The sequence below is a fragment of the Anguilla rostrata genome, chromosome 14, assembly GCF_018555375.3.
Source record: "Anguilla rostrata isolate EN2019 chromosome 14, ASM1855537v3, whole genome shotgun sequence".
Lineage (NCBI taxonomy): Eukaryota > Metazoa > Chordata > Actinopteri > Anguilliformes > Anguillidae > Anguilla > Anguilla rostrata.
Genome location: NC_057946.1, coordinates 19,194,150 through 19,325,438, shown reverse-complemented (window position 1 = coordinate 19,325,438; position 131,289 = coordinate 19,194,150). Strand labels below are relative to the sequence as shown.

The following is a 131,289-nucleotide window of genomic DNA, read 5'->3' as shown; positions in this document are numbered from 1 at the left end:
GTTTGACACAAAGGACATTGCAGTTTACTTGATTGGTTCTTCACTTCATTTTCAAGAAAATAGATTTAACAAGTCCACTGAGAAACTATGATCTAATTAGGAAAAAGTAGGTTTATGAACCACTTGTCAGCTGACCCTTTGCTTTGTATAATTTCAGCTTAGCTTTAATTGAGCAATTTTGATTCATCAGACCTTAAAGTCATAGGGGACCGTAAACGAGAAAGACAGAGTAAAACTATGGCTCTCTGTGCATGAAACATCTGGAGATAATCTGCAGGGGAAAACCTACATTATGTTATAGTTTGGCTTGACAGAAAGGAGGATGGAAAAAGTCCCATAAGACAAACAAGTTGGGAATTACTTACACCGAATGGAAAAGGAAAATGTATTTATCAAAACATATTCCTCAAAGCACTTAATTTTTGTGGAGTCAAGAAAGCTTTCCTTGATGAAGGGTTATTTTTCAACATGCCTCAATAACAATAAAATGTGTGTGCACTCACTCACACACACACACACACACACACACACGCACACGCACACGCACACGCACACGCACACACACACACACACCCGTGCACACACACACATACACATACACATACACACTCACACACACACACACACACACACACGCACACGCACACGCACACGCACACGCACACGCACATGCACACACACACCTGCGCACACACACACATACACACGCACACACAAAGACACACACACACACACATACACACCATAGGCTCATCTTATCTATAATCAGCCAGGGCAGGTACTGTATATGCATGTTATACCTCTCCTTACTGGTTGTGGCCCAAATAAAATACTAATTTTATTTGGTCTTAGCAGTTCAAGCTTCATTAAGAAATAGCAAACCCAGCTCATCAGTACACTGTTCACTGCCAGCTAGTGACTCCAGGGGCCAAGAAGAAATGGTTAGAGGGGTCTTTGCGCTATTCCACATCCCCGCTTAAGACGCAGGTGAAGGAAAAAGTTTGTGCCCTTATTGGGTTCTTACCTTACACAAGTATCACCAGTAGTTTCGAACATAGATAGAGTCGAGGATGAGGTGTAGAACTGCACACTATCAAAAAATGTGACCAGCAGCTTTGCAAATTCCTCAATGTCTTTTTTTAAATTCTGAGAGTAGGGCCTGCCAAATGATTAATAGAAGTTGAATTCTTTAATTAGAGAGCACTAGTAATTTGTCTTCCCATGATGGATCAGAATCACGCTGGTGCTGACTTCACTTGAGCACTACTCATTACTCTTAGTGAATCCTGTGACAGAATGTTGGTTCACTCAATGGAGAGTTGGTGATTATGTGGAATCACAATGTAAATAAGAAATTAAGCTAGCTCAAAGTTTTTTTTTTTTTAAATACACAAAACCCAGCCCTGCCTCAATCATATAGTCCACATAAAATTGTGCCTGAACTGTAATTCTTTTGAGGGTATTTAAGCACAGCTGTCTCGAAACTTGCAGTTGTTCAGTTCCAGAGTGATGTCATCTGTATTGAAATGCCTCTTGTGGTTTGGTGATGACATCATAGACTGATGTCACTCAGACAGGCGTGGTCTGAGCTGAGGAAACAGCTGAGCCCCATTAGAGGTGAACTATGCAGAACTCTCACAATGATGAAAAAACATTATTGCGTTGCAGAAAAGAAAACATAAAATGACATCACTGGATATGCTCTCTCTTTCCCAAACCCCTGTTCATTAATTTACTTATTCTGATGCAATATTTCATACAACTCCCTGCTTTTTGAGCTTCAGATTTGCGTTCAGTTATACAATGAAAAATCATTGAAATTTGCTTTTTAACTCATAGTATACTTTAAACAATTACATTAAAACAATTATATTAGAACAGTAATGAACTGTATTTATCATTGTTCTGAATGTGCCTTGGGTCATGCACAATGAATGAATGAATACAATGGGAATATTATAATATACCCTGATGAAAGCTGTGTGAGGCTGCAACGCATAGGTCCAACATGTTTTTAATTCTTTTCGCCTTGTTTAAATAAAGGCTTTTATCAGTTAAGAGTGCCTTGGACTCCCACTTGTTTGCCATGTTTACCTTTTCATAAATTTTACAGGCAAACAGAACGTCCATTTGAATTTCATCCTCTTTCCAAAGGGCACCTTTTTGTGCAATTCTCCTTCTCTTTTGTTGTTGTTTTTGTTTTTGTACTTTATTATAGTGTTTGATTTTATGTCAACATCTTTGTAGAACAAACATATGCAGTAAGTGTGGGGGGAAGTATACATGAAATATTGTTGTAAAATGAACATATTCATCAAGCCCTATTATTTTGCTACTTGCCAAAATGTCACTGCAATATTTAACAGTTTTCTTTATTGAAACACCATGCAAACGATGTCCACAGCCGACACAAAGGACAGAATAAATAGTCATTTGTAAGTTCCTGCAAGGAAAATAACTGTTTGGACTTTATCAATATGCTGTCTTTCAAAAAAGTTATCTCACTCTCTTTCTGTTGTGAAATAATTACGTTAGTGAAAGAACATCAAGACACACATTACATTTTATGAGAGTAACAATTCATTGTTGTTTTGTTGTTGCTGTGATAAACATTGGAAATTAACAGTAGGCCTATTAAGTCATATTCAGTTAACTAAGGTTGTATTTAAAACAATCATGCACGGAGCAATAAGACATCCGTGCAAATGTGACAGTTCCATAGAATGTCCACAGTCTGCCATTTGTGAACCTCATCCATGAAGCAAAGTTCACAGGTTGTAAATAACTTCCAGCTCCTGCCATTGACACGCTACATGGTTTATAGAGGACCGGAAAGGCAGAAGTGAATTTCCATGCAAACTGTAGTCACAGGAATTTATTTCAAATCTCATATTTCTCTGGTAAAAGCTGCTTACAACACCACACCCACACGTATGCAAGCACATGTGTGTGCATACACACACACACATACATACAGCAGCCTAATCATGGAAAATATTTATTGACATGGCATAAAAAAGGCTAAAATCCACAGGTTTTGGTCGTATGGAAAGAGGTCCTCTTCGATAATAGAAAATTTTGTGCCTATTTTATGCCAACATGCAAATGACAGAAAATGAAGAATATTAAGCAAATGAAGAATATTAACAGTCTGGTCTGTTTGCAGGTCTTTATCACTAAGGCCTGGGTCACAAAGAGATGTTTGTGAAGCACAGATTTCCATACAAAAGATATGTAACTGGGGGTATTTATCAAGACATTGTGTCTGGAATATTTTGATCTTGGGCTGGCAAAAGGGAAGGTGGGGGTCCTGCTGGCCATTTGGGAATGGTTGTTGACACCCCACCACCAGCCCCGCTCATTTGAAAATCAATGACAAAGCGAGATAAATATTAAAAACCATTAGAAAAGTAAAAATGGGGAGTAGAAGAGGAATGATTGATGGGAAAATTACACAAGGTAGTAAAGATAAATGAGAATTTATACCGTACCTAACAGGGAAAACTTTTAGTTGGTTGAAGTAAAGAATTACACAAAATTTTCCTTACTGAATCTTTATTGAAGCCTCACTTGGTGTATGTTTTATGCATGCCTATCAATTTATAAATCCAGAAATGTGCTTGCACTGATTCAAGCCAATCAAATTGGTTTCTGACTGTTCTGGTGTAATACTGCTGCCATGTTATCCCTTAGTATAATTCATAATCAGTTCAGTGTGGGCAAGCATTTAAAATACCCTCAGATCAAAGATAGCCTTCCCAGTTATAGTGTATGCTCTTTTTACTTTTCAGAAGACTCCAGCCTTCCACAGTATAAATAGTGAAAGAGCCATCCTCAGTTGGAAAGTTTGGCTGTTTGAAAAAGTAGTCCTGCTGTTTATAAGGTTTGTTTTTACATTCCCCTAATTGCTTTTTCCAAGAGCATTTTAGCATCCACCATTAAGCCTGGTTTATACTTTGTGTATGTCACAATGAAAAAATGAAAGTGTCACTCAACATTTTGCATTTATACTTCAGCAAAGTCATGTGGGGAGGGTTTTGTTGTCTCTATGGTAACGAGATGCCAAACTGCTGATGTTTTCATCTGTGAAAACATGGCAGCGCCTGGTGAAATTACTCAGAAACAGGGGAGGAATACATTTTAAATCTACTTTTGTTTAAAAAATAATGTGAATGGAAAAAAAGTGTCACTCAGATAAACCAAAGAAGTGGAAGAAAAAGAAAACATAGCCATGACAATTAATTTCAGTTTTCCATTTGGCTGTCTAATCAACTCTGCCCAACAAAGTATGACTATCTGCAACATAACACATTTCTAGAGACTGACACTGAAATGGTTGTGCGATAAAGTATAAATAAAGCTTAATTCATTCATTAATTTAATTAATTAATGGAGCAAAGAGAATCCTGGACATTCTAAGCAAGATTTATATATATTTTTCCTTATACTGAGACATAGAGAAAAGTGTGAAGTCATGTATTTTTGGTTCCCATCATTTTTACTTTTTCAATTTTTGTGATTGTGATCCTCCAGCCACATCTGAACAGAGGCAGCTCCATTGTAAATTGTTCTAAAACTGTGTCTAAAGCTAGATCATCCTGGTAGTATTCAAGTAATAGTCTGTCCTTTAGCTATTTCGTCATTCCCAGAATTAAAAAAAAAAGTTTGACCTAAGGGTCAAACTGAAATATAGTGGTTGTGATACTTTTTTCATTCTTAACATTTCTTGTGCAACCATGTTTCATATGATTCACTTGCACACAGCCATAACAGCATCATTTTATTATTTAGCACTGAATAACTCCGCATATAAGTATCAAATCATATAATGAGTTATGATTCAATGCTGATTACTTAATAATTGCTGAACACATGGGGGATAATTACAGCTGTTCAGTTTGACAACCCAGATGTCACATTCTCAAGATTAACGTCACATACAACTGAACACTGTCTTTGCCTCTTTTTAGGGTGTAAGGGGTAGAATGAGACCCAGCTTGTCCCATATCTCTTGCTGCTTTGACTTTTAGAAAGATTCACAGCTGACAGGAAAGATTCTTTGGCATTAACAGGTAGGGAAGGAGGTCACAGACTTTTAGGCCATAATCTGAGGGCGGTGGTCACTGCTGAGCAGGCAGAACAGTGTCGTTCAGCTTCCCTGGAAGGGTGCGTGCATTTCCTTTTCTGGGTGGGGGAGAAATTCTATGTTTGGTGGCGATAAACTGCCTTGTAACTAAAAGAGAGGTGAGAAGGTGCTAGCACTCATAGCCCGAATGTGCGTTCCATTTAAAATTCAAAAGGGCAGGTCTATGTGAGAGAAGCACATGCTTGTTCTTCTGATGTTTTATTTATCTATAGTTCAAATGTCAAGGGAAGAAGGCATACTAAATTTTCTCTGTAATGCAACAGAAAGTAAATTAAACTGAAAGGAAAAGCCTTTAATAATATGAAGGAACAAAAACTGGACCTTATGCTGCTCTGAACTTTACATGATCTTTGTTCTGGTGAGTTCATTTTCGGTTCCCACAGCAGACTCTGAGATACAGTACTTTTTTAAAACTTATTTTAATGCAATATAGACATGATCATAAACCTGCCTTTGGCCTTTAAACAGCACAGCGTATCTCCACCTGACCAGCATTACTGAACAAACCGAGAGTTAAATAAAGCAGCGCAGATTTCTCCACCCTGCTCCTTCCTTCTCTTTTCCTTCCTGAGAAATCAGATCTGAGCGGGCTGTCCCCACGCCCGCCCTCCTGAGAGAGGCTCCGTCCGTCCTCGCCGCTTCCTCCACGGCCTCTCGCGCGGACAGAGGCGGGAACATTGTGTAACCGGCGCGTCAGATCGGCGTGGTGACCCGCTCTGTGATTGCTCAGAGCCCCATGGACTGCCCTCTTCACTCCGCACAGCCAGGGACTGCATGAATAAAGACAGGAGCCTTCACGAATGGCCTACCATCTGAAGCTCATTTCACACCCGGGTAATACTGAGGTTCTTCTGGTAACCACATCCTGCTGTGTCCTTTATCTATAGTTATATTTTAAAGTGTATTGGTAAGTTGCAAATTATTGTCACCCTGTCATGTTCATATGTAAGGAAGATACAATTTTCCTATAAAACAGTGGTAATTCTAAATTCTATATAGACCTTCACCAGCCGACTATTGATGTGGACCCTATCTACAATCTGGGGCTGCTCTGGGCTTTTTTCTGGAACATAAAACTGAAAGTCTTTGTGCTCTTATGAACAGCGATAAATTCAGAGGTAATAGGCTTTTAATTTAAGGCAGTAGTCTTTGCTCCTGTACGGTAATTGCATGCTAATTATTTGCCAATGAATGTATCATTTTGAGCATCTGCTATAAACAGGCCCAGTGTAAACAGGTTTCCAAATATCACGGTCACACTTTCTCTGGGACCAGGTACAGAACTCGCTTTTTACTGGCAATGTAGATATGCACAGTCACCAGAGTGGACTCATTACTTCTGCCTGTTATCTGATTGTGCACCAAGTGTAATAGTCCACAGTCAACATCATCATTTCCTATTGCAGTAAAATTACGACATTACAGCAGTGTTCGAGGAGCCGGGCTGGCGCGGTCCAGGGTGATAACCATCAAATTGCCCCAGTGACAAAACCTTACTGTGCATGCTCCAGATTCATGCGACAGGCAGGAGGGGTCCCAGCATTGGGGAATATACAAGGAGATAATGGGTATCAGGCCGTTCACACGTTGAGAGGCTTTTGGCTTCATGATCCACATCCATAAACCAATCTCCATGGTAAGTGAGCAGGAGAGACTAAATCAGTGATCTAGTGCCGAATGTCACGACAGTAATATAGAGCTTTGAGTATATCACCTCAAATGTGGGTAAGGTCTTTAAGTGTTACAGATTTTACAATTTCATTAAAAATGCAGAGGTACCTGTATTGCATTTTCAGAAACATTCCTCGAGTTTCTTAATATGTTCTCATGTTACTGTATATGTAGCACTTTTACCATGGGTAACAGCTAAATGACAATGTTTTAAAGTTTTAAGGTTTTAATTGTTACTAACATGCATCATATTAATAGTGCAATTTATAAAACTGCTGAACCTACCGTGTTCTCAAGTATCTACAAAAGCTATTACTAGTTTCATCAGACTGACATCACACTTAGTCATTTTATGCATTTGTTTTGCTTATGAACAGTCAGTAAGGAACATATGTGCTACAAATGAAATACTAGGAATATACAGAGTGAAGACCTTGTGCATTACAACAGTACTACACACTTAATAATCCCTGGAGTGGAAAAGCCCCTGCCTCCTCCAGTAAAGTCCTCAGACAGAGGGTACCGTGTCCATCTGGCGTCACAGTGACCCAGGGCTCCTAAACTGACCCAGTGACCTGTGAGGTAGATGGGCAACGCTAGTTCAAAATATAGTTCAACATGCTCTCAACAAGGTTTTGGAGTTTAAAGACCCTCTCAGTGGGGTATTGGATGGCCTCTCAGACCATGTGTGTAATCATGTCTACCTCTCAACCTGAAGCTTGGCAGAGACATAAAAAGACAGATAAGGCAAGTGCAGATAAGTGATGATGGAAAAAATATTAACTGATTGTGAGACAGTGATCAGGCAGATCATAGACAGACTCTAGCAATGTCATACCATCTATTCTGCCTGACGCAGAAGACCCTTAACAATAAATATAATATCAGGGTCCATATAAATCGCCATTAGCTAATATCTAGAATTAACCTAACATTAAAAGGAAAAAGATGCCTATACTTAGCTACTATGGCTATTTTACCACATCGCAGCTTTTTATATAAAGGTTATTGAATAAAAGATCATCTTTAGTGTTATCTTACTTTGAATATAACAGGCACAATGGTTACAACATGATGGCATGACCATTTGGAAATGTGAATAGAGGCAGATTGCAGTTTCAATGCAATGTTTTTTCACTGATTCCTACCGGAGCAGCAGATGCCATTACATTACATTACAGGCATTTAGGAGGCATTCTTATCCAAAGCGACTTATACAACTATTTACATAGTATTTACATTGCATCCATTCATACGGCTGGATATATACTGAAGCATTGCAGGTTAAGTGCAAGGGTACAATGGCAGTGTCCTACCTGGGAATCTAACCTGTGACCTTTAAGGTTACAAGACCAGCTCCTTACCCATTATACTACACTGCCTCCCAGTCACTTGAGGAAGAGTTTCTTTTCTGTTTTTCCTTACATACTGCACTAATGCCCAAGTATCATGGTCATCAAATGTATGCTTTCAACCACAATTTCCAACCCTATTTACTGATGTCTTACCCATAGATATAAATGCAGATTTCACTTAGTCACTGTTTATATTGAAACACTATCCAGTTGAGCAGTCTTTGTGACTTTAGCTCCTGCACTCTCTGCCTCAATAACGAACCCTCGCTCAAAGTCACTTAGATCTTTTCCTCTTGCCATCTTCAATCAAAAATTGAGGTCAGCTGGGCCTGCTCAGCATTTTGTATACATGTTGCGCCAACGCAAGTCAAGGAAGCCATTATGAGGCTGAGAAATATATATGGAATGTGGGGTGGGCAGTAGAATGCATAGTTCTGAACTTGGTTGCTTTTCGTAAAACTACTTTTTAATTCAAAGTGTTGTACAGTATTAGCATGATAAATACATTGTGCACTGTGTTGTGTACAAATAAGACAAACATTTGGATGGATGATAAGGAAGAGGAAAACCTTGTATCCCATGTGGAAAACTCTGAGCTATTATGTTAATGCTGAAAAATGAATGGCAAAGTTCAATTCTGGGTAAGAGTTTAAAGAATATCTTGGGAGTATTGGCGATTAAATTTGACATTCAAAATGAGAGGAAGCAACCATGAAATTGTTCTAAAAATTCTTCTCTCACTGAGGGTTACTTTTGTCTTCTTCTCATGGCAACTTATTAGGAGGACCTGCCAGGACTGTGAGAGTAGATGTTGTATGCCCATTATCAATGATATATATGAATATATTTCATTTCTGCCAACTGACTGGCAGTCTTCACTTGTCAACTTTATGTAATAAGAGTCCGGTTATTTGTTCAAAGTGCCTGTTAGAGCCAAATTTCTTTATTAATCAAGAGCATAAACTTATGACTAATTTCTTGACTAAAGGTATTATATTTTAATGTCAAATAAGTTTTTCTCATTGTGTCAGGGGCTACCCTAACAGGGATAAAGACCTTCAGGTTGATTGTGTTCTGCAATGTGAATAACAGATGTATGAAGACTCCTTCCACAAAAAAACATGGTTTCCTCTGCAGTGGTTCTGAGTTACGTACTTTGAGTGACAAAGTAAACCCAGTCTAAGGAGGGAACAGGACCATGGTGTTTTAACCATGCTGAAAAAAATAACATTTTGTGCAAGAAGTACCTTTTATTTATTTCACTTGAAATGAAGCATTCAAGTTAAAATATATATTTTTAGCTTAAGTAGCATAATGACTAATTATTTGTTATTCATGCTTGCTGCCATTTATAATCCAATTTCAAAGCAAAAAAAAAAAAGCCTTATTTCCTAACGTGCAGCTGTGTTCTGTCCCCATGTTGACACAGGGCTGTTTTGGAAGCTCTCGGTAAAGTTCCATATTGCAGTGTAAGTGGGTCATAAGCCAATGGTGTTGCGTACACCTCATTATATTTTCCCAGGTCAAAGTGCACTTACCTCATGTCTCCTGAATATGACTGGCACACATAGGCAGTAGCTGAAATTAAAAGGCAAAACCAACTGACAGAAATCTTGACAGAATCCTTGCAGACTTAGCCTGTTATTTTCCTTGTAAGCACATGTGTTCATCCTTTTTTGCCATTTGATCATTTCACACACTGTAAGGTGCAATTTACAGCACACCTCAGGGTAATCCCTCATCATAAAATGTAATGGTGAATGTTGGATGGTGGTGTGAGAGCTTGCAGTTTAACATTAACCCTGTACCTGAAACTGTGACACCTATCCAAAGTCACCTGAGAAATATATAAGCAAATTTCAATGTATTCAAAACTTTTTGAATGTAAAAATATGATGAGTGTATCTCTCTTTAGAGTATATTTATTTAATAAGTGACACCATTGAATGTTGAGTGTAACCATTTATGTCTTCACAAGACCAATATCATAAACAATTCACTTAGTGTTGCCATTTCTTTTTTGAAATATCTCAAATTACTTGTCATCACATTTTTCTCCCGAGAGAGGGTGATGAAACAAGTTCACAGAGAGTCCCAGAATTTTTTGGTCCAACATCACCAATGGTAAAGTTGAACAATAATTCATTCTCCTCATTTACTCTCAAGTACCTTTGGACTACAGTCATAAAACTGTGCCTTTTAAAGCTATTATGCATCACCAGTGATACTCATGTGCAAAAGGGATAGCTGACACGTAAAACAAAATGATAACAAACCACATTACTATGACAACCTTTTGGAAATGTTCCAATAAACTCCTGAAATAACTGAATTGCATACTTGTTGTACTATTACTTAAAAGCAAGTGGTAATAATGGTGCTTACAGTGAGTGCAGCACATATCTCACCTCATTTAGTATCAGTATGCTTACCACATGATGATGATGATGATGATGATGATGATGATTTAAAAAAAATAAATAAATAAATAATAATAATAATAATAATAATAATAATAATAAAATTCAGCAATCAGATCAAATTGTGAGAGTGAGACAGAGGCATTTGGCAGAAACACAAGTTGTCCCTTATGAATTATGAAAAGAACATGAGTATATATATGGGTTCAGCCAAAGGTGGTAGAGGATATATTAAGATTCATATATTATAACGTAAGTGAAAGAAGTGCGGTGTCAGCAAATTGCAGTCAGATTGTATTCCACTGGGGAACTTCCTGGACTGCACTGTCTTATAATATGAACATTTACATTAATATGATCATGGGAGGTAGCTTGACTAGCTAGCTAGCCAGTTTATGCATTGGTCATGTAACAATATGACAGAATTAAGAAATTCCTTAAGTCATTTATTTTGGCAAGGTCATTCATCCAAACATCCATGGTGACTCTGACCAGGATGAGTGAGTATAGATAATGGATGGATGGATGGAGTATCATATAAAATAATTTTTTACAAAATTGTCATGTTTATATTTTGAAAAATAAAAACGGACAAGAATACAATAAACTATTGTTTTATTACATCCATGTATGAGAGCACTATATGCACAAACGTTTCGGCCTAAGCCTTCCTTAGTGTGCTGAATGTGCCAAAAGAAAATGAAGAGGTCCGGCAACACAACCAGCGCTTAAATGGATCAATCATGTTTACATTTTTGAATGTAATTTCCTTTACTACTTAGTCATTAAACTTCTCTGCATAAAATTTGTGCAGACAGATAATCCAGAAATTTACACTCTCGGCACCACATATTATTCTCTGATACAGTGTTAAGTTTTTAGTGACAAATTAAGACTTGAAGGCTGTTAGCCAATGGCTATTTTCACTATTTAGTCTCCCTTCTCAGAACACAACTTGCTTCCTCCCATTTTTTCTAATTCCACAAGTAACAATGAACCACTGTTCGTGAACGCTCACTGCTCAGTCAACAGCAATGCCTCCATTCCAGAGACAACAAGAGCTGCTGGAATAAGGAATCAGACAACTCTCAATACAAGAAGTTTCTGTTTTCTGCTCCTGTACTGCCCCGTGCGTTTATCTAATAACTTCTAAAGCAGCTCCACAAGAAAATCATGGCAAAGACAAACCATTACGGTGAATAAAATGTCGTCCGCCATGTCCATGTACAGTAGAAATACAGTGAATGAATTCTCCTGGGTTTGAGACTTATACAGCTATGAATAATTCATGCCAGGCTGTAAATCAGCTTGTTAAGTAATCATTAATTGAGTGCAGGCAAGAGGACACATTGAGGAAAACTTAATATCTCGATTTATATTAAATAGATTACAAGAACTTCGATTTAATTAGTTAAAGATGATATCAACCCTGAAACGACAGCCTCCAAAATGTCGCCTTAAAACTGTGAAGTTGTGACTTGTGAGGTCTCTGATGTCTTTTCAAATCCCTGCGCAAATAAATAGCTTTTTGCTGAGGCACGCTAGTTCTGCATTCTGGTTAGAGTGTCCCAGGACCTTCTGTCTTTAATAAGCAAATCCATGCGAAACTACTAATTTGGTTTCTTTTAAAGGCTTGTATTTTTTCAGACACATTAAATCCATCTGTCTTATGAGCACACTATATATGCATGCACATGTGTGTTGTGGGGGGCTGTTAATATAAAATAAGAAACTTTGCCATTTGCAGATTTGTGATTTACAGGTGAAGACTTGACTTCATGTTAGGTCATGTGCCCCAATCCAGTCCAGCATTATAGGTAGGTATGATATGTATTTTCATCTCTTGGTTTATGCAATAATACACTATTTTGATACTTCAAGTGAAGCATTTTTATGTCAGGAAGTATATGCACATAATCCTTTAGTGTAGGTTAATAACAGGACCATACCCCCCTTCAGTGGAATCTAAATCAGACCAACCACAAATGACGAAGCGATATTGTACACATCTCACATCTGGACGCTTAAGCGGCAGTACCTAAATTACACATTTTACACGTTGTGTGGATTTGTGGGTAAGACAGCAGCTAGAGAAACGCACACATCTGGATAAATGTTTACCCTCCTCCCTAAAAATCCTCATGCTGTCAATAAAATATACATGCATAGAGAGATAGCTTTCTGTTTACTTAATATGTCATGTAAACTACTCCTTTTGAAAAATACATTGCATATCGCCTCAAAAAAACAATAAACTGTTTTCTTATAAAACAGCATTTTGTAATTCTGTAAGGGGCTCTTTTTTTGCTACTTTTCATATTTAAATAGCTTTAATTTTGTTTTATGCAGATTACATGTTGCAATATTCGTTATGGGTATATAAAGCGAGTTATGATGTTAAAATTGCACACTGGAAAATATGTTTCTATGTATTTTTTCATGCAAAGCAGTAAAAATATTTTTAGTAACACTCTTAATGAGATTGTCTAGCTAAATGTCACACTACTTGTGATGCCTTATATGCCAAATAACCACCGAAACTTAACCTGCCTACTTACATAATGCCATATGTGATGGGGAACTGGATAAAAGGCAACAAAAAAAAACCAGAAACATTTGTTTCTACTTAGAGTATGGGGATTCCAGGACTTTGTATTAGAATATAAGATGTAGAGCTTATTGTTGTTATAATGACATCACAAAATGTTTCAAAAATTACCACTCTAAATTACTTGAAAATACTAATGCTACAACTAAAAATCTCTTCAACAGAGATGGAAAGACAGGAAACCAACCCAACTCTGGTGAGTTGAGGAAACCCATAAACTCCTCTGTGTGACACGAGAACTGACCAACAGCTTTGAAAGTGGGATGGACGTCCTGGCCATACACAACAGAAGGCTCTGAGTAAATCTCTGGTCAAGACCTAATGCTGAGGGAAATCTCAGAGAGGAGCTCTGTGATTTCCCTCAGCATTAGCCATCCCAACAGTGGACCGGCCAGGCCAGGAATCTTCAGCAAGCAACCAGACAGACTGTGTATTGTGTTGTTGTAGCTTTGTGTTTTTTTTTTGTTTTTTTTTTGGTAATTATATGTCATTAAATGGTTTTTGATTACAAATTGGGTTGTCTTTTTATTCTAATCAAATTAATTTTAAAATAAAGGAATTCACAGTTTCCTTCTCCTTATTATTGTAAATTAGTAATTAATTCATTCGCTACTGCCCTACTGAAAGAAAAAAATGATCAACCTTTTGACATACGTTTCTGGACAGAAAATTTCAGATATCCCCTTACAAAAGCTGCAACCTGCTAAACCAGTTTCCCTAACAGTTTCCCAACATACTGTACCTCCACCCTTTTAAATAATCTCTTTCTCTCATATCCCCCTCACCCCATCTCCAATTTTTCTTTTTTCCCTCTACCACTGATGTCCAAACTGGGGCATGGGATGAACCGCCTAATCCTCATAGCCAGGTGCAATCCAGAACCTGGACTCCAAGCCCAAGTTCCAGAGCCCGGTGCAATCCAGTGTAATGTGAGCACCAAGCACCAGAGTATTTCTAAAAGCATATAATCTTTGTATTGATTTTTTCCCACTGAAATAAAATGGTTCCTGAAACAAGAAGCTTGGTAAAATATATATGTAATAACAAATCTGTGATAAAAAGTTACTTTGAATTGCATCTTGGTATTTTCAAGCATAACTGGCATTTGGCTTAAATTTGATAACCTGTTTTAGCCATAATATAAACTGCAAACTAATCCCAAAGATTTTCTAGATACAGCCTCTTTACACTTGAAATGATCACTTCTGTATCATTAAACTATCTCATAGCTGTTCATATGGATACTTCAGATGGAAGACAGGGCCCTGCCTTGTGACAGTACTAAACACAGGGCTGATGCTCAACCTCATAATCTACCCAGTCTGTCTGCAGAAGGACAGTAAAGAATCAATTGAAAATGTTAAGTCTATCCTTTGTTCACACTCTGTTGTTCTCTCCCATACAGAAAAGTTACAAGTCCTTCAATGCTTGAGTGAACCTTTCAGTGTTTTCTCAGATTCCATTTCTTCCAGGCAAAAGTATGTTTTTATATTTGAACAAGAAAGTTCAAACACTGAACTGAATAAACTTGGTAAAAAGCAATAGTATGACCATTTTGTCTATTATTTTCATATGTTAAAGATGATTTATGCAGTCTCACTTGTAGAAGGCCTCTAGCTAAAAGCAGGTCAACAGCAGTTTGTTGAGTAATGCCATTGTTTTTGCAGTTGCATCACTTTTCTGATTATTAATTATTCCTCACATTCCTCACTATCCATGGCTCAGAATGCAAAATATTCAGCTTTAGTATTCTTATATCAAATTTCACCTCAATTTGATATATAACTGTAGAGTAATTAAAATGAAAAGCCAAAGTATTTTGTAATACCATCAGTGAAAAGTGGAAAGTTTAAATTCCAGTAACTGATAATCAAAGATCTCTAACAAAACATAGTTGTTTGAATTCAAATGCTTTTCCAGTTTAATGAATGTAAACATTTAGAAAGATCATTTATGAAATTCTTAGTCATGACAATAAGCCATAGCATTTCACAGCTTTTATTGAGTACTAATCTTGTGTGACACACTGAATTTTAAAATCTATGAATAAACACAAATATTTAGTATTATTTTATTTAGTTTATTTAACGATTGCTCACTCAGTAAAGACTTGACTGTAGACCCACAAAATACCACAATTGAAACTAAGATGTATGAACTATTGAGAATAATTTTCAGGAACAATGTTGCAGCATCAAAAAATTCAAACGAACCGAATGTAGTCTTCCACCGTAAATCATGAAGAAATATAGTGTGATATTGCCAGCCATATTTTTACTGATAAACACAGGTGTCATAGACAGTGAATTGCATGGGGGGGAGATACTAATTCTAATTTCTACAAGTTGCCTTACTCAATGTTTTGGAGAGTGTATAATATTCATTTAAAATATGTGTTTGTACTAAATTTGCATCTTTTGTCGAATGCCTGTGAACATGACTGTTGATATATATATTCAAGTATGAATTCTAGATGTTGGCAATTGCCAATTTTGTCACTTGCATAAATAGATTTATGTCCAAATTTATGTCCATTCCACTTACACAAGAACAGCAAATAGGCTAGTATTACAGCTGTTATAAGATTTGGATATTCACCAACAGAAAATACTTTTGCTTGTAGGTGTATAATGTTCTATTGTATACTATACATATTTATATATAATAAAACCAAAATTCTTTATTTTTTTTCTATATTTAAAATGTTACACAGAACATCAACTTCATGAACTGAACTGTATCATTAGTTTTAAAAGCATTTTTAAACTGAATATGTGATTGTTCATTACTAATGCTAGGAAGTTTTAAGTGGTAATACACTGTCACCCACAAAACCTATGAGACACCTCTCCTTCAGAACAGAATTATCTCTCTGTTGGTTTCAATTCAATACTGTAATGCTGAAATACATTGGATTAAGAAGCACATTGTCTTGATGAGGTTGTTTTTGTTATAAAACCTCTACAGTACATAAAAGTACCTCTTTTCACATAGCTACAAGAATATTCGAGATCGAAAGAGAGAGAGGGAGAGAGAGAGAGAGAGAGTATGTATGTGTGTGTGTGTGTGTGTGTGTGTGTGTGTGTGTCCTAGCATGATTCACACTTCCTGACTTTACTCTGGTCCCCAGTCCAACAATGTCCCACTCTCTGACATTTTCTCAGGACTAAATGTAATATTTGCTGTGGACAAAGAGGGATCCCTTTTTAGCTTTTTAAAGGAGGGCCGTGGAAAAACCATGTCGTCTACAACATGTCTCATTGCTTAGCCCTAATCCATTCTGAGCCATCCCCCACTGAATCAAAGCACAGCTATTGCTTCTCCATTCAGTTAAATTCTCTTGATGACACACATAAACAAGGTGTGTTCAAATAAATCTGATATTATGATGTAATCAATCTAATCACAATGCTGGGTGGGGCACAACCCCAGGCTTGGATTGTTCAGTAAAATTCATACTTTACCATACTTTACCTACTATGAACCTCAAATAGAAACATCCGGAAAAAAAAATATCTACGGAAAATCCTAATTTTTATTCTGAATTATAAATACAACAGCCAGCTAATTTTCATCCCTGAAGTCCCATAATTTCTTATAGGCTACATGCGCTGGGATATAGCTGTTATATGTCTCGTAGCATGTCTGCTAAAACACAGGCACATTTTTGAACAGTATTTAATCAAAAACATTTTCACATTCACCCCATAACAATAGTTCCAACAACTAGCTTACTAGCACTGCAACCATTGAGCTCTACCTGGCGCAGGTGTTCTGATTAGCTAAATAGCCTCTTTGCTGAATGCATTTCAGACATGTAGCTAACATCAGCTAAATCAAGTCTTGGTGTACAGGGAAACCTTGTCCAAACCTTAATCACTAGTACTAGATTAAAAAAAAAAATACATGTACCCGTAGTATGCTATTGAGTTTTATGAGTGGTTAAGTGGTCATTACAGTCTCACAGAGCACAGAATAGAACAGAATATATGGAATAATGTTTATAGCTACAAAGGTCATAGTTCTGAAGTTCACAGAATAAAATTGTATCAATTCATTTTTCATACTTGAAGATAAAACATAATAAATGTTCATTCTTATTTAGTCTGTGCCAAGTAGAGATAGTTCATTTTTGCCGTAGGAAAGTAGGTGAGCTACTGAGAAGTCACTTGTTTGAGACGTGCTCAGTGGCTTGCTGGGGAACTAGTAAGCATTCTGCGCTTTATAGAGGTTTCTAATTCTAGCGGGCTTGCTGACATCATACTTCCCCTCCTCAGCCCATGTGTCGTACCCTTCTCTCATTTCCTCCACAGCTCACGAACACCAATCTCTGCCGCTCGCACTGTTTGTTTTGTTCCTGACGTCCAAGCTGTTGATTAAAACAGCCTGCCTTGTCTGGGGCCCAGAGTGCCCTGGCGAAGGGGTTAAGGTTGGAGAAATCTGTGAAACAGTCAGCCTGGTCCGCCCTCCCCTCCCCCTTCCATCCTTCTGACTGAACTGCACCATGTGACCAGGAAGTGTGGCTCCCGTACATTTCCCGTCCTGACTGAAGGGAAACATTGTAGTTAAGTGGGATGGCCTTCTGCCGTATTACGTTGTGGGTTAAAAATAACTGCCATATTTAAAGCCGCTGTGGAATCCCACAGCAGACAGAGACAGGCAGGCGCGCAGCCCTGCATGAGCTCCCCTCAGCGCAGCGGCCCTCTCCATTGGCCAGCGCGATGTGAGCACCAGAGCGCGAGCAGGCTGCACTCTCCCCACAGTTTTGCGAGCACTCCTGACTCAAAGCAGAGTGTGCGTTGAGCGTATCTGATCCCACATCTTTTCATACGTATTGATAGCGTATCTCTGTGAGAAACACTCTGTGGAACTTCAGTCCAAAAACGTGAAATAAAATCAATCCAGCCAAATCATCTCAAAAGGAATAATCAACAAGCTATATCATAATACGTAGGCAGATGTGCAATATAATTTTTTTTTTTACAAGACTGCAACTCTTTTCCAGATCACATATGGCTTGAATGGTAGAAAAAAGTCAAATCCTAAGAATACAACCTGCATATTCTGGGTAACACTTTACAATAAGGTCACATTAATTGGCATTAGCTAATGTAGTCAAATTAATGAATATTATGTACAAACACATTAAGCATGAAATCTAGTTAGTAGTTAACAAATACATAAAAAATGATTATTCTTTATATATAATATGATTACAAATACATGATTATTTATATATTTATAATTTGATAAACTTATAATTAGTTACCCATGAACAGGGGGGGGGGGGAAGTGGGACTGACTACCCAGGGCCCGAATGGGGGGAGGGCCCTCGAAAAGCCTGGAATGATGCGTGAGAGACATGGATCAAGAGAGGAAGGGGGCCCACAGAGACTGCTTATGTATAGGGCCCAGAATTTTGTGCTACACCCCTGCCCATGAACAAATACATGGACTGTTTTTTAATCCCAATATGAACTGGAATTACTAATGTATTTGTTAATATGAATTGATGATGTACAAATACATCAACAAAGTTGTACAGACTAACTTTTCAGTTGTTAGTAGTTAACAGCTACATTAGTTAATGCCAATTCATGTGACCTTATTGTAAAGGGTTACCATATTTTGAATTTATTATTGAACAAGTAATACTTTGGTGCCTTTTATGAATAATATGTCGAGTGAATATTTCGAGCAATGTAAAAACTTCAGTAATGCAAAAATATGTATGGTCTACATTTAAAATAACTTTCTAACACATGCGTGCTCAAAACGAAGACATGCAAAAAATTTTATATTTGTTCAAGTTCGACAGAGGATCTATTATAAATTCTCAGATGCTTCCATGGTGCTATCTTCTGGTTACAGAATGCAGAGGAAAACTTCCTAAAACCTTTAAGTGCTCTGATTCGTAATAATATTGGTCTATCTCTGTGCACACAACATAGTGATATGATATGGTTGATCTACAAAATACGTGACATTCTGTTTTCTATCCCTTCTTTTTCTGTCTTTGCAAGCTGGAGAAACCCCAAAATCTGAGCAGTATGTCTAACATGATTTTTTATGGATGCAGTTATGTAGAAAAATCATTTCAACCATTGTTCTGAACAGCATGGCAAATGCCGAACTGAAAAAATCTCAAATAAATTAAAACTTTTTCCAGTAAAACTTCCACCCAAAGTCTTAGGTTAGTTTGAATCCCCTCTAGAATTGCTTGAGGATACACAATATAATAATGTCAGCCAATAGCACTGCGAATTGATGCCAAGATCTCTCTGTGTCATCAAACAGGAATCCTACAGTTCAGTCATATTATACGTGTGCACTGTGTACATATTATAAAAGTATGTGACTGAAGTTTGCCCTAGGTAACATGTCAGTTCAGAGAATATACAGGAAGTGTGTTTGTGGGTTTGTGTACGTACCTGTATGTGTGTGCGCTGTATGCATTGTGCTTTTGCATGTTCAGTAAATTTTGTTTGAATCCTACTACTATTTACTAAATTAGTGATTGCAGTTGAAAGCTGTTTAAGTAAAGTCTTTCACTCAGAAACTTCACTTCAATCTTTGGAAAACACACTTGTTTAAAAATGTATTCACGTTTGGGAGGTTTTTTCTTTAAAATGAAAAATGTTTTCACACCAGCAGCAGCAGCGACAACAACAACAACTACATTGTCAGTATTGTTGTTGCTGTTATACAATGTTGTTTTGGAGAGTTCATTTTTGTGGTCTAATTGCTAAATAACAGTGACACCAATGACGGTGGTACATAAATTAAGCTACAGTATAAATTTAATCAGTTATACTCAACATTTTCATAAAATGGTCTCTTTCTGAATACAAGCTTGGTACACAGTGAAGAGAAGATATTTTCAAAATACTTTGGGGATGCTACAAACTCTGAGTATATGTATGGCAGTTTACGTCAGTGTTATCTTAAGGAAATAATGGGTTGTATTTGAGGAATTGTAGTGTGTTATAATTGCAGCCATTCTGTGAGTTCTTGATTATTTGCTTTTGATCTTTACTTTGGGGACAGTTTAAAACTGGTTCCTTATGAAGACACAGTTTGGAACCTGTCAGGATTATGATGGGATCTGTTTTTTCCCCTCCAACTGATGCACAGCATTATCCAAATAGACAAAATCTACCATCAGTACATAAAATAATACTCACCATACATACACAAAAATGTTCAGTACAAACCATCTCTGACAGAGTGCTTTTGTCTCTGTCTGTTAAAGTCTGATTCACTGCCAGAGTTGATTTAACACTGAGCATACATCTTCAATTCCTGTAAACAAGTCAAGTTTCCTATTCCCTCCTCAACTTTGTGTGATTTGTTTGATGGGTTCCTTATTTTCATGGGTTGCAAACTCTCACACAGAGCAGCGAGGGCTTGTATTTGTCATTCTAATTCAGGGGAATTCAGGAGAAACCTGAGGGCAGCAGCAAAGCAGCAGAGCCTAATGACTACAGAGAGTTGCTATGAGAAACAGAAACTATTGATATGTTTCAGCCCAGGGCAATTGCAGAGCTGGCTGCAATAAAAATAGAATCGTGCCAATAATAATTCATGAATACAAGATTCTGTCATTTTTTGCAATTAAATTTAAAAAAAATAATTTAAAAAACCTAATCATTTGCAAAAAGATAGAAAAGCAGGGAGGGGGGAGGGGCTGTGGGTGGCACAGTCACAGGAAGCCACCTGCATACATTTCTTTGAACATTTGGGTATCATGAAAATATCAATATATACAGTGAGCTCTATAATGTTTGGAACAAAGCCATTTGTCCCAAACATTATGGTGACCCCCACCCCCATTTCAGGGCACAAATGGCTTCACATGTGTTTCTGATTAGTCAGGTGTGTTTATTTGCTTCCTTAGTGCAATTAAGAGAGCTTTCAGTATCTAGTCTTGATTGTAGACATTTTATTGAAGCCTGTTATTTGGCATTTGTCAATATGAGGACTAGAGTCATTATAACTATGATAAATAAGAAGTAAAAACTGAGACATAGGCCAAAACCTTAGGCATACCAAAATCAACAGTTTGGAACATCATTAAGAAGAAAAAGAGCACTGGTGAGCTCAGTAATTGAAAAAGACCGAGTAGTCCAAGAAAGACCTCTGCAGTTGATGTCCAAAGAATTCTCACCATAATGACAAAAAACCCCAAACATGTGTCAGACAAATCAGAAGCACTCTTCAGGAGGAAAGCATGGATGTGTCTGTGGCTACTGTCCACATGACGTCATGAACAGAACTACCGAGGCAACATTGCAATGCAAACCACTAGTTAACCACAAAAACAGGATAGCCAGGTTACAGTTTGCTAAGTACCTAATAGAGCCTGCAGAGTTATGGAAAAATATCTTATTGACAGATGAGACCAAGATTAATTTATATCAGAGTGATGGCAAGAGTTAAGTGTGGAGGCCAAAAGGAAATGCTCAAGTTCCAAATCTCCCTCTCATCTGTGAAACATGGTGGTGGGGGTGTTATGGTTTGGGCACGTATGGCATGTATGACAGCCACAGGTACTGGCTCACTTGTCTTCATTAATGTTTTACAGTAAATGCTGAGAGCAGCAGCAGAATGAATTCTGAAGTTGTACAGAAGCATCTTACATCCATTCTACAGCAAGACAATAATACCAAACATTGCTAAAACAACAATGGGGTTTTCCAAACCCAAAAACTGGAAAATTCTTGACTGGCCAAGTCATTCACACAATCTGAATTCAATTGAACATGTGCTTCATATGCTGAAGAGAAAACTTAAAGGCTCTCTAAATAATTTCAGTTGCTAATAAAATGCTAATGGATTTCAATGAACAAAAAAATATGATACTGTAGTATAGAATTATCCTCCAAATAAAAATTATGATAAAGATCCTTAAGAAAAGCACTTCGAAAGGAGAAATAACTCTTTTAAGCAAGTGTCAGACTGACACTACTTCCTTGTTCATTTTCCATCATCACCATTTCATTATTTTTCTTTGTTTTTGGTCTCTGGGTGTTTTTGTAGTCCTTGCACAGCTTATCATTGTGGAAACTAACTCATCACTCACTTCTTCGATAAGGAATAGTTAGCTACTGCTTGGCCAAATAAACCATACCTAAATACCTTAGATGTGCTGGAAACTGACACAGTACATGAAAACTGCAACAGAAACAAAGGCTCAGAAAGCTGAGCAAAGTCGTTTCCCAGGTTACCAGTTCAAGGTGTTAAAGACTATAAGTATCAGGATCCATGAGGTACTTAGTTGCCATCTGTGTAATTTTTATCGATCACCAACCTACATTGCTGAGTGGGCCTTTAAAGCAACTAGCCCCTGAAACAATCTGGAGCTGAAGATGGCGGCAGTACATGCCTGGCAGAGCATCACCAGAGGGGATACTCAGCACCTGGCGATGTCTATGGGTCACAGGTCATTGCCTGCAAAGGACATGCAACAAAGTATTAAACATGACTTCAATTATATGACATTATTATGTCCAAAATTATGGTGACCTGAAATGGGGGGTGGGCTACAGAGCCATATCGTTGTCCCAAACATTATGGTGCTCACTGTAATAATCATCGTCGTGCCACCATCATATCTGGACACGTAAAAGCTAGTTCCAAAAACTTCTACGCCAACTATTTTCTGTACAGCATACATGATAACTTTATGATTGCTTATTTTAGTCTTCAGGGTTCTGAAAATACCTTGTTTCTATTCACCCCCTACAGACATATCTGCATTTACAGTATTGGACTAGCCAGCTACTGGTAACATTCATATATTGGACAGTGAATGGTCCCATATGTCCATAATTTCTGCCACTACTGATATTAGTTCCAAAGTAATTACACACTCATTTGCAAAACTGAATCCTGCCAACTTCTGAATGAGAGGGCTGAATACCAATAATATTTGCAAAAAGTGGGCCTGACAATCCCTTGCATGCCTCTTCAACATTTCTTCCCCAATAAATACACTCATTTTAAGATATAAAATGAGAATCTGAACAAGAATATCAGGTACTGCATAAAAAATTTCACAAATACCAAAAAAAAAAAAAAGGATATGAATAACTGGGATTGGCAAATCCATGTAGTCAATATCAATGCATCATAACCAGTGGCAGTGTGTAGAAATAAAGAAAGTGATGTAGCAATGTCAATACATGCAAGCACACATGTAGTGTATTCAGCAGGAAGAAATGGGCAAACATACAAGAAAGATTGGAAAGTGGATTCACTAGATCCTGTTGTGACAGGATTGTCACTGAGTAGGCTATAGCGTTTGTTCTTAAAGATTTTTTAGCCCGATACAACTAATTACTGGATCACAATTTATGGCTCAAATCCATGCAAACAATTCGTAGCCCACTTCAAAGGCAGTTTCAGCACATTTTTAGTACTTTTTTAAAACAAGTTTTATAAGATAATTCTGTAAAACTAAATAGTGCAAATTGTGATTCAGGTTTTGAGAAAGTCGAAAAAAATTTGCATGGTAAGTAAATATAAATAAATAAATACTAGCCTACTAATTAACCTAATATATTCAATTGACTTGTCCAAATTAGCTTCAAAACTGCAATGGAAATATTATCTGCATACTTTTACCATTGACTGAGGGACACAACAAAAAACAAACCAAATAGGAGACATGAGCCAAATCGCAGATGTCATAAGCATGTCCCATGCTTCCAGTTACAATTGCGCTCAAAGCGATAACGTAGTACGTACGTAATACTTACGTTCTCGGGCAAGCCGAAGGTGTTCAAATTCTTCAACTAATAGTCTATACACACCTTCAGGGTTCAAGACACTAAGACGTCATTACACACTAGAACGAGTGCAATATCGAACACACACACACGCACACTCACACACACAAGGTCGTGCACAGGCTACTACAGGATTAAGGGTATTGAATATTACATAGATATAAAGAAATGTTTGCATTTATAAAATAATAATAATAAACAACTAAAAAGATCGTTTACATTTAGATGCCAATTACGTAGAAATAATGCTCAAATGCATTGTGTTAACGTTCTGTTTAAAGGGAGAATGATATAAGACCCTAAGAATTAAACAGTCCAAAATAAAAGTAATTGTAAAACACTGCCCCTCGGATTTGCATCAAAATTCACTTTGGCTACGCATTCTCTTTGCTGTGTTTTTGTTCATGACCTGCCTGTATCCTTTATCTCTCCAGAACTTTGCGTGGATCCGGTTCTTCCACTTTAGAAATGAATAAAAAGCAAACAGTCATTGCATGTACGGCCTCTCTGTTGCTATCGGTCTGTTTGGATACAAACAGTAACAGGAGACTTCAAGGCTTTTTTTCTTTCCTTTTTTTCTGCTCTACAAACCAGCTGCCAGGGCGTTGCGTGTTATGACGAACTCCGCCGAAGGTAGGGCCGACGTTATAGATGTTTTGCCCGTTGCTATGCAACAAGATCGTGACGATTTAAGACGTAGGACAGACAATTTAACGCCGTCTGTCGCAGGAGTTTCATTCAGACAACCAAACCCAGTCTGCCCATGGCAGACGCACTACAAGAGGAGGGAATCCCCGGGTCTCGCCTCATTCCTGATTAATTTGCATCACAGTTGTTGCGTCCACAGGCATGGCACTGTCCTAGCGTAGTGAGGAACACGAAGTGACAAGACCGGGGACATTTGGCTACAACTAATGCGAAACCGCTTGTGTACTTTTCATACAGTAGAATATCTGAGGATCTTCAAGTGAATATAAAAATAATTTCCATTAATGAGGTGCGTGTTTCACCCAAGCAAGGCAACGGTTCGTTTTTATTAGATATTTCACTACTTTAAATTTTAAGCAAACGTTCAATTTGGGAAAAAAACTAAAAAGCAGCGAGACCAAGGATTTATTGGCATGTTGTATTCTTACAGGCAGCCACCAAGTGACTTCGACATGGCGTTAAGCGGAACGCTTTTGCCGTCCATATCGACATTTGCAAGTGGCACCACCAGCAAGAACAAATCAACGGGACCGGGAACAGCGAGCTCAGTAAGTAGCCTTTACTTCAGCATATATTGAAATCTTATTATAGACCTGTCTTCGCATTGAAACAATTACTTTCTCGATTTTTATTTTTTGTAAACTTCCTATGCGTCCTAATAATTCCCTGTTTACGGTAATACATAGTGCAGATCATGGTATCGCAAGGAGTTTTTCATGAAATTAGCCTGCTGCAGACAAAACACATCTGGAGTTTAACGAATAGCCTACTGGAGTGTTATAATCCTCCATGATACTACAAATACGGGGTGCTTTACTCGGTAGCCTGTTTTATGAGACTTGGTAAAGAGTTAGCCTATATTGGAGTTGGTCACCTAATGTTTCACGAACTTTAAGCAGCGAAATGTTTTACATTTTAAAAAGTCGCTTTGTGCATTTTTCCAATTTAATCATTCTGCGAAATGTGTGCTATAATTTGTTAAATATTTAGATGAGACGCCGTCCGTAATGCGCTTAAGGAATCAGAGTGACTGTCCAAGCGAAAACATTAGTCAAGACAACGTTTGACCCAGAATATTCCCGATATTACCGGTAATTCATGAACTGGGGATAATAATTTAATCTGGGAAATATTATTCAGATCGGATCTAATTGTAACTGGGGTCGGATTTATTAATATTCAAACAAGACAATACAAAATGCAAACTTTTAAAAGTATTTTTCTCAGCTTTTTTCTCTCGTGATAAAAAATAGGCTTTTCTCCGATGACACAACAAGATGGACTGTATTCTGCGTTGAATTAGCAAGCAGTTTAACCATCGTAGTTACGCGTTTATCAAACTTCCTATTCTTTTTTCCAGAGATGGAAAGAGGAACTCTCCCACCTTAGGAGATCCTGTGTGCCTACAGGTGGTGGCTGTCCAGAACAGGAACTCATTGCTGGGATGGCTAAGAAAGAGCCAGAGGACCTGGACCAACTGGATTATGATTTTATCCTCTCCAACACCATGCTACAACAACAGCAGCAACAGGACGCTGAGGCCAGCAGCTCTGGAAATCGGCCTCCTTCTACAGGGTCCTACTCCTATCAGGGCAGTGTCAATGAAATCCTATACACCATCCCTGACATAAGTGATGTGTCTCCCTCAGGGGGCTTTGTGGCTGAGCTTATGAGGCCAGACCTGGACCCTGCGTACCTGCAGCCCACCAACCTACAAGGGAAATTTGTGGTCAAAACCACCATGGACATGGCGGACTACAGCCCAAGTGTAAACATCAGCAAGAGCAGCGCCGTCTTGAACTCGGCCTTGCCCTTTGTTTGCCATCGGATAAAGCAGGAGAACCCCAGCACGTGCACCGTCGGTCACCCACTGGACCACCAGCACGGGGTGAGCTCGCGCCCCGGGAGCAGCCAAAGGCTCCTCCTCGGCGCTCACAGTTTCTCTCCAGGACGGCCCGTGGGGGCCGCCCGGCCGCCCGCGTCCCTCTCCTCGGGGGACCTGCTGAGCAGAGACCATCACCCCTCTCCTCAGGTCTTAAGTCGCCCTCCACTGCCTGTCCCCCAGGGCTACCACGCCTCAGCGGGCTACTCCCCCTACACTCAACCTCCGCCCCTCCAGTACCAAGGTCAGTCCTGTCTAAGTGTTTTTGAATTCCGCATTTGCTACTTGAGGCCATGCTTACCCCACACTCTTCACCCCTAGAGCTCATTCCCCCGGCAGACTGTTTGCCAGAGGAGCCCAAACCCAAAAGGGGGCGCCGCTCCTGGCCCAGGAAACGGATAGCCACCCATACATGTGACTACGAAGGCTGCGGCAAAACCTACACCAAGAGCTCCCACCTCAAAGCACATCACAGAACGCACACAGGTACATTTCCCCAAAAATACACTAAAGTGCTGCTGAAGTAGGACTGTGCAAGCGGACTTAATCATTATTACTACATTTTCACAGTCGTAATAATTTAGAACTGAGCCTTGTCAGGCTTTTAATGTGAAAGTGAGGAATGTATCTTTTAGTTTTATAGGCCTATTTATGCCTGTTTCAACATGTTGTGGTTTTGTGGGTTCTGAGGCTTTATCATGAAGATTGTCATATGATATATAATGCTGACATTTTCTTGAATTAATGATTTGGACAGCTAGATTACATTAACTTGAAACAGCTTGACGAGGCTAAAATGTACAACCACATAAGCGACGTTGTGTAAGCAACTACAGATCCTTACCAGTGTGCAAAGTTTCAAATAATCCGCTGTTAGCACAGTACGTTTTCAATAGACTCCAATCCCTCTTCTCTTTCCATCTGTAGAGTCTCATGCTAACATTGCAGTATAGCTATAATTTCAGAGATAATGCACGCTGGTACATGATAAGATGACAAATAATGACACAATAATGAAGATACACAACCTTTTCTACAGTATCTGAGCATAAAAATATAAATTCAGTTGATTGGCTGTTATATCATGAGTAGGAAATCGCAGCTGACAGGTGCCATCCTATATGCCCTATCATTCAGCGTAGAGCAGGGCAGCTTTTTCTGGTGACACAAGTTGTCTACTTCTATTTTTGGGCAAAATTATTTCTTTAAAAATTTTTTTTTTTTTTTTACTTCCATTGTTTAGGAGAAAAGCCTTATCACTGTGACTGGGAGGGTTGTGGCTGGAAGTTTGCCCGCTCCGATGAACTAACACGCCACTACAGGAAACACACAGGCCATCGCCCTTTCCAGTGTCAGAAATGTGACCGGGCCTTCTCAAGGTCAGACCATCTCGCCCTGCATATGAAACGGCACTTATGAGGCATGACAGAATTAAGGAAAGTGGCAAAAAAGAACAAATCTGTGGCCTTACACCACATACTGCCTTCGAACAGACGTGCCAAATGACCAGCTGTGTTGCCCACGGTAAAGAACTTCGAACAAAGGTTGAACTTCAGGTGTTTCCATCGTCTTCCAATAGACTGGATATTTATAGAAATTTCTTACAGAATTTCTTTTTTTGGGACTAAACTGGAATTCTAATTTATACACGACAAAACCTGGAAGACCAGGTGCCAAAATATGACTGGAAATGCATGACTATCAGGGAAAATGAAATGAATTAAATGCAAAATAACTCCATGAAATAAGGCTTTCAACCCAGAAACATTCCATTTGTCTTCACAAGAACACACTGTTCAACATTGTATTATACATATATTTTTATACTGCTCTTGCAAGCCATTGAATTCAGGTACAACATAATTTATAGTTATATGTAACAGGATGGTGCTCAGAGACTTAAATGTATTTAAAGGTACCAAAAGGAAAAACAAACATTCAAATGTTTTCTTGTGCCATATGGGTTTTCTTTGTTTCTTTGAAACTGGTCTTCCATCTGCTTGACTTGGATCTGGTGAACGTGAGGTCCCTTATCAATGGTGATGGCAATTTTTCAATGCACTGTGATCGCAAAGTGCAATAATGTCTAGTTATTAATAAAAAACACAAATTTTTTAAAGAATGTATTTTTTTGTTTAGACTAATTATGTAATATAATCCATTTCATTTTGTACATTTGTAAATAAAACATTTTCTTAAATTTGATATATTATGCATTATTGCAAAATATCGAAATAAAAACAAATGTAAAAAACAAAGTTACTCCAGCTATATTTTGTACTGTGGTGTTTTTAAAATCTTAACCATTAGTTTAATGCCAAAGGTGATTTTTATAAATTATTTAACAATGCTGTTTAAATTACTAGCTGATAATAGTAATAGTTTTAGATGTTGGCTGATATGACCACTTACTGTAATGCTTATTTTATGCTGTGTACCTGGGTTTTTAACTGGATCAATTTCAAAAGCTTTCAGAGTGGTTATAAACTTTGGTTACAATTATACTTTATATTTTACTTGTTCTGTTGCAGAAAGCGTTGCACTACAGAATTACGCATATGCGATTAAAACTAAATTAATTAATTTACATCAGTGCCAAGAATGTGCTCAAGAGTACACTTGTGCAAATGTTCGCTTATTCTGCAGTGTGTTGAATCTTTCTGCAACCAAACAAGTCATTTCTACTGGCCTACGCACCTGCCTACGCTGGATTTTACAAGGTGCAGTGAGTTCAGAAATTTCTAGTACATATATTTGAGCAATAAGGTCCATGTTGTTGTCTATAAGCCATAACTCATTTCTTTTGCATTTTGATGAGACTTAACGCACCTCAATAGCTTTTTGTTTGGCAAAGCTATTGAGGTGCGTTAAGAATCCTCCTGTGGGCCATTTAAATTTTAACGACTTTATAGGTTCTATAGCTACATTCATAGACCAGACGCAGCATATCTGAATATAAAACTGAGATTATGGCATATGTTCTATACTCTGTATGTTTGCCAAAATGGATTATGGATATGCTTTGCATCCTGTTTGTGGTGTAGCAAAGTAAATACAGCATACACATTACACAAAAAAAAAAATTCTAACTGAGATTAGAAGTTTGCCATAGCTGTTCAGTATACAGTCAATTATTCAGGTGCTCCAGTTCATTCCATTCAGCTCATTGCTGGTGCACTCAAACTTATTGTACTGTTATGGATGCATTGTTAAACATGTTTATCCACAACTTTAAAGCAGACTCATATAATCGCTTTCATGAATAAAAGGGAAACTGCCCGAGGAGAAATTAGACAATGTTTTACTTAAAAAGATCCGAACAAATACTCTTCTAACATGTCCCGTTTCCATGGTGTTCTCTTTTCACTTGTCATACAGAAGAAATGTCAGGTAAACCAAGCCACTGGACAGCATTCAGCGGTGAAACAATATCCCTCATTTATCAGTTTTATATTATTTTCAAGTCCCTGGTTCTACTGAGCCAGCTAACCACATAGAACTCAGTGGCTGGCGCTAGTCTATGTTAACTTTAGCAATTATTAACCCATTTAGACCTAAGGCGAATAATGAATAATGCATTTCGCCTTCCCATCGTGTATTTCATCGAATCACGATGCATTTCATCGGTCACGTGTCTTGAAAACGATGACAGCATCTAAAACGCGCTCACGTCGCATCCGGCTCTAAAGAGAGAAGCATGCAAACGTCGCACCCGGAAAAGGGATATACACGCACATGTTGCATCAGGTCTTTATGGGTTAAACAAGCCTTGCCATTACAAGAGTTATTATTTGTATTTATTTAACCATTCCCTTGGAAATTAGGGATGTTTTTCCTCCCTCTTAAAATGACTGCATTTGCATTTTGCATGACCTTGAAAGGATGACAAACTGCAAAAATGAAAAGAAAGAGGTGTGTGCTTTTTTGACACTCAAAGTAAAAAGAAGTATTTGAGTGGGACTCCGTCCAAATAACTGCAATGATAAATCAACGGTAAGCATGTCATGTCAACTGAGTTACAGGCGTTTGGCGTCCCTCAGAGTGCCCTGTGCTAACATGAGATGAACCAATAAACGGAGAACAGCACTACACACCCAATCCATCAGGAAAAAGGGAAGTAGAAAGAAACACAACAGTCCAGATCCAAGTTATGTTTAGCACAATGTAGACTGAATTCTTCCCTCCCCAAATTACAGAGGAGAGATATTTTGCATATGGCAAACCATTTAACCCCCACCAAAACTAGTGGGGGTCAGGTCCCAGGATGTTAAAGATGATCTTCTGTGTTACTCTACCTCTACTGATGTGTCCTTTTTCAGATAGACCAGTTGATCAGGAAATTCCTAGGCCAATATAGGACAGGTAGTCAAACGGGTGAAGGAAAAAAGCACCTTATTCAGCACAAAGGTTACAACAACCCAAGAAAAAAAAGGCAGCATAGGTAGCTGTGATTGTAACACAAGTATTCTTCAATAAAGTGCTCTTAAAGAAAAGGCATATACAGTAAAATATGGAAAACACATATATTGCAATAAAACGTGGGGGTAAATATACAAATTACAGCTGCTTTCAGCAATGTATGCTTAAAACACATGGTGAAATATATTTTTCAAATAATCCACATGCATTGCAGCATATGCTGTTTTTGTAAGGGTGTGGGGATGAGGTTAGGTAAGGATAAAGTGATCCTAGATTGACTGTTACGCATTAATATTCTGCTCTTTATAATACGTCTGCATTAAAACAACTTCTACAAGGAGGACGTATTTAAAAAAAAAAAAGAAATTAGACTGGTTTCTTCTTACCACTTTTGGCATAATGCCACTCTGGTGTGACTGAGATGGGAGACTGTACCAAATTGTGTTAGAAGGGTAGACAGTCATTTAGTAAATGTTTATCTTTGTTCAGGATAGGTAATTATAGGTGCAATGGTAACTGCATAAAGTTTGCAAATGCACTCAGCATTTGATTAAGATAATGTTTTGTTTCAGAAACTGTCAGGAGTGTTAATAAGGTGAGTGTTTTCTTTTGCTGTTGTCTCGTCTGCCATCTCCAGTGGAGGAGTCCTGGTGAAGTAACCTATTCAAGTCATTTTTTAATGAGGGGAGGAACAAATATGGCTACAACTGACTGTCAAGTGTTCGGGTGGTTAACAGAATGAGTTTTTCTACTAGTCGTTTTTATTTTCTGCTTTAAACCAATTTTTTGTGTTATTCTGGAAGTTTTGTTATTTCTGTAAATATTACCTCATCACATACACCCTTGCTTGTGGTAATAAATACCTATCTTCTTTGCTACATGTCCTATACCCATGACCTCCCTTGGCTGTAAAATCCCATAACCCTTACTGACAGGCAGTGAGAACACTGATCGTACTGGCTGTGCATTTCTTGATGGCATGGCTCTCTTGCCACCATGTGGACAAATCTGATATTACAATACCACTGCACCTGCCAGATGCAAGGGTGACAAAATGGCTTCAACAGCCGAATTCAGAAACAGGTGTTCAGTGTAGCATTTATGCTTTCTTGCAACTGTTTGGCATGAAGTAATCTTTTGTAACATTAAGTTAATGCCGGGCTGTGACTGGTAAACGTGGCATGAATTAAAAGCATGATATTTTAAATACATCCTATCAGAAGAGGTGGAAAATTGTACAGATCCTCTGTGACTACCTGTTGAAGTGAACAAGAGAATGAAAAGTTATAACTGGGATTAGATCTTGTAACCAAACAAGCAGAGAAACACCTGCCATATGCTATACCCACACTTCATCCCCCCCCCCCCTTCTTTGAGTAGAGTGGTGCTCACTTATTGATTCACGACAGCAAGGTTCTGAAGTGAGCAAGGCTGCCTTCTCAGTGGCAACGACAGGCAAAACCAGTCCAATGGCATCAGATAAGAGGACAATAGAAACTAACCTCAGTTCACGCTAAAACAAAATTTACTTCCATTTCATACATTCAAAAGTTTTATTTCTCTGTAAAAATGACAGTAAATTGTAGTAATAGGAACTGTAAATACTAACACCTACTACAAGCCATTTACATGCCTTCAATTCTTTTGATAACACTAGAATGAATTGCATTCAGTCTCCATGAAAATATGGCGATAGTTCACTGTTGTGTACATGTAATTCCCCTGGAACATGTAAACTGAGCGTATTGCATGCACTACACTTGGAGCCAATTCCTTTCAGATTAATAAACAGTATAATGGTAATTTATAAAAAGAAAACAAAGTTTGCTTTAAAATCTTTACTGATTTTGCTTTACTGTGTAAATTTAAACAGCACTGGCAAGCCTATACTGTCCAATCAAAAAGAAAAAAGGAAAAAAAAAACATTGATGCATGACATAACAACCTATTCCACTACCTATGTGCAGCTGACAAGTTGGGAAACATTTAATTGGCAATAAACACTTCAAATCAGTATTCATTCTGAAGAATAAAAGACAATCATGTTCATCCAGGCTATATGAAAAAGGAACAGGTTGCACCGTTTTTGTCTAATGAAGCAAGGGGTGTTTACCAAGTTACCAATTTGAAGTGTTATGAAACGGTTCCTTTCTTTCACACAGATGTTGATCCAGTGTTACCAAGATGATAAATTGATGTAAGATCTAGAAAAATCAAAGGCCTTCCCCAACCCTCCCCCCCCCCCCCCAATGATAAATCAAAAAAAAAAAAAAAAGTTGAGCAAAATTTCCACAGCTCCCTTTAATCATCGTCAAAGTTCTGTTGTAAAAGGAAGTTTGCTGCCAGGTTCTCATTCTTCTCACAGGCAAAGTAAGCCTGTATGACAAGTCCTTCAGGAAATCCTAGTGCTTTTAGCTGAAACAAGCAGAGGGATCAGGAATTACATTCAGTACAATACAAATTAAACAGCTATCGTGCGATCTTAAGTCAGGTGACTTCCACCAATGAATAACAACCCACATAAATAAATATGAACAACTGCCTTAACCGTCTTAGTTACAATCCTTTTTTTTAGTTGTTACATACGGGCAGCAGTGTAATAAAAGTTTTGTAATTTTCTGCTTTATTCAGACAGGTAAGAGATAGAGTAGGGACCACAGTTACGAAAGTTCCATAGTGGGGGAACAAACCCCTGCCCACACGGGGGTACTGGCATATTCCCTGAGCAGCCCTACGCACCTTAGCAAGGTACCTGCTTCAGTAAAATACCTGAAAAAATGGACTGTATATAGATACACTTTTATACAGATACACTTTATGACCAAAGGTATCTGGACACTCCTTGGCCTGGCTGTTTTCATGGTTTGGGCAAGGCCCTTCCATTCCAGTGAAGGAAAATCTTAATGCTAGAGCATACAATCACATTCTAGATGATTCTCTGCTTCTCCAACAGTTTGGGGAAGCCCTGTCCTGTTTTAGCTTGACAATGCCCCCGGGCACACAGTGAGGTCCAACTAGAAATGGTTTTGTCAAGAACGGTGTGGAAGAACTTGACTGACCTTCACAGAGCCCTGATCTCGACCCCATCCAACACCTTTGGGATCAGTTGGAAAGCTAACTGCTAGCCAGGCCTAATCACCCAATCGGTGCCCGACCTCACTAATGCACTTCTGGCTGAACAGAAACAAATCCCTGCAGAAATCTAGTATAAAGAGTGGAAGGTGTCACAGCAACAAAGGGTGGACCAACATATTAATGCCCATAATTTTGGTTGGGATTTTTGATGTCAGGTGTCCACATACTTTTGGCCACGTAGTGTAAGATCGACTGCTAAAAATGTATGTGGGTGGGAAACAACAGATAACAACCCGGGCACATTTTAGGTTGTGACCACAAGTGAAACTCAAGTAAGATGGGTTCTGAAAGGGAAATAAATTTGGAATGGTTCGATACACTGGCCGAGTATGGTGAGGTACCGTTGTCGTGGCTTCATAATTATTACACATTAAATGTCGTTGATTACAAAATGAAACCATTTTGTCTCCTTATCTTACAACATATCTATTTGACCTAGATTAAATTATAACTCAAAAACATGGTCCTACGACAGCACAGGATCGTGGAATACGAAGCACAGAATTCAGTAATTAATACAGAACCCTGCAAGGAATTCACTTCACAAACCTGAACATTGTGTTCTGAAACAAAATGGAATGACGTTGCTATCACAGAAGCAAGCTAAACACCCTGAACTTCTGAAAATCCAAGCTGAGTAAAGCTGTAGCAACATGCCCAAGCAACTGTCTGTCGCAATAGGTGCAAAGCCCTCAGAAAGCTTAACGCTCTCAGTCATCCCTTGGATCGCAATCTGAAGAATAATATGAACTACATGTGCAATCAAAAGATAAACCTTGCCAAATGCAGGCTCCCTCTCGCCCCTTCTCTTTTGTGTTAACAATAATTTCTAATTTCAGTTTCACAACTGAGGTAGGAGGGTTTTTCAAAATAAAAGTGAGGTGGGCTCATTTCCAAATACAACATAGAACGAAAGGAAAGTTAAGGAAAAAATAAGACAAGGGCCCTATAGTTATGTAGGTAGAAAACTAGATTTAAAACATAGTGCCAAGATTTGAAAGTATACGTGTAAAAGAAAATTTGCTCATCACTCCAATCATTGGACTGCTAATTTCCTCTTATTGTTTCAATTGCTATTACTATCAGGCTCTTATTGGGATAATTGTCATTATTAAATGTTCTTTGGCCCATTTTACTCTCCTGTGTGCCTACCCTCTCAATGGCTTCCTTCTCCTGGGGAGTGACCTGGATGTAGTTCATGTGTCCCCCTCCAGCCTCCGCCACCCCTCCCCCTCCACCTCCACCTCCACCCTGACCTGCCTCCTGGACAGGCTCATTCAGCATCTGGATGAATTGCTCTTGATGACTGCTGATTTGCTGGAGGGAATACAGAGGGAAATTCTTCAATAAAACGTGGGTACTTTCTCATAGGTCTGTGGGCAAAAACATTTGCATGTCAAATAAGCTGTGGCACTTTAAGAGAAACAGCCTTATCAACACATAACTTGTTGCATGTTTCTAAATGAGGGTTTTCACACAACTTCAGGGACCTAGAACCCCTTTAAGGTCCCATTCTACCAAATTCAAGGACCCATAAACCCTGAACAGCAAGCTGTAGTAATCTTCAGTGCTTCAGACCATCAATAAAACTAAACTGAAATGGACACAATATCCTTGGAAATGAAAATAGCACTCTTTCAACTTTCATGAACAGCAATTAAGAGCACACTGAATTCTAATCCAAGATCAGGTTCTAATGGCATAACTATAAAACACGGACATTTTTCAAAATTATTGCCAAAATCTCTAAACAAAAACTAGCACTTTAAAATACCACTGTCAAGGATTATGGGAACTCTGCTATGTTCCCAAGCAAGCAGTGTTCCTAGATCAATTTTAACCCTTTATTTATTTTCACAAACTGACTAATGAAGTATTTTTCAACTGCATTTGTAACCTTTCACATTCTATCTTGCAACCTTTCTTACTTCTGCTTATGAAAAGGTTTGGGTATGGGGCACACATGGAGACAGACTGCACATGTTCATCAGCTGCGGGAGAACGAGGGCGTGTGTTTGGGCTACCTGCAGCAGCTGTGGGTTCTCCCTCCCGATCTGCTGCAGTAAGGCAGGCAGCAGGGCTGGGTTCTGCTGAATGATCTGCCTCATCTGCTGGAACTGCGGCTGGTTCCTCAGGAACTCCAGAGGGTTGGCTGGGTCACACAGAGAACCAGCGTCACCACCGCGCCACGGCCTGGCCAAGACGCCTCACTTTTGCAGGGGAGCTACAGCGGCAATGACTCGGGACAGCCCGTCACATACTCAAACCATGCAGCATTCCTGTCTCGTTTTACACTGACGGCGCGAGTGCGCATACGTGTGTGTCTGTGCACACAAGTGTTTGAGCATCTGCGGTGTCGTGAAAGATGTGTGTGACAGCAGCGCTGTCATCTGGGCAACTTAACTCCAAGAAGCACAGAATTCCATCACAGACTTCTATGGGGAAGCAGACTCGGTCACGAGTTGCTGTGTAGTCAGTGGCAAAAAAAATTAATAATAAAAAATAATAATTACAGAAATGTGGCTTTTAATATAGCAATAAGTGAGGCTACAGAGCTTGAGAACAAAATGGAGGGTCAGGAAGCAATCAAAATGACATGACACAGACCGAAGAATACCAGAGTCACGGTCTGAGTGACACTCACCCCCAGAGGCGGTAGTGGGCTGTGTGGGGGTGGCACTGGAGGGCGAGGACAGGGACCCCGTGGTGGCAGCTGGAGTCCCCCCCGAGGGGGGAACAACTGGGTTGGCCACTGTGTGACTCTCCTCCTCTGCCGGAAGACCCTGAGGAAGAGAGCAGCACACTTGCAGAGGCACTTGCACCACAGTTGTGTTGAGTTCCTTATCCAGTTAAAGTACTCTTCTGTTAGGCAGACAAATTTATCTAAAAGAAAACAATATTAGACCACAGGATAATATTTTGCATATTCAAGAACCATTTAGGTACAACACTTGTGTCTATTGTAATATTCCACATACAATTTACACTGGGTTTTTTTCAACCACAATGGGGAGAAAAAAATCCGCACAACCTTCCTGCCCTTTTAAATATCAGCATCTGTCTGGTAATAAGCATGGTTTAGTTATCTACATCAAGCAAATGTTTACACAGAAGACGTGTTTGTAGATTAAGGACATTGGACATGTTTTATTAACAGAATATCAGTGCACAAAGCCACACTCACTGTCAGGAGGTACTCCACAGCCCTGTCTGGGTTGTTGAAGCTGGCCCTCAGTGCCGCCACAACCTGCTCTCTCTCGTAGCCCATCAGCATGATCTCCGTTACCATGTTCTCATATGACTGGCCTGTCACTGGAAAGCAGGGGGAATTCAAACACAGGCCACAGTTCACACCCACCCAGCAGCAGCGGCAGGACTGCACCTCACATGCCTACTGCAAGACTCCGGGCTACACAGAAGCACTGCATAATTACAAACCAACTAGACACAGGTACCAATTTCACAGAGCCATCCATAATTTATTCAACATCTATCACTGTATGATTACGGTATAACACACTGACCTTTTGTCATTACCGAACCAGTCATTATTTGACAAACCTATTTTGATCTTTGCCATCAAAAGCAAATTCACCGTTTAATTACAGAGGTGAATATGGAGTATGTAAAAACACTAACCGAGAGCAGAGGTGGCCTCTTCAAAAATGTTCACATTTGTCACGGGACTTGATGAGCTGCAAAGAAACAGAAAAGGATGCTGTGAAAAAGCACTATGCGTCATACATATTTAAGAAATCGTTTGAAAGTTCGGATGTAATACTTCACAGCATTTTACATATACATGTCAGTTCAGACATTTGGAAGCTTCCGTCAACGTTGCCATTGACAAAAAAGACCCAATAACATGTAGTGGCATAAAGAGCTTGTAACGTGGGAGAGATATTTTTTTCTGGAACCGGTTCAAGCGGGGTGGGGGGGTGGATTGAAGCATACTACCCACAGAGGGAAGAGGAAGATCCAAATTCCACCCTAGTGACAGAACCTCTTAATACTTTCAAGTCTCCGTTAATGTAACCTTCATACCATCTGTTCCCCAATGTCTTGGCACCCTTTTCTCAAACAGACCTGCCAAAAATGTTCTCTCAGCCCTTAATTAACCTCAGCTAAAGCCATTCAGTACGGCTGCTGATGTAGCTGCAGCAAAAGAGCCTGAGTTGCTGACAATGTATCTCCATTCTGGTTTGGTCATGGAAATATGAAGAATCTCAGCATATCAGTTTTAAACGAAACGCCATCTTTCTTTCTGTTTGACTTCTGTCTGTGAATGAAAACTAACATGGCCATTTATATCATTACATTCAAAACCCATGCAGACAAGGTATCTCGGTAAAATGGTGAACTATGCATTACTATGCATTTTCTATGCATAATAAGTTACAGCAATGCTCCCAGATGAACCAAAAATGACAAGAAAATATGAATATTTCAGGGTAATCAGGGTAATTTTGGCAAATATTCAGGCAGCCATGGGGAAACAGTCATTCGTAGACTTTTCATTATCTTCACATTGCCTAAAATATTATTTATCTAACAAAAACTCAAGTGGACAGATGGTACTGAATGACATTAGAACAGACCATTCAGCACAGTTAGGCTTGTCCCAGTCCCAGCACTGCAGCAAGCTTGGACACCAGCAGCACAAGGGTCTCTGCCTCGATTTAAAGTGGCAAGCTGCACCACTCTTTAAAAACTCCCAGTGTACAAGAAGAACTTCCAGGTACTGCCGTGGGACTTTCCCACCTATGTCCCCCTCCTCTTTGAAAACGGCTCAATCTGAAACATCTGAAATTGCCTTGTTAATAATCCAGAAAGAATGCTGGATTAGTTTTTAGAATGCAAGTAATCTAGGAAAATTCCATGTTGCTGACACTGCCTTTTTTACACTGTAACAGTAAGCTAATGGCTCTCGATGCGTGACTTGACATGATGCCAGTACCTAACGGGAGAGGAGGCAGGGGCGGTGCTCTCAGGGGGCTTCTCCTCAGCGGGCTTGTCCTCTTTGCTAGTGCTTTTGGGCGGGGTTTCAGCAGTGGTGGATGCAACGGGGGCAGCAGCAGGCGCCGTAGTGCTGGGTGGGGTTGGGGTTGTAGTCACGGCAGCAGTGGAAGATTGGGCAGATGATGATGCTGGTTTAGGCTGGAAGGAAGCAACATCGAATGTGTGATGAAGCAATTAACAGGGCCAGTAAATTCAACCAATCTTGACAAGCTACTGCGGTTATAGGCATTTCTTTTTAATGATTAAAAACACATTTTTTATATCCTGCTGCGGTGCCAAGATAAAATTTGGTTTCTCCTTTTTACAAGACTAAAGATTTTTCATAATCATAATCTGCACCTTCAATTTTGTCTCAAACTGCCAAAACTACACCTGACTAGGTACATGGCTTTAAATTAAATGATTGCATGAACTGTTAAAGTCCTGGAAGATATCTGAGGTTGCAAAAGCAATCAGAGAATGCATCTTAGTCAGTATGCGACTGGGAGTCCTGTCCTTAGGAGCTATAGCATGCAAGAAACAGCTGGTGAAAGCAACAAGAAGCAACTGGCAGCATTTACAATCACGCAGCAATGATCACATGAATCTTCTATGTCATCTAGAGGACGAGCTGCACTTCAGTGCAATTTTAGAAGAGTAAGTATGGGGCTCAAACCTGACACAGTGCTAAACAGTAGGCAAATGATGAGCCTATATGAAGCGAAAGGCACTAACTTTCAATATGTACTCTTATGTTCAGATATTTATAGGGTAGTTCATTCAAAGCCATAGTATCATGTTCTCACCTTAGCCACCATGACAACCACAAAGTTCTTCTCGTCAATCTTGTACTCCTTGAGTGCAGTGTCATCATTAAGGATTTTTCCTGAGTGGGAAAGGGGGGAAACATTAAATACAGTTTATCAATAAAAGACTCTTTAGCAGCATCTTCTATAACACACAAAACTCACAGCAAGCAAAGAAGGGTGCTTGAATCCTACATGCTTTGTGCATACTTGTATAATTTTACATGGTCAGTGTGAAGGGTCTCTTTATTCTTTAATATTTCTCAGGCTAGAATGAAAAACCAAAAAGCAAACAAATTTCCTGCTGTACTACAAGTTGTGGACAGAATGTTGAAAAAGAAACATCCCAATACCGCAATTCACATCATGAACGTACTGTAAATAAGTCTACGGCCACTGTGACATTCAGAAGTCTACCAGAAGGAGAGCTGACACAACCGTTTCTGTCCACATCAAGGCATGCCAAAGTTGCAATATGTTGAGGTACAGCTGAAATTGCCCTAGTGCAAACACCATGTAACTTAATAATGTTTACCTCCCAAGTTTAAAACCGTGGTTGTTTCCCCCAATGTGAACTGCAAGCCAAAAAGTCCAAGTCTCTGGCAATTCATTCATTAATTTCACATGGGATTCCAGGGGAAAATATTGCAAACGACTAACTGTTGGGTGAGAGCAGGCTATGGAATTTGCAACACCAATCAAAAATTGACAAAGTATGCAGCAGGATTGAGACAGGCATGCAAACAACTGGGCTAAAAAACTGAAAGAAAAGATACATTTATTTTTTAAATTATATACATGTAATTCTTAACAATTCTTAATCCATCTGCTTCTGTGCTGTGAATTTGTTAGCAGAATCACAGCACAAAACTACAGCCATTTCTTGTGCTACCATCAAGCAACAGGGATAGAAATGCAGTATAGCATTATTATTTAAGAAAATGCAAGTGATGTGATTAAAATTGGAACTAGTTACAGTCTAACATGGTGAAACTTCCTGGAAGTCAGATTCCACAGAACTGGTTCTAAACAGAACAAAGGCTCCAATGTGAGGAATGTAAATGGGCTGCTTCTTTGAAGCACAGGGAGGTCCAGCCTTCTGACAAATAAAATGCATAAATTGGTTCTTGTGAATTTCTTTTCATTAGACAGTAATAACTCATACAGAGGTGTGAACAAAATGTACAGCATTAGCTTTCATGCTGTATGGTAATCACACTGACATTTAGCTTCACTTAAATATATATTTCAGAAAAATAACGCAAACTAACAAAAAACAAAAACTAAAGTGTGTGAATACAGGTTCACATGGGAGAGGGGCAAATAAGAAAAGAAAGTCTGCAGGGATGAAAATCCAAGTACATTTTTCAATTACAGAATGGATGAGCAAATCTTCTAGCCTGTCAGATGTCACCAGAAAATGATAAATTTGACATGACACCAGCCCAAATGGATCGATTCACAGATTTCAAAAAACAATTTATAAAAAAAAAAAACAAAGAAGGGGAATTTTACTGACCCCATTCGTTGCCCTACATAAGTGAAACTGCAGAGATATGAATGGGCTACAATTACAATATGGCATTGCAAATTGGAGGAGAAAAGGAAGCTGTTAAAAAATGTTGACCAAACTTTGGTAATAGCTATATTGTTCTAACAGCTAAATATACCAGCAAAGTGTACATCTATACCGATGTTCTCTGTACTTTGCATGCAATGCTCTCTTGTACTTATGTCACTTGTTAACTAATGGACTTTTGGTAGCTACCCTTCTATTGCCTGGCTATAGGACTGTTATGATTATTAATCAGCCAGGGAGTGTGTGCAAAACATATGAAAATATATATATATGAATAGATATACAATAGATTAACAAAATTAGGGCAACATTTAATAGCAAAACAGAGAAAACCGAGCCATAGCTACCACGTTGCCATGCCATTTCAGGTTCATCCATGTATCTCTTTTTGCATTGGTATACTACTACTGCTTTGTGTGAGAATCTTGTCATCAGCAGACAGTCATTAGCAGAAACAGTCTAATGGATCTATCAGATCATCAACATAGACGAAAATGACTAAAACATGAATTTAGAATTCCCAGAATAATCTGGTGGGAAAGCTGGCCACTTCACTGTTATTCTGTTCAGTAGATCATTGGAAAAAACTAACCAAAAACTAAAAAAAATGAATTTTCACTAACTGAAAATGATAGCACAAACACCCAGAACACAATATATATAAGATCTTGCTTTATAAGATAGGGTTTCTAAAAGTTTGATAAAGAATTTTTCTTGCTCATACATTTACATTTTAAAAGATTAGTAAAAAAAAAAAATTGTAGTCCTGAAAAACAAGTTTATCCCGCCAAAAAACAGTAAGATTCAGGTAAGAAAAGTGACAAATGTGCCAACAGTCAGAGTCATGGGCCAGTAATCAGTGGCGTACCAGTGCAGCAGTACACATCTGAGCTAATGAATGGGCACACAGTACAGGCTAATTCAAAATAAAGAAATAAACATACCTGCGTATATCAATTTCTGTCCTGCAACTGGAAAACCATCTTTTCCCTTCTCGTTCTCAATTTTTTCCTTCAGTGCCTTTACCTTTAACAAAAAAGAAAAATGAAAGCCAATGATCAAACAGAAGAATATGACAGGCATGTGACAATGCTTCTTCAGCACACAATGCACTCATTACTTTTACTACACAGACACAAATTCAACATAAGCACCCCATCCCACTGTTCAGTCTTATGTCCTGATGTATGCACTGCTTGACACAAAACAGTCCCCAGTTTCGTTTTCCTAAACTTAATCTGCCAGTAAAGGTATATTGAACTCGATCTAATTCTATACATGTCATAAGTCATTTATGACATATGCACATTTTAAGTAATTTAAGTATAAATTAACTGAGCTATTATTTATTAACTTTTACAAGGGAAAAATATGCTTTATTATTTCCCCATCTCGATTGATGGGCTAATATAATAACAAAGCACTAAAGCAGCTGCTCAGGAAATTTATCAAGGCAGTTCCACAGAAATACTGACCAGAATCAAAAACATTCATAGATCCACTAGTGGAAAAAATACTGCTCTTATCAGGCCTAGATGTCCTTGGTGGGCTGACCTGAAAACATGTTTATTTAGGCTGTTTTTCACTGGCTTGACCAACCAAAAATAACAGACAGTACCGTTCAACAGGAAGTGGCGTACATCACCACAATTTACATGTGTTCAGTAGTTCCAATTTTGATTTTTATCACTGATATTTCTAATTCTACATTTTTACAGATCAACTCTTTTAAATATAGGCTACATAAATAAGTCAATTTTCTGCATTTGGGTGCATCCCTGCTGACTGGTAGGTGGCTCATTATACTGCAACAGTGAGCTTCAGTGTACTGCTGTGCTCCACACAACCACATCTGGTATCACATCCTGGCAGCACCAGTGGCAACTGTGACCAGCTGCCCATACGAGAGGCACAAAGCTGGGATCGCCCAAGGAGAGCAGATTCTGTGCATACACTATGTAGCACTGATCAACAAAACTGCAGACGATATCAAAAGGCTTGGACCGTAATGCGGACCATTCTAACACATAATCCTTACTGGGACATCCCTGTCTTTGGCTGATCTCCCATAGGCTCAGCCATACAGAAGGAGAACAGCTGTGTGGTAGTAGGACAGGCCTGCAGAGGCATGTCAAGGGTCAACCAACTGAGCGTCCATTCTACTAAGAACACAAGCACACACCCCAATTATTGAAAGGGTATGTTTCACACAGCCATAAAGAGCAGAGCTCTATGATTAGACAACCGGAGCCACAGAACCTGGGGAGCTAGACATTTCAGACAGTGAACCATTCGTTGTAACTGTTTGGGATTCCAGAGGGGTTCAAATACAGCATGCTGAACATTGCTATTTCTATAACATTAAAACTGTTATAAAAAGCAAAACATTTGGACACAACCATGAACTTTTCCATCAAGTGTCCGTTACTGAGCATCAACATCAATGTTATAAAATCAGCACAAACAAGTTTATATACAGGCTTGATCATACTGAATATTATGTCCATTAATAAGTAAGCTCACTTACACTGTTCAATGCCTGACTTTGCTATGACATTCTTCTTCAAAAAACTATAGGGCTTAAACCACTAAAGTGTGATATTAATTTAGGATGTTATGTGAGTATAAAAAGATTGAACTAAGATGTGTTAATCATTGTCACACAGGAAATTAACACATTGGTTGGGGGGGGGGGGGGGGGTTGGGGGGCTGTTTGTGAAGTACCTGACAGCCCTGAGGACACAACATGTAGGACGTTTGCTCACACTGTTGTCTCACGGGGATGATTTACCTTTTAAGCCTCATTAAGATAAAGGCAACTGGTGGCAATATATAGAAAGAGTGAATGCCTAGATGACCGTGCAACACCAAGCAGCACAACCATGCCTGGGAGTATAATCAAAGTTCAACACCAAAACGAGTTTGACTATCAGTCATACGCACTTAATATCGGTCTACAAGAGTACTAGTCATAAAGTGCCAAGTCATAGTTCTACAGGCCAATTCCCCATGTTGTCCCCAGTGGAAGATACTCGCTTCAAACAAAGTTAGTTATACAGACCAGCTAACTTATGCTGTCAGTTATCTTGAAAAAAAAATTGAGACTGAAGGATACCCTCAACACACCAACTTTGAACAGCTGAAGTTAAAGTGTTTAATATGAGATCTAGGGCAGACAAACGTTAACTTACTAGCGCTACGCTCTGAATACCTGGAAAACATAACGGCCAGATGGCTAACTTTAACCGAATGTGTTAGCAAGCTACAAGAAAATTACAGACGCTTTCTACTTCCACAAGACAAAATGTATTTGGTGTAAAACGCCAGTTGTTCACGTTGGCTTTACAATGTTCATTAAGTGTAGCTTTACTTAAAATCGCAAGCTCAAGACCTCGACAACCTAGGTCGATCGTCTCCGACTGTTTGGCAATTAGCTCGCCACTGATATAGGCTAACTTAATGTTTTAGCCATTTCACATTTTTTCTCCGCTAATTGGCTAGCATGCTGTTAAACCCCATATTAATTTAGTTCGTTTATTGCTATTCTACATGCTAACAATAAGTATGACACGCTTATACGTTTCTTTTTTTTAAATTAACGTTAGCCGAGTGGCTAGCTAATGCTAGTAACAGCTAGCCTACTTTTACTTTCGTAAGCCAGTTGAACTGTTACCTAGCTAGTCGCTAGCAATTGGAGACAGACCGTTTTGGGACAAGAAACGTGTCAAGTTGGTTAACGTGCCAGGTTATTCAACCTGTTGTGCTAACTAACTACCTCATAATAGCACTAACTTAACGAACTAATAGCATCCCGGTCCAAACACAAATACGCTGCCGAACTAGCTAACCAACTACCACCCTTCCCAACGGAGTAGGCTAGCTACACCACTTCCAACCCATGCATGGTGTATCCACCCGCGCTCACCGTCTCCTCTCCGTCTATGTCGATTTTAAACGTTTGCTGTTGCAGGGTTTTCAAAGTGATCTGCATTTTGGCGACGTGTGAATATTCTGTCTCACTGGTATCTGGACTACGCCCTCCCTGGATTCTTCTAAAAAATGTACGCGTATGTTTTCCCGACTCTTTTTGCTAGCTCATTACAGCCTGTCCGCTGCCATTTTTCTGTGATTTTTTTTTGGAGCATAAACAAACCTGGCCTTCAAAGGAAATACACATGCGCAGAGTGTAATAAGCTTGTGCGACTGCGCAAACTACGGTGCCTCTGGCGCTGACGTCGATCTTCCGGGAAAGTATAACTTCAAACAAGATTCGTAGGCCTACATACAACACATTTTTTTTGTACAAAATGATTTTGTTGTTTAAATTTGGCTAATGTCATATAAACCGTATTTATTTATTTATTTATGCACGGGGTCTTCAGTAAACCATGAGAGGAAAATACACATAGGCTACTTGCCTTTCCCATATTTATTAAAGGAAATATTATATAATTTATTTAAATTAAATAAAATTCGCCTTTAATTAACTAGGTCACAGAACATACATCAATCCATTATCTATACCCGCTTATCCTGATCAAGGTCATGGTGGGTGCTTGAGCCTATCCTAGCGTGCATTGGGCGAGAGGCAGGAATACACCCTGGACTGGCCGCCAATCTATTGCAGGTCACACACACACCATCCACTCACACTGATACCTATGGGCAATTTAAGCCCCTTTTCCATTGTACAAAGCAGTTCAGGAATCATCCATACCCAGAACTATTCAGAGCCCTTGTAGTTCCTGGAATCCATCCATCTGCGAGTGAATGGTGCAGTCTGCAATGGACTGGAAAACTGTCCAGAATGTATTCCTGCCACTCACCCAATGCATGTTGAGATAGACTCCAGCACCTCTGGCGACTCTGACCAAAAATAAGCAGGTATAGATAATGGATGGATGGATGGATGGAAGATTTATGTGCTATCGGAAATTATGAAACTTTTGATGAAACTTTTCTCATTATTAATGCAATATAACATCTCCCAATTAATTTTTCTAGAGTCAAATGTAGCCTATTCATGAGTATCAGAAGAAGTGATGCACTGGAAGTTTTTCCATTTGTGCACTCGGCACGAATGGTAGACAGTGTGCCTCTAGCGGCAATATGAATTGTCTGTTTTTGATGTAAAAATAAGAAATTCAGATCATAGTTTAGATATATTTTTCTGTTTGAAATGTTTATGATAGATATATTAAAGCAACCCATTTATATTTAAAGCCACCAGGAAACAGTTTGTCCTCTGTGCATAATGCACTGATGAGCTGATCTGTGGTCCTCTTTTTGCGTCATTGGGATACAACCTAATTAATGTACACACCTTCTGTGTGTACTCATACTTGCTTTCTCCACTCAGACAATCATTTATTTTACATACAAGATCATTTGCAATTGATGTACCATGTTGCACTGTGGACACATATGTTTTGGTAGTATGTGATTTCCCATAAAATGTTGAATGTAAAATTATGTTTAGATCAGTCTGTTGGTTATCATGTCTAATTTGTGAGGATGAGATTGGTCTTCAATGCATGTCACTGAAGGTCTGTAAAGCACTGACATGTTTTGAGCTATTGGCTTCTATCACAGTCTGAAGGTTTGTCAGAGATATGTTATATTTGGCAGCCTACAATTTACTAATAAGCAATTAGCAACCAGTGTACAAGTAATCAAAGTGTCATGATAACAAATAATACATTACAACCTAATCACTAATTACTCATTACAATCAATTATCTATGCAAAATATCAGAAAGTACCCTACTTCTAAATACAGAAATAAATCATTTAAAAAATCCAAATAAGATAGAGGTGAATAGATTTCAAAGAAAGCCTTATCATAAAATTATTGAGTTCCTGAAGACACAGAACATTCAAGGAGAAGTTGACTCTGCATCCATAAATTGTAAAGGATTGGGAAAAGTCCCCTTTGCACAACATAACAGTAAGATTAATAAAATAACAGCCCATTTCTTAGACTTGCCACAGTGCACACACATTTTTAAAATGTATCACATTTGCTTTTTCAGTCCTTTGTGCCTCAAAAAAGAATTGCCCACACTTGCTGTATCAAACCTAAGAAGATTATTAGCCAGTTAAAGAAAATATAAACCACGATATAATAGGCCTACCTATGTTCTGGGGAGTCAGCCAAACTGAGTTTTTATATTTTAGCAGAAATATGGTTGTAAACAATGCATAACGTTAACTGCACCCTTGCATCAGGCAACCATAAATACTGTACTACCTTAGAATGAACAAGAAGAAGGATTCCAGGTTCAGAGAACCATTGTCTGAAGTCTGAGAAGGTGAGTTTTTTAAACAATAAAGTAGAAAGCATGCAATGCCTCTGCTCTCTGACAACTGCAGGTAGCTCATTCCACCACTGGGGGGCCAATGTGGAAAAATGTGTTTAGGATGTGCTTATGCAGAGGGGAAGTACTGCCAAAGCAGAAGCATTTCAGGCATGCTGATGGATTGAAGGTATGAAGGTGGCAGTAGGCATTCACTGTGCACTGCATTACGGTTTAAGCAGAAAATTGATACCAGCGAAGGGAGAAATGCAGAGGTGAGAAATGGTCATGTTTTAGTAGGCTGTGAACCAGCTTGGCAACATTATATTGAATAATTAGAAGTGGCCCAATGGCACAAGAAGGGAGGCTGTTTAAGGTGTCCAAACAAGATACAGTAGCACAAGGGGCCGAGAACAGGAGCCTGGAAGATTAAGTGTTGAAAAATTGACATATGTTTCTTATATTGCTTAGAAAAACCAACAGGACCAATTTACAGAATGTTCTCCAAGTTAATCACAAATTAACCCTCATTTTATTTTTAGTGTGGGACAGGAACAGTTGGGACAATCCAAAGCAAATGAGAAGGCAAAATAGAATAGGTGTGTTCCAGTAAACTGAATTTAAGCTGGTGGTTCAGTATCCAGGTAGAGATCTCTGAGAGGAATCTAATGCACAGAAGGAGCTGGGAGTTAGAAAAATGTGGAAGAAGAGAATAAATTGAGTTTCATAAATATAGCAGTGTTTGAAGAATTATGGGCAGTGAAAAGAAATGGAAGTGTTTTACTTTAAAGAGAGATCAAAAGGGGACAGGCACAATGTGGCTGATCATACCTAATTGATAGCAAGGCTGTGCAACAAAGGGAATCTATATCAGGGCTTTGTCATCATTTCATCAAGATCCCAGCATCTCCTTTCAAACTTACATGAATGCTTGTGAATGTATGTGATGTGCGATAGACGTCACATTGTCTCCCTAATGACATGGGAAACTGAAGGTGGCTGAGAAATGCTTTGACTTCCAGAGGAAAATATGATTCTGAAATAAACATTTTAGTCATTCAAATTGTCAGACAGCCACCTCCCCCTACAAAAGAGTGTTTTTTATCTTTTTTTTTTTAGTGCTAAGCTTTTATCCTCTTAGATCAGAGATGAAGATGAAAACTAGTAATAACGAAACATCTACAAAGATGCAGAAATGAAAGGGATCATCTGGGTGCCTGAAACTCTGTAGTCTGAAGGCTTTCCTGACGTGAAGAGTCAGAAAGTCACACATTAAACATAGGATCAGAAGGTGGGGAGAATAAAGCTCCCCCCCTTATCCCCTTCAAACTAAACTCCGACAGCTCCAGTGGGCATTTCCACTCCACTATGGAAGCAACAGTTCAGCCTGCTCATGCAAATACACACATCGGAGGAGAAGGCAACAGATGCACAAACAATGGGGGGTACTGCCTGGAACAGAGCCACTGCTTCTCGGCCTCCCTTGCTCATACATTTTATAACCTCCTTTGCCCTGTGCTATGGGACCTCTCTCATGTAATATTCATATTTCTTAGTATCAGTACAATATTTCAACACATATTTTTAAAACTAATTGTGGCCTGCATTACAATTCCGTTTTGTATTGCATGTTGAATAGATTGAAAAGAACAAATCTCTTGAACTACCATAGTAAATTGGGGTAAGTAAGAATGTAGGTTATTTGAGGTGAGATGCCGTGAAAGATTCTTTAGCAATCTATTCAAGGGAACATCGTCAAATTTAAGCTGTGAAAATGACACTTCAACAGAAAAATGCCTTCTATATGATGTAGATTGGTGTAAGTTACATGGCTACAGTCAGTAGCCTTTTAACATGAATTTCATCAGCAAAAGTCTAGAGAACTTGAGCTCAATCAAAGTTTCGGGATTAAATCCATTGGATTTTTACTTTACTTTTTGTGTAGTATAATGCATTCTCTATGGAGCTGACCTGAACCTGTGCATTGAGTAAAGTGACCATGTGACAAGGAAGCAGTAGACCCATCACTTGTCAAGGATAATTTAATTTTAAACTTAACCTGGAAACACTTCTAGAGCCTTTGGGACATTAGAAGGGGCAGACTCGAATGAATTATCAAGGAGAGATAGACACTGTGGGCCGCTGTATTAAAGATGCAAGAGTTTCAGTCCTGGTGGAGGAAATCCTCCCCTTCACATTTATTCAGTAGCTGTTGGCAGCTGCATTAGGTGAATGGCCAGGGACTCAGGTCAAACCCAGAGAAGAGACAGTGGATTTCAGAGTGTCAAAGGAGATGTGAGCTTCTGACCTCCAGATTCAGCCAGCCGACTTCCACCAGAACACCAAGTGCAAATTTTACCCTAGAGTGAAGAAGGGTCATTGTTCACTTGAAAGTATTCAACCTTTCATCAAAGAAAAGCTCCTAATAAGGACTGCGCCATCTAAGCTCCAGATATCAGACCGATTTGAATTCCTTCACTTTGAAACTGTCATTACATTGTCAATCTTTCCTAATAATTTATTTTTTAAGCTTCAGATGTACTAAATGAAAAATATGTGCACAAGATAAATATACTTGCATATTTTTTCTCCTGCACATTTAAAAAATCTGGTGCCTTTTGCATGCGCACACACCTCCAATGCATTTACCTGTTAGCCAGTGACCAATTTACACTTTACAGAGAACACAGTACTACAGGAGACATAGAGTCGATTGAAGTAGAGACATCTCTCACCTTTGACAGCTTGTAGACTATTGGCACCTGCGATGCTTTGGAAAAAACTAATGGTAATTCAGTGGGACTCTGGTCAACTTAAACTCACCCTACGAACGAAGCCTCTTTTTATCACTCTGATATGGGCCTTTGGATAAAGTCAGCTAACAACTTTGCTATGGGCCAAGCCTGCGATGTCTCAGCTGTATGCATGTTGACGCCTAAATTACACTTGTCTAAAAACTCATTTACCACATCATACATTAATACAACAAATTCCACCATTTTAAGTCATTGGTCAGAAGATAAGTGGAATGTGCACTGTCAAATTAGAAGGTCTTTCATAATAATGTATTGCAACATTCTGTTGATTCACATTCTTTCATTAAGCAGGGTCATACTTTCACTAAGCTATGATTTTGAGTTTGCAATCCCCTGGACTTTGAAATCCCCTGGTTTAAAATATGGCACTCGTAGAGATCAGTACACTGAATTACTGATCACTGATCAGTATGATACACACCAGTGGCCTAATGAAAGATAATATGCTCAAACTCAGTGAGATGACACCGCCTCTGGCTCCAGCTCCTCTGTGAGTGTGGAAAACTGCAGCTGCTTACCCAGCATTCCTCCACTGATGCCTTGGATAGCTCTATGGCTGCTCCACCATCTCTTGGGTTGTGAGTCTAACTAGGCTTATCTGAAGCACAGGGTACAGCATATTTCAGAGCTCGCTCCTTGTCCCCTCAGTCTTTATCTATTTTTAAAGATGATGTTAGACACGGGAAATAGCCTGCCTCAATGGAAGAGGCTGAGGTGATACTTTGAATTTCACTCAGGTTCAAAGGATCACCAAATAACACATAAGGTGATGTAATTCAGTGCAGATTATAGCCGTTAAGATGAAACATATTCAAAGAGAACTGAAAATAGGTGATATCTCTGAAGTACAAATTCTTCAAATTATGCAGTAAACCTACATAGAAAAGTTTGAAAAGTATGTATAGCTGCATGCCTAAAATTGGTGTTATTTAGGACAAAATTATTTGTAAATACTGTACACTGTGCATTATACATCGTCACATTAAGGATTATTCTATGTTAGAAAATATTATCAGGCAGAACTAAAAACTAGAATATATTCTTTTATTTTTTCTGTATTTATATTTTTGACAAAAATTGCTTTTCTTAAAAAGTTATGACACCAGAAACATGTAGTCCAGTCTCACAGTAGTGTTGCCATCAATGTTGGGTCCAATTAATTTAACTAAGTGCAACTCTTTTTAGTTCTCTAGATGATTAAATTACAGCTATGCAACCTAAAGAGGCCTTCAAAAATGAATTTACATGAATAAAAAAAACAATAGGGATTTTTGGTGAAAATGTCATATTATAAAGGTTTAGACATCAAATTTGATGACCCTACTAAGTGCCTTTATGTTGGTATTTCCATTTTATTTCCGAATGAAGATATTTATCAGCCAAGATAAATTGAAATGGTAAGCTCTTAATATTTCAGTTTTTTCAAAGATTTCAGCAGTCCTAAACATTCTTAGTATATCGTATTTCCATTTGTTTTAAAAGGAATGTCTTCTACATGGCTAGATGACATTGTCTCGTACTTGTGATGAATCCAAAGGCAGCAATCGATTCATTTAAAACCACAAAATCCCATGCCTAGCTCATTAAAACCATTAAGAGCATTATATCCAACCTTCCATGGTTGGGTATTTAGTTGATTTAAGAAGCTTGTCAAGGAAAGGAAAATAAATTTTTGAGTCTATGTAGTTTATTGAAAAAATGAACTCAACATTTCAAAGCAATGTCAAAGAGGGAGGAGATCCGTGTCACCTTATATAGACCAGTGTGAAATTATTTAGAAAAGGTAATTTGAGAACTAATCTGAGATTCTAGCCTTTCTTGAAGTCCGTATGTCGACTGTATGTTGTTGGATCAGCTTTTATTTTCAAGTTAATCTGAATGTGATCTGAATACGATTTCATTTTCCAGAAAAAAACATGTGAGCTAAACCATCAAGAATAAACCTGCACAGCAGCATAGCTAAGCAACAGTACATATACTGTATAATACCACCAGCTGTGGCAGTAACCCTGACAATATTGCAGACAGAGAAATGTGACGTCTTGATGCATTTTCATTACCTAAGTATATTCTCCAGAAGAGTCGGTTTCCCCAAAGGTGCCAGCTAAACAACAGTCATTTCCCATTCGGTGCACATCAGAGAGACCCTGCTCTAAGCATTCATTATATATTAACAGAGTAAGAAGTCTTTCATGAACCAAACATCATTTCTCCCTCTAGTCAGGCGAGACAAAATGTGTTGTGAGTGCAAGTGATCAAACACTGGAAACATCTCACAGGGACTTGCAAAAAGTACAGAGGAAGAGGGTTTAAAATCATGTCCGTTTCCGAAGTAGACTATTAGGTGCTCCCTTGGTTTGTGAAAGCGTTGTGGGGAAGAATAGGATGAGAGCAGAAGTTGGAGACTAGGGGGAAAAAAGTATCTGCAGTGGTTTTTCTGTCTCCATAAATTGTCTTTTGAAAGGTTATTTACCTGCATGTCCTGCAGAATTCCTGGTTTACTGTCAACAGGGAGGTAAGAGTGCTGTAGACAACAACCTGATTATTAAGGGAAATCTTTAGAGCAAGGCAGCAGAGCAGCAATGCAGAAACTAATATTTGCGTATAATCCATTACAGCTTCTAATACTTGCTATATCGTTTACATTACATTACATATCTGCAGGGTGGTGTGATAAACTGGCAGTAGAATTTAATTGTCTGTGAAGCAAAAGAGCTAATATGTATAATGCCACAGCAACATGTTGCACAAGGAAAACAATCTGCTATTTTAAAGCCACAAAAACACTACAGGATGGAACACAAGGACACCAGAGGTCACATGGCAATGCACAGCAATGGGTTGTAAGTCTTGTAAATGAAGAAAGACTGGCCTTTCTGACATGGTGGAAAGGCAGGTCTTTTTCCTTTGGTCATTTGTTCTGACCAGGAGTAAATGCATTCAGAGCCCCAGCCATGAATATCCACTTGTTTTGTTTGGTTTTCACAGTTTGATTGATTCTGTCACATTCTTTTAGCCCAGAGCATTGTATTTAAGTCAAGTGATAATGATAAAAATATACTGTATACAGTGCCCTGAAAAACTATGGTTATGGTACAGTAAAAAACAAAATTAAAAAAAAATGTTTATATACATATGGCATTTGGATTTGAGGTCAAAAGATACAGAAGTACAGACAATCAGCTTTTAATTCATGGTGTTTACATTTACATGCCATTTTACAGAAACCACTGTTCTTATGTTGAGTCCTCCAAATGTCAGCAGTTCAAAATTAACGGATGAACTTAAAAGTAAATCAAAGCCATAAAGTCTAATATCTAGCCCTGAAATGCATGAAACAGCATGAAACCTATGACCCACTCACATCAACAAAACATTTGGGATCTTCTTTGGAAATGCTTTTCCAGGCCTTCACTACCTGCTTTCAGTTGATCTTTGATTCAGATGGTTTCTGTCTTCAGTCTCTTCTTCAGTAAGTGAAATGCATGCTTGATTGCATTTAAATCATGTGACAAGTGCAACATTTTCCACTTTTCCCCCATTGATGAATGCTTTGGTTGGATAGGCAGTGTGTTTGGGGTCATTTTTGCAGCAGGATGAAGCGCTGGCAGATGACGTTGGATGAATTTCTTTGTACATAGCCAGACAAAATCTGTCTGTATACATCTGAATTCATCCTTCTGCCATTTTCCATTACATCAATAAAGACCAGTGAGCCTGTTCCAGAAGCAGCCATACATGCCCAAGCCATGACACTACCTCCTCCACGGATGAGCTGGTATGCTTAGGATTGGGCTGTTCCTTTCTTTCTCAGCATTTTCAGCTTTATATCGCAAAAAATTATTTTGGCCTCATCTGTCCATGAAACGTTGTTCTTCTGGCTCGTCGCTGTTTTATTTATTTTTTATTTTTTAAAGCAAATTCCAATCTGGCCTTTCGATACTTGTGGCGGATGAGAGGTTTGCCTCTTGCAGTGTAGTCTCTGTAATTCTCCTCTCTAAGTCTTCTGTGTGTGGTGGCTGGTGAGATTTTCACCCCAGCCCTCTGGAGAGTGCTGGTGATGTCACTGAACGTTGTTTTCGGTTTTTCTTTGCAGCACTTAGGATTAGTCTGTCATCAACTCCAGTCGTCTACCTCGGCCGACCTGAACAGTGTTCATTTCTGAGTCCACCAGTGGTTCCTTTCTTTTTCAGGACTTTCCAAACTGCAGTACTTGATATACCCAGTTTCTGTGCTATCCTTCTTAATGAATTCTTCTGTTCTCTCATCTTACAGATGAGTTGTTTTTTGCAGTCCTAGTTAGTCTTCTGGTCTTCATGAAGATATATGCCTACTGACTCCAAATGAAATCTCTGTAGATGAAAACAAATGCTTAATACCAAGGCTAGACATGCAAAAAGGACACACCTGAGCAACAGATAACACCTGTCAGTCATAAATAATTTTTTCACAGCTGAGAATGGGGGGACTCAACACAAAAACAGCAGTTTCTGCTGGTAAAATGGTAAAACTTGATTGTCAGTACTTTTGTCTCATATTCAGCTTTGTATTTCAGATCCAAATGCCTTAAGTACTATAAATAGTAAACATAAATTACACTCTACGGATAACATACTCTTGGAGCACAATGTTCTTATGTGGGATTAGCTAAAACATATGGTATATTGGCTACAGAATGCTGCTCAGTGCATACCATTTTTATTCATTTTAAATAGCTCTGTAATATGCTTTCAAAATACATTGCTTTCAGTCAGTTTTAGGCCTTTAACTTATATACTTAAAGTAACAGACACAAACTCTTTCCTTTTCTATTTATTTTCTCTGGTATATTAATCCTATACAATTCATGGTTGCAAGGGATGAAAAGGGCAAAAGAAAATGCCAGTCTAATGTTATCTTGTAACTTTATTAACAAGTTAAAAAAGACAAATGAATTACAATATTTACAGAATATCCAGAAATAAATGGAATAAAAGTGTAAACAACCATTCTAGGCAACATCACAATCCACCTTCAGGAATCAGTTTTTCACAGGAGAAAGGCAAAATGGAGGAGCTAAGTCAAACCATGGTGAATTCCAACAGTCTGAATAGAAGGTAAAACAACATAACAAAAACAAAAATATATACAAGTTTCCAGTGTGTTATTAATGGGAACTGCTAGCAATCAGCTGCCATTTAAAAGCTTATTTCTTTAATATTTTTCTAATCATTTCATTTTTTAAAAAGGCAGGCTAGTCCTTATGAAGGAAAAGAGGTGCAAAAAAGATTTTGCCACCTTATTGCCCTCACTTTTTAAAGGTAAAAAAGAAAGAGTAGATGCTTCATGTTCAGATATATCATACAATATTTTTTAACTAACGACGAGCCAGACAACTCCAAACTTTGTCTTCCCCCCATTTGTAAGTGAACAACATGTAAAGGAAAAGGTCAAACTATCCTTTCTGAGACACCACAGTTTCAAACACTTGACAAGTAGCTTGTTTTTCTGTACATGGCTGAATACAGCATGCGGAATTAGCCGAATGCACCCAGAAACCCCTGGGCTATCACCGCCCTTGTAGCAATGGCTGATTGTTCAAGAAAGAAAACAAAACATAGCAGAGAGTCAGCCACATTTTTCTGGAAACTGACACTTTTGGTACCTAGAAAGCAGTTATTTTTGAGTAGTAATTCTCATGGCTGAATATGATTTTTCATCCTTATGCGAATTGTTTATTTTTGCTTATTGGTCCAACTGGTGTTGGAAAAAAGCTATTTCAATCAAGTGCCAAAACAATTGCTATTTCTAATATCTAATAAGGCTTTAGGGTATTTGAGCAGCAACCTCTAACACATAAAAACTATTATTATTATTATTATTATTATTATTTTAAAATCAGTCTCATCAAACCAGACACTTTTACCACATTTACCAAGTTCTTCAGGATTACATTATAAAGGACATGGCAGGGTGTTAGTCGTAGTTAGGATTCACACCAAATTCTATTTATTATTTTTTTTGCTACAGGTTGCCAAACCACCACCCACCTTCACCTCTGACGCACATGCCATTTCATGACAAAACTGGATCAGGCTTTACAATCAAGGATCAGTTAACCCTGGTTCTCAGAAGATTCTGCTCCTCATATCAACCTGGTTTCAAACAGTAAAACCACTCCGTAGGACTTCCTGGGTCAATAAGACAAATCAAATTGAACGACTAACATTTTACCATTGTAAATGGTAAAACATTCAGATGTTTTCTCCTTTTTTTCTGATATTTACATAACAATGTGAAACTAAGATGAAAGATTAATGGCAATCTGAATTTATATTATAAAGACAAACAAAAGCATTTATTCCTAAACTCAGAGTATGCTCTTTCCCAAACAGAGAACAATGCAGTACTTGAGTCAAATATTATTCTACTGGCCTGCATGTACATTAGAAGGTGGGCAATAGAACAATTTTGTTCTAAATTTAAAATGTGGAAGTGCAGGAAAACTCCTCTGAGCAAAAACACATCTGAATTTGTGCAGCAATTTGCTGCAAATTTGGGGCCAGTTATCAATATTTTTAAATGTCTAAAAAGTATACATGAATATGAATATAAAAAAGAAGCAACTATTCCTCAAGGAATTTTGCTATAGGAGATCAGCAGAATCACTAAAATGTAATGTCTGTAACTCATCATTCGGGTCAAATCACAAAGCATTGTTTTTGTTTAAAAAATAAAGAAAATAAGCATATTCAGTAGTCTTTATCAGCCAGCAAGCTGATAAATAAGTTGACAATTAACCTGTAGCAGTTGAGTAAATGACAGACAGGAACCAGAGGATGCTCATGAAATGTTAACATTTGCGACTACCTTTGACAAAAAAGATTTCTGAAGCACAATCCAAACTAACTGCTATTTTAACATAAGGTTTTCATCAGTAGGTGGAGGATTGTGGCCCTTCTGTAGGCAGTGAAATACACTAATTTGGAGAATTAAAAGGCCAAATATTCTCTGAGCATTTTGCAGTACTTACTGAACTGGAAAAACAAGCCTGGGTGAAGAAAACTCAGCTTTGCCCAGTCCACACAGAAATACACCTAAATTGATGCTTATTAACTTGCTTTTGCAACTGTAGACACTCAGTGAGATTTTGACCTGAATGACTTCATTACAGTACCATTCACTATTGGTTACCAATATAATAGCCTCTGTCCTAGGGGACCAACTCACTTTCAAGGTTCAACACTTACATTTTTCTACTTAGGATGCAACACAAACTCTAATCCTGAATGTGTTACACTTTAAAGTAAAAAAAAAAAAAAAGGTATGAGGGTTTCTTTAAACATTTAGTCATTTTGTTTAATAAAGTGTTTGTAAAAGCAGCTTTTTTGTCCCACCCACACCACCCTAATCCATTGTTTTCAAGTACAGTACATATTGAAGCTGCAGAACTCTTCCCTCTTCCTAAGAATCGTTTTTGGTCACAGGCATTTCACCCTCCTCCTCTTTCAGGAAGCTTTCCTTTGCCAAGTCTGAAGGATATCTGCTCTCCACCTGCACAGATTTGCTGGCGCAGTCTCCATCTCCATCTCCTTCCGCCATGACACCCAGAGAGCCCGTCTCAGATTGTGCCGCAGCCTCTATTGATTGGGATGAGCCAGCCTCAGTCCTCCTGTTAGTAACAGTCCTAATATTAAAGGGAAGTGAAGAGGAAGATAAATGTCACCATCCACTACCGCAGTGCTGGGCTGCAGAAAGAGTGGATAAATCGAGGGGAGAGACTGACTTACATGCCGTGTCGGAGGACGTGGCGCTCCCACTCGCTGCTGTGGGTGAAACTGCGGCCGCAGAACTCGCAGGGGAAACGCTTCTCACTGCAGGCCGACAGACTGCTGCTCGGGGACCCAGGAACATCTGCACAGGAGGGGCAAGACACACGAGGTAAAGCAAGGCAAACCAAACCAACCTGTTTCTCACACACATTGACCTCACCGCCGACACCGTGTCCTACCTTTTGTATCGAATTTCTCACTCTCCTCTTCTTCCTCCTCCTCATTCTCTTCCTCCTCCCCCTCTTCCTCGACCTCCTCTTCCTCAGCACTGCTCAGAGTGCTCTGTTTGTCCTTCATAGCCTCCAACTGGTCCAGGTTGACTTGTCCCGCCAGCTCAAAGTTCCGGATCACCTGAAATAGGGAGTGTCCTTACAACTGTGAGAACAGGGATTAAGTCCCCAGCACATCTGTCAGGACTATGGAAAGATGACATCCAATACTGTGCACAGGGCACAGTGGTTCAAACAATAAATAGTTAAGCCAAACGACATATTTAAAAAAGCATCAAATTTCTCTCAAATTTCAGATGGTACATTATGTTACATTATTACTGAATAGTAACAAACAATTATATTTCATCAATCATCTGGCCAATACTGATCCATCATTTCTCTTAACAAAAGACACTGACAAAACAGTGACAGCTCAGATACAGCTCAACTCAAGATGACTGGCTTTCCTTCTCTTCTCATGTAGTGTCAGTGAGTCAAGCATGCAGATTCTTTCTGCACAACATACAGAGAATCCAGCCCTTCCTCAACACAACGCTACTCAGCTCCTAATCCCGGCTCTGGTACTACCATATCTGGACTACTGCAGTTCCTTCCTCACCCGTCTCCCTGCTTGAGCCACTAAACCATTGCAGCTAATCTAGAATACCATCTACTTTTGTTGCAGTATTCATTGAATAGCACTATTTAAATATGGGTTATGGAATTTATTCGATACATAATGTGAACAAAATAAAGTGCCCATTCAGGAGAGAGCCACACACATACACAGACACACACATAAATGAATTGCTCAGTGCTAAGGACAAAACAAATGATGACTGGATTCAATCTCTCAGCCTGACATTCACAATATTAATACAACCAGCAAATGCGGTGCACAGCTGTCGATTAATGCTGCATGTAGGTGGGAACCTTGCGAAAACACAATTTTCAAGAAAGGAATGAAAGCACATTCTTGTGAGCACATGTAGGTAAAAACACTGGCACAATGGGGAAAGGGTTCAAAATATTCAATAAATTTGGAGGAGGTGTTAAAGGCATGTTTCTGGACCGGTGCAGAAACGTTGTGAAGATTGTGTTGTGTAATTGCCTTTTCTCGTTTTGTTTCAGAAGCTATTGCAGTGCTACAAAAACAGCACCCACATGAATCAGACAGTCAGGTGACACCAAAACTAGGCCATGTTGAGCTACTTTTCAGCTCAACATCCTTGGGATTTAAGTTGAAATGAATCCTGGTATTAAATCATATTTCTGCCAGGAAAAAATTCAATTTAGGAATTCACTCTTCTGAAGTGCCATGAAGTAAGGACAAAGAAAATACATTTTCTAAATAAAACGTCTAATTTTATGGTGTAAAATGTTATGCATGTTGAAGACCTTTCTGAGTGCTATTATAGTGTTTACTTTATTTTAAAAATAAAACAACTTTACATGGTGCAGATATATTCCAACAGTATAGTAATAATTTTATGGTATCTAAAACTGTGTGGAGGAGAGAGATGTGAATGCCCAAGAAGTACTGTGCCCATAAAATAATAAACAAGTATTTCCCCCATAGCAGAGACTGTAGGGGATACAAGCAACTGGGATGTCTGCTGGACCTGGGAGAGTGTGTGTGTGTGTGTGCGTACATGCATGCGCGTTAGCGTGTGTGTGAGTGTGCATGTGTGTGAGTACAAGCGTGCCTGTGAGTCCACGTGTGTGTGTGTCTGTGTGTCTGTGTGTGCATGTGTGTGTGTCTCTGTGTCTGTGTGTGCATGTGTGTGTGTGTGTGTCTGTGTGTCTGTGTGTCTGTGTGTGCACGTGCGTGTGTGTGTGTCTGTGTGTGCATGTGCATGTGTGTGTGTCTCTGTGTCTGTGTGTGCATGTGCGTGTGTATCTCAGGGGGTGTGTTGGGTCTGACCTTGTGCTCACTGCGCAGGTGGGCCTCCAGGTCCTCGTGCTGCTTGCTGTCGTAGTAGCACAGCTGGCACTGATAGGGCTTGAGCTCGTCATGCTTGTGGATATGCAGCTGCAGGCTCTCGTCACTGGAGCAGGTGAAGGTGCACTTGTGGCAGCGGAACACCACACCCTGCAGGTGGCGTGACAGCTTGGATCGGCAGACCTCCAGGGGCACTACACGCTCCTCTGGAGAGAGGGAAGGAAGGCGGCACAGTGAAGAACAACTAGTTATAAGTCAATTTGTGAGGATTTAAACATAATTGTGTTTTATATGTTCTTTCTAATACCTACACAAACTACCTACATAGGAAAGATATTTTTCCACAGGTTCATTCCTGAAAGTGCTTTGGAGTGCCACTGCATATTTTTCCATAGGCTTACGGAAACAAATATATGCAGTGTGACCAACTTCCCTGTTTTCATTTGTTCCAAAAGTCTCACGCTATCTGGAGCAGCATAAATTACAGATTCATGTTTTTAATTTAACAATCTTGATTTCCCGTTATTGAACTAGAACGATGAATTTTGTTTTTACCGTTTCAAACAATAGTGTCTTGCTGTTACACATCTCCAAATCCGTTAGGCACTGCTACGGAAGCCTTTGTAAAGTAAGAGCACAGGAACTCACATTCCATAGTGGCACTAGTTCATGAATACTTTTATGTGCATCAGGGAAGCTAGGGTTTTTCAGGCACATAGTGATTCTTCTCTCTGAGTGTTGACAGACTGAGAGGCTTGCACCACGCTGGTTTTGAGGTGCGCTGAGGAAAGTGGCAGTTTAATATTAGCCCCGAGGAAACAGCCAGAGTGCAATCCTAGCTGACAGATCAGCACATTTATTTGGGGTTACGAGAAGAGCGTCATCCTTGTTCATTTGTGAAAGCTTCCACATTGTGGGGAAAAAAAGTCTTCCATGAATGAAATTCATGTTCTACAGGCATGAAAAGTGTAGTCGAAAGAGAATAAAATCACCTAAAAAAGACATTGCTCACAGAATCAGCAAAGGCATACAGAGAATATAATATGTTATTCCATACTGAAGAAAATTGGTGACCTACCACGATGCAGGACAATGTGGTCGATCATATTGCTCTTGTACTTGGTGTGGTAGAGACAGAGGGGGCAGCGCAAATCTTTGGGGCCTTCCTCAGGGGTGCTGACATGTCCTGCTTCCACGTGCATGGTGAACGCTGACCTGACAAAGGTACACAGGGGCACTGACCTTAAGATACCGGACTAGAGCAAAGAGGTAATGTGAACTGACTGTATTCACATGGTTTGCCACAGACAGACCCAAGAGTTTAGGTTAAAATGCACAGCTGTCCCCCACTTTAAAAATTTCATGACGCTTTATTTTGCTAAGGAGGACAACAAGTCAGTTCAGCTCCCGGTAGCATATAAAAATGCTAAATACGAAAGTTTTTCCTCATTGCATGTTCAATAAATAAACAGTTACACTGCATCCAGGGCTGAGCTGCACAACCTGGAAACCCAGTGTCTGCAGGTGCTCTTTGCATCCCAGCATTTAACCACTTAAGTCTAATAATGTCCTGATTGGACCAATTTAGCTGTCTTCCCAAGGATTCCCCACGTCCCTAGTGTGCTCACGATTCAATGAAAGCTGGGAAAGCAGCTGGGTTGGAGGTTAACCAGCAGTGCCCTCGGGACTAGCATTTTCTTACTTGTAACATGTGAAGAACGAACAGTCCTTGCACTTGAAGAGCTTCTTGCCACCGTGGCGGTCTCGATAGTGTCTGCGCAGACTCTGCATGTACCCAGAGCTGAACTCGCAGAATTCACAGGTGAGAGTGCCGTCCAATCGAGGCTCAACCCCGGACAGATCAGGGGGGCTGGAGGTGGCCTGGCTCCGTGACGCCAGCTGATAGTGACTAAGCTGCTGCTGAACATCTGGGGGCTCCAAGTAGGCTGGTTCTGAAGCGAGATGGACAGCAGAGTGAAAAAAAACACCTTTACACGCCAACAACAGGCCCTGAAAATATACCAAATCTGCCTTACCTTTTCCATTTACCCTGGATTTTGAATATGAGGGAAGAAACTGTTGCTCCCCAGCCCTTTGCAGTGCTTATTCTGCCCTCCCTACACAGGGTATTTCAAAAAGGACTGTATGTCCTGTGTGCCCTGGTTCCTCTTATACTATAAGGAATGGTAAGTAGTTGCCAAGTATCACCCACTCTTGTTCGTTTATGGGGCCATCAACTTGATGGGTAGAACTTTTAATACACAATCTCCCCATCTGCTATATGCTTTTGATTATACCCACCTGTAGCGACAGAAATATGATGACTTATGATGTAGCCTTAATGATATTCTTGGTTACATACTGAACAAAAAATGAAGAAAGCCTGTAACATTTTGTTTCTGTTAGCAAAGTTTAATGTCATAGAGCCTAGATCTGCTCTTCCGACTTCAACAGAAGAGCATAAAATGTCAAGAAGAACCAGTAGTAAGTTAGCACCTCATAAAAATGTGAAGGCAATCACTTGTCTACAACATTTTTTTAAATGTGCATCATGCACTTCATTTTCAGAGAGAAACTGTAATGGTGAAGTTAAACATAATCACTTAACTTTAATAGCACTGATATTTGATCTAAACTACCAGAGTAAGTCAGGACAAAATGGATCAAGACAGATGAAACAGTGTGCACAATAAATTGAAAGGACACTGATATATGTTACAAAAACATCTAATGGGGTCCAACTGTCAAAGAGCAATTAAACATGATGAACCCAAAAAGAAGCACTCCGTGGGGATCCTTAACGATTAGCAAAAAAAAGGACTGACTGTGGAAGAAGAGAGAAAGAGCCAAACAAAAGAGAAAACAACACTTTAAAGCTCTTGGTCACTGATTGCACCCACTCCACATCCACTTATGACTGTTTGTGTCAAACTGGATACACTTGCCTAAGCTCTTCTGTTCCACTCTGCTGGCCGTACATACACTATATGACCAAAAGTATCTGGACACCCCTTGGTCTGGGGCTGTTTTTCATGGTTTGGGCTAGGCCCCATAGTTCCAGTGAAGACACATCCTAATGTTAAAGCATACAATCACATTCTAGACGATTCTGTGTTTCCCCAATAGCTTGGGGAAGTCACTTTCCTGTTTCAGTATGACAATGCACCCGGGCACACAGCAAGGTCCACACTGAAATGGTTTTGTCGAGAACGGTGCGAAAAAACTTGACTGGGCTGCACAGAACCCTGACCTCAACCCCATCCAACACTTTTGGGATAAATTGGAAAGACAACTGTGAGCCATGCATAATTGCCCAATCAGTGTCCAACCTCACTAATGCTCTTCTGGCTGAATAGAAGCAAATTCCTGCAGCAATGCTGCAACATCTAGTATAAAGCCTGCCCAGAAGAGTGGAGGTTGTTATAGCAGAAAAGGATGGACAAACTCCATATTAATGCCCATAATTTTGGATGAGATGTTGGATGTCAGGTGTCCACACACTTTTGGCCAACATTCAGGGTTATTGTAGTACAACAGCATTAAATGTGTACTTCAGTACATTTAAGAAGCAGATATTTTTCAAGGATTTTTCAACAATAAGCCCAAGATTTGACAGTATACACAATTCACAATTATATGAAAGAAATCAAACTGCTTGAAGACTGGCATAAAAATATGCGTCCCTGGTTTGTGGACAAAACCTGTGGAGTTTTCGTATCTCTTGTGAAACAATGGAGGCACTCACCATCTGATTCAGGGATTACAAGGGTCTGTTCACTGCCTGGGCCTGCCTTATGGGGGCGGAACAAGGCCTGGGTGGCAGCACGGAGTTTGGTGAGGGTGAGGGCCTCTCCATGGGCCTTCAGACAGTGTTCCTTCAGTTGGCTAATGGTCATGGTGGAGAAGGAGCAGGACGAGCACTTGTATGTGCTTTCACCTGGTAAACAGCATGGAAAAAAACACTCAAATCACCATTACAAAGATCTTTCTTTTTTTTTTTTGCTCTGTACAGTCAAAAGATCGCCCTAACATAATTGAGAATTAACTGCTTTAAAATGTTCCAAGTCCAGCAAGCTTTCAGAGACAAGGCACAAGCTTGTAGGGGGGGAAAAAGGGTAGGGCAATTAATCACTTTGCACCAGTCTGCCCAATAATGAAAAAAACCCCATTCACATGTCAGGTTCTGTGGGCACTAATGTGCAGACATGGACTCAAAGGAGAGGTTTATACTTTGGAATATCTAAAACGATGTGACAAGGAACATGATGCTGAGTGAAGAATTTAATTGAAATCCTCTTCACTCCCAGAATTCAATAATTGCGAATTTGGTTGAATCCATTACCAAAAGGATAGTACATTGTTAAAAAAAAAAACACATTTTTACATGAATGCTTTTCCAATAACAACAGAACAACAGCCAACCCACATTTAAAAAAAATACAAATTCACTATGTATACTTTCTAAAAGGATAAAGCCAAATGACTCTGTACATGTAGTCATTTATTTTTGACTAAGGGAAATCCATTTATAAGCACATTGAGTATAGGATTATAAATGTACAATGTAGTGATGACAGTCCATAGTATTGAATTGTTCCAATTCAAATGCTGTTTATATACTCTGTATGTAACAATAAAGCACTCAGTGTCTAAAAATGACTTTCAGCTCAATCAAAACATTAAATATTTATAGAAAGAACAATCTATTAATGCCAAACAATAAATAAAATGTGAAGCATTTTAGTTTGAAATTTGTGTATCCTGGTATATAGTTAACCCAATATCTCACAGCTTTGCGTAAAATGTTCAGGCACAGAAGATCACAGAAAACAAATGCCTGCCAAGAAAAGCGTTCCTACTGCTGCCAAAGGATGTTACCTGCTTGAATTTTATGACAGTCTTAAAATGTATTAAAGTGAAGTCACTGAGGCTCAGACCGTCCCCCAGTCTACCCTCTCAGCGACACAAAAATCATGCAAAATAGAGACAGAAAAAAGTGAACTGGCAAGGCTGGTTTGGGCACTTCATAAACTTGAGGGAATTGTCTTTAACCAAAGACAGGTCTTATCAAAGAGTAAGGTTGTGATATGATTGTGTTCAAATCCCAAAATATGAGTGAAACTAATAATTCAAGTTTCTGTTTAGTTAGCAGGAGTGCAATGTTTGGCCATTCACAAAACTTCCATTCTTTAAATCAGTTGAGGATGAAATAAGGTGCGTGACTTTAATTCACATTTAACCTTCACATTTTCTGCAGCAGTGATGATGACAAAGAGAATCTCTAAAAGTGCTTGAAAAGGCAACGTTCCTTATGCTAGTTCTAGGATTATATCCTGCTCAGTTCACTGGTCAGTCCATAACTCAGGTTCTACAGTAATTTAGAAAAGAAAACTAAAATGTAATCCCAGACTTCCCCAATGAAATCTAACATACTGATGAAGTCTGGGCACATATGCAAATACACACCGTCGGATAAAATAACATCCCATTTTAATGGAGAGCATTGGCGTGCCACTCAAGTAGGAAAGAAGTCTATCAAAGAGTATTTTTTTTTACCAGCATGAGCTTTGTACAGGTGACTCTTGAGGCGGCTCAGGTAAGCAGACTTGAAGGAACACAGCTTGCAACGGAAAGGCTTGTGATGACCATGGTGAGACTGAACATGACGATCCAGGCTGAGGAGAGACACGGGCAGAGTCAGACATTTTTTTTTTTAGTTCAGTTCCCCAGGAGAACTTTGTGACAATAAAGCAAAACACTTCAGTGACCTTCAAGCATGGCTTCACTTCATACTAGACCTGGAGAATCACACAGCGTGCAGGACATTGTTACACACAGGAATTTAATGCAGATATGAACTCAACAAAACTAATTTAGCTTCCCTCTGTCTCTCTCAGGCTATTTCTCTTTGTTTTTGACTTGCAGCTCTAGAATACATTTGAGTTTTTACAATAGTCCCGTGGGTGGTATGACGGGACACTATTTTGTTTCTAGGCCAGGGCACATCCAGTACAGTCAAGTTACACACGGGAGCTCAATAACTCAATATGGCCCAGGTCTGTCGACACTGCAAAAGATAAATTATTCCATCAAAATGTCTGAAAGTCTCATTGGAGTTAACTAATAGCAGCATTTTGTTATAAAGAATTGTATGCAGTTGAATAAAAGCGGAAATTATTCAGATAGTAAGAATACAACACAAGTACTGAAGGCAAAGAAAACTGTAATTAACTCTGGACAGAGGCTGTTAGGAGCAGCACACAAGAAATTAAAATAAAGATAATGAAGTGCATCTTCTGAGCAGACACACAGTACCCAAAAAGACAGCACCCCTCCTTACTTGTGTCTGAAGGCAGATGCAAACTGGCAGTACTGACAGCTGTACTTGTCCTCGCGAGTGAAAAGGGCCATAGCAGAGTGGCTCCTCTCGTGTGAGCGCAGGCCCTGCATCGACATGAAGACGCGGTCACACTGGCCACAGGGATGCCCCCCCACCAGCCTCTCCTTCATCTCCACCACCTCCTCGGGCCCTTTCTCCACCTCCGCTGTCTCCATGGCGACAGGAGACGGGGTGACAGAGGCCTGAGCGAGCTCTGAAATGATCTCCACGGGGCCAGGTTCCACAGCGACCACATCTGCTTCATCCCCATTAGCCTTGCCTTCCACTGGGAGAGGAACTGGCATCTCTGTTACTTCCTGCTATGAGAATAGAAAGAAAAAATAACCTGTTAGACAAACATGAATATTGTTGTTTAATCAAGACAAACCTAAAAACAAAAATGGATGCTTGTGTTTAAGACTTGATATGCTATAGTTTTCATCCATTTGACCATGAACATGAATTCCTACATTGAAAATAGAAAAGAAAAAAGAAGTTTCATCTGCATATGCTCAAATAGCCAATAATATGCTTGTTTCAGATGAAGCTGCCCTTTGATTTGCTACAAGGCACAAACCTAGACCTTCAGCCCTTGCCTGGAGTTGATTATCCACACATTAGCCTTACTGAGGCCCCAACCAACTCAAGAACAACCTCCTTGCTCTTTGTCTTAGGAGGAAATACAGCAAATGCCTTCAGCACAAAGTGAGTCCTGTGCTGCTCTGAGACAACAAACCTGCTTTTTATGGTTTAAAAGAAACTTGACATTTCTGAAAAAGTGCCTGACCCTGCAGTTGATAGGACCGTAAATAAGATATATAATGGCTTTCAGAGAAATCACCAGACTTGCATCGGCAGTCCTAAGGGTAGACGGCAATTCTTTCCAATGTTTTTAGGAGGCTCAACATTGACTGATACAAAAAAATCATAAAATCCAACACACACGTGTGCACACAGACAGGCAAGGATGCGCATACACATACACACACATCTCTACATTGCTGGCAGTAAATATATAAATAGCCCAGTTACAACATAATTTATCAAAATGCTTATATGCAGAGATGATGCACTATACCACAGTGGTTTTCAGAGTACTTGCAGCCTACTCTGTCTTGTCCTAAGAAGCAGCCACTGCCTTTATAAAGAAGCTTCAAGATTGCCATCTAATGTATTGAAATGTCTGGCTTGGCCTACAGAAACAGCCCTTCATTTGGCTTCCGTTTCAGCTGAGACACTAAATCCTTTGGCTCGCTTCTCGCTGCCAGGTCCCTGGCACCCTCAATGGAATACTAATGTTGAAAGTGTTACCCACTGCCCTCAAAGCTGTGCTTTCTTCTGCCCTTGCAATAGGACTACCACAATTTGCTCCAGAGAAGTTAAAAGACTGTCTAACCAGGGCCTCTGTTGCAATAAACAAACCAGGAAACAGAACACCAGCCCATTATAAAGGCCTCTTCAGAGACAGGTTTTCTAAAAGCTAGAACTCAAACGTCAAGACATAACCAAAGTGGAAGAAAAAAGAAAAAAAAAATTAGGTGGCTGAAAAAGCCAAAGCAGCTAAAGCAGTAGCTGAAAAAACAACAAAAAAATGACACAGCAAAGGTATTCGCACTTTAAGTTTGAAGTTTTTTCTTAATATTTACATAAAAATCCCAAGGTCATTTTAATTCTTTGAACAAATTATTGATTGAATGATTCAGTATAATAATAATAATAATAATAATAATAGTACAACTTCCAATTACATCCAGTGGTTTAGGTACAGTGTGTCCAATGTGTTTTCCAAAAAATAAAAGCAGTAGCAACCACAATCAAAAAGGTATTGGGAATGTCTCAATACCCTCTCTGTGCACTACGCTCAATTTGAAGCTGTATTTCAACTGCCATCACACTCGCAGCCCTCATGACAGGGAAATGTTTGGCTTACCTTCACGTGCCCTGCCTTGACCTCTCCATACTGGACGTGTTTCCGCAGGTGATTACATATTGCTCTCAAAGTTGGGTGGACCTCCACACAGAAATTACACCTATAGCCAATGGGGGTTTTGTCTGCATGGTTGTCAACCTGAAAGGGAAGAACACTAGTGGTATCACAGGTTGAAGGCCCATAAATTAAATATGAAACTAAATACAATCCCACAAAAAATAAAAAATTATTTCTGGAGAATTTGCTAGCAAGGGGATATCACTGACATTTTAAAAGCAAAAAACACTTTTCATCGCATCATAAGCTGCACACGCTCAAAACGCCTCAGTGCTTTCATTTTTGAAGGCTCAATTTTGAGATACAAATAAAACTAAGTCCAGACACGAGGGGTGGAAGATACTGAGGGAAGGCTAGGCATCACATTTTTTATAACTTATCAAAGGTTTTAGACTGCTATTACCCATTTCAGCTTGAGAACAAATATGAATCAATTCACTGAAATTCACCCACCTTCTCCAGCTTGATCTCTGGAGGTTCATTTCCCTTTTGCTTGCTCAGGAGCTGTTTTCTCCTCTCCTGACGCATCGCCCGCTTCTGGAACTCCTCATTGTGGTTAATGAGGTGGGTGCTGAGATCGGGGAGGCCCAGGAACTTGAAGTCACAGTGAGCACACTGGTAGTAGTCGATATCATCCTGTGTAGGACTCACAAGGGTACTGAAGTCCCGCTTCAGGTCCTTGCAGTGGTAATCTGTATAGTGCATGCACAGCAGTTCTACAGTGTTGAAGGACAGCTTGAAGCACTTCAAACATTTGAATGGCAGTCTCTCTCCATCCTTCTCCTGCTCTACTTCTGACTGATCTTCCAATAGTTTCTTCTCGTCAACAGCAATTGGGTTTTCAGGCTCCTTGGCATAGACCACTGTGAAGTAGCGCCCCAACTTGCTGGAATTCTGCCTCTTGGGAAAGACTCCTGGATGGCGTTTGATGTAATGTGAGACGATGCTCTTCTTGCTGAAAGCTTGGAAGGAACAGAGAGAGCACCTTCTCCTTTCTACAGCCAGTCTCAGCTCCTCACTCAGTTCTGGCCCTTCTACCTGAGGAGACACAGGCACTACAACCTTGTTTGGCTTATCAGTAATGGATTTAGAAGCTGCCAAGCAGTGAGTGTAGTAAGCATCAATATCATGACGCTTTTGGTAGTGGGCTGCCAGACCTTTGCGTATAGGATTTGTATAGGAACACAGAGCACACTTGAAAACATTGTTCTTACCCTCAGGTTGAGCTCTGACATTGTTGTGCTTGATGCGGTAGTGGCGAGCTATACCTTTTCTGGTGGAGCAGAAGTACTTACAAAGCTGACACCTGAACACAGAGTGCTTTGCTCCTTTGTCAACAGGGAACTGTGAGAGTGCTAGCTGAAAGTCACTCACGTCTTGCGCTTCTGCCACACTCGTGCCACTGCATTCAGCAACTGCGTCATCTTTATTGGCAGGAAATGTGATAGTAGTTTTGAACATGTCTGACGCTGGCTGATTATGGTAATTCTCATAGTGAATTCTCAGCTTCTCTAAGGTTCCATGACTATATGGACACATTTTGCATCTGTAGGCACCATAACCCTGTCTTTGCGATTTGGACTTTTCATCACCTTCATTAATGTCCTTGATTTGCTCAATATCATCTGCAAAATCCTCAGCAGTGACTTTGACTAGTGGATGCCTCTTCTGGTAATGAGTGAGAACCCCATGGATTCGCGAGTTCACATAAGGACAATGCCGACACTTGTAAACTGAGCTAGGGTTGATGTCAGCTTCTTGTGCAAAGTCAGCAGCTTTGACTTTCATCCCTGGATGCTTCTTGCCATAATGGGTCAAGAGCCCATGAAGGCTATTATATTCAGACAGACACACAGTGCACTGGTATGTGTTGTTTGCAATTGAGGTGCTAGCGAATGAGAGATGAGGAGGGGCCATTTCTTCAGATGATCTTCGAGCATCAAATGAGTCCTCATCATGCTCAGGATGATGACTATTGAGGGTACTGGACAGAGTGACATGTCCTTTAGAAACTACTGTCCGTGATTTATTTGATGAACGGTTACCTTTGATTATGTCCAATAGCACAGACTCATCCCCTTTGATAGCCCAAGGATGAACAGCTTGATAGTGGTTAGTGATATCCCAGATGGAGCAAGCCTCAAAGGCACAATCTCTGCATTGGTAGTGCTTAGTGTCTGAATTTCCTGCCTGCTTGGAAGAGGTGTCTGGACCAGCCCACAACTTACTAGCCATGTAGGTGTAGTCAACATTGTGCTCTGGGTGACGTCTTTGGTAATGCATGAGTAGTCCATTTGGTTCTGCATGCGAGTAGATGCACCACTCACAGTGATATCCAGCCTCAATAATTCCATCTTGATAAGCCCAGTGCAAGATGGTCATAGCAGTGGCCTTCACGGTAGGATGATCCTTCTTCAGGTGCTTCTTCAAAGCATAGACATATGGAGATGAGTAAGAGCAATGCCTGCACTTCAAAGACCGAAGAGCCCTCGTCTTATCGGTCTCAGAGACAGTGGCAGTGACAGACAGGTTGCCAGACTGAATCATTTGGGCCCGCTCTCGTTGGCTACGTACGACAGCAGTGTGTCTGCGGACCAGATCAGCATTCACCTTCACGTCTCTGTGCTTCTTCTGGTAATGTATTAGCACTCCTTTCACAGTGCGATTACCATAGTCACAGTGCTGACAAAAGAACAGCATCTCAGCCTCCCCCTTTTCCCCACAAGGCCTGGGGTGGGCAGTGCTAGAAGCATCCAGTCCATTGTTGCTGAATTGTTTTAAGAACTGCTTCGGCGGTGCAATCTGTAACTCATCCATTAGTTTCATCAAGGCAGGAGTAGGAGGGGCGTGTTTGATATATTTTGCGGTCACCTTTATTTCTGGATGCCTCTTTTGGTAATGGACAAGTACACCAACTACAGAGCGGTTGCTGTAGACACAATGTTTGCAGTAGTATATTTCTGCATCTGCTCCCAAAGGATTGACATTAGATGTCTTTTGAGTACTGGGTGTGTTCACGTTATAGGTAGTGTTACTTGTAGTCTGAGACCTATCAACAGAGATCACCCTCATGGTTTTCTGAATACGGAAATATGACGCTTTTTGCTCTGGGTGCTTTTTCTGATAATGAACCAGAACTGAGTGCATGTTAGGGCTGGCAAAGGAGCAGATGTCACAGTCATAGACCACAACATTGTTAACCGTGGTTTCTTTGCCAGCTTCTGACTCTGTGCCGGACTCTTGTGTCTTGGAGTGCGTTTTGTGAATTGGACTTGAATGAGCTGATGACCTGGGAACAGGGGTGGAAGCTGAAAAAGTTTTAGGTCCAGAGTTTAAAATCTCTCTCAGTGTTTGGGATTCTGTGCCCTTTTGAGGTGTTTCAACCACATAACTGGAGAATATCATAGCATTGTTTATTTTCACTGTTGGATGCATTCTTTGGTAATGTGGCATCAAGCTCCGCACATTCGGGCTGGTATAGGAGCAGAAACGGCACCTGTAAACCAAATCAGGTTGGTTGAAGTTCAGCGCGTTAATGGCTTCAGGGTGATGTTCCATGTAGTGTTGATTCAAGTCATCAAAAGTGCTGCATTCAATATAGCACTCCAAGCAACGGAAGACAGCGCTCTGATCTTCTGGATCCAAGATGTATCTAAAGCTGAACTTGATGTAAGGGTGCATTCTCTGATAATGTGTGCTTACACTGCGTGCTGACTTATTCTGGTATTCACAATGTTTACAGTAAAAAAGTGTGCCGGAATCCTCATTGTAATCAAGGTTCTCCTGAAAAGCATCTCTGCTGTCTAGGCTACCTCTATCATGAAGATCTTTGGGCTCAACAGGGGCACCATAATCATTTTCATTGTCCTCATCATCTGAGATACTTAGCTGGATGGGAATATTCCTTGTGCTAAATTTTGACTGAAGGCTGTGCTTCTTTTTTCCACTGGTGCATTCCTCTGGTAAATGATGTCTGTCATAGGAGTAGCTCTGATTTTTTATCTGACGTTCACTTTCTGCAGCATCATCATCATCATCTTCATCCATGAAAATTTCAATATTATCATCCTCCTCTTCATCATCATCCATCTCCTCCAGGTTGATTATTGCATCCTCCTGCCGCTTGCTTTGACTGATTTTACTCTGTAAATTGTTGGCAATTTCATCTATTCTGGTTCTCTTCTTTACTGGAGACAGGTCCAAAGGTAAGTCATTGATGGACTTTCTTGCAGTTTTGTTGATCAAGTGCTTTTTGGATGAAAATCCAAGAATTGATGTCTGGGTTTTTTTAACATAATTTGGAGAATTGTATGTTTCGGATTCAGAATCTTGCTGTTCGTTTGATGATCCCTCATGACTAGTGGCTTGCATGTTGTCACAGTAAGAATGCTTGTGTTGTTGGTGGACGCGCAGACCTTTGAGTGTGGTTGTTGAAAAGCTACAAATCGTACATCGGTGAGGATTCTGTTGTGTTGTTTCATTTACTGGGCTGGACTTTTTCCCATTGATTTTGGAGCCATTATTTCCTCCATTTACTGGACCCTCAATGCGAACACCTGGGCTTTCATTCTGTAAGTCAGTAGTGTCCCACTCTGAGGATGACCCCATGTGACATTGCTTGTGGGTACCTAACTTTAGCAGACTGGTACAGATGAAAGGACATTCATCACATTTATATACAGTGGTCTTGCCAGACAAGTGGATGTTTTCAATATGACGAGAGATGCTCCGCCGATGCATGGTAAGGAAGGAGCAAAACGGGCACTGGAATCTATTCATGTACCTCCTGAATGGTATCCCTTTCGTCTCCAGCATTTTATTATCCTCTTCAGACAACAGCTGTTTAACAGAACCTTCAGTTGAGTTTGGATCATTGGGATCACCTTCATCTCCAATTTCATCATCTGAGCTGCTTCCAGAATCATTGAGGATGATGTCTTCATCCACAGCAGAGTTGGACACATCTGACATCACAAAACTTGACCTTTCAGACAAAATGGAGGAGCCTGTACTGTTTGGAATCTTGGACTTCATTTGCGTATACTCATAAGATAAAATCTTGCTTGTTTGTCCAGAGGTGGATGTGAGCATTGTATTTCCGGAGGATCCCTTGAAATTGGAGGTGTTAGCTGTGGAACCTTCACTGCCACTCAAGTTATTGGGCATTAAGTTGGAGTTGGGTGTTCTTGGTGAAGCAGGTGAGTGTGGTTTACAGGAACCCATACTCCCTTCTCCTTCATGCGGCTCCTGGATAGAGGAAAAGATCTTCACCATGTTGCGGTGCTTCTTCATCATGTGATCACACCAACGCTCTCGTCGAAGGGTCTGATAGCCACACCACTCACAGGAGAAGTTTCCCCTAGATTTGGTCAGAGGCTTAACCATGGATTCCAAGATACTACGCTCTACTACCTCCTCAGACAGATCGCTGCAAGATTCCTCAGAGAACAGGGCATTGGAACTAGATTCTGTGACAACCTCAGATGGGGACCCTGGAGAGTCTAACATGTGACCCTTGTGATACATTTTTTGGTGTTTTAAGATCCTGGCTCTACGTGGAGATTTATATGTGCAATACTGACAGGAGAACACTTTCCCGAAACCATCTTGTATCAGGACATTAAAGTTGGATGCCTGGGAAGTGGGTGAATTACTTTCAGTTATTGAAGCACCTCCCATAACACCATGAACTTTCTTTGTGTGTTCGCTGAGGAGGGATTTTGATCTGAAGTAGCGGATGCAGAACTTGCACTGGAAAAACTGGTTTGCAGGATTTGCAGACTGGTTGACTGTTTGGTTGTGAGTCATTTGGCTAGAACTGGAAAACTGTCCCGAGTCAATGGAATGAGGGCCTAAAAACAAAGAGAAAAATAATGGTTCAAAAGGCACAAGGATGATATTCAAAGCAAGTTTTAAAAAAAACAATAAAAATTCAAGCAAAACAACAAAAAATATATGAAATTCAAAAGTATGCTACCAATCCAACATGAAAAATAATTAAACTAAAAGATTTTTAACCATTTCCAAACATACAAAATGAATAAATAATGAATACCCTCTCATGTTTCATGTATGAGTTGCATCAGAAAAATGAATATGAAGAATAAATTCACACCTTTTTATTTTAAAAATCTCTGGATTGGACATTTGTGAAATTAAATTATAAAACATTTTGAAAATATAAGTAGCTCTACCCTATAAGTAGAATCTTCTCTCAGCACCCTTTTCAAATAATGAACATTACCAGTCACGCTATACAAGCCTTCATACCTGCTTGTTCATGTGGAGTGTCAAACTCATTGTTCAGAGTTGCCAGATCTTCTTCATCCTCCTCCTCTGCCTGGCTGAGGGAGTTGAGGGAGTCAGACCTGGAGTGGCAGGGGGTCCTGTCTCCAACCTCCGTGGGCTGCAGGAAGGCTGTGTGGACATCCTGGATATGTGTCTTGAGGTCATCATAAGATTCTGCCCTGAAGTCACAGCCATCGCATTGTAGCACCTCCATTGCTGAGGTCTCCCCGGAAAATCAGGGGATACTGCTGTAAACAAGAAGGAACAAGAATTTACAAAATCAGGAGGGTACACATGGTACCATTATATCACAAAACAAAATGCCACAATAGGGAGTCTCATAAAATACATCACTGTGCAATACAAGGCATTCAAAGAAAAAATGAAGCTCTGGTGTTATAGCACGTTAACGGATATGATTGTTCCAAGAACAAAACAAAAAAATACTGAGGAGGGATTATAAATGGATTTGTTCCATTTTTATTACTTTAGGATAAGCCACAGCTGGACAGCACAGAGCATTTCCGTACTTACATCAGGCAATACTGTCAGATTGCATCAAGCCTTCTAAAATAAGATTTACTGAATCCACAGGGAGATGGAGAACACAAAGTGCTTCAAAGTTTCCACGAAAATATACAGGATTATGTGGTCATGATTTTAAGGTGGTATAATCTGGACCTATGACCTAAAGTACTATTGCATCTAATTGGCATTCTAAATAGGAAGTTGATGTCACCATTCCATTTTGCCGCCAGTATTTGTTAGCCACCTTAATGAAAGTCATTAATTTAATTTACCAAACTTCAATTTCATGCACAATATGTTGTGAAATATGGAATAATTTCTCAAAACACACTGCAGGTGCTATGGAGGTACAACAAACTCTTGTCAGCCTGGCCAGATTGACACAAAAAGGGTGGTATATTCCATTGTGCTAATGGATACAACCCAGAGGAAAACAATCAGAATAAACATATTTGTTTTTGTATATAAATGACGTTATATCAGAACATAAGTATCAAGGCAGAAATCAACTCCCTGTCCATGTAGTAAAGTTATATCATTAGTAACTTTTCACATATTTTCTCACCCAGAGTTGCCTGTGACAAAGCCTAGTTCAGACCAAAATGTACATGTAGAAAAAATAACAGCATGTAACCTCTTATCCATTCTTCTTTCCACAAAATTTCAGCCTAAATTAATTTAATGAGCAAGATCCACAAGAACATAAAAATGTTCTTGCTTATAGACCAACTGTTGTAGCTTATACTGACCCAGACCCATTGTACATGTTTCCAAAATTTACAATCTATCACTATATTCGATTTAGTAGCCTATTTTATAATAAAATGACACATTCAGAAGAAAATGTGTAGTATGCATGAGTCAAGAGGATTAACAGTTTATAAACTGTAATATATCCAGTAAAATGTAAATGGACTGCATTTATATAGCGCTTTTATCCAAAGCGCTTTACAATTGATGCCTCTCATTCACCAGAGCAGTTAGGGGTTAGGTGTCTTGCTCAAGGACACTTCGACACGCCCAGGGTGGGGTTTGAACCGGCAACCCTCCGACTGCCAGACAATCGCTCTTATCTCCTGAGCTATGTCGCCCCCATAAAAATGTAGATAATGTATCCCTTTGAAAGGTAACCCATCAGAAGAAGTAACTGGCCCTTAGTTTATGAGCGAGGGGTTCTTTCACATTTGATTGTCTAGTTGGTCCGGCTCATTGTACTGTATGCTAGCAGCCTGACAAGTCACGCTAGCTTCAAAACAACCCTGTGGTCATGTACAATTAAACTTGATGACTGAAATACCAAATAATTAAAAAATACATTTTCAGTCAACAGGTAAAATAAGTACCTATGATTATGCGCAAGAAAGGTTCATGAGCTGTGTCATCTTTGAAACTGTATAGCTAGTCCATTTGACCATGGGACAAACACTGCTACTGTCCTGGAGGAGCCAGCTGCCTATTGTGCATCTGGGTCATGTTACAGCGCTATGAATGCCCCACCCTGATCTTCAACAGCTCATAGAAATTCAGAACAAGTTCTCATTTTGCTGCCAGGCGACATGTCATGGATTTCAAGAAAGAAAATAAAGTCTACCATCCCCCACCTTTGTTTTCTCTGTGTCAAACCATGTTAATGGGTGATATCTGTCATAGTTTCACCAGCTCACAGGGAAAAGCTCTGAGCTGCATGAATCCTGAGAGCTTCAGGGGCAGCCATTTTAGGAGACAGAGATGTTTGCTAAGGTGTCCAGGCTGCTTACAACATGGACCCACTGATCTGATCCTCATCACAGAAAATCAGTCACCAGAGAGTTGCTGACAGAAATCTATCTGCCAGATGTACCCAAGTCCTCTCCCTGCACAGCTCAGCAAACCTTGCATCTGCCAGCCTAGCGCACAATTTTCATACACTGGAACAATATATTTAATATTTTGGAACAGAAAAAGATATCACAGACATGTAGGGTAAGAGAAATGCTTCTTCAAACTGGGGAAAAATCGGAACTGCCAACTAAGCTCCACAAGGGGGTCTAAAAATGCAAAGCATGTCTGAACTTCCTTTTTCAGCACAGAAAACATCTGCAGCCTAGGGTGAAAGGAGGGGGGGGAGAATGCCAGCATGACCCAGCCACCTGGGAGACTTTCCTCCATAGCACATAGACAAAGCCATCTGACTCGGCTCCCCAGATTCCAAAGTCTACTGACATTTGTTAATCACCAACCGGTCTCTCTGCATCGGCAAGAGCTGCCAGCAGTCACACCCTCTACTTAAACTCGTCTGCAGCAGCTGCTGTTTGAAAGAAGGCCTTTGAATAAGCTAGCTTTAAGCTGATTAGGAGAACAGAGGTTTTGTCCTTAACCGTTGGTCCACCATCTCACATGCTTGGATGAGGATACTGATTACATTATATATGACCCAAGTATGGTTCATCTCTCCTCATTTAAAGGTGACCAATCATATTCAGAAACTTTGCGCAGATAAAATCCTTCTGAGAAACAAAACAAACCCAGTTCTTTCAGTCAAGGACGGGATTGTAGTCACCAGATTGTATTTGCTGGATTTATGTCCACCATTTTTGTCAGCTTTGGAAAAACATTTTTTTAAACAAAACTGATATGTTAATATTGAACTTGGACATACATTGACAGAGGACCGTGAGGTTGTGCAATAAGGGATTTTAGCACCAAATGGACATATCATCCCATGGCGCCATATCATTCCGTAAAGTGTCATTTTTCAACAATCATAACTCCAGTGCTGTTTGTTTGAGAGACAGAATATCAATGTTCCCAGATCCCTCGTTCAGACAAAGAACAATTTTAGGAAGGAGCCATATTGCATTTTGGGTTTTTGACTGAAGTCAGACTTGGTGAATCTAAAGCAAGGTTGATTATCGGTGGGATCAGGAAATTAATGAATAGGTTAATTTGTACCAATGTTGTTTTACATTCACAACACAAATGAGAGCAAATGGGTTGTTATTTAAAATTTTGTTTTATGTGGGGGGGGGGGTGTATGCTGTACGTGCACACCACCATGAAAAATGTCTTCATGGTGGTGTGCACCACAAATGCCTTATTTCCCAAAATGAGTGTGCAGCAGACCGTTTTTTATGTAATTTCCTGGGTGCCAACTGCAGGTTTCTCAGCTTAGTAATGAAAATTGGATTGCACTTGCATACTGCTTTTCTGCTTATGACCCCAAAGTCCTTTACAGCAAAGCAGACACTCACATCATCCACAGCCAAAGTGTAGCACAGAGTGGGTGGTGCACAGAGTTTTGTGCCAGAGCACTCACTACATATTAGCTAAGGTAGAGGAGGAGGGAATTATTGGGCCAATTAAACAGGAGGATGATTCGATGACACGTTAGGAGCTAGGTTGTGCATTCAGCCAGAAAAACAGGTAAACCTCTTTCGCTTTTCTCTAAGTACAATGGGGTCTTTGATCACCATAGCAGACCTTAGTCTAATGCTCGAAAGACACAGATAGCACCAACATGACACCCAGAAGCAGCCTAGTTTATCCAAGATGTCCCCCACCCAAATATCAAACAAACCCACACCTAATGAACTTTAGCTATTTAGTAGAGTATAGGAGGGCCGATGACTAAACTAAATATAGACAGGTGCTTCGTTGCCTGCGGTGATAGTTTAGCATGCACCAAACTCCCCATAATGTTTCATAAATCCGCCTCTTTCTTCATGCAGCATAAAACACAGTTTCCAACTGCCCATATTAAACAATCCTACTATCAATGTAATTCCCTTTTCTCCTTATTCCTGGTCAAAGGCAGTCAATTAGTGCTGTTAAAATACAATTTGCTGATTATTGCTTCCTACTTGACTTGACTTTATTGATTTGATCACAACCTTATTACTAGAGAGCTAAACAGGGTCATTCCATCACAAATCAGCTACTATTTTCGGTGTCTCAGATTCAAACTAAGATAGAATGACAGTTACAATTGACCATAAACATAATGCTGCTGGCTAAGCTACAGTATATTTGGTAGTGTACAGGTGAAATGATATAGGCTACCTGCTCACACTGATTTACTCATTGGTGTCCCTAAAGGTCATAAAGATCAAGGGGCTTTCAAAAAAGTCTGGGATGAAGTTGTGTACATCACTGAATATGTAATTGAGCACAATCGAGTCGTTCATAAAATTTTCATTCATTTAATTTTTATTTGCAGCAATATCACAGATTCATAATCAAAAACACAGCCAAATGTAACACTGAATTGAATTACTTTGCTGTTACATACAACTGTAAACCCAGCAAATAATAATTTAAATATATAGTGAAAGCGTAAGGTGTAGTTAAAATCCATTTGCATTAAGGAGTTCATTAAGAACTGGAAGGTGTAATATACCACCTGGACACTGCAAAAATCACACTGTCCCTGGTGAAGTAAATCACAAAGGTTAATGGTGGCTTTGAAAGTGCTAAAAGTTCAAAGACTGAGATGGGCGAAAATGTCAACAATATCCTGGTCACTCCACAAAGCTGAATTGTACAACAGAGGCAAGCCTTACTGAAAGAAAACGAAATTCAAAATGAGGTTTGCTACAAAGAATTAGGCTATATGATACTGTATTTTGACATTTTTGATCTAAATCCAAGTAACCTTGAGTAGTCCCTTCCTCTCATATCACTATATTTTGAATGTATAACAGTGTAGTTTCACTTTAACTGGGTGCCCTTTTCTGATGTGAGGTATGGGAATCGCTAAGTCGATGACATAACATATACTAGCTTAATTTGCTGTTTGTGTGCTCTACTTTGACTGTTATGTCTATCTATATATCTTTTTCAACATGTAACATCAAAAACAGATTACTTGTATGATAATTATAAATTATTTATTTTGCTGTGATGGATATAAAAAGACATTACTGTCTTGGCATCTATTTGTGGGTGCCTCCACAACATATTCACTTAATTTTTATAATTTTTATCATAATTGCGCCATATCAAGTACTTTGGTATTGCTGACAGATGGTTGCCTCTGCATTAACAACAATAGCAAAATCTTCAGCCCCCTTATATCTGCACATTTGCACCGTGCAACTGTACCAATCCACCAATACCTGCCTAACAGCAAATTTAAATCTGACCTTGCATCAGCTGCATTTGAGCAATCAAGCCCACTAAAGTTGTTTTGCCAAATTAAATGCCCAGTTTTATATAATACAGGCCAAGCAACACCAAAACAAATAGCCTATTAAAAATTATATTTAAAAACCATTCTTTCTACTGTGGAAAACTTTAGTTTGATGACATTAGAAAGGATGGCATGAAGTGCCTTGATATAAAGTGTCCCACAATAGCACTGCATTTGTTCTGTTGTGAGGTGACACTGGATGCCATTTTCCATTCTTGATGACTTAAGTACATGGCCTTGTATATCTTAATATAATTAGAAGTGCAGTCCCTCCGACAGTGTATTGTTTCTAATGAGGAGCCTCATGGCATGTCAGACCTGGAATCAAAGCCAGAATACTGGAGAATTTAAGCTCTGTACATATAGTCATGGACAATAAGGTTCCAAGATGGCTCAGAAACCCTCCTACATCAGTTGTCACATTACAGTGGTCAGGTGGAGGAAGCCACAAGCACAAGTTAATGCCCAAAAAGTATCTTCCCAATAAATACCTCACAATTACTGTTTTTTAAGTGTCTGTAGTTGATTTTTTTTTTTTGATAGTTTTTTTTTTGGACAACAACATACAACCCACAAGTCAGAATACAAAACAGTACAAATAACTGGTTCTACAGATCAATCTCCAGTTTCATACTCCAGCTTGAAGACAGTAGGGCTAGTGACCTGGACTGCGTGCAAAATAAAGGTAAAAGAAGGCACATCTAAATAACAAATGGGAAACGACAGCATGCTTGTACAAGTTCTTGACCTGACTGTGATTGATGCTTGCATTATATTTTCCATTTTGACAGTCCAAACATTGCACACAACATTGCACATGTAGTTGCAAACAACTCATTGCTGGAAGAATATATGAATGAACCATGCCATTTTCCCTAGCAATACCTGGGTAGCCTCCATTCCAGCCCCTTTCCTATTATTGTGTGCAGTAGAGCATAATGTTTTAAGACAGTACTGAAGAGTAGAAAGCACACACAGATATATATATATATATATATATATAATGTGCAGATACTGTACATTTTCACATGACATTTAGTAGAAATTAAAATACAAGTGTAATATAACTCAGAACTCCTCATGTAACCCGTTAAAAACCGTATGAGGATAACATAATACGCAGAGGCAAACCATTGATTTCACAAACCAGTTCAAGCTCGGAAGCATTCAAAATGGTGCCATTAGAACATTTCTGTAGGTCATGCAAGAATGTGCGATTCGTTGTTCATTCAATTAGCCTGTAAGTTGGTTTCAGCCATTCTAGGGTTAGAAAAGACCCTCACAATTCCTACATTATCCAAAAGTACACCACACCACATACTAGGTTTTGACAGCTCAAGTCGTCTTCCCTCAAATAGAACGGTTCTGACTTTACAACAAGTCATTAGAAATCTGTTCCAGGAAACATATGGCAACAGAACTAGGTCAACCATTAACCAACTAACAGGAAGCTTCTCTGAAAACACTCAACAGATGCCCCTTTAAATGTGTTTTTTTTTGACAACAGCTTTCAATAATGTCATACACCAGGACATTATTAGAGCATATCAATCAAAAATGATATTCTGAAAAATAGCAACAGTGATCTTCAGAAACCCTGTTGTAACTGACAAAGTACATTTCATCCCAAGCCTTATTAAAATAATATTTCCATATTGACTACTCTACTTACTGTACAGAATTATTTCAGTTTATACTGTATGTAGTGGGAAGGCCATTTAGGCCAATTCATAATAGTTTAGTTTGCTTAACTTCAAGCCAGAAGCCACCTGCTATTCAAAGAAGTATCATGACATATCGTGGTAGGCCTGTATTTCAAAAAAATGTGGTCTAGAGCTGTAAACTGGAAGAAAAAAAATTAATTTGATTATTATATTCAATAAATAACATCTTTGATTATATTCAAATATTTACTGCAAAATTTGCATAATTAATGAATTTACATAAACTGTATAGGAGATATTAAGGCACTTTTTGTTATGGGCCTAAAGGTTCAAGAAGAGTACAAAGGCAAAGGACAGTAATGTTCCACTTAAATATTTTACATAAATAATTGATGGATAGTGATAAAATGACAAAACAGAAAGCAGATTTGATTACGCCTCATTCACTATAGATAAATTGACTGACAAAATAATTGTCTACACTCCTGGGCAAAAAAAAATGGGCCAAGCCCAAAATGGCAAAAAATTAAGCTTTTAATGGTCAGAAAATTTGCAAGAATTAAACAAATGCACTCCTGAGACCTCCTGTGCCACCATTTGCTCGTTTACTTTTGCTGCAGTAGATACTACAAGCATTGTTTCTCCTGATTAATTTTCCTGTTGGAAAAAATATTCAGGAGAAACAATGCTTTACTGCATATCTGGCAGCAGCACGGTGGATTTAGGCTCATTTGATACCTCGGACCCTTGATGACTTAAAGCCATTTAGCCAACAAATGTGTTCCATACTGTATCAGCATAATTTACAGCTGAATCTAGTCCCACCCCCCAATTCCCATAGAGATCCATTCAAATGCAAAGAGTATTTGTATCGCTTGTAGGACCTGAAAATAAGATATCCAGACTCTGATGATGTTGATAGGTCACAGACATCAGTAAGTCATGGCATGCAGATGATATGCAACCAAATACAAAACATGACTCTTTTATTTGACATTTTGTTAATTTGTCTACTGTATAAGTGAATTTCCCGGTTTCTAGCTTTTCCCCAAACAGTTCACTGCAGCAAAAGTAAACGAGCAAGTGGTGGCACAGGAGGTCTCAGGGGTGCATTTGTTTAATTCTTGCTAATTTTCTGACCAATGATTTGTTGTTTTAAGACCATTAAAAGCCAAATATTTTGACATTTTGGGCTTGGCCCATTTTTTTGCCCAGGAGTGTATAAATAAGTGGAGGGGGGGGGGGGGGGTCATTCGGAAGCAAGAGATCACATTTTGAAACACAAAAAACAGATTTTCAGCAAGCATCTTTGATTATATTTCCCCTATTCAAAGAATAACAGAAAAGCAAATCTAAATCAGACAGCCTTAATGTGGACACTCCAACGATTCCATCATAGTACGGGCAATGGAAGTCATGACAAGGATCACCTCTGCTATACCAACAAAGTTCAGATGCCAAAGGTATACCATCGATGATAATACGTAGGCTTATAAGACTACAACTGTCAAAAAATATTTTCACAAGAGTAATGTTGTTTTGAGGCTTAGGCTAGCTAGTCTACTTCAGTTTTCAAGGAAACTAACTTTATGAACCACTGATTTGGTTTGGCACAGAGTCAAAAGCATGGAGGTTAATAAAGGTTGAGCCTCATTTACAAGGTGGCTGTCAGTAAAGATAGTATTTGCCATTTTGTCCTTCAAAGGCATGATCCAAATGGAAGTTGCGTTATTTTGTTCCATTGATTGCCACCAATGTAGTCTGTGGTTGAGCACCTCTCCGATACACTACATAAATATGTAACTTTTGTTATGTGATACTTCATCATTTTGGTCAACCATAAACCCAATTGTCTCATTTAAATAAACCCTCTCATGCAGACTCTACCTGACAGAGGGCCAATGAAAGGAGAGGCTTTGTATTACCAGTTATTGCCAGTTATTTGGGCACTCGCCAGAAACTGCACTATGAATTGTTGCATGTTGCATGGAATTTCTGAATTTTGGCTTAGATGGCTTCACAGGATTTTTTTGTCTCCGATTACTTTAGCCATGTGCACTTAAACGCATGTAAAATACAAATCATTTGTTAAAAATAAGTCAAAATCTGATGACCTTTTCTTAAAATTTGATTTTGACATCTTCAAAGACATCACTAATTGCTTCTGGCATATAGGAGGGGAAAAATTATTCAAAAACATTTTGCATTATTTGAAACTTGCATTAAGTTTACGAATGACACTGAAGGCTCCAAAATGAAACTTCTCCCAGGCATATCATTGTTATTTGCCATTTAATGTGATGTAACATAATGGTAAGCAATGCCATTGTTACCACCTGATACCATAGGCTGGCTGCGACATTTCCATCTATCAAGTGAAATCCAGTCATTTGCTTTGTGATGTCTGGAACCCAATCATGCAAGGTCACATAAAATGTCCACAAGGCCTTAACAGATGGTTACCTGACATTACCCAGCTAGCCTTTAATACTTACCATCAGCCTGCTGCTCTATTTACCAATGGTCTGCTGTACAAAAACTTCTTCTCCATCAAACACAACTGCTTATATATGGCTCATATATGAAATATCCTAAGATAACATCACCATAGAAAGTCATACCATGGCAAAAGAAACCTTGCACAGATCCTTTTTTATCTCCTGTGAGAGCTTTGATTGTTTCTTCAGAGCTGTTTGCAACACTGAGGGTCATTCTGTTTCACAATTTCAAGGAAAAAGAATCAAACATCATGGTAGGTGCTCCAAAACAGCCTTCAATCTTTTTCTTGTCATCTACAGTTTCATTAGACAACCTGGAGTGAGACAGGCCCCTTCTATTAACTAGTTTCCAGCTTTCCATTATTATTATCATGAGAACTTCAAACATTAATATAAATGTAAACCACAAAAAATTTAACAACCCCTTTTAAAGTGGCATGATGACAGCATTTTGTTGGGCAAACATGTTACACCGTTTCACATTTCTGTGAGACCTCTGAGTGAAAAAAACAACCATTTCACAAAAACAGAACACCAATCCATTGAGAGCCAAAGACAAGTGTGGCTCAATGTCCACTGCTTCATAAGACTATTGCACAACCTGCTCAAGAAGCCATCTCCCCCAGCGGCTGCCTCTAGCCTGACAGAATTATCTTATGCATCACAGCAGAGGCAGCGAGAATGCTGGCTCTGCACAGATGCCTCCATTTTATATAGCCCACTGCATTCTCAAAAGGAACAGTTGCAGGTTGTCCCCCATTTTATGAGCCTCAAAGCCAAGGCAATGCAATACCCTCTCCACTGGCTTTAACGCAATGTTCTTGCACCGATGGGACTGTATAGTTGAGACCAAAGACCCGAGCCAGTTCCTCTTCTTGCTTTGTTTTGCCATCACAGCCAATAAAAGCAGAACAGAGATCACCGTTTGAGGGAAGCTATAACAACGTCTTGTCTACGCCTTCCCATCTCCTCAAAATATGAAAAAAATACTACAGTATTTGGGGAGAACTGCCAGCAAACATTCTTCCAGCAAATTCCAAGATTCCCTTAGATTTGCTTACCAAGGTTCCCATTTTTTATTTTTACTTTTCATATAAAATAACGATCAGGATTATGTATCCTTTATAAAGGATTAATCATAATAAAATATCTGGACCATGCCACCTCTGGCTCCCTTATGATGACAGGAATTCTAACTAAATTTACATTTCATTAAATTAATCACTTGCCATTTGGGGTCACTGGGCTGATCACATATAAATAATTTACAGATTAATGACAGCCTCTAATGTTTTCCTTCAACAAAACTACAGTGGAAGTAATGTGACATATTTTGCATGTAATACAGATAATTCAACTTGGTCTTGGTTTCCTGACACCACACAGTATGTCTCACTGTCTGCATGGCTGCTGTGTCAAGGTCCAGAAAACTCTTTTCATAACTATGTCACACCAGCAAAACAAACCATCACTTTTGTATTATATTAAATAGGTTGTTAACACTTATACAGTTGTAAATAATATAAGCTTTATTATTTGAGACTCATATTTATAAGTACATAAAAATAATGTGTGAAAATGGATAACCTAAAAATACCCATTTATTAGGTGCTACATGCTAAACTGACCGCCAATTTTCTGTAAATAGACAAATAACTAGTGGCTGTATTGCACAAAGTTGACTAAAACAGCATTGCTGTTATTTAGGGTACAAATATTTACAAAAGAATGTTGCCACAGTGTATACAGTGTCATTTGACCAATTCATATGTAAACACTTGCACCCTAAAGTCTCATGAATGTGAAAAATGTGTAACATTTCAAATAGTGCAAGGATTGCTGATACCAGTGAATATGTACACTGACTGGTCTCATGACTGAAGGAGAAAAACAGTAGGCAAGCCTAACAATCAATTTGTATTCCAATTCAGTCATCCCAAAAATATAATGTAGATGTTGATTACCAATCTTAACAATTTATATGTATAAGAAATCAAGAATATTTTGAAAGTAAAAAATAAAATACATTTTTTACAATCCAGGTTCAATATTAGGCCTACAAATATATGAATATGCGCAGAACAAATGCCTAATGGCCACTTATTAAGCGCTAAAACAAGCTTAATGGGTTGCCAATTTGCTGCTAATAAGCACATAATTGGTGCCTTTTGCATGGATGCTGTTACTTTTTTAAATAAGGCAGAACAAAATTGATTTCTTCTTGGCTTCTTCCATCCTATAATTATTTCCAACAAATAATAAAACAATAAAAATAACAGTTGATGTTATTCTTATTGATACTAATGTTGTGACTGCTTCTACTACTTGACTACTATAATAATAAAAAATTAAGTTTAATATTATAATAAAATATGAATAACTTTAGTTCCTAAAATATGAACGTAGGTTTTCCTATGAAGACATCAATTGTTCAATATATCAGTGACAATATTTTAAAAGTAACATGGATTCTGTTTTGAAATAAAACTAAGTGCATGGCTTAGCTCTTCAATTATCATGTACTGGGAGTGCAGACTGTCTGGTAGTCAGTGACAAATGCCTTGCATGAGTGAGAAAAAATATGCAACCGGGCAGATCAACGACTAATTTCCATCTGAACCCATTACATCCACAGAGTATCAACCAATGTCACAAAGCTAAAAAATCTGCTTATCACACATCATGCAACTACATTCTGCATGCCTTTGCCTACTTCAGCATGTTCCCACTGCCAAATGTACAAATAATTGACTGATCCAAAACCCCAAAGGGACATTTTTTGTAAAGTTGGCTTCTTTTATCCTTGGACGCTATCAAATAGTCCCATGACAACTGAGCACACCCATGTCAAATACAAAAATGCAGTTATTCTGACAGAAGCTCAGGCCAGATTTCATATAATGGCCAATTCCATGGACCTCGGCCAAATACTTTCAGCCTTGCCTTCTTCCATGCAACCCTGACATAGCAGTTACTTCGGTTACAGCGGGTGAGGTTACAAGATGGTCTGACTTGGAAAGACCTGTAGAGGACATACTAACAAATCTTTCGGGCTTGATCCACCATCAGAATAACTTTCATGTAGACCTTAGGATGATTGTTTTTTTTTTTTTAGTAGAACAGGAAATGCATTTTTTTTTATTAGGATATTTCAAATATGGAAAGGCAGGTCATCAATCAAACCTAAATACAACTCATGGATTTTGTTTTATTTCATTTTAGAAAAGTACGTCTTTGGGAACAATTAAACATTGGTAAATCTAATAAAGACTATTTTTGATTAATGAAATTACTCTCCAGGTGAGCCAAACCACCCTCTTGCAGTAATACCACTTGTGGTGGAAAGATGAGATCCATTAATATTAACTTACCAGTGAGACCTTCTCCCAAGACCTTAAATATTTAATTGGCTTTGAACGGCTGCATTGCCTCTGGGCACCAGTGGATCCCCTCTACAGGACCATGACTGTTCATATTCAAAGAAGGCCTTGTCCAGCCTGAGCCCACTGGCCGAGGATCAAGCCACTCAAAAGAATTCAGAATTTTTCCACAGTTCCAGTGCCGTCAGAATTTGTTTACTGCATCTCATTTACAAACACAGAGTAGATGCAGCCTTTGCGTACACTCATGCTATTCCACAAATGGATTTCAGTCAGTGGCCTTGGGTCTGTTTAAACAAGCTGGCCCTGTTCTATTGACAGTCAGCAGAAAGGGTATGTTCATACAACTTCTGTGAATGTACACATCCACAAAACAGAAAGTGCTGGCAGTTGCATGAATGTCAAAAGCAACCTTCCATAATTGATGGGGCCCTACACATGACTAATTGTGTGCCAAGTGGCTACCAGACCTGGTTACTTCAACAGTTGTCATCAACGGAGCCAGAGAGCATAATCTTGCCCTGCTGCAGGGGTTGTGACATCATTAAGGCATATAACTGATCCAATTACGGTTCAAATGGATAATAATGGAATGGTGTATCTCCATCCGGACTAGCCTAGTAGTGGATGGCATATGGTGCACCAGGTTACACCGGTAAAATTATCTCCACACCTTCAATACCGGTATTTTGTAATTACAATTTTAAAATTAAAAAAGTAAAAAAATAAATAAAAGTGCATCTTTAATGCAGAGCTTTAATGTTGACATTATTAAATGAATATAAGCACATTGTATTATATTCATATAATACTCAATACCAACAGATATAGCCAGTTGTCCTCAATTAGGCTAATGCAATTACGCTATTGTGCATTGCAAAATTGTGCACACTTCATCAGCATTATTTAAAATTGTGGATACATGTACACCATGTTCGTTACACTCATACTCAAAGAATATTTATGGCAAATATCTGAAACTTTTTTTTTTGATTTTGCATGGGTTTTGTTAGAGCGCCGTCATTGCAGGTTGTGCTGAAAGCTAATGTGGTAGTTAGCATTACATTACAAGCATTTGGCAGACGCTCTTATCCAGAGCGACGTACAACAAAGTGTATAACCATAACCAGGAACAAGTATGACGAAACCCCTAGAGAGAAGTACCGGTCCAAGTGCAGGGAACAATTGCATAGTTCAACTTGGACCCTGAAGGTTAAACTGATTAACACTAACAACGAGAACGGCAACAACGCAGTCTATGGAAAAAATACAAGTAGTTAAGACAGTTAATGCACCTAAGTCACCTACGAAACAGCTGCCTAGTTACAACCCTAAGCTTACAGTCATTTACAGGGGGGTAGGGAGGGATGGGGAGAGGTGCAGCCTGAAGAGGTGAGTCTTCAGTCGTCGTTTGAAATGGGTCAGTGTCTCAGCTGTTCTGACCTCCACAGGGAGGTCATTCCACCATCGTGGGGCCAGAACAGACAGGAGACGTGTTCTGGAAGTGCAGGTGCGAAGAGGGGGAGGTGCTAGGCGTCCTGAGGTAGCAGAACGGAGGGATCTGGCTGGCATGTAGGGTTTGAATATCTGGTGGAGGTATGCTGGGGCTGATCCCTTGACTGCCTGGTATGCTAGGACCAATGTTTTAAATTTGATGCGAGCTATAACAGGCAGCCAGTGGAGGGTAGTGAGCAGGGGAGTGACGTGGGAGTGTCTGGGGAGGTTGAAGACCAGACGAGCCGCAGCATTCTGAATGAGTTGCAGGGGTCTGGTGGCAGATGCCGGTAGTCCAGCCAGAAGAGAGTTGCAGTAGTCAGAGTGGTGTATAAGATAAGTTTAAAGGGAAGTTTGATGCCGGTAAAACCGATATCAATGGTGTTTTAGAGAGATGCAACACCAGTGTCAAAATAGTAACAAGTCATAACAAGCCTAATCTGGACCTTACTGCTCACAGACAAATACTTACATTCTTACATTCAAATTGTTCTTTTTATTGTTCTTCACATTTGTCAAGCCAAGACTTATATTTGATCCCCAGTAAATCTTTGTACTAGACACAGAAAAAAATATGGTTTCAAGGTGAGATTAAGGTGGCAAATAAAAAGGAAGCAAGCAAATAAATAAATAAATAAATAAATAAATAAATAAATAAATAAATAAATAAATAGCATTTACAAAAACATTTCACACATATATTTATTAACTTCAACTACATAAAAGGTTTCATTCCACTGATAAATAGATATAAAATTAAATTAAAAATAAAACATGCACTGGTCTCAATCCCCAAAACTCACTACACAGTCCTCACCACCCAGCACCTGCATTTTAGATGACATCTTTAGACAAATTTATTTACTACCTGTTCTCTTGACTATACGTAAAACTAATAACACACATATAATAGTACTTCTTGTCAATACTGAATGCATCGTTTAAACATTGACAGTCTAGGCTGGAAAAAGTATGTGAACCTCTAGGCTATTGAATTCTCCTAAAACTAATTGGAGACCGGTGATCCAATCAATGAGATAAGATTGGAGGTATAGATTGGTGCCCTGCCCTATAAAAAGGCACACAAAGTTTGGTTACTGACAGAGTCTGCTCTTCTTAAGAAACATCTGTTCATGTGAACCATGCCCTGATCAATTTTCAGAGGACCTCAGAAGAAGAACGATGCATAAAGGTGGAAAAGGCTGCAAAAGTATTTTTCTAAAGGCATGAGCGTTCATCAATCTACAATAATACAAGTTGTTCACAAATGATGGACATTCTGTACTTTTGCTACTCTCCCTAGTAGTGGGCATCCTGCAAAGATCACAGCAAGAGTGCAGCGTTCAATGCTGAAGGAGGTCAAAAAGAACACTAGGGTAGCAGCAAAGAACCTGCAGAAATCTCTTGAACTTGCTAAAGTCTCTGTTCATGTGCCCTGTATAAGAAAAACACTAAACAAAAATGGTATTCATGGGAGGATACCACGAAGGAAACCACTCTTCAAAAATACATCGCTGCACGCCTCAAGTTTGCAAGAGGCCATCTGGAAGTTATGGGACAATATTCGATGGACGGATGAGACAAAAGTTGAACTTTTTTGCAGAAATGCACAACAGTATGTTTGGAGAGAAAAAGCACTGCTCACCAACACCAAAACCTCATTCTAACTGTGTAAAGGAAGCATCATGGTTTGGGGCTGCTTTGCTGCCTCAGGGCCTGAACAGCTTGCCATCATTGAGAGAACAAAGAATTCAAAACTGTATCAAGAAATTTCACAGGAGAATGTCAGGGTAGCGGTCCATCACCTGAAGCTTAACAGAAGTTGGGTGGTGCCACAAGACAATGACCCAAAACACATGAGTAAGACAGAATGTTATAAACAGAAGACAATTCATGTTTTGGAATGGCCTAGTCAGAGTTCAGAACTTAACCCCATTGAGATGTTGTGGCATGACCTGAAGAGGGCTGCTCATGTAAGAAATCAGCGAAATCTCAAGGTACTGAAGCAGTTGTGTAAGGAATGGTCTAAAATTCCTCCTAAGCATTGTGCGAGTCTGATCTGATCGGCAGCTATAGGAAGACATTTGGTGCCGGTTATTGCTGCAAAAAGGTCCAGTTCCTAGATACAAGAGTCCACATACTTGTCAAGCCTGAACTATGAATGTTTAGACAATGTGTTCAATAAAAACATGAAAAGTGCAACTGATTGTGTGTTACTAGTTTCAGCAGAATGTATTTGTCTATTATTGACTTAAATCAAGATCAGACCACATTTAATGAGTAATTAATGCAGACATCCAGGTGAATCCAAAGAGTTCACAAACTTTTTCTTGCAACTGTGAGATAACACCCAAATAGTTTATATTTAAACAACTGATTTTCTATTTTTATATTTAGTTATGCTTGACGATGTTAAATCTTATGGCGATGTGTTGCTATCTGGAGTAGAAACTGCATGGGTTTGACTCCACTTCACTGTATTTTTTTCCATTAGCATGGGTATAATGTAAAATTTCACAGATGAGCATTACACTGAACCTATCTGAGATTAAAAGCATGTTTCTAGGAAATACAATACTACTTTGAAATGTCAATAAAGAATTAGCCTAAACAATTTGACACCTGACTGGCTATTAAGATGGCCTAGTGTTTTCTGATGGGATAGACAGATGGAACTTTGTAATTACATGTCAAAAGGGGTTTTACCGTTAAAACCATTTTGCTGATTCATAGATATAATTCCAGGTGTTACAGACATTGTACAAGTGAAGTATAACAATACCCTCCAAAATAATTAATAACCTTAATAAAGATGAACAAAAGACTGAATAAAATAAATACTATAGCCTAAGTTCTGAGCTATATTTCATAAAACTGTGAAAATATTATATGTTAACAATTCAGAAAAAAATCTAAACGTAATTTTCTATAAGTTTATTTTTTTAATAATAAATAAGTTACACAAATATTCACACCCCTGTCTTCAATCCCTTGCAAATTTCATCCTTAGTGTTTTATGAGACTAATGAACATATATAAATCTTTAAGATCCTTTGGTCTGCACTTGTGGCTTGCAACCAATTGCAGTAATTCTGTGGCCTGTTAACCATTTCTTTCTTGATTGTGGGGAACTGGATCATTCTGTTGCCGAAAGACCAAATTTTAGGGAACCTGACTGAAATCTCAAGGTACATATTAGTACATATTATTATTTATGATTCCATTGACCTTAACAAGGGCTCCAGGGCCAGTAGACTCAAAACAGATCCACCACCACATTTCACCATAGGTAAGATGTTATTTTCAACATAAGTGTCCTTGTTCCAATGCCAAACCCACTGCTGATGTGTGTGGCCAAAAAAGACAATTTGGCGTCATCTGACCATAACACCTGGTTTCTATCCAAGTTCCAATGTCATTTAGCAAACTTTTTTCTGGCAACCCTTCCAAAAAGCCTATTGGCAATAAAATAATTCTCTCATTTATTTATTTATTTTTTTGAGCATACAGTATAGCTCATTACATGCAATGCTTATTTTATGCAGTAATTTTTGCTCATCTTTAGGAACAGTATTATTTACTTTGGAGGGTTCTGTGTGTACTACAAAGCATTCCTATGTGAACTCATTTCTGACCAGGCTGTATGTCAGAATCCTGTAATCCTAAGGCCTCACAGCATTATTAGAAGATGTAGTGATACTATAAAACCAAATGTAAGTAACTAATGAACTCAGACTCTTGGTTTGTCAGTTAAAGGCAATGAATGCAATGGAGAGAGAGTGAATGGGGGGTTTTGCTTTGGCCGCTTGGAAACATTCTAATGAATTATTCAAATTTAACACCCCTTCTAATTCTAGTCCTGCATTGTTTACCAATATTTACCAAATAAAAATATAAATGAACTCTATTCAGCCCCCTAATTCAGAACTTGGAAGCAACCCTATCCCAAACTGTAAATTAAAAGTAATTTACCATTTTTTCCGCAATACTGATGTCTCTACTGATGAGAAGCATTCATGCAACACACCATCCCTATATTTGGAAGGTGGGATGGTGCTAGCATGGGGTGGTGTTCAATTATTTGTAATTTGTACCAAAAGTAATACTTTGAAATTTTACCAATTATACAGTTGGTAACAAAAACAGAGCACACTAAAGAACTTATTGTTTTCATTATTTTTCAAGGGCTAATACAACTACGACAACTCTCTTCCACATTATTTTATAAGTCAACAAATGTAACTATTTAGGTAGTTATTGAAGGTCAAAGATTGTTTGTACTTAGTGTATCCACCTTTCACCTTGATTACTGGCTTCATTCTGCTTGGCATTGGTACCAACAGCTTATGCAACAACTCATCTTCCATTTCATCCCAGAACTTTCTACACAGCTCCCATAGATGATCTGTTGATGTTAGGCTACTTGATGTTTGGCTTTCTCCCGCTTAAACTGCTCCCACAGATGTTCGACTGAGTTCAGGTCCGGTGACTTAATTAGTGACTGAATTCCAGACACTGGTACACTCTATGCAGTGCAGAACATGCATATAGCTATCCTGGCCCGAGATGTGGCCCAAAATCCTAATCCAAGGTAGTTTATATTGCTGTTATACTGCTTCAATTTTTCTGTTCACTACTTGTAGCTATTTATTTACACAAACAGTTCACTTAAAGGTGTTATTCAACTGAGTACATACTGCCACAGCTCTAAATTATGCCACCTGATCAATATTATACAAAATGAAAATTTAATTTGCAACTAGAATGCTACTGAACTGTGCCCTAGTAAACATTCTTAGTTGGAGATACAGTCAAGATGAATGTCCAATATACATTAAAAAACCAAAACTTCAATAAGGATTCTTTTCAATAAAGACAAATGGCTGACGTGATTTTGTTTCCATTTGACCATCTGCTAATCTGGCATAATTTAGGCATCCAAAATGGTAAATAATTTCACATCTCTCTGAATATCTATAAGGATTTTAAATTTTAACCATACATAATTTGAAATTTACTCCCTTGACCTTATTCAGAATAAAGATATTTTTAAATCCCCCATCATTAAAATTTAAATTTAACCTTAGTGTATCTAGTCTGAACTATAAAACTTCCATTATGCTTAGTTTCATCCAAAAGCAAATATTCCAGCAGAAAAACAAATGTGAAAAGCACGAAAACCATGACTTAGTCGACCAGAGCTGCAATTACAGTCAACTGCAGGTGCAATGTCTTTGATGAACAAAATAAGACCAAGCAGCTGTACATCAAAGCTATTAAACATGCAGCAAAATCCACAGTTTTTGTCTGACTGCGTGCACTTCAAGCTTTTCACTGTACATTTGTAGTCACATACATTTTACATTTTCTACACCCATTACAAATATCCTGGCTTCAAAAATAAGTTGTTTGAATACATCAATTTCACAGCATGTACCCCTTAATTTTCTCAATGCCCCCAAAGCTGTAATGCAGGGGTGTCCAAACTTATCCGAAAAGGGGTGGTGTGGGTGCAGGTTTTTGTTTTAACCAGCACTACAACACCTGATTTAACTACTTAACTAACCATGATCTTCAATCAGGTCTCTTAGTGCTGGCCTAAGACAAAAACCTGCACCCACACCGGCCCTTTTCGGATAAGATTAGACAACCCTGCTGTAATGAATTAATATAGGCTAATTTAAACCTGTTCCTGAACAAAACAGTTAGTTGAAAAACCTATTAACTGTTCTGAGAATGTTGAATACTTCTGAATATTCATTACAAATCTGCAAATCTGCTACTATAGCTCCATAAGCTGTGGGTGTCAGGAGAAAGTAACAGTCTTCCCTTTTATTTTTGTCAATTAATGTTTGTTAACTTCTATTATTGCTTTTATTTTTTTGGAGGAGACTCTTTCATTTCCAGAGTTCCTCACAAATCATATGAAATACCATCCAAAAAATCTGACAACCTTGTAGGAATTTAAATGTGTCTACTGCAGTATCCAATCTCATCTACAGTCACTGCACACAACAAGTTCAGTTTTGTAGGGATCAAATAAGTATTGAATAGGAATGCATTTTCCTGTAGGATAAATACACTGGGGAGCCACAGATAAAGACTACAGCCCAGATTTCAAAAAAGAAATATCCAAACACGTAGACCTGAGACTAACTCAGGAGGTACCTTATGACCCTCTTGAAACAAAGGTCATCAAACTTGAGACTGACACAAGCAAACTTTTGCAAAACAAGTTTTATAACAAATACGTATGTGGAAACAGACCCGCATTTTATATTATAGTATTTACAGTGGTCCAACCATTACTGATGTTAGCATTCTAAGGCTTTTGTTGTGTTGTACAAAAATAAAGAAAATATGCATCATATTGACAAAGCCATCAGAGCAAGCTGCAGGTGGATCCATATCAACAGCTAGTTAGATAGACATAGCTAATGAAAGGTTATACTGGGGTGTATACCAGAGATGGGTTGGACAGTATCAGGTCAATATCAGCTTTAACATTTTTGAAATTGGAACAATCATAACCTCATGACCTTGTGAAGAATCCAACAGCATCTGCTCCCTCCGATATGCTCCCAATGCTTCCAAGGAAATAGGCTACATCAGTCTAACAGAACACTTCTGACAAAACCCATTAAAAAAGCACTGATCTCCGAGAAATTATAAATCTGCTTTGATATCAGAAACTCCTCCATTTTGATCATTTGTAGCCAAGAGTTTGTCGCAGAAAGACTGTCTAGCTCTGTCTGCTTGTCAGCAAGATTCCATACTAAACAGTGTTACTGCAGAAGCAGCAAAAACCCCTTTCTCTTGAAAGACAGTGAAACATGCATTAAAACCATTCCAGTGAAAGGTGCTTTCATACTACAGACCAGCATAAATATGTAGGCTATTCACAAAAAATAAACAGTAGAACTATTAAACTGATCGAAATTGCTGTTGATATTTGTGTAAACATCAATATTTCACTCTATAAATCTTCAGCGTTTGTACAATGAAAAACATTTCAGGGAAATAATATCAAAAATCAATATTATATACTGCAGTTATAACAATTTATTGATGTGATTATTATACTTTGGATTTAAATTGTCCACAGTGCCTAAACACACAATTTCATGAACTGAAAAACTGTGCAAATTGTTATTAAGGTGCTTTGAATTGGTTGCAAAATCTCACAATGTGAATGAACACCACACTTTATATGGCCTCTAATGAACTTGTAACACATAGCCTACTCACAAATTCAACATGACTCTCTAATTAAATGCAAATCTCAGACAAATTCAGTTTTCCAGCAAATAGCTTCCATAAATTTTTACCTTGGTGGAGAGTGTTAGATTAATTGATGACATTTAATTTATCAAGGAAGGTAGAAGATAATTCCAGGAACTTTTAAACTCTGCAAGAATAAACTTCTCCAATCTTCTTGAAGGCCACTCTGTAGAACGTTTAAAACCTGTAGGCTCTACCACTGAATAATTAAGCATTAAAATTCCTATCTCATCCATGCCCCTCTCTCACCCTCATACTGTCGGCTCCAACCCTCCTCACAGTCCGGCTTCTGGAAGCCCTAACGCCCTCCATTTTCTACAAAAGGAAAACTTAACCATGACCATTTCTGCCACAGCAAAAATCGCACACTAGGAAGCTTCTTCTCTGTGCAGACGCACAACCTGCACGAACATAACTCCTACCGATAACCAAAACAAGAAAGTCAACCTTTGTTCTTGCGTTGGAAATCCTGTCTGACTCCTGGCTCTCCTAAGAGACTCATCTGCCTTCCTCCATTTTATGGTGAAGCCCACAATGACATACCTGACTTCAGAACACTGACAGCACAGACATCCAAAACCTCAGCTTGCAGTCGTAGCAGGGGGTGAGAAAGAACGTAAAGAATCCAAACTGCAAATCTAAATATTTCGCCACAAAACTATGTACTTCCAGTCAGGAGGGAAAGCGCATTAAAATCCAACAGTTTAGATTTTAACTGAACAGAAGACATGTAGGAGCAGAATAACTGGACATGGCTAAGTGAGTGTCTGGACGTGGACCAGCGGCAATGCCAGACTGTCGCTAATGGAGGCTCAGCTCCTGTACCGCTGGTGCTGGGAGAGAAGAGCAATCCGTGCAATGGCTTCTCCTCCAAGCAGGCGAATAATAGATTGAGAGGGTGAAAGCAAATTCCCTGACCAGTCTTGCCAAAATTAAACTCTCCAGTGTTGGATCTCACAACACAGCACAATCTCTAATGAGGTCCATTTCAGAGTCCCGATTTTCCCCAAAGAAGCACGTATCGAAAGCAATAAATAAAAGGGTGGTAAGAATAATGAAGAGGACATGATCTCTAGTTGACTTTACATGTTAAGGTGCCAGCAGCAGCTCTCAAATGTTCGTTCTCTCCCGGGCTCTCCCAAGTCACCACGACTGGTCATAAACTAGCTAGCTAAGAAAAAAGAAAACCCTTCAGCTCTTTCCAGGTCATTCACGAGACGTTCTCCAGATTATTCGGTCTAGCACAACGTCTTGTATATGGATCACAAATACAGCATTGAGCTTGACGTTTTGGAATTGTATTTTTACTTACGGGTTTGTCCAGAAAAGCGATCTTTCTGAAAGTTGTTTTGTAGCTCATGCGTGTGCCTGGTCTAGTGAATGATCGCCATCTTTCCTGCTTCTCCTATGCTGCAGCTGCAGATGACCTGAGCTCCGTCTGTCTCTGAATAATGAGCAACCACAGAGACAAGGAAGACAATCTGCAAAGCAAGCAACACAAAGAAGTTTGGGAGACTAGCAAGCACCAGAGGGTGCGCAAGAGTTTGCATTGAGATGGGAGAGCAGTGGAATGGTCAACGTGTGTATCGAAAAAACTATCATTCTTCATTAATGCAGATCTTTCTTCGCCTTGATGGAAGTCTAATCAGAAAGCGTCCCAATCCAGTTTACCTCCAGTTCTCACATTCCATTGAATATATGACAATCCATATTTTGATTAACTGAAAGGTGTATACCAGCAAAGCTTTAACGGTTCCTGCCATGACACCACAAAGCAATGAGTGAATAAAGAAATTAATGAGGTAGCCTACATGAATTAACATGACTACGCGGAAGACCTTGTTTTACGACTGAATGGTTTGAACCAAATATATCAACATGTGTCTGTACAGTATGTAGCCTACTGCAGTCATGATTAAACAAAACTAACAATTTGTTACTGTAGCACTTTGAACCCCTCACACTACCACGAACATTATTTAATTTAAAAATAATTGTCATTTGATGGGGCACCTCTTTGTTTATTGAAAAAAGCGGCTGAATGTTGATAATACCACATTTGATTTTGCTAATTAAAACGGAGAATTGTGCTAGGTTATTATTACTTCGGTTAATCCATCCATTGACCATTACCTATGGTTTCATCACTAGTTAACTCCTGGGTGATTTAAAATTTAATACATGTGATCTGCATGATTGCAACATGCACAAGAAAACTGCTGAAATTTAATTAGCCTTAAATCATTCATTTGGATGACTTCTTTTCTTCCCAGCTTTTAAACAAAAAGCTTTTTCATAAGGATTTTATTCAGTAGCAAAAAACTACTTTCAGAAAAGTCACAGACATGTTTGTTTACTAATTATTTAATTAATTAAAATTAATATACTGTACTCATTCATTATATCAAATTAGTTGTACACATATTTCTGTGGGAATCTGTATGGCATGACAGGCCCAAATAAGAGAGAAAATATATGTATTGGAAAAGATATTGGCTTATGTTAACGGAATACTATGGAAGTATGAAGAATGTCAAAATAGGCCCAAGCGAAGAAGATAGCAAAGTCAGGTATGTAGAAGGAATGTGGTATGACATCACAAATAGAACAAGGACATCATACAGACAAAGCAGGCACACTGTGGACAGAGCGAACCAGCTGCAGAACAATAACATTTCAGCATTTAGCAGACATTCTTATTTTGAGAAACTTATACAGGATACATTTTTACATGCAATCAATACAGTTGGATATTTGCTGAAGCTTAGAAGTAGGCTACAACAGCAGCGTCCTAGTTGGGAATCAAACTCACAGCCATTGACTTACAAGCCCAGTTCTCTAACTATTATGCTACACTGCCGCACCTCAATGAGACGCCATCATTCTGGCCAACTGAATCCCTTCCATCCCTGAGAGACGCAAGAGCCAGCTGAGTGGGGCTTCTGGCCACAGTTTGCACTGGCATTTGATACCAGACCATGGGGCCCCTCCATGCCCTAAAACAGTGCCTTAGCAGGTTAAGCCTCCCAGCAACCACAAAGATATGAATTTTGTCCACAATATTTGAGCTTATGGCAATTATGGGTGTAACTTTAATATGGAAGCAGGTTTTCCATGTGCTTCACAATTATATCAATTTTACACCCATGCCCATATAAATTCATGCTAAGTCGTATGCAGTTCTGGCTATGGACAAGGACTTTACAGTTGTACAAGTACCAAGTCATAGTAAGGAAAACTGGGGATACTTCATTATGATCATTTCAATACATTCATAGATAACTCAGAAATGACTCCCAAAATCTCTTGAGTATTGTTACAGCTTTGGCAGAATTCTAAGAATAAAGTGAGAAAATGAGAAGGAAAACAACATGGCCAATCAACTTGTCCTTAAAATATGTTCAATTCTGGCATCAGTTGTGACTATGAAGTGAGTGTCAGACTGTACATGTTTGGTGTGGAAGCAGAAAGGTTTCATTCCAACAAAAAGTGAAATAAACTAAATAAAAAGCCTTTTTAAAAACCTGTCTTTGCAGAATACTTTCCTTCCCAAACTGGAATGACCAATTCAGAGTCCAAGTACAACAAAACCAGCTGTGTTCCACTGCTGAAGACTCTTGGTCACAGGTGGCTAAAAGCATTGCCTGGGCTCAAACCTGTAACTGCACAACACCATCTGTAATCAAGGGGAATGGTTTTTATCAACTTAGTCACTGGGTATTAGTCTTTGCATGTTTGATGTTGAATTGTTATCATGCTATTGACTCTGCTTGGTATTTGTTACTGGCATCTTCCTTAGGGCCTTTCAGTTTAGCTTTAGTCAACGTTCATCCTAAACTGCATGTGTCTTATCCCCCACAACTCTATATAATGGAAGGCAAGCAAAAGTTTATCAGTGAGAATCGATAAGCATTTCCAAACATATTAGTTCATGTAAGTAAAATAGGAGCTATTCGCAGAACAAATCATTTAACCTAATTGTAACGCCAGTGTTTTTTTTTTTTTGTTTGTTTTTTTTTAGTCATTTTTTTCTAGCCAAAGATTTCTCCAATACGCACTTGGTAATGGTACTCTAGCATGAACAAAATTGTGGATGGACTTCATTTAATTACCCATTCTTAAAGAAAGTAAGCTAAATTGATTTCACTTAACTCCTAGATGTCAAGTACTTTGTCAAAAGAGCTTGCTTGCATGGCTAATGCACTGCAGAAGTGGATTACGTAGAGTTGTAACTTATTAGCCTACATTGCAAACTACTGCTAGCCACCGTACATTTTCTTGAGTCTGTCTATATATCAGACCTGGGCCAAATACAGATACTAATTAAATAGTTTTTATTTGAAATGCTATATGTATTTGAAGTATTTAATATAATCGATGCATGTCTTTGGACTGTGGAAGGAAACTGGAGATTCCAACACAGGACCTTCTTGCTGTGAGGATGCTTCTGTAGAACTTCAGAATTAATTCTGCTGCTGCTATCAGCAGTTACATCATCAATAAAGACAAGTGAGCCAGTACCTGTGGTACCCCCAATCATGTTTCACAGATAAGAGGAGTGCTTTGCATCTTGGGCAGTTCCCTTTGGCCTCCACGCCTTGCTCTTGCCATCACTCTGATAAAAGTCAATCTTGGTCTTATATGTGGTCTTATTTTTGGTACTTCTTAGTAAACTGTATCCAGGCCATCCTGTTTTGCGGTTAACTAGTGGTTTGCATCTTGTGGTGCAGCCTTTGTAGTTCTATTCATGAAGTATTCCGCTGACAACTGTGATTGACACATCCATGCCTGCCTCCTGAATAGTTTGTGATCTGTCGGACAGATGTTTTTCTTCATTATGGTGAGTACAGGCTAAAAGCATTAAGCCACCTGTGGTTTTTCTTAAAAAAAAAAAACCTTAGGTAGAGTTCAGTTAATATATGCACATTTAGTAAATAATAAACCAAATTATACTCACTTTAAAATAAATTTAATATATAAACACAGATACACAGAAGAAAGCGAGCACAATTAAGATGGAAGAAAGCACTGGTGAGCTCAGTAATTGCAAAGGGCTTGGTAGGCCAAGGAAGTTCTCTACAATTCATGATGGAGGAACTCTCACCTTAATGAATATATATATATATATACATATTGTCTGCCCATGGATGTAAGTAGTACCACTAGGAAAATTCTGGAAGGTTAAGATCACTGTTTTTGAGTGCTCATTCAAAAGAGTACAGCATAGATCTTTAAAACTTGAATCTCTATGTGTATATTGTATCCTGTTTGAATTTTATAGACATGTTATTCGAATTTCAAAGATGAGTGTAAAATATTATTATTTTTTTTTGTATGTGTGAGGTGTAAATTTGTCAATGAAATAAAAACAGCGTACAACATCTTAAACAATATAAAATTGAAAGCTATAGGCTGTACTGCTCTGAGTGAGCATTCTTAACAAGCAATCTTAACCTTGGAAAATTGAGAATTCTTCCTCATAGGAATTTCCTAGTGGAACTACTTCACAATGTTTCATCTGTGGGCAAACAAGTAGAGAACCCATAAATTATGGGGTATTCAATGGTGTGAGATTCTCTGACTAGCCATTCAACATGGTAACAAAGGAGGACGCTGAAGTGCAGAGGAGAGGACATCCTGTTTGGATCCATGGGAAGAGGGAGGAGAGTTACTTGACAACAAAATAAGGTAAAATAATGAAAAGCTTTCCCCTCTACCTAATGAATGTCTTAGTTTCATAACTTTGAGGTCATTTAATAAACAACGGGATGCAATAAAACTAATGTAAACTGATGTAATTATGGTTAACAGTTGGTTAACTAGTGTTTAGATGTTAATATGATAAAAAATAAAAAAATTCATTAAAAAAAAAAAAAAAAAAACTATTACCCACTAAAATCCCTTAATTTTTTCCACTTGCAGTGAACAAAGCAACTTATGTAGACTGGAGGCCAGTTTGTCCCAGCAGTGGCATATTTCAAAATTTTAAATAAGATGCAGTCCTAGTTCTGTAATAAAGGGAATGAAGAAAAATATGCCTGTACCTTAATCATCATGATAGTAAAAAATAATTATTGATTATCACTGTTCTTTTTGGTCACTGAGACAAAGGGCAAGTAGTAATACTACACTTTAGTTACACTTTCCACTGTTAAGAAATATGAAATAACCCACTATCAAAATTAGACAAATGAGCATTTCTTAGTACTATTAATTTGCACAATATATGAAATCCAGTGTTTGATCTAAACGAGGTCCAGCACAAAATCAAACAGTCTGCAAAATAGACTAAAGATGGGTCACTGAATGGGATATGTAGACTCTTGGTTGGAAAGCTAACATAGAAAAACACAACTTGTTATGAGATCCAAATTTCACCTGGTTTACTTATTAGTTTATTTGAAGATTGTAGCTCCAAGATAATATGGCTATAGCAATATTAGTAGCAATTCCACTCAATAAAGTGTCAAATTTGTAAGTGTGGTGTTTTTTAACGTCACGTTTCATCCATGCCCTCCAGCCTCTATATATCATCATCTCTGGTCTGTCATATTCTCTCCACTCATATACTCTGTATCCTAACTTCAGACCACCTGCCTTCAAGGTAAAAATTCACAGTAGCAACTCACTGTTCTTTCTCTTATTTGTCTGAAACTCCTCGCTTCAACAACATTTTAAAAGCCTTTCAAAAGTCATCAACTGCTGTGTTCTAGCCCCTTACCTGGTTTCTCTTCCTCTCCACACACTCTCTACTAACAGATTATGAAATATCTCAGTTTTTACTGTCTCATAGTATAATCACTTGTCCTCTGGACCCTATTCTCTTTCATTGCACCTTTATCTCCGGCGTCCTTCAAAAAAGTAGCATATCTTTCGAAAAATCCCAGCCCTGTCCATTCTATTGTACAAACATTGCCCGGTCCTTCTCCTACTGCTTCCCTTTAAAATACTTGAACGTGGTGCATTGCATTTTAATGTCCAGTTTTCTCTGTTGGAACAATGACCTGGACACTATCCATATGGAAAATTTGCATCTCAGCCTTTTACAGTGTACATTCTATTAATATAAATTCCCTATCATCAATTATTTGGTTCTGTCTTGAAATCAGTTTAAACTGCTGTTCATGACCATGGTTTTTCATTCCACCTTTGCATTGATGACAGTTATCTCTACCCTTTACTATAGTTCCTTTGTTCTCCATCAGAGAAAACAGTCACAATTGAGTCCAATGGGGACTCTACATGCTCTGTAAGCGATGATTTAACACCAAACGCTTTACTGTGTTGCTTTGCTGACATACAGTATTATAGCAGTAACATAAGAAACATCTGTCAATTTCTCTTCCCAGCTCTTAATCCATGGCTTTGTAATAATCCACATTGACAATTTAAACTTGGCCATTATTAGATAGCAAGTGAGAAATTGTAACCAAAGCAAGCAAGAGGACTAAATTACAGCAATGTTTCTTTAACATGTTCTATTGACTAAAATGTGCACAATTTTATGTTAAAATATTTTGTCACCTGTGTGTTCTGCAGTTGTGTACTACTTTGACCAGACATTTGTTGAAATAATTCTGAATGTGCATTATTTTTGCTGGATGAAGATACTGACCATTGAAGAGAATTAATAACTGCAGAAATGGAACTTGCGCATGTAATTGTCAGAAAAAATAAGCAGAGGAAGAAGATGAAGAAGAAGAGGACGAAGAAACAAATTTGGATTACCCAAGCTTGGAGTTTTATTGTAGGGCTTTGTGACACTACAGTTGACCTCTGTGTGTTTACATGATGTCACAGGGTACAGTTAATGCTTGCATGTAGTGAGAGTCTGTGTTATGTAGTTATTTCTGTGGGAAGGTTTTTATTGTTCTTGTGTTAGCTGTGATGCAAATATGTTTGTGTACAACAGAAGTGGCAAATTGAAACCAAACGTAAAGTCACAGAAAATGCCACCATGTGTCCAGTACATCATATATACGCCCTGGCATAGATATTACCAGCGTTAGGAATTCTGTAGAATATATGATACCAGTGAATATTTATTATAGTTTATAGGTGAATGGAGTGACTAACGTTTGGGAAGGTCATTGTTCAACTCATACTATTGTTTTCAAGTTGATAAACACAGTTTACTTAATACTAAGGATGATTTATACCAGTTAACAGTAGCAAGTAATGTGCTTCCTGAAATTCAAACTTTACACCTTCCCACATGCTCATATAAGGTCAAGATACTCAGTATTTATAAATCTATGTTATATGGAGTCATCCAAAATAGCAATGCAGATTTTGACTACATTGTATACATTAAATGATTTAATATTTAATGAAGTGCAAAACATTTTACTGTTGTCTTCAAATTGTCAACAAAACTATAAACAGCAAAAAATATACATGTTGATGGTGATATTGGAAATTTAGATTTGTAAGCAATATCAATATAAAAGTTCAAAGTCTTGCATATTTCACACTTAAAAGCTTTTTTGTGTTAAGTCTAATTTTGTTGGCAGAACCTGTGAATCTGTTAAACAATAAAATATAGTGCCTTGGTTGGAAAACCCTAGCACCACACAATAGGTGCAGTCCCTGCCTGGGAACAAGGATTTATCATGCAGATATGACATATGGCTCCACAGCAAATCTGATTAATATGGGAGGACCAGGACAGACTGCACCGGGAAAAACCAGCCGCTTCTGTGTCACCCTCTGCCAGGTCTTCCTCAAATATAGCTAAAAACAGACAAGTGGACATCAGGGATTCAGATGCACCGTATGTGGGAAGAAGGTTTAGAGAGAAGACATTTTTGATATGGGTTTTTTTGCTATTACACAAATGCCTCTTTTCTATATTCTGCTGGGCAAAGCTCTATAGCACAATATATTAGGAGGACTACTATTACATAATGTATCTGCTTAGCAGGCACTTTCATTCAGAAGGACTCACATAGCTTGCAATTTTCAGATTGTACATTTACTGTATACAACCAAATATCTATTCAGGCTATGTATCTTGCTCATGGCAGTAGTGTAGCCAAAATTCAAACCTGTGATCCTTTAATGATAAAACCTAGTTCTTCAACCACTATGCCATGCCAGATGGCGGGTCCTTGAAGTTATATAAATGTAAGTACTTTGCCTACATTTTTGGAAAGTCAGCACAGAGGATAAATCCAATTTAGCTGAACTCTAAATTCAGGTGATGTCCAAGAGCAAACAGTTTGTCTCTAAACCTTGCCGTTTCAGCAAATTATACTGTTTATGAAAGAAGGCTTCCAACACTAAATTACACGCATGGCCTAGTAATATGGAAAAAGTGTCATAACATTTTTTTGTAAATATTATTTCCAGTGCTATAAAATTTACTTTGTATTCTGCCAATGTCTTCTGGGATAGAACCCATTTTTATTCCATTTCATAAATGTTAATGAGTTAGCCTGAGTAAAATCTCCAAGGAAGAGCACAAAATCTTGGAGAGGAATAGCTGCAAATCACAGGCACCACTGATGGCAAAATATCTGGCAAGCATGGTAAAATTAACTGTTGATGGGTGAAAGGATTTGGAAACAGAATAGGTAACCACTGCATTCATAATAAGCCAGGGAACAGGGAAGTGTTTAAGCTGTGGGCAAATGGTTGCCTGACCTGTCACACTGTGAGTGATTCTAGAGGTTACTGCTGCATTCATCAGCTCTACTGAGTCTGAGCATTTAAGCCTGGCTCACTGTTCCTATTTCAAAGTCTGATTTGTCTAAGGTTCATGCAGGAGTCAGGAGTGAGCTGAAAATCAATGAACTGTAGCTGCAGGTAAAACATTTTGGTTGTCAAGCGAGACACCAGAATGGAAAGAAGGGTACAAAATGTTTGCAGGGCCTGACAGTGTGCAAGCATTTCAGTCTGCTCGAAGAGCGACGACCACATGAATTCACTGACAGTACCTGGCTTGCAGAGGACTTGAGGCTGACAGATTCAGGTGTTGTGGGGGGGAAAAATCCAGGAATATTACTCAGTGAACAGAAAGGGTAGCCCTATGAATATTATCTGAAAATATTGAATATGCCCGTTTAAAACAGTACAATGGCAACCAATGCAGACAAAAGTGTTCTGTGAATCTGTATGAATGGCCCAATGGCTCAGTGCCATTTCAGGTATTGTCATCTACTGTAATGTCAGTATCACTTTGAATTGGATGTTTCTTCAATAACTAGTTGTAAAAGGTCAGCATTACAGAGTAAATCTAGTGGCTATTTTTGCTTATTAATAAAGAAATTAAAGGGATAGCTTGTGATATGCCTACAAGGCATTAAGTGAGATTGTCTTAATGGCAAGTGGGCTACTTTTTCCTTTCCTCCCTCTCTCTCATTCAAAAAAACATGGGTGGTAGTGACTGTGAAGCAAGCAAGTATGACAGGCATGCAATCATTGACTGGTGCAGCCCTTCAGAATCACACTCATGCACGCACATACGCATGCATGCATGCACGCACCCACACACACATTCTCCTTCTTTGTGCATGATTTCTTTTTATTGCTGTACAGTAGTTACCCCCACATTCCAGAGACACCGAGTGAAGGATATTTGATATTTCTAAATTGAGCCTGCCCTGTGCCTTCTGGATTCGACTGCTGCTTACTGCAACCTTACAGGATAATGTGCTAACAGAAAATGCATGGATATTGGACAAGACAAAGATTCATGCTTACTTTATTCCACTCATATAATGGTTATTGAATGTGTCTTTACAACTGCTGTGATGATGCCTGTAGTATATAGACTAATAGTTGTAAAACCACTTGATGCATCTTTGTGCATTAGAGTGTCAGTTTCCCGTTGCTATTGTAAGGGAGTTTTGCTGGAGTTTGGCACACTGAAGAAGATGTTCTCACATTCTGTTCCACTAGAGATCTTCTATCTCTGCTGTACAGGCAGTGACGTGCTTTGGCACATTTACCAGGCAGGTTATCTCACCGAAATTGAAAAGCACCCTTTATGGCAACACTTTGTAAATCTGCCAGGGAAGGCATGGATTCCAGACATCACAAAATCTAACAACCACATTAGTGGCAGCTGTGTCAGCTTAGAAGTGCTAAGCTGTTATACTATATCATACTAAGGAAGTGCTAAATGTTGTCTTAAGATCATAGTCAGTTTATGAGATGGCACACAAAAAAGTTTACCTTAATTATTGTTATTTCACAAACAACTGTCTGTGCACATTAAATGTAATATAAAACATTTATTACATTGCTAGATTAAACATTGTATTACTCTGAACTACTTGGAGGCAGAATACATTTGACTGAAATGGTTTACTTTGTAAAATATGAACCCATGAAAGTTCCATTTCATCAAAATGGCTGAGGCACTTTTGAGTGTAGAATCGTATTATTCCAGCTTATGGCCAAAATCAAATAGGCCATAAGCTCCCACAACGATATATAATTTTGCCTTAGTGGTGGTCAGGGAGTGAGCGGTTCAATCATCAGGGAAACCCCCCACATCACTAGCAACTCGTACTCTGAAAAGAGTCTGCCTTAAGTTTTAGTTTAGTTTAGTTTTAGTTTTAGTCTTGTAATTCTCTTAAGCAGAAAATACCAGCTTGTTTCAAGTTACTGTTTGGTTAACAAGTGAAATTTTCATCAGTAAATCTTGAAATGAGTCAAATTGTCTCACCTCATTTTCTTATTTATCAAAAGTAATATAAATGAGATTTTAAGTTTGAATATTAGACTAAAAGAGTTGTTGAGATTGACATATTTTTTGGGTTTTTGCATTGCTCTGGTTGATGGAGAACCTGCAGGATGCCTCCACTGGCAGCGCAGTACTTGGGTGCGGTGGATTTGACAGGTCAGCAGGCAGAAGAGTGAGTGTTAAGAGTTAGTGGTCGGGATTCAGGGGATACTTGTGCTAGTGTATAGTCCTTTGATATTCACAGAGAATGTTAAAACAATGAAACTGGCCTTCAGCTGCGAGTATTCCAAACTGCAATGAGGAAGTGGGAAAATACACTATAGGATCACAGGTATCTGGACACCCCTTGGTCTGGGGCGGTGTTTCATGGTTTGGGCTAGGCCCCTTAGTTCCACTGAAGTCAAATCTTAATGCTACAGCACACAATTACATTCTGTGCTTCCCCAGCAGTTTGGAGAAGGCCATTTCCTGTTTCAGCCACACACAGCAAAGGTCCATATAGAAATTATTATTATTATTATTTTTTTTTGAAAACAGTATGTAATAACTTGACCCATATACACAGAGTCCTGACCTCAACCCCATCCAACACCTTTGGGATCAATTGGAAAGTCAACTGTGAGCCAGGCCTAATTGCCTAATCAGTGCCAAACCTGACTAATGCTCTACTGACAGAATGGAAGCAAATCCCTGGAGCAATGCTCCAATGTCTAGTATAAAGCCTTTCCAGAAAAGTGTAGGTTGTTATAGCAGCAAAGAGTGGACCAACTCCATATTAATACCCATAATTTTGGATGAGATTTTGGATGTCAAGTGCCGACATACTTTTGGCCATATAGTGTAAGTATGTGGTACTATTTTTTGCATTTGTGTGCTTAAAATTATTAATATGGTTTAGATATTGCTGTTTACTATACAGTGCCTTCGAAAAGTATTCAGACCCCTTCACTTTTTCAACATTTTGTTACATTACAGCCTTATTATAAAATTAATTAAATTCATTTTTATTCTCATCAATCTACACAATACCCCATGATGACAATGCGAAAACAGGTTTTTAGAAATTTTTGCTAATTTATTAAAAATAAAAAAAATGAAATATTATATTTACATAGCTATTCAGACCTCTACTTTGTTGAGGCACCTTTGGCAATGATTACAGCCTCGAGTGTTCTTGGGTATGACACTACAAGCTTGATACACCTGTATTTGGGGTATTTCTCCCATTCTTCTTTGCAGATCCTCTCAAGCTCTGTCATGCCGAATGGGGAGCGTCACTGCACAGCTATTTTCAGGTCTCTCCAGAGATGTTTGATTGGGTTCAAGCCTGGGCTCTGGCTGGGCCACTCAAGGACATTCACAGACTTGTCTCGAAGCCACTCCTGTGTTGCCTTGGCTGTGTGCTTATGGTCGTTGTCCTGTTGGAAGGTGGACCTCCACCCAAGTCTAAAAAAATGTAATCAATTTTAGAATAAGGTGTAACAAAATGTGGAAAAGGGGTCTGAATACTTTCCGAAGTCACTGTATATCATCAAAACAAAAACAGTCACACACACACAACTGCATAGATGCAGTGCCTTCAGAATTCAGACTCCTTGAACCTTTTCACATTTAGTCTTGTTACACCTTAACATTTTAATGCACTGAAATATTTAGCAATATAAATTTGAAACATCTATCATGCAAAAAAAGAAAAATTCAGATTGAATGAAAAATATGAAAATGGCATTTCTCATTTACAAAAGTATTCAGTTGTCAGAGATAATACTTTGTAGATTGGCCTTTTGGCAGCAATTATAGCTCTGAGTTTTCTTGAGAGTGTTTGTATGAGATTTTCAAACTTCTCCATGCAAACTTCCTCCAACTCAAAGTTAGACTAGAGTAGAGTGTAAGTGGACATAAATTGTCAGGTCATACCACAGATTTTCAGTTCAATTTAAATCTGTGCTTTGCCTGGACCATTCCAGAGTACTGACCTTCGTTTTTAAGACATTCCTTTCTCATTTTTTCCATGTGCTTTGAATCATTGTCCTGTTGGAACGTGAATCTTTGGGCTAATCGCAGATTCGTGTGGACTGAAACAGGGGCTCCATTTTGCCCTTGATGGCAACAGCCTCCCAGTCCCTCCTGCTGAAAAGCAATGCCATAGCATGATGCTGTCGGGAAATAAAGAAGTCTCTCAGCCTTACTGAATCTGGAGTAATTTTCTACTATCAATGTCATTTGCCTTTTTTCAAGGGGCAGTCTTCTCCTGGGTTTTCCTCAGGTACCCCAAAATTGAAGAGAACATTCTTTATCCCATGGAACTGCACAGATATATTGTGTTTTAAAGATCTCTTAAAGCATCAAATATGGGTTGTGATGTGCATCAAGAGGGTTAATTGAGGACACCCTGACTTCCTAGGGCCAAGATGTATACTTCAGGGAGCCTGAATCTCTCATTAATTTAGAATGATGGAGTTTCATGGTTAAAACTTTTGAGAAAACTTGAAAGAGTTTCTGCTCTTCCTTTTCAGAGTAAATGTTAGCTCCGTTATTAAAATACAAACTATTTCACTGTACATATCATTCAAATACTATTTTTTAACTACATAAGTATTATGTTGGTCAAAAGGGAGTGAATTAGTAATTTTGAAGTTTACTTGTACTTGGGCCCTATTAATAAATTATTAATCATACTTTCAGAAAATCACATGCTATTTTTGGCAGGTGTCAAATAGTTTGACTGTGAATTTGGCAGGTTTTCCCCCATTTGGCACAACAATCATTCTCTGATGGACTCCAAATGATCTGTTACCACCAATCCAGTGAGAAAAATCACACATTGAATTTTATGTTTGATGCAATATTTAAAAGACAACTAACAATAGCCTACTCATTAAGATTATTTAATTTTTTATTATTCTTTTGGCTTTTTATATACTATGTACTTTGTATTCATCAGTTCATTTTCATTAAAAGAAAGTAAAATTCAATTTTCGTAGATAATTGAATTGGCCGAGATCTTTACTGCTAATGGCGAGTGCATTTTTGGTCACCTTATACGCTCTCATCTGTTGTCAAGTCTTGTGTCAGCACCAGCAGTGAATCCTTTGTTTTATAATGGCTGTCATTATAATGGCTTTTGTTCACTTCAGCTCTTGGCTTGGTGACCGCAAATGACATAGGTTCTCCTGCCTCTAGCCTAGGCCCACATTTGTCAGTTTCTGTTGTTGCCTAAAGTTACACTGTACGACCACAGCCCATCTGTGATTAATATATTTTATATACACAGCCTGTTTGTAAATATTATAAGCAAGCGACACTGTGCTGCAGTTGCTTATTCCCATGGACTCTGGAGTAAATCACGCAGCTGTTCTGAGATCCTAGCTTTATTGTGGAAATAGAAGCCAGCCAGACCTTCCTGTAAAATAGATTTTATAGCCACAAGAAGCCAAATCCATAAATCCAAACATATTTAATGATAGTTTTGCTTTGATAAATCTATCGATATTGACCGATAGTAGTTTGCAGTTAATCAGTTTACAGTTTGAAGCTGAATGCTGGATATGGTCTGTAAATGAGCCAGCTAGCTGTGAGTAGCCATGACGCGCTGTCAGAGCTTCCGGGGGCTTGTTGAAGGTGATATTAGGGTTCTTTTGTGAATGGTTAGCTTTCAAGCAACATTTGAGCATTATCACAGTGTTTTCAAGGATAAAATATAACAAATGTATATTTAATCATGGAACTGAATTGAGCCAAAGACCTGGCTTGCTGTAGAGAATTTTAAATGGATTTACCTCAGTCCCATTCAGTGTACCTCAGTCCCATTCAAACATTTTTAGAAGCCAGCTAGCAATAACTGATAGCTTGTGATTAAGACAAGAAGATTATAAGTTAATTAACAACAGAACAATGGCTAACTGGACCAGTGTTATATGACAACATTTCAGAATTAGATAACAATTATCAAAACATGTTTCACAGTGATAAGTAAAGGGATGATGCTCTAGATAAGTTAAAAATAATAATAAAAAAACAACAGTCATGTTTCTGACTTGCATAATGCCAGTACAGAATAGCAATATCAAATGTATTTAAGGCCATAACTGTATATCAGGATATAATTATATGACATTTTATTCTTCATATTTTTATGTTATCATGACTTTAGGCTCAAGATAAATATTAGAAAAAAGGATCCAACCTGTTTTCCAGATAGGACAAACTACGTACTGTGTTAGGGTCTTCTTTTGCTGTTTTTGATTTCAAGTAAAACTGTGAGCAAATGAAAAACAGAAAAAGATTTGAAGACACTGTCACTGACAAGAATCAAAAACAAATTACAGAGGAAATAATGATTTGAAATGTGGTTCCTGCTGTGTAATTTGAATGCAATTTTAAAACCATTTTTATGGAAAAACATTTTTCAAAGGAAGTTTTTTTATATATACGTCTTGATGAAAACATGAATTACCACACGACAGGGCAATTCATATTTACATTCCATAATTGAAAGTCCCCCAACTCTAAAACTCCTGATTATTCCCCAGCCACCATAAACCTCCCTGAATAATCACACAGTCCTATTTTTGCAAGACTTAACTATGCTTTTTCTTTACTCAGAACAGGATAGTGGCCAGAACTGGTAAAAAAACAAAAATCACCTTGCAATGGCTGGTTTCTCAATAGCTTTCCTGTTGTTTTTAATGTGCAGTGAAGTACTGGTACTGAATGATGAGATATATAGCTCCAGCAATATTGTCAGTACAGAAATGCATTCAAACAATGATTCATCATTGTACCTTAAAAATAAAATGTGACTGTTGCACCAGCGTAGATATAACAAATGTATGTGTACACTGGTTATATTTCAGGATATGACAGTGATTGATTATAGTAGTAGTAAGCAGTGGTAGGCCTATAGCATAGCAGCAGTATAGTAGCATAGAAGCATAGCAGTTGTAAATTAACAAATATTATGTTTATAGTTCAAGGTGTTTTCTGTTTCATGTTTCTCCATAAAGAGTAAATATTTAAAACATATTTTGAATATCGTTTCTTCCTGTCATTCCATCACTTAAGTCATACATAACTTAATACCTATTTAGACCAACAATATTCATTAAAAAAATTCCATATTTTTTATATACTGTATACTGTATATGTATTGAACAATTCATTCATACTTCCAAAATGCCTGCTCTGTTGAATAAATTGCAGGCCTTCTTAGACTTCATTCTTTGAGGCTTTGAAGTGAAAAAGATTAATTAAGGACTTTCTGCTGCCACCTACAGTACATGAGGATTATGGTACTGCATATATTACCATAATTGGAAACCTGTGTTTTACTTATGTCTGTATAAGACCCAAATGACTCTCAATTCTGAGCATTTTACTATTGTATACTGTTCAATTTGAATATTCACTTCCATTAATCTTGAGCTCTTAAACGTGATCTGTTCAGTATTCTGATGGGTCAGTTGCCACAGGAGATGAGCAGTATATTACTTAAACACTCTCATGAGTATTATGTCCTACTGAAGAAGTATTAGACTTTACTGAACTGAAATGTTCTTGACCAAGGATACATGTGCAGCCTGCGCTTTTAGTTCATGTCAGCTCAAATAAATGATTGGGCTAATTCGATAATCAAAAGTGGAAGTTAGCATGAAAATCCAAACAGATCAGCCCTTATTGTGCACGCCTGTGTTTAAATTGCTCTGAAGAATTCAAGCCAGTCAGTACACTGTCTTTTACAGTGTTACATGTTTTTTCTACAGGGTATGATTATGTACTGTATCTGCAATCCCCACCGCAGATTTATAAGTTACTGTGAGAGGACATTCCAGGCGATGGCAATACATTCTGGAGTCTGGATCCACACGAGAATCAACATCAATCATCCAGAAGACTATTACTATTTCATAATGAGATGAGGCATAGCTTGTCAACTAAAGCACTCATTCACTGGTTGAAAATATGATCAACTGTGTTTGTCATAGCATGGGCAGAATTCACTCATGAACCATGGGCTCTGTCAATGCATCAAGGACTAGTGCCACAACTTAACATGCTACCCTGAAAGGCCTTTCTTGTTGTCTCTTCATGCATCACAAGTAGGTCTGGAGACAGTACTGGCTGGTGGACCAGAAAGACAAGACCAAATGATGACGTGCTTGTATAGAAAACTCTTTTCAAGGGAAACATGGTGTAGGACCTCTGTCTTGCAAGTGGTTGCTCCAAAGTCTCTGCTGTTATTCAGTTGACTGTGAGTCTGACCTAGACACTGACCATGTTGACCTGGATCATCAAGCTGTAGAACAGAAATGTTTGGGTGACCTGGTGGAACCTGGCCTCTCAACAACGCAGACTTAACATCAAGCCGGGTAATAAAGTGTTCTATCTGCCCGATTTGGGAGCAAATAATTTGTCAGAGCAGGCTGTCACTAAAATTGTGTCTCCAGCTGTGTGCTATTTTCAGTTGAGCGGACAATACTATGGTAGCCCAAAAGTACAATTTTCCAAGCTAATCATTATTTTACTGTGTACTGTGTACTGTGTAGCTTTTGCAAAGGTAGTTATTTGATGTGAACTAAAAATGCCTTATATTTAAAAATGTGCTTCACACCACAACATAAAAATAACTGTATACCGTTTTACTTTAAAAATCTCATACTCTTACTCTTACACTTACTCTTTGAATAGGCAAATGCGGAGAATCTGTTTTCTTGTCCCGAACTTCAAAATCCAAATTAAAAAATTAAATAATGTTGCCATTTCCAAATTTTGTCTTAAATATTTGGGGCACATGGTATGTAGACATAATTCTTGTGTAATGAAGAGGAGGGATAAACATTTGACAAATAGGTTGGTCAGAGTAAAAGATATTTAAACTGTTAACAGTATAATTTACCATTACAATGCTTATGGGCTAGTGTATTCTGTACAATAAATTAAGAATTCCATTTGGTGGTATGCTGTGTTCAATGTTGTCTAAGGAGTTGAACGTTTTAGCAGAAATGTATGCATACATGCGTTGTAGCTTGCGGGTTGCTTAAGTGGACAGTATCACAGTAACTGCATCCTGAAGAAGATTAGTAGGCTGAATTCTGTGATGCCTAGGGGTCGGAACAGCATTTAATGTGCAAGTTCTACTTCCTGCCTTAAAATGGTTAATGGTTATAAGTCTGCATTTGGTGACACAGCATGCAGCCTAGTGAGCCTATATTTTCTTGAACTACATTACAGTGAACATGTGAATTGCAATATCTTATACAATATGCCAAATTTGAAATTTTATTGCCCTCGTGTTCTGCCCAATCTCTTAGTATTCTCAGGGTACGAACCAAGATTCTATCATCATAACACCCATGTTGCTTCCCTCGCTTTCAAAAATCTGCAGAATCAAAGACAACAACATTATAATGCTGGGACTAACCTTATTCTTCTTTTTCCATTTTAGTTGTTGATAAATTGTTGAATCTTTAAATTGCATTTATTTTTCATCAACAACTTCACAGCTACAATCACACACTAAATTAGTCTGTGCATACCCAATTTATATGAACCTTTTTTGCTTTATTAATTGCACTTCCGTTGAAGTAATTGAAAGTACATATCAGAAGAATGTTTAAGTGTAACCATTGCCTCTTATAAGTCCCAAAGGCCCATTGGACCTCCGGACTCTGAAGTCAAGTACTCAGGCTTGCTCAGAGTAAAGGTCAATATTGTATTTCAAAATAAAATGGGGAGACAGGTGTAATTATAGTCCACATTTTGAATTATCTCCCAGTGTTTAGTAATTTATTGCATCACTCCTGCTTTCTCTACATTATATGAAAAAATAGACAAATACAATAAACATAATTTGTTGTATTAATTAGATGCATTATACTGTATTGCCATTGTGTTACAATCTTGAAAAATAATGCAAATTATTTCTATAATACCCATGTATCTTGAAGATGATCAGTGCAGCTTTGTTAGAACCATATCACTAGTCTCCTTCAGAAAAGGGCTTTGTACCCATGCCCACAAAAACGACAATGGCCTTGAGGAATTGACTACAGTAAAGGCGTCATGTGCACTGTTGTGCATAACTGTTTGAGATCATTTATAAGGCTGTCTGCAAACAGAAGTAGTTCGTTTCACATTAAGCACAGGAACATGCAGTATCTTCTGTAACAAAATAAAATCCAATTATTTTTTCTGTTTTAAACACATTCAATAAATCTCAAATACATTTGTGGCTGCATGTCCTGTGGCAGCCCAGGAGAATGCTCAAGGACTCAACCCGCTGAATACATGCTTGGCACTGGGGAGGAAGAGGGGGCACTCCTCATACAAATGATTTGTTTTTCTGCTACATGGGCATGCACAAAAATCAATTTTTGGGGTTTAATAGAAGAGAGGATGAGCGTAAAAAGATTAATCCCCAGAGGGAAACAGCACAGCTGCTGCGGCCTTTTTTCAGGCGTTTATGAGAGTCGCATGCTCTGGGTCCTCAGCTATCTCAGTGGTGGTGCTGGTGCCATAGAAATGTCCATGCCAAGTCCATGGCTGTAGTGCATCCACACTGGGGAAAAAATCAAGCGCCAAATATAAACATTAGGCAGAATGAAGGGTCATACTGGCAGTATGGGTCATTGTCATCTTTGCTCACAAACCTGAACCTGAAATTTTTTGCCTATGGAATATGATTCCAGATCATATTTCTGGTCCATAACAGAGGGCTATTTGAAGAGACAATATCTAATTCTAGTTGGTTTATAGAAGTACAATATGGACCAATGCAGGAGAACAAAATACTGTAAAATGGAGGATTAAAGCCCCCCCCTTTTTTTTTTAAATTACAGTCATCTGTAAAAAGAAAGCAAAGTTGGTTCAGTTATGGCAAAGTTTTGCTGCCACAGATGGTTCAGTGCAGTATGCGGATACAATAAAAACCTGCAGACACTGCAGCCCTCCAGAACATGCATTGTGGATTCCTAATTTAGATCTGTGAAAAAGGTATATCTCCTATGGTGGTTTGTCTCCACCGTACACCTTCTTTATTACTAGATATGGATAATACAACAAGCAGAATCAATTGTGTGAAAGATTGGAATGTTGTTATCTCTCTGTTTCCCAAAAGCTCTCTCAACTGTCAAGCAGGCACTGCAGAGCTTTTAGCCAAAGAGTGTTTACTTCCCTTCTCCCTGAAAACAGCTTCACAAGGAAAGGGCATTAGGGGTTTTTGAAATCCAAGGCTTGGTTTAAACTTCAGTTTTGAGCCATGGTTTGGTTCATTTTGTACCTTTTTGGGGAAAAAAAGATAATTGATGAACTTCATTATCATTTAAAATTTTGATTTGTTACTATTTGCTTTTGAGAAAAAGGTTGCTGGGAGGCTATAAATAAATATAAGAACAATGGCACTACTGAATGAAGCCACTTTTTGTTCACTTTTACCTTAGATGTTAAGAACTTGATTGCTCCAAAGTGCAGTGCAGTTCTGTCACTGCTCACATTTGAGCGCTGTCTTTTCCAAACACTCATGGTCTTTAAGTGATGGCACTTAGTGTCACTAGTGTTTAGTATGGGGATAGAACCAGAGGAAAGAAGGCACTCAGCGGGGTGACAAAGTCATAACGGGACAATGACCATGTGTACTAACAAATATGAGTGCACTGGAGTTAGTGTACAAAAGATATCTGCAAAACTGGACCAAAGAACATTAAGTGTACGAATCTAAAAATGCATTTAGTGTACATGAAATAGCACCAGGGGCTTCAGAACTTTTCAGGTAAGCCCTATTGCATATGTATTCTAAGAGGTCTAGTGTAAGGTTCCAAAATATTCTAAAATATTGAGAAGACAGTATCAACCTCATGGGCTTTACCAGGGCTGGTCACATTTGCAGAAAAGATCAGTGCGTTGTTTTTTCCCTATTTTAATATTAGCCTCTTTTGCCACATCCCTCTTACATTACGGGCAAAAGAGGCTATACGGTGCATTTTAGTTTGATAAAAGATTATTTCAAAATGTGTTATTCCTACAGCATGCAAGTGTCTCCAAGCTACAGTACATGTCCTTTCTTTTGGATAATGGCTTATTCAGTTTACAGTGGAGGCAATATTTTATAGTTTCAACTTTCTATGCTCTGCACTTCAGGGGTGATTGCTCTCCAACTGTTCAAACCATCACCCACAGCAAATAAGAGACACAGAGAGTTTTCAATAAATGGATGCAGTTCATAATTAACCGGAGAGCAGAAGAGTGACCATGACATGTCTTTGGCACCGTTACTTCAAATGTAATCAGAGTGATCAAATAGAGAGGGCAGTAGGATATGTGGGTGAAATGTACTGTACAGCATCCACTGTTCAGTGCACTATTGATGGATGCATAAAGCCTTGGACTTTACCTTAGTGAAGTAGGAGAAAGTGCCTGGGGAGCCATGAAATCCGTAGACCCTGCTTTAATGGGTTTGAAAGAGGCCTCTGCCAAGCAGGCTATGGCTGAAAGGGCCCATTAAATGTACCCTGTTCCTCAACCAGGACACAAGCAGATTGATCAAAGTGGGAAGTCAAAGATAATGATAGCTCATGGCCAAATGTGAGAAATTTGTTCTTTCATTCTATCGTGGGGATATCCTCTCAATAATAATGCCGCCTCCTTTTCCCCACAGACGCCTTTCAAATTAAAGCCCCACCAGCACAAATTTACTGAGATGTCATCAAGAGGTGTATTTTTTTTTTGCCATTTGCTTGCTTCCAGTGTTGCGATAATGATAAATGCATTTTATTAATCTGTATTTGCACTGTATTAGTATGAAATAGTTGTCCTGAATAGCATCTAGATAAGCAATAATGATTGGAATTATCATTATTATTAAGGCTTTCTGAATTTAGTCATTTTGCTTTCCTGCAAAAAAGCAGTATTGGACATTAGTAAATAATTTTAGTTAATTCACAATCACAACAGATCACTTCAAACCATTAAAACTGCCTGAAATAAAAAAAACACCAAATTCACATGTAACATTAATTATTTCACACTAACCAGCAACTAATTTGCTCTCTCTAAATTTGAAATATGTATTTGGAATTGCTTTTAAGTAAATTATTTTAATTATATGTACAACCTAAACCTATTTTAAAAATATAGATATCACACTAATGTATTTCCAGATCCGCACTTCAATAACCATATATACTACATACTATATACTCATTTATTAGCAAAGAGGTGCTTCTTTGTTTGGTGGCCAATTCATCATGAAACAAATGAAGTGACACCTCAGTGGATGTATTGTATTTCCTAAAAATAAACTTTATGAAGAGGAATGAATAAAGGAACTAGCCTATAAGATGTGTGAATGAAATGACACAGGCGATGATAGCTGTTTATCTTTATATCTTCTTTTTTATTCAGCTTTCCAAATGAAAAAGATTAGGCATGTGCAGCAGATAAATCATAATTTGTTGTTTACAATGAATCAAAGAGCAGCACATGTTGAGCTACCAGTTATGGCTTGCTTGCATATTGTTAGACTGTTTTGGTATGTTCATGAAAGGCCCACTTTAACAAGAGCTCTTTGAGAAAATTGTTTTCATATATCAATAACAGAAAAGACATTCTAGCTGACACTAATGCAGCTACATGGCATATTAAATGTAGAAATACAGTGAATCCGTTAAAGAAAGTATTCAGTTTACAAAACAGCCTTTTTGCACCTGCTTGGATCAGTGGAAAATACACATGAACCGCTTCCTGAAATGTGATGACTTATCGAAAGCTGTTCCTATTTGAATACAGTACTCTCTGGGGAAAAGGAGATGGAGACCCAGGAGTAGGACAGGGCAGTGAGAAAGGTGTCATTTGTATTGTGCTCCACCTGGTCCCTTGTCAAGTGTCTTACAGAAAATACACTCTGACATCTGAGTTGGAGAAACATGTGTGCCGTTGTGGCTCCTGCATGCAAGTCTGAGATGCAGTGGTTAACAACAGGGTCTGGCAGGTATGCAAATTGGAGGATGTAGCAGTCAGCCTCCAGATTACATTCACCGCATTTGCTATTCATATATTTGCAAGGTGACTCACTTCAGACAAAGCAGGTGATCAAGAGCTCTCAGCTCCTCTGAAGCAGAGAAAAAGGGAGAGGTGTGATTGATCCGAACCTTCAGCAGAAGTCGTAAGCCTTGCAAATGCCCGAGTCGCAAACACATGACACACACTTGATACGTGTTCAGTCAGCAAACACCATTTAATCCATTTTCCTGTCAGAGCCCTTAAAAGCATCTCCCATAAAACACCGAATTTAGAAAAGCAATAAAAAATAAAAAATAAATAAATGGTTTCTTTTGGACAAATGCAATTGTTTGGTGCCGCTGTTTTTCTGCAGCACGTATCACTGTAAATCTCAGGAAAGCTAAAAGATAATAAGTGCATTTGCATTTAAATATACAAGGTTAAAGACTAATGTAAAAATATCCTTGCTTAATAAAAAACTAAGAGCATATACATCGCATATTTTTTCATTTAAAAAGAGCATTCCTTGATGATTTCCGGAAGACAGAAGCTTGCTGGAATTGCTGGCTTTGTCTTGCCTTAAGTTTAATAAAGATCACACATTAATAACAAAGTCAGACATGAAGCACCTGCATACAGAAAAAGGAAACTACTATGACTACAGATATGTATACAGTGCCTTTAGAAAGTATTCAGACCACTTCACCTTTTCCACATTTTGTTACGTTACAGCCTTATTCTAAAATTGATTAAATTCATTTTTATTCTCATCAATCTACACACAATACCCCATAATGGCAAAGCAAAAACAGGTTTTTAGAAATTTTTGCAAATTGATTAAAAATAAAAAACTGAAATATCACATCTAAGTATTCAGACTCTTCACTCAGTACTTTGTTGAAGCACCTTTAGAAGCAATTATAGCTTCTTGGGTATGATGCTACAAGCTTGGCACACTTGTATTTGGGGTATTTTCAGGTCTCCCCAGAAAGGTTCACCTTCCAACAGGACAACGACCCTAAGCACACAGCCAAGACAAAGCAGGAGTGGCTTTGGGACAAGTCTGTGAATGTCCTTTTCAGGACTGGCCCAGCCAGAGCCCGGACTTGAACCCGATCAGACATCTCTGAACAGGTGTACCCAATAAAGTTGCCACTGAGTGTATGTCGGAAGAAATATATCACCGCAACACATTCATTGTATTTTTAGCCTTTTACTGACATGTCTTCACAAAGTACATTTGTTCAAATAGAACTAAGCGTGACAATAATTTAAATATCATTTACTATCTTTGTGGAATTTTTCAATACATTTTTAATTTGTGGTTTTGGCCTACATTTTCGTGGAGTAAAAATTTAAATACTAGGAGGCAGGTATATACATTTTTTGTTCATTTTTGTAAGACATTAACCTCAAAAGGTGAAAACAAAGATTTTGTTTTGTTCCCGTCTCTTGCATGTACTGCTGCAAGCTTCAAATTGGCTCATCAAGTCTGTATACATCCTGTCCAACCCCCCCCCCCCCCCCTCCCCCACCAAGGTAAATGTAGAAAAGGGGTTTTGCTCGTGTAATAACATGCAACACATGTTCAAAAGACTTCTACACAATGTACAGGTGGGGGGGATTATACAGTGATGAGAACAAGGGGAAAGGAGAACAAGTTGCCATTTAATCTGTTTCTTGCTAGAATTTTAAAGACAGTCCTTGAAGTCAGCAAAATCACACAGAGTAGAATTTGTGGGACAAGTGTTCATGTCAGCATTTTCTCCCAGTACTGTACTAAAGGACTTCACACTTGTCAACTTCTCCAAAAAGGATAAGATAGATAGAAATTCAAAGATGACTGCTCTTTCATTTGTCTGTTACTCCGTTGTTAGAGATAGCAGGAATGTTACCAGTAATATTTTTTGGAGAAGGTTAGGGGCAAGACTATTGATCCAACATAGTAGAAGAGGCCCTGATCCTGTAGTTTTCACTTGGAGAATAAAACAGTGGCAAGGAATTATAGCTGACAGGCATTAGTTTTGACTCTTGATCATTAAAGAAAGGTGGTAATACCACTCTAATCCCTCCTTCATTTGATGTTTTCACATAGAAAGTTGTCTTAATGGTTCGTGAGATGCCACACATCCTCATCAAATAGTTTCGTGTTCTTGAAGGGAATACATCCTAATCATAAAACAGATAATTGATTGATAAATCATAGGATGTGTTAGAACTTGTGTATGTAGCTGAAGCTCTGCACTTCAAATCATTAACAGCTTTACTGCTTGAAAAGGTGTCCACATTTCTAAAGGTTTAACAGGACAAGGTTTTCAAGACAGAAGTTGAATTAAAAATCAGGACACAACACAGCCCCTCCAAATAATATCTTATCCTCTGTGATGTGACCTCCAAACAAGGGATAGTTGTGATTTCTAGTCAGAATGCTAAGTCTGTGTGGAACTTGAACTCAATTGAACCATTTACTGTAGATTCCAAAAGAAATTGTGGCAAAACTTCAGTTTAGTCATAGTCCTGATTGAGATATATTTTAGAACTGAAACTGGAAGTTTTGCTCACATACATGTGTTGATGAGCCCCTAGTGTAGTAAACTAAATAAATATTTGTGAAATTACCCAAAGCTACAGTTATACATAGTGAACAGTGAAACATGCATGCCTTGCAGAGAATGTGTTTCATCTTGGCTGAAGGTGTTGTGTTTATTAAATTCCTTTAGTAATCAATGCACTATGCAGTTGAGCACATACTACAAATATGTCCTGTAGAAAATTAAACCGAAATCCACTTGGTGAGAGGCATATGGCATTCACCATGACAGGCAATTCTAATACAGTACATATACAGCTAAATATATTTATAGGGTCTTCCAAATTTTGGAGGTAAATTGGGGGAATATGGTACCTGGGGGGAGGCGTCACCTGTTGTCAGTACATTACTGGCTAAAGTGGGCCTCATTAACACAGAATCCTGTAGATCTCCAGAACACGTAATGGCCCAAACACATTTTTTTCCAGACCTGGCACTATTGCTCTGAGTGTCTGCTAAATGAATGCCATGTACATTTCTTAGAACAGCAAACTCTGTTATCATTTTTGATCAGCTTACAAGCTTGATTATGTCCTTTATTTGTCTCAACTGGTGACTTCAATTTTCAGGACAACCTGACAATGACACCATCATTCTGTAATTAGTACCCTGAAGTCCTCAGATCCTCAAACAGGTTCCGAATTAACCATTTGCTTCTTATTTTCAGAATCCTGCAATGCCAATGTACTGCAGGTAGATGTAACAGAAGCTCCTACAGCATTCTGATTATATGAATTGCTCTTTGAATTGATAATGACTTTTAATTCTTGTGTGTACTACTAACAAGCCTCAAGGGTAAATAAAGCACTGGCCTGTATCCATAATAGGCCAAAACTGTACTATACCATTTCTTATTCCTATCAGCAGAATATGTAAACAAATGAATACTTTGTTTTGTCAATTGCACAGAACATAGTTTACAATTAATTCTATCAGACAAACCATGTACAATCTCAAAATGAAATCTTGTAAACATAATCCTCTGTCATGTTCTTCTCATCTAAAAGTGCACAAAGCTACACAGAATCTCATAATCATATATAACATATTAGATAATGGCTGTAGAAAAAATAACAAAAAAACACTCCAATGAACTACATAATGCAACCACAAACACAATTCATGTTTCTGATTCAAAAATGTCTTCTGTTGATACTATGTGTTGTACTGACCGCTGCATGTTTGTAACAGATTTTTTTTATATTATAAAAATATGTATTGTTCCCGACTGTGCAATTAGGTTTGGTGCAACAGGTATATAGTCATATGTATCATGTATTATCCTCTACCCCTGCATTGACTGTGGTCTAGATCATTTTCAGAGGGTGGTACAGTATGATTGAATGAAGCTGTATTTCCTTAGTCACAATTTTCTCAAGCGTAACCAAAGTGTCTTTGCCAATTTCAGACCTACGCAGTCGTAATTTTCCCATTCAGCACCCACGTTGTTTAAATAGCAAATGTACTTGCGCCCATCTGAGCGCCTATGGGCGTGTTGGTCTTAAAATGAGGTGTGGTCATGCTCATTGTTGGCGCATTGCTATCTTGAGGCAGCGGAAAGCGATTGTGAGATTGATCAACAAAAACATGGTCTTAAGTCAATGGCGCAGTATTTTACTGTCATTTTAAGGGTGCATTATTAAGATAGTAATATGTGCTTACATAGGCGGGTGCACAACACACAATACTTTAAAAAAAATACATGTCGAGCTGATCCGTTTCCTCTGCAGAGAAGCGTTCTTTCCTACTACTTGGCAAATCCACCATTATAATAGCAATCCGCCAAGGTGCAAGCGCACCTGGCTTTTAAAGGGAATGGGAGATGACACTCTGATTGGTTTATTTGATGTTACGCCCAAAACACACCTATGATTAATTAAGAGACTAAGTACAAACCCCTTTGAACCATGCACCTTACTTTGCACTCAGATTATCCGCCATTAAACTAGCAAAAGTGGATTTGGACACACCCAAAATGCACTTGCGCCATGCACTTTAGACCATACGCTTAGATTGTTAAAATATAGCCCAAAATATTCATACATATTTTTACAGTTTATTTTTATTTCAGTATAATATTACTATGAATGCTTTATTATTATTTTTATTATTATTATTTTTATTATATTGGTAGCTCCATGATTTGAGAATTATGCATTATTTCTCCTTGTGAAGTATCCATATAAAATAGTTCCCTCAGACATTTCACAGAAAAGGTCAGAAAAAGGTTCTCCTAAAAATATAAATGTCAGGTTTTCTAGAACAAATGTAACATTCAACACAAAGCTAACACACTCTCCACTCCATGCAGGAAATACTCATTGCAGTCATCTGTATTATTGATATTAATATATATTTGTAAAGATGAAATCAGTGTTAATCATGTACTGTAATCAAAAGTGTTGTGGGACCAATGTCACTTCATACTAATTAACGACTTACAACTTTCTGGCACATATTCTGGGATACAGGAGCATCCGTTGTTTTTTGGATAGTGCAGCCTACATCCAGCCACTTTGTGCCAATTAGTAACATCTCATTAGAAAGTGTTCTGTGCACGCACTGTCATCTGAGATAGGGTGCATATCACAGAAGGGACTGATTCTTCTGAAGAGATGGCTGTAAATGAAGCAAAAGTTAAAAATGAATCCCATGAAATAATAATAATAATAATAATAATAATAATAATAATAATAGTAGTAATAAATAGCTACAAGCAGCAATTATAGGATTCCAAGCACAAAACACAAAAAATAGACGGAAAGCAGAGACAAGATAGACAGACAAATAAACAAAGGTTTCATGAGGATTGGACATGCAGTTGGAAAGCTACGGCTAATTTTGTATGACCTTTTGACATGTTTATGAATCAAGGACATCTTGAATCAGTTTTGCTGTGGGATCATAGTTGACAATTGAATTTCCCATGAGTGGGCTCATGAAAGCCATCCTGATTGTTGGCTGTTCATGTCTTGGAGATGACAGCTTTGAGAACTGAGCTGACAACCTTGTGCTTTTAAAGACCTGATCCTTACCCACTAGGCCACTTGCCAGCTTAGTGTGTTGGAAGGTGGAGGGGGTTGTAAGGGGTGAAGAGTCATGACAATGCAAGCCACGTTGAAAGCCTTGGAAAGAATTTAACGTCTTTATTAATCGCTTCCATTAGCCAATTTAAACACAACATTTCTATGTACCGTATGCTTAGTTTTTGAGATATTGCAACACTTGACATGTTTATGACTGAAGGCCATCAGAAATCCTTTTTTTGTGTAATGTAAGAGGAAATGTTGTGGGATCAAGTTTGACAATAAAATTGTTGTCATAAACGCTGATTTTGCTGACAGCTCATGATGTAGTGATGGTAACTTTGGGACTCGCCCTAGAGTGTCATCTGTAACCTGTGGTTTACTGTAGGAGGACACCGCTGTGGTATTACAATCTGTTTGTTACAAACTGAGTGGATCAACTTCGGAATTGCAGGTATAGTCAAATTTATGAAAGGGTCAAATGTATGTCTGAGAAGCTCGAGACAGCATTAAAAACGAAAATTGACAGAAATGTTAAAAAGATTTTTTTTTAAGTCAAAGTATATGGATGTAATTTCTGTAATTTTCACACACGTACAAGCAAATCTGTTCATGTGCAATTTAAGCAAAAAGAGAACATTAAAATTGCTAAACGTAAAACTAAGATCAAAGCGATTATGTCCACATTACGTCCATAAGCAGAATGACAAGATCAAAAGGCATTTACTGAAAAATATAAGCATTTCACAAATTCAGTTCAGAGAATACAACTGGGTGGCAATAAAATACAAAAAATAAAAGAAACAATGAATTAGAATAAAATAGAATGAACAAGATAAAATGCAAAGATAAAAATGACATTACAAAAACAAGTACAAAAAATATGGTTACTTTTGAACTTACAGTTTCAGATACTCAGATACTACACTATTTGCTTGAAATCCTCATAAACAACATTCAAATTCCACTGATAGCTCATGACATAGGGAAGGTAATTCTGGGACTTCAACTGACAGACATGCATTGAAGGCTTGATCCTTAACCACTATGCCACACCCCAGTTTAGTGTGCTGGGGGTGAATGGGGTTGTGAGGGATGGAGTGTCACAACAGGTACCTTCATACTAAATATTTGCCTCACTTCAGCTGACAAATTGCAGGCCAAAGTGTTAAGATTTTATATGCTTTTTATTCTATATATTTATTCCTATTTTGAGTCTGAGCACATCTCAGTTGGTCAGAAATGCAGTGAGTTATCCATCAATGACCCTTTGTTTAGATGCTCTGCATCTACATATAACTTATTTTTAATGCATCATAATCACTTTGTAGCACAGGTAATGTACATGAGATTTTAACAAAAACATTTTTTCAACGTACTGTTACGGCGACATTTGAGCCACCGTAAACAGGTTTGAGGGACAAAGAAAAGAGTTTTATTACAGATGCTACCTGGGAGCATACAAAGAAGTTGCAGCCCAGTGGGTGAGCTCAAACAAATTAAAAAGGTGTCTAAGCAATAAAATTGTGTTTTTAGTTCTATTTGTTGCAGAAAGATATATGTCATAATTATATTTATTGTCCATCTAGTAGACACTGACCACATAATTTCCTTCTTGCCATATAAAAAGGTTTATGAGGGATGAAATTCATTCAAAGTGAGTACACCTTTTCTTCCTTTTAAAAAATGACAAGTACCTGACCGCTTTTAAGTTCACTGGAGTCTGAGAAGTGAGAAATATGCTTCTTAAAAGTGGGACTGAAAATAATGCTACAACGTAACCTTGGGACACAGTGTATATTATATTTCGGCTGTGAATAAAGTAACTTCATATGATTTTACAGGACCCGTATCACAAAGTTTTCTTTCATTTATTTCCTAGAATGTTAGTGCAAGAAATACACATGGGGTAGGTTGATGCATGCATACAAATTGAATTTAAAATTATCAGTATTTTCTGAAACTTTGACTTACGCATCTTTAATATGCTTTTCATCTTGTGATAATACTCAGTTAACCCAATGTAACTCCAAAATTATTGTCCCTCCATGCAACTGGGTGCAAAAAATGGAAATGCAATTAAAACCTGCAAGAGATGTGTGAAGTCTATCAGCTGTTCATTATCATGCATTATTATGGCAGAGTGTATTGCTTCCAATTGCCAATTAAGTAGACAAAATTAAACATGCTGCTAAGGTTAAGGATCACATCTTTATCAAAAATTTTGTTGAGTCCTCAATTTTTTCTTCTCCTGTGTGACTACAGGTGCCAATTTGCTCATAGCCTTTTCTGTGAAATGCTCTGTGATGCCATTTTGCCAATTAGAGTAACAAGCTAAATATTCCTAAATAAGAAATTGACACCTGGCTCAGTACTACAGCTGCTTTAACTCTGATTAGAGTACTTTCAACTCCAGTAGTGTAATGTGGCACAGACTGTACATATAGAAACTGTAGAAGTTTATTAAATACTGAGAATTCTGCTGTATAGTTGTAACCCAACACTGGAAAAAGGAATCTCACTGATGAGAGAGAGAGTTTAGATAGAGTTGGGCTGGAATACAGCCCAAACTGCATCACATGCAGTGCCACCTCACATTCTATCTGTCTTCTTGGTTCTGTTTTAACCTGCCAGAAGCAATTCTCAGCTCCATCTCTCACGATGTTTGTCAGCAACCCTCCTGATTAAATGTCACACTAACATCCACAGGCAGATTTTTGCTACAAGTACAGTATTTACATATTATAAATTAATTAGAATTAAAATGTAAGAGTTGCCGTATTAACATATTTATGTTTTAAGATTTTAGAATTTACTTTTGTGTATGCTTAAATAAATGTATATGAAAAAAGAGGAATACCTCTCCAGTTAGTCGCAAAAGAATGCAAATCACAATTGTCTTTAAATACTGAGAAATTTCGCATGTATTGCTATTTAAATCAAAGCAGAGTCAAAGTGATAAAAATGATTGAATCCTTTCAGGTAACTTGGTATGTTCAAAGAAACGTCATTACATGAAAATGCTCCATGTTGCAGATGTTTTCCACAGAAAGAATTAGGTCACAGATCATTTTAATTTCAGTTTGGATCCTGCTCTATTCCTCCTACCCCCCACCCTATTTTTCCCTCCAAATGAAGTATTTTTAAGATTGAGGAAAACAGAGAATTATGCTGCTATTTGTTAGATTCAGGAGCTTTCATGACTAAAAGATTCCAAGAGCAATTTGTCTTTACGGTATTGTCAGAGATCACGCGTTGAGGTGTTAAAATGTTCCAGATCTCTCTCATGTGCTGTCCTGAATGTGGTATGGAAATGCAGAGAGATCACTTGAAGTTTTTTGGGGAATGTGCTTTTTCGTAAAATCTAGATTCCAGTATTTTTGCTCATAGTCTAAGGACGGCCAAATCTCTACCTAATACCGAATAAGTTACCCATGACCACAGATCAAACACAGCTTCATCTATCTGTTGTACCATCTAACAGTACCACTGTTGTATAGATGGCTGAGACTTTCTGTTCCAAAGATGCTAAACCACTTTTTCTTATTTTTACAGCTCATTCGAAATGAACCAAATGACACTGTTTTAATTTTCCCCACTTTAATTTTGTGCATGTATTTGGAATTTTCAGGCAGAGAACTCATAATTTATGTGGATATGAGACCTCTGTTATGTCCTTTTTTTCACTGGGAAAAACACTTGATTTTATTTTATTTTATTAACCTCGCTTGCTTTTAACTTGCTTGCTTTTTTGGCTTCAAGCCTGGTTTGTGCCAATTCTTTTCTTTTTGTTTCCTCTGTTAAGCATCTTTGTGACAGTGTCTGTAAAAAGTGATATACACATAAAATGTAATTGAATTGCACTAGTTTTCATATATGGTCTTAAAGGACATTCTGCACATTTGATGGGCGCATGGACAAGGTTCTCATAATCATTCATGCTGACCTTCAGTATTCCTTGTGTTTGTCCTCTAACTCAGGTTTTCTGGTCATAAGCAGTGCTCAGATGACTTCATCTTCGGTGAGAAGAGATGTTAAGCTTCTTTAAAGTGCAGCCTGTGCTCTACCCAAAAAGTATGATTAAAACCTCATGCCACATCCAATCACAGCACACATGCAAAAAAGATATTTTTCCTCCTTAAAAAAGTATGGGCCCAAGCCAGCTGAATTCTTGAAATGGAACTACAGGCAGCCAATGGTGCCCTCTTGGCACCTGTCCAAGCTGCTTTTTGAGAGTCAGATTTTGTCTTTATTCAATTTGTAAAGGGATGATTCTCTCAATTGTGTCACACATCCATCCTCATGTAAGGCTGACTGCACAGTCAGAAAGGCTTTGATTCTGGAATTGCAGAGGTCAAATTAAAACACTACACAGAGAAAATCAGTGGTCTGAGATATATGAAATGTTGTTTACGATTCCAATTTAATGTGTTAACAAGATCATTACTTTGGCACTTTACCTTTATATGTCATGTTTTACATTAAATTTATATAAATTAATATAAACTAACAAACCTCATTTACTCTCTTTTTTTTGTGTGAAATGTACGACTTCTTTGAGGAATTGTTCAGAACTGACTCCAGAGTAGAACACACAGTAACAGTAGGAGGGGTCATATCTGAGCAAGGTACTACGGGAAGTGGAGTCCCAAATAGCTCAGTGTTGGTGCCAGTGCTTTTCTTTATTTACGTAAATTATATTTACAGGGACAATAGTACAGTATAAA

The 131,289-nt window shown here is 38.6% G+C and overlaps 3 protein-coding genes across 8 annotated transcripts; 1 reads left to right on the top strand and 2 right to left on the bottom strand.

Annotated features, from left to right (window-relative positions):
• Positions 1 to 24,702: 24,702 nt before the first annotated feature.
• Positions 24,703 to 28,838, top strand: klf4 (Kruppel like factor 4). Of its 2 annotated transcripts, XM_064307249.1 has the most exons (5): positions 24,703 to 25,015; positions 25,129 to 25,246; positions 26,059 to 26,824; positions 26,902 to 27,066; positions 27,824 to 28,838. In XM_064307249.1, exons 2-5 carry the CDS (start codon positions 25,151 to 25,153, stop codon positions 27,997 to 27,999), a joined length of 1,203 nt encoding a protein of 400 aa, XP_064163319.1. In that variant the 5' UTR covers positions 24,703 to 25,015; positions 25,129 to 25,150; the 3' UTR covers positions 28,000 to 28,838. The 2 variants fall into 2 exon arrangements, with proteins under 2 accessions (XP_064163319.1, XP_064163318.1); XM_064307248.1 differs by having other exon boundaries at positions 24,703 to 25,246.
• A 3,695-nt stretch (positions 28,839 to 32,533) lies between these two features.
• Positions 32,534 to 45,684, bottom strand: rad23b (RAD23 homolog B, nucleotide excision repair protein). 3 transcript variants are annotated; one of them, XM_064307251.1, is made up of 10 exons: positions 45,443 to 45,684; positions 42,462 to 42,543; positions 39,939 to 40,018; positions 39,092 to 39,291; positions 37,774 to 37,829; positions 37,319 to 37,446; positions 36,779 to 36,917; positions 36,159 to 36,286; positions 35,287 to 35,451; positions 32,534 to 33,414 (listed from the first exon to the last, which is right to left on the bottom strand). In XM_064307251.1, the coding sequence occupies exons 1-10, from the start codon at positions 45,506 to 45,508 to the stop codon at positions 33,301 to 33,303; spliced, it is 1,158 nt and encodes a 385-aa protein (XP_064163321.1). In that variant the 5' UTR covers positions 45,509 to 45,684; the 3' UTR covers positions 32,534 to 33,300. The 3 variants fall into 3 exon arrangements, with proteins under 3 accessions (XP_064163321.1, XP_064163322.1, XP_064163323.1); XM_064307252.1 differs by lacking the exon at positions 45,443 to 45,684 and adding an exon at positions 44,242 to 45,401; XM_064307253.1 differs by lacking the exon at positions 45,443 to 45,684 and adding an exon at positions 44,045 to 44,171.
• A 9,832-nt stretch (positions 45,685 to 55,516) lies between these two features.
• On the bottom strand, positions 55,517 to 98,727 carry znf462 (zinc finger protein 462). Of its 3 annotated transcripts, none has more exons than XM_064306876.1 (13): positions 98,573 to 98,727; positions 75,231 to 75,496; positions 69,414 to 74,812; positions 68,904 to 69,041; positions 66,935 to 67,293; positions 66,151 to 66,269; positions 64,340 to 64,531; positions 62,297 to 62,546; positions 61,673 to 61,809; positions 60,577 to 60,800; positions 58,620 to 58,791; positions 58,399 to 58,522; positions 55,517 to 58,295 (listed from the first exon to the last, which is right to left on the bottom strand). In XM_064306876.1, the coding sequence occupies exons 2-13, from the start codon at positions 75,460 to 75,462 to the stop codon at positions 58,073 to 58,075; spliced, it is 7,569 nt and encodes a 2,522-aa protein (XP_064162946.1). In that variant the 5' UTR covers positions 75,463 to 75,496; positions 98,573 to 98,727; the 3' UTR covers positions 55,517 to 58,072. The 3 variants fall into 3 exon arrangements, with proteins under 3 accessions (XP_064162946.1, XP_064162948.1, XP_064162947.1); XM_064306878.1 differs by having other exon boundaries at positions 66,935 to 67,290; XM_064306877.1 differs by having other exon boundaries at positions 75,231 to 75,493; positions 98,573 to 98,695.
• Between the last annotated feature and the right edge of the window lie 32,562 nt (positions 98,728 to 131,289).

What these genes read in the sequence shown, in the direction of transcription:
- klf4 (XM_064307248.1), top strand. Translation starts at nt 25,112, where the DNA reads ATGTTGTATTCTTACAGGCAGCCACCAAGTGACTTCGACATGGCGTTA. An exon ending in TCCGCCCCTCCAGTACCAAG is followed by an intron (nt 26,825 to 26,901) that starts GTCAGTCCTGTC and finishes CTTCACCCCTAG; the next exon opens with AGCTCATTCCCCCGGCAGAC. An exon ending in ACATCACAGAACGCACACAG is followed by an intron (nt 27,067 to 27,823) that starts GTACATTTCCCC and finishes TCCATTGTTTAG; the next exon opens with GAGAAAAGCCTTATCACTGT.
- rad23b (XM_064307251.1), bottom strand. Translation starts at nt 45,508, where the DNA reads ATGCAGATCACTTTGAAAACCCTGCAACAGCAAACGTTTAAAATCGAC. An exon ending in AGAGGCCACCTCTGCTCTCG is followed by an intron (nt 37,447 to 37,773) that starts GTTAGTGTTTTT and finishes CCTGCTTTCCAG; the next exon opens with TGACAGGCCAGTCATATGAG. An exon ending in AGAAGGAAGCCATTGAGAGG is followed by an intron (nt 33,415 to 35,286) that starts GTAGGCACACAG and finishes TGCTTGTTTCAG; the next exon opens with CTAAAAGCACTAGGATTTCC.
- znf462 (XM_064306876.1), bottom strand. Translation starts at nt 75,462, where the DNA reads ATGGAGGTGCTACAATGCGATGGCTGTGACTTCAGGGCAGAATCTTAT. An exon ending in CCACATTGTCCTGCATCGTG is followed by an intron (nt 60,801 to 61,672) that starts GTAGGTCACCAA and finishes CCCTCTCTCCAG; the next exon opens with AGGAGCGTGTAGTGCCCCTG. An exon ending in ACCTGCGCAGTGAGCACAAG is followed by an intron (nt 58,792 to 60,576) that starts GTCAGACCCAAC and finishes TCCCTATTTCAG; the next exon opens with GTGATCCGGAACTTTGAGCT.